General features: G+C 45.3%; 3 protein-coding genes and 1 long non-coding RNA gene across 9 annotated transcripts; 2 read left to right on the forward strand and 2 right to left on the reverse strand.

The window, feature by feature from the left end:
* Nucleotides 1–2,469: 2,469 nt before the first annotated feature.
* On the reverse strand, nt 2,470–37,129 carry Abcb10 (ATP binding cassette subfamily B member 10). 2 transcript variants are annotated; one of them, XM_048450227.3, is made up of 14 exons: nt 36,654–37,129; nt 24,476–24,676; nt 23,397–23,599; nt 22,166–22,300; nt 20,490–20,636; nt 19,475–19,610; nt 17,076–17,171; nt 15,823–16,032; nt 12,798–12,877; nt 10,616–10,796; nt 7,268–7,311; nt 5,269–5,443; nt 4,733–4,767; nt 4,473–4,567 (listed from the first exon to the last, which is right to left on the reverse strand). In XM_048450227.3, coding segments are annotated over exons 1-13 (2,028 nt in total). In that variant the 5' UTR covers nt 37,072–37,129; the 3' UTR covers nt 4,473–4,567; nt 4,733–4,765. The 2 variants fall into 2 exon arrangements, with proteins under 2 accessions (XP_048306183.2, XP_048306184.2); XM_048450226.3 differs by lacking the exon at nt 5,269–5,443 and having other exon boundaries at nt 2,470–4,567; nt 36,654–37,126.
* Nucleotides 8,264–9,891, forward strand: LOC125410584 (uncharacterized). The gene is made up of 2 exons (XR_015736035.1): nt 8,264–8,514; nt 9,168–9,891. It is a non-coding gene; the product is annotated as an uncharacterized LOC125410584 (long non-coding RNA).
* Nucleotides 37,130–51,611: 14,482 nt separating the features above from the next.
* Nucleotides 51,612–72,855, reverse strand: Taf5l (TATA-box binding protein associated factor 5 like). 4 transcript variants are annotated; one of them, XM_085681890.2, is made up of 5 exons: nt 72,716–72,852; nt 63,212–63,356; nt 59,414–59,518; nt 55,454–56,178; nt 51,612–53,394 (listed from the first exon to the last, which is right to left on the reverse strand). In XM_085681890.2, the coding sequence occupies exons 2-5, from the start codon at nt 63,351–63,353 to the stop codon at nt 52,597–52,599; spliced, it is 1,770 nt and encodes a 589-aa protein (XP_085538016.1). In that variant the 5' UTR covers nt 63,354–63,356; nt 72,716–72,852; the 3' UTR covers nt 51,612–52,596. The 4 variants fall into 4 exon arrangements, with proteins under 4 accessions (XP_085538016.1, XP_048306180.1, XP_085538017.1 ...); XM_048450223.3 differs by lacking the exon at nt 72,716–72,852 and adding an exon at nt 72,432–72,541; XM_085681891.2 differs by lacking the exon at nt 59,414–59,518 and having other exon boundaries at nt 72,716–72,855.
* An 87-nt stretch (nt 72,856–72,942) lies between these two features.
* Urb2 (URB2 ribosome biogenesis homolog) lies at nt 72,943–101,257 on the forward strand. 2 transcript variants are annotated; one of them, XM_048450221.3, is made up of 10 exons: nt 72,943–73,329; nt 75,053–75,191; nt 76,834–77,010; nt 79,471–82,798; nt 86,596–86,756; nt 89,062–89,172; nt 91,103–91,345; nt 94,564–94,651; nt 97,933–98,072; nt 100,032–101,257. In XM_048450221.3, the coding sequence occupies exons 2-10, from the start codon at nt 75,066–75,068 to the stop codon at nt 100,227–100,229; spliced, it is 4,572 nt and encodes a 1,523-aa protein (XP_048306178.3). In that variant the 5' UTR covers nt 72,943–73,329; nt 75,053–75,065; the 3' UTR covers nt 100,230–101,257. The 2 variants fall into 2 exon arrangements, with proteins under 2 accessions (XP_048306178.3, XP_048306179.3); XM_048450222.3 differs by lacking the exons at nt 97,933–98,072; nt 100,032–101,257 and adding an exon at nt 95,563–97,903.
* The last annotated feature ends 42,019 nt before the right edge of the window (nt 101,258–143,276 follow it).

Consider the following 143,276-nt stretch of genomic DNA (forward strand, 5'->3'; position numbering starts at 1 on the left):
GGGCTGTGTAGAAGTCCTATAGCAGGCATGCACACAGCTCTATGTTAATCTCCTGCATCTGATTTGGAGGACCGCAGTACATATAGGGGGTGTGTCTTCTTTTCCACCTTGCTCCCACACTACCAGCCAGTGAACTAACGTGAGGTCGAGGCTGCACTAGAGTTTGTAAATACCCAGGGCTGATGACCGCCCAGGGGTGACTTGCCGAACTCCTTCGTGAGGTCCTCTGTGACTTAACTTCCTGTGACCTTTCCCCTTTTCACCACTTCCCACTTGGACTCCACATTCTATGAATTAAAGTCTCAATGCCCTTACGCAAGTTCCTTCTGGATTGCCTGCCCTTTCTGGCAGGCCTCCACCTGCGTCAAATTTACCACTGCAATCTCTCGAAACCTTCCTTAGATCAGGGATGACCTTTCTCCTCCCTGCGTGAATAGGTAATATATATGTCTGAACTGCCTAACAACTTTGTGTTCGCAGTGGCCTCTCAAGTAATTTCATTTTTGGTATTTTTGATGTCTAAGAGAAAGTCTCATGTAGCCCAAAATGGCTTTGAATAACTAACTCTGGTCCTGCAGAGATTACAGGTGCGTGCCACCACACCTGACTCAAGTAGCTGCTTCCGAATGCCTTTCTGGGGGAAAGGGGCGGTGTTGAGACACCCACTCACAAAGATCCACTTGCCTCTGTCTCCCACGTGCTAGGATTACAGGGGTACATTACTACGGCCAGCTATTTCTAAATATCTTTGAGAGGGTGGCTTTCTTACCTTCGAGTCCACTGTAACAAGTACACAGTACACTTTCACAGCAGCTTTGCTGAAATAGGGGAATGGTTAAGTAAATACTGGTGGAGTAAATCTTAGATGGGGAGTAGTGTGCCAGTTCGTGTTCCCCAAGATCGCATTTGTTCTACAGGCAGTTACCATGTTTCTTCTCCCATCTAAGAGAAAGTAACGGGTTTGTCTTGTTCTATAGTTACCTTTGAGTTTTATGGAGCCCAGAACATTGTGTCTGTTTCTATTTTACTGGGGGGGGGGGTGTAGTAGGAGGTGGAGAGGGTGCTGTTTGAAGATGTTTGGTGGAGTCAACTTTATTCTTGTACCTGTAGGACCAGGAGTTGTTTACAGCTAACTGGGGCTACATGAGACCTTGTCTCAAAAAACAAAAATCAAAGCTTAATTGCTTGAGAAATCACTGTGGATGTGAAGCTGTTAAGCAGATCAAAATGTCGGGTTTGCTAACTACCCCTTGTATAAACTTCTGCAGGAGTTGGAATGACTTGCTAGCACTCGTGAGCTGTAACATTCCCTGTGTGGAGATGTTGGAGTAGTGAGGATTAGGTAATATAGGTATGACTACATTTATGGATATGAAAACAAACAGACAAAAGCCCAGAAAAGTAAGCAAGCTGAAGGAAAATTGTATTCAGAAAATCATTGCTGGGTGTGGTGGCGCACACCTTTAATCCCAGCACTTGGGAGGCAGAGGCAAATGGATCTCTATGAGTTCAGGCCAGCCTGGTCTACAGAGTGAGTTCTAGGACAGCCAAAACTACATCATGGAACTGTGCTCAAGCAAACAAACAGACAAATAAAGCCAAATGTGTGGGGAACTGGTGAGATGCTTCAGTGGTTAGGAGCAAATACTTTGCAGAGCATCTACATTCAGCTCCCAGCACCCATACACAAATCACCTGTAACTAACTCCAGAGAGTCCAATGCCCTCTCTGGTTTCTCTGAGCACAGTCTTCTCTGACAACCCGAGGTTGTCCCTCTCACCTAAGTGATGTTTGCCCAGCCAGGATGGACTGAATACCTCAGGGACAGCAAGGGAACGTCTCTCCCTTAAGTTGCCTCTGTCATGGTGTTTCATTACAGCAATGAGACACTAAGAAAAGTGACAAACCAATTCAGAACCTGCTGAAGCTACTCCCTTCCCTGGGGGAAAGGGACCTAAGTGTTTGTCTACCTCGAGGAACTGTCAGAGCACCAAATGGAATGTGTACACAGGCTGAAACCAAACAGCTCCAAACACCTTGCTGGCCACAGCACTTTGTGAGATTTCTACTGATTTCTGCCTGCCTCACCCCTCCAAACTAGAGCTCTTTGAGGGCAGACACTGCTGAACCCCTCCTCACGGCCACAGCACTGTTCTTGTGGTGGGGCAGGGAATCCTTAGTAATGGAACTGGAGTAGCTGCTCTGTGAGCGTTCTGTACGCTAACAAACAGCAAACAAGTGAGGACGTTAAGAGTCTGATGAGGAAAGGCACGGAACTTGCAGTCACTATGCTGTACTTGGCATGTTAGATTAAAAAGTTCTTTTGACTCTCCATAGCAAATTCTATTAAGAAACTGAGTATGTACAAAATGTTAAAAGAACGGATAGAAATGAGCCTGAGGGTGTGGTTATAACTGAGTGGCATGTGTGAGGCCTTTGGTTCCATCTCAGCATCATTAGCAGGCAGACTAAATTCACTATAAATTTTAATCTGATATAAAATATTAAAGACAAACATATTGAGAAATAAAATGTGATGACTGAATTCAGTGTTTTAAATACGTCCATGGAGCAAAGGGGTTTCCCGCCAGCCCGATCTGCAGCTGTTGTCTTCTGAGAACCATTCTTCCAGTTGAACGTGAATGGGATGTGACTGTCACCGATGTGCTGGCTACTAACTCAAAGGCCACTGCAGTCATTCAGGGAACTCATCTTACTCAAGTTTCCAAACAACATAAATTGTGATAGTCCGTGCTTTTCATGAAGTTTCTCCCAGTATGGCCAGAGGCAAATGGACATGGCAGCCATGTCCATTTAAATCTCAGTGTAACCATGCCTTGGGCTCTCTACATCAGCAGCAGAAAAAAAGCCACTTTTTCTTGAGGCAACATCCAACTAATAGCACTGATATAAAAAAAAAAAAGTGTCCAGTCTGTAAGAACAGAGACACTAGGTGAGCAAAAAGGCTGCTCACCCCCTTTCAGGGGGCAGGGCCACATTAATGCTCCATATACCCCATGGAGTAGGACTTCAACTTCTTCAAACATCTTTGAAATAAGGTCTCTCACATCTGGCTGGTTTCAAATTCACTACTGTAATGTAAGGTTTGGTTTCCCAGTTGCCAGGATTAGGGGTGTGAGCCACGATGCTTATTTTTTTTTTTTAAACCAGAACAGTTGTTTCATGACGGATTGTTAGCCTCTTCAAGATGAACTGGATGCTGTAACAGCTTTCTCTTGGCTTTAGACTGCTCCTTCACAGAACCCTAGTTACACTCTCTCTTGCACTTGGCAGGGCGGCCACATTTGCCACAGCAGCAGGACAACACGCATCTCATTGTGACACTTCCCGAAAGACGATGTTCCATTTGTCATCCTGCTCCTGCTGCTGAGGCAAAAGAGCCACCATATTAAAGGCTGAAAATTATATTATTCTGTTTCAGCCTTATTAGCAAAAATTTAAAATATTAAATTATATCTGAGAATTACATATTTAAAACAGGCATTTTCCCCCCAAAATACATGCTTCAATGAATGTAAAACTGATTTCTATTCACTTCTGTTGCATTTCCTGGTCATTGGTACCTTGCTTTTCAAAAGGAGTCAGAAAATAAGGTGAATAAAAAATAGAGGCTTTCCTGTTTACAGAATAGGACTTCTTCCTTTGGCAAACGCATCAGGCTCTCACATGCCCCAGTGCTGTGCACTGCACACCCTGACAGTTGCAGCTTATGGTGTCCAGAGCTCTGTCCCCTGAGATGTGGGGGATCAGACAGGGCAAGCTCTCCTTCAGTGGCCCCAGGTAGGAGCCCAGTGATTAGCAACCTAGCTTCAAGTAGGCATGCCTTTAGTTTATAGTTCCCTTTTAAAAGCCACCACCTGACAACAGGTTGACTCTAGCAGAGACAAAGGAAATGAGGTGCTGTGCCAAGCTAGCAAACATTCCAAGACCTGCAGTAACCTCCAGGCTTCAGACATTTAGAAAGTTACAACTTTAAAACTGAGTAAGAAGGTCTGAGAGGACAGGTGCATGTTAAAACAATATTTTACATTCTTTGTGAAAATAGGGATGTCTCACTGAATGTATGAACCACTGAATGTATGAATCACTGAAGTATGAACCACAGGTTTCATACAGTCCTAAGCTCTGTTTTCTCTAATGCTGTTTGGTTTTAAAAGTCTCTCAGACAACCCACCAGTAACGACAGCTTTGTTTTTGTTTGTTTTCAGACAGGGTCTTGCTATGGACGCGACGATGTCTTCACCATCTTTCTGCTTCAGTTTATCGATAGCTGGGATTACAGGCTGAGCCTGTGGCAGCTCTGGGACTGCTTCATTATACTGACATAAAACTCTGTTTGTTCATTAGTTTTCTGTAAAGCCCATTGGGCTTCAAAAGCAGCTCTTCGTGTGTCCCATGTTCACTGATTTTTCCTTGGTCAAGGACGGCAACAAAATTGGCATTCTTAATGGTGGACAGGCGGTGAGCTATGATCAACACTGTCCTTCCTTCCATCAGCCGGTCAAGTGCTTCCTGTACCAGATACTCGTTCTCAGCATCCAGTGCACTGCAACAGACAAGGTCACACACAAGAGGAAGCAGAGAGGTCAGAGCTCCATACATTACTGAGATACTCCCTACTGGACACACACATCGCTAGAGACACCCTCCAACATAGATCCACATTTTAGACACTCTAACATGATTACACATAGCACGGAGATACCCTCACCTGGTTGCTTCATCAAGGAGAAGAATTTTGGGGTTCTGAAGGAAAAAGAGAAATGATTTATTAGCAAACACAGCTCTGGGCAGTGGCGGGTGAGAAGGCTCAGTAAGTAAAGGCATTTAACCAACAAGCCTGACAGCCTGAATTGATTTCCAGATCCCACATCATTAGAAAGAGAGAACTGACTCCCACAGGTTGTTCGCTGACTTTTGTGTATCCTTGACCCCAAGAAAAATAAATAGAATAAAAACATTTAAAGCTAACTATTACAGTTTAAAAGACGGAAAGAGGGGATGTCCCGAGATATGGCTCAGTGGTTACGCTCTGTTGCTCTTCCAAAGGACCCTGGTTTAATTCCCAGCACCCACGTGGCAGCTTCTGTATCCCCAGGCCCAGAGAATCTGATGCCTTCTACTGGCTTCCTGGGACACCGGGCACAGGTGTGGTACACAGACACACATGCAGGCAAAACACTCATATACATTAAAAAAAGGAGGAGGAGAAGGAAGAAGAGGAAGAGGAAGAGAGTTCTGACCTACATGGTGGTATTGCTGCCCCTGGCAAATAAAGGACTGTCAAGCAGTCAGACACAAAAGGTCTGTGTGAGGCCACCCATATGGAATGCCTGGGCAGGCACCAGGACAAAAGGTTGAAGAGAGGTCTTCTGGCTGATGTGGAGGCTGACAGGAAGAGGAGAGTTGCTGGGGGAGGGCCCTGTTGAGTGAGACACATTAGAATGTTTCCATCATCCCATGGTGATAGATGAACCAGTTCAGTGCACCAAGGCCCACAGAACTGTATTTAGATGGGAAATAACTAAACAGCAACAATAATAATAATAGCCAGGTGATAGTACCACATACCTTTATTCTCAGCACTTGGGAGGCAGAGGTAGGCAGATCTCTGTGAGTTCAAGGCCAGCCTGGTCTACAGAGTGAGTTCAAGGACAGCCAAAGATGCTGTTACAAAGAGAAACCCTGCCTTGAAAAAAATAAAAATAAAATAAAAACAAGCAAAAATTCTTAATAAAGAGAACCTACTCCAAAGCATCTGTGTGAGTGTGTGATGTGGGTGATTCCGCCAAGCTGAAGCCGACTGAAATCACTGAAATCACCAGATGGAACTGGCCTAAAGCACTGCTACCTGCTTATCAGCCAGGAAACACCTGGAAACCAGCAGGTTCACTCTTCAGCTACCTCCAAGTCCTCCCACTAGCTTATTTAAGAAAAGCAAACTAATGCGAAATGCAGAAAAAGCAAAACTGAACCAATATATTCACCAAATTCTAGTTTTTTCCTAGAAAAAAATCTGTAAAAAAATATATATCTGTAAGAAATTAAAATGTGTCAACAAAAGGTACCCTCTATGTTCAAACATTACAAAAACCTCCAAATCAACTGAGGCACAGACATTCTCATTGGTTAAGCAGCAAGAGAGGGAAGTTCTCAATAACACACAGGGAATTCCGACATTTCTGAGTGCTATGAGGAAAAGCTGAGATGTGTACTGCTGGTTCCATTGTCCAGCCTGTCCAGAAAGGCAAATCTAGACAAAGTGCTCCATAGCACAGCATTCTGGGTAAGGTGGAGAGTTAGCTAGGTTATATGGACAAATGTGCACTCTGAGGTACATTTAAACAGGTATACTACGGAATCATGCTTCCATGATGCCATTAGAAATCACCTGCATGGGCCAGGTGGTGACAGATGCCTTTAATCCCAGCACTTGGGAGGCAGAGGCAGGTGAATCCCTGTGAGTTCGAGGTCTACCAAGTGAGTTCCAGGACAGCCAGGACCGTTACAAAGAGAAACCCTGTCTCGAAAAACCAAAAAGAAACCACCTGTGCATGCTGAGGAGCGCAACAAAGGGAGACATTGCTTTCTCCCTCAACCCCCTCCATAGGTTTCTCTGCCTAGGGAACTTGTTTTGCTTGGTGAGATATGGCTAACATAGATAAGGATAATGGGGTAACATAAGTTATAAGAGCTAATAAGTAGCCTGACCTAATGAGCCAATCAGCTTTATAGCTTATAGAGATCTCTGTGTGATTGATTTTCCTTGGGGCTTGCTGGCTTGTTGGGGTACCCGGCGGGACAGAAACCCCAACAAGCTGGCCCCCTCGTGTTATAGTGAGATGTTGCTGTCTTAAAAGAAGAATGCCTGGCTCCCCACTGAGGTTCTTCTTGCTCCTGGCTGAAGTCTGTCTGCCTGAGGCTTCCAAACAACCCAGTAAAGGTCAGACGTGCACATTGGTGCCACTCTGAAATTTTGTTAATAATCAGTCACTGGTCAATTGATTCTTCTAGGTAAAAGGTCCATTTGCTAAGTTCCTCCCCATGCTGAACTCCTTTAACACTGGACTCTTGAGAAATTTCTCAAATATGACAAATACTTGGACAATGACTCCTCAGTAGAACTCCCAACTTACCTTTTTACCACACTGTCAGCCATAACACACACACACACACACACACACACACAAAAAAAAAAAAAAAAAAAAGCAGGAACTGCTGAGTCATCAGTAGTCAGAGTTCTTACCTTCAGCAGGGCCCTGGCTATTGCGATCCTTTGTTTCTGCCCACCTGACAGAAACAAATGGTAAAGGTAAGCTTAACAAAAGTCTTAGCAAATTTTCCAATGAGACAAGGGACAATTTGAAGATAACTTTGATTTAACCACAACTGATAGGCATTACAACAGAAGTTTGTTTTCTAAATGTACTGTCGTATTAAACAAACAAACAAAAAACCAAGCAATTACCATAGTTAATATATACTGAGATTCCCTTCACAGAAGATATTTTCTAAATGCATTTGGCATATTAATCTATAACAATCATTCTTGGAGGCAGACCCTATAATTACTTTCAGTTTTAGAGGTAAAAACTGAGGCACAGCTAGGCATGTGGCACAAACCTTTAATCCTAGCACTTAGAAGGCAAGTTCAAGGCCTGCCTGGTATACAGAGTGATTTTGGGGTCAGCCGGGGCTGCAGAGTGAGACCCTGTCTCAAAAACAAAACAGCAATAAAACAACTAAACATGCCACAGAAAAACCGGAGGCACGGTGTGAAATGGCTCACAGCTGGCAATGGAAGAGCCTTTACTCACACATTCCTCCTAATACGATGGCCAGCACACTGTGGGAACTTGGAACTCTGATGTTGGGTGCACGCCTCCATTGTTCTGTGTTGGCACACGGCCTCAGTCCTGTGGTAGCCTGCTTCCCTGCCCCACAGCGGTTCTATGTGTACGTGAAGCTGGAGGTTACCAAACAGGGAATCCACTCTAGGAACAGGGGGAACGTTAAGATGCAGGCCTGAGCCAGGCGGTGGTGGCGCACGCCTTTAATCCCAGCACTCGAGGCAGAGGCAGGCGGATCTTTGTGAATTCGAGGCCAGCTTGGTCTACAAGAGCTAGTTCCAGGACAGGCTCCAAAGATAGAGAAACCCTGTCTCAAAAAAAAAAAAAAGATGCAGGTCTGAAAGAAGCAATCTAGCCATCTGCCTTGCATCTGGCTCTTTCCCTTGAGGACTCCACTTTCCAGCAGCCAGAACTCCCAGAGGCTCACACCTCCTGATGTGGGCTGTCTAATGGAGCCCAATTCTACTTCAGGTGCAACAGCACTCCTTTCAAGTTGACTATGGATGGGACATCTTCATTCATGGCGATGCTAGGTAGCATGCCATTCATCCAGGTGATCACCATGTTCCACAGATGCTGAAGTACCAAACTCGCATGGAGCCATCGTGGGACGCAACGAAACCCCCCCTCCTGGCCCTCTGAAGTAAGTAGCTGAGTGCCCCAGCGTAGTCTTTGGAGCATCCTGGGGTAAGATCCTGGAGTAAACACTAATGGCCTCTTCAAATGTTGTCCTCAACATCAACTAATATACTAAAAACCTATAATTGTCTATTCCTTTCAAACTGCAAAGGTGTTGGGTGTGGTGGTATATACCTATAGTTCTCGCACTTTGGAGGGTGAGACAGGAAGATTAAACATTCTGTGCCAACCTAGAGTATACTGTGAGATTGTGCCTAAAAACAAAAAGATGGAAGGACCTGTAGCTTCCTTGACTGCAAACTGAAGCACAAGAATACTGTTAAGATGTAAAAATATACAGAAATCATTCCAAAAGAACAGGGATCTTGCTTGAAAGATGAACCCCACTATGATTAATCTCCCATGATGTTCATTCAAAACACCAGAATATCTCCCTCCTGCTTCTTATTTTAATCATGCAAAATTATCACCATCTTTTTGTTTCATTAATCCTCTGTGATCTAATCTCAGAACTAGAAAGGACCATTGTCTGGTCTAGCCACGAGACTCCTTAGAGAATGGGAGCTCAGAACCTCAAGAAGAAACACATTTTAGCATTTGCACTGAAAAAAAGTTTGTGTCTAACCAAAAATGTGCTTCCCTTTAACTCCACTACAGGTCCTACTTCACATTCTACAAGTCAGAACAAGCTTCCCTTTCCCCGAAGAATGTGGTACCCACAAGGCACAGTTGTCTGCTGGAATTGAAGATGAAAAGAAAGAAACAGCAAGGAAGGAAGGAAGGAAGGAAGGAAGGAAGGAAGGAAGGAAGGAAGGAAGGAAGGAAGGAAGGAAGGAAGGAAGGAAGGAAGGAAGGAAGGAAAGAAAGAAAGAAAGAAAGAAAGAAAGAAAGGGGATCATATATATTTTCTGCTTTGTTTTTTCCTGTGTTGCTGAGAATTGAACCCGGGTCTTTGTGCATGCTAGCCAAGCACTCTTGCTCTAAGCTACACCCTCAGCCTCAAGGGATTATAGTTGACACAGAAGATAGATGGTCCACTAAGGAGTTCACTCCTTGTTCTTTCTGGAAAATTCATTGGTCCCTGGTCCATACTGGAAAATAACAACATTTTTGTGGTGATATGAATATAAATGATCCTCACTGACTCATATATTTGAATGCTTCATTGCCAGGGAGTGTCTGAGAAGGATTAGAAGGATTAAGAGCTGTGTCCTTGTTGGAGGAGTGTTGCTGGGGTAAGCTTTGAGGTTTCAAAAGCGTTGGCTCAAGATGCAAAGTTCTCAACTACGTTTCCAGCACCATGCTATCTACCATGATGATAATGTTATTACCCTCTGAAACTGTAAGCAAGCCAATAATTAAATGTTTTCTTTTTATAAAAGTTGTCTTGGTCATGGTATCTCTTCACAGAAACTTAACAATAACTAAGACAACTTTTGATACTTGGTTTCTTTGGGATAGTCTCCTTTCCTCGGGCAGGTCATCATCGACCACCTTGCCACGGCTCCTATTCTGTATTTCCCTAGAGCCCCAGGCCGCACAGCACATCTCTTCTCAGAGGAAACAAAGGCTGTCACTGGGTACCACACAGCAGTCCTATGCAGCAGTCCCAAGGAAGTTCTGGGCAGAAAGGGAGGAAACACATCCTTTCAGAAAGGATGAAGGGATTTTCCTATGTTCGTCTAGAATTGACACTGGGCTGGAGAGATGGATGGCTCAGGGGTTAAAAGCACTGGCTGCTCTTCCGGAGGTCCTGAGTTCAATTCCCAGTAACCACATGGTGGCTCACAACCATCTGTAATGAGATCTGGTGCCCTCTTCTAGCAGGTATACATGCAGGAGGAACACTGAATACATAATAAATAAATCTTTAGTAAAGAAAAACAAAGGAAGGGAAGAAGGAAGAGAAAGGAAGGGAGGGAGGTAGGGAGGGAGAGAGGGAGGAAGGAAGGAAGGAAGAAAGAAAGGACAGACGGACAGACGGACAGATGGACGGACGGACAGTGTATTGGGAACCAGGCAAGGATTTCTTGCTTCTGTTACACAGCAGGGCAGTTACACACCTGCAGGAGTGAGCCAACAAATGAGACTCAAGAACCACATACCAGATAGAAGGATGCCCTTCTCCCCGACCACAGTGCTGAAGCCCTGTGGGAAGCGACTGATGAATTCTGCAGCATTGGCCACCTCTGCTGCCCGCTCCACCTGCTGGGCTGTGACTGAGGACGGGTTGTCAGCACCATAGGCAATGTTCTCTGCGACAGAGCAGGAAAACAGGACTGGCTCCTAGAATTGGAAACACAGCACATTTGTCGGAAATTCCAGGTAGGCACCACGGGTACCAAGGAGTTGAGGATAGGCCTCAGCCAAGAGAGATACACGGTCCCAGAACAAGGGCTCTGCTTGGAGGCCCTGGTCTTCTACAGCCTTACCTAGCCAATTTTATTTCAGTTTTTTCAATTATCTTATGTGTTCTTAATTTTATTTTTTGTTTTCTTTTTTATTGTTTTTATTGAGCTATACATTTTTCTTCACTCCCCTCCCTCCCCCTCCCTTTCTACTCTCTTCCAATTTACTCAGGAGATCTTATTTTTGGTTTTTTCTCCTTCCTAGGTAGATACATGTATACATCTCTTAGGGTCCTCTATGTTGGCTAGGTTCTCTGGGGTTGTGGACTGTAGGTTGGCTTTTTCTTTGCTTTATGTTTAGAAGTACTTATGACTGAGTACATATTAGATTTGTCTTTCTGGGTCTGAGTTACCTCACTCAATATGTTTTCTTTTTCTAGATCCATTCATCTGCATACAAATTTCAAGATACCATTATTTTTTTCCACTGTGTAGTACTCCACTGTGTAAATGTACCACATTTTCTTTATCCACTCTTCAGTTGAGGGGCATCTAGTTGTTTCCAGGTTCTGGCTATGATAAACAATGCTGCTATGAACATAGTTGAGCACATGTCCTTGTGGTATGATTGAGCATCCTTTGGGTATATACCTAACAGCATATTGCTGGATCTTGAGGTAATTTTCTGAGAAATCACCACACTGATAGCCACAGGGGTTGTACCAGTTTGCACTCCCATCAGCAATGCAGGAGTGTTCCCTTTAGCCCACATCGTCTTCAGCATAAGCTGGAGTGTTTTTTATCTTGACCTTGTTAATTTTAAAAGCTCCAGTTTAGGGGCTGGCAAAATGTCTCAGAAAATAAAGGTGCTCATTGTTAAGTCTAACAACCTGAGTTCAATGAGCTCATTCCTTGAACTTAGACAGTGAAAGGAGAGAACCAAATCCCCTAAGTTGTCATCTGACCTCCATGTGCACACCATGGCATGTGCACACACACATATACACAAACAAATAATGCAACTTTAAAAAAATAAAAGGTATCAATTTACCATGAACAAAACCAACTTGATTTGCTGTCTTCACCACACTGTGGAAAGGAGACCCCAAGATGGGTGCCCACAACTGCCGACCCATGACAGCCCTGTCAATCTCAGTCCCTCCTTTAGGGCTAGCAAGGCCTGGAAGGCTCAAAGCCAACTGTCTACCATCCATTACAGATAAAGGGCCCATGGTCATCCATGCTTTCTGACATACAACCAGACACGACCGCAGCATTCTGACAGAGCCCTGGGAAGCACACCTGCCTCTAGTCTCTCCTCTGCCCTCGTGATGCACATCCACACATGGGTATCTAGTCAGTGCCCATGGCTGCACCATCCAACCTAGCACAGGAGGGATCCCCCCAAGAGTGCAGGAACGGAAGGTGTGAGAGTTACTACAGGGTGCGCAGTGGTGAGAGAAACTGGCTGTGATAGAGTTTTGTTGCTCCACGCAGTCCTGAGCAAGCAGCTTCACGAAAAGAAAGCACGCTTGATTCCCATGCCCACGCACGGGGAATTGGGAAGAACAGCGAGAGCCTGAGACTCTCCTCCCTCTAGACCCTCTACGCTGCAAGGGAGCACCAGCCTCAGTTCTTAATAAAAAGTCAACACTTCAACTGATGAAGTGTTTTGAGTCTTCGGGACATAGCCGCATTTGGTTTGTGGACCGGGTGTGATCCATCCAGAACTCTCGGTTCCTTTCCTGAGAAACATGAGACCGAAAGAAGCGAAGGAAGATGGGCATGTCTTTAAGGCCAGCACTTAGGAGGCAGAGTTAAGCGGATCTCTGAGTTCGAGACCACAGAGTTCCAGCACAGCCAGGACCCAGGAAAGAAAGAAAGGACAGGAAAAGCAGTTTCAACAAAAGTGAGACGCAAGGGAAGCCTGTCTTCTTACCTGACTGACTGTCCCAATCTTAGATCTCAGCCAGACGGGGTTTAGCTGACGAATGTCGTGTCCATCAAGACTTACTGTTCCTGTTGGGTGGGGTGGGGGCAAGAAGTCACCAGAGGTCAGGGCTGATAACCAAAGTGAACACCAAAAAGACCCACTTCTCTCTGTCCCTCTGTCTGTCTTTCTCTCCCTCCCCCTTTCTTTCTTAGATAGGATCTCTTGTAGCCTAGATAACTTCAAACTCACTATGTAGCCAAGGACGACCTTGAACTTCTGATCCTCCTTTTCCTACCCAGAATTATAGGAGTGTAACAAATAGTGATTGATCTCTGTCCCCCTAAAGCTGTACTGGGGATCAAATCCAGAGTTTTATGCTAAACAAGCAGTCTACCAATCAATCCATATCCTCAAACTGTAAGCAATTTTCAGAGACTAAACAACACTCCGGACTTGGAGTATGGTTAGCAGGGAAGTACTTGCAAGGGCCTGGTCTCCATCACAACCACCAAAAACAAAAACAAAACAAAACAAAAGAAAACACCTCACTTTCCTGGTTTCCGCATGGAATCCAAAACCAACAAGGTTTGGACTTTCAGAGCAAGAGGCGTCTTGTGGAAGGTCTGATTTCCAGAGAACTAGGACTTCCCTAGTAGACGGCAAGACCAACCAGGCCACCTTCCTGAGTCTGTAGGTTGCTGGAAGCTGGGCGGCCTGGTAACATTAGTGTTCCATGAATCTGATGTCTTATGCAGAGCCTTGATTACAAAGAAAATTGTCTGGGACAGGAGAGCACACAGCACCCACTGGCTAGTAGTTCGCATGGCAGCCTTCTGACTATTTAGTCTCCTGATCATGTCAGTATCAGAAGCGACCGTAAGGCCTGGTTCAAGCGGGGAGTTCTATAAGTGTTCTGCAAGTGAAAATGGAGTCTATTTTGCCACTCCATCTAAGATTACGCAGGACATATATACACATATCCTATGAATGAATGAGACAGTGTCATACCTGTTTTCTAAATTCAAAAATGAAAGTTCATGCATAGATCATCTACTCTAGGCAAGAAAAGGGATAAATATATAAAATAACACACTTTTGCTCTTAAAGGGGAAGATACAATCCAACTGAAAACATAGCTGGGCACATTGGTGCATGTCTTTGATCCCAGCACTTGCAAGAGAGATGCACACAGAACTCTGAGTTCCAGGCCAGTTAGAGCTACATCATAAGACCCTGTGTCAAAAAAAATAAGGAGGAGGAGGAGGAGGAAGAAGAGGAGGAGGAGGAGGAAGAGGAGGGGAGGAGGAGGAGGAGGAGAAGGAGAAGAAGAAGAAGAAGAAGAAGGAGCAAGCAAGCACAAACCAAGAAGCAGAAAGCAAGCACAAACCAAAACTGGGGGAAAGATATCTGGGCTGTGGGAACAGCTCAGGAAGAAGAGTGTTTGCCACAGAGGTGAAGACCTTCATTCAATAAAATACATGATAGAGTACAAAAAAAAAACATACTCGATCCAGGCCTCTAATCCCCACTACTCAGAAAGCTGAGGTAGAAGGATCACAATCTAAAGTCAGTCTGCAAAACTTAGTGAGAACCTGCTTCTAAAGAACAGGGGGATGGTGGTGCACACCTTTCACCCCAGCGCTCCTGTCCTGAGGATGCTGTCCTAGATCTGTCGGCATTGCAGGCATAGCGCACTACTCATCTGAGCCTGGGATTTCAGGGCGAAGGGTGAGGGGCTATTTCTACACTCAGAATGGTTTATAGTCTGACATTTTACACAGCCATGGTGAGGTGGTATTGGGGTGTGGTTTTGATGCCACGGGCCAGATTCTAATATCAGAGACCTCAGGGGTTCACCAAGAGGTTGCATGGTTTGTTACTTAGCAAGACAGAACTTTAGAGTTGGGGGAGGGGAGCAGTGGAAACTGGGTTTTTGGGGGAAGGCACTCAGAAGGATCAGGAAATACAAGAAATTATCCTAAAAAAAAATTCCCAGCATTCAGAGGCAGCACAGGCAGTTCTCCATGAGTTCAAGGCCATCCTGGTCTACAGGAAAAATTCCTACTAGTTCAGAACAATTTTAGCAGCATCACCACCACGTGGAAATGGACCCCTGGTCACCAGGTTTACTATGTATAAAACAACTAAGGAAGTGGGCATGGTGGGGCATGCTTGGAATCCCAGCACTCAGGAGACCATGGCAGGAGGATTGCCACAAATTTGAGGTTAGCCTCATTCACATAGTGAGTTCCAGGTCAACCCTGTCTTTAAAAACCTAACAATAAGACAAAACAAACAAACCAGCCTAGGAACAGTCTGGAGGCAGAAGCATCAGAAGACCATTGCTACCTGAGCTTGTGGCACAGCAGTGTCCCAGTGTGGACACAGGACACTGCACAGCACCCTTGGCTGCTGGCACTAGAGGGCATTTACTGAGAGCTGCTGGGTACAGTCTTGCTGACCGTGTTGGCTAGTCGTACATCAACTTGACATAAACTATAGTTATTTGAAAGGAAGGAATGTCAATTGAGAAAAGCCCTCCATAGGTCTAGCTGTAAGGCATTTTCTTAATTAATGATTGATGGAGGAGGGCCCAGCCCACTGTGGGTGGTACCACCATTCCTGGGTGGGTGGTCCTGGGTTCTATTAGAAAGCAGAAAGCAGGCTGAGTAAGTCATGGAGAACAAATCAGTAAGCAGCTCCCCTCCATGGTCTCTGTGTCAGCTTCTGTTTCCGGGCTCCTGCCCTGTTTGAGTCCTTGTCCTGACTTCCTTTGATGATGAACCGCAATGTGGAAGAGTAAGTCAAATAACCATTTTCATTGCCAACTTGCTTTTTGGCCCATGTGTTTTGTTGTAGCAACAGAAACCCTGAGACACTGACCCACATCCAACAGTAGGGACGGAGGGACACGCTGTGAGTGTGGAAACCAGAGCATTACACAAGTCTCCTCCAGGAGTGATCTCGCCTGGGCATGGGGTTCTCATGCAGGCAACAGGAGAGTACACAAACAGCCCAGGATGCCACCTACCAGACACAGGATCATACAACCGCAGCAGGAGGGAGACCACTGTCGATTTTCCAGAACCACTAGGGCCAACCAGAGCTGTGACAGACCCAGATGGGATAGAAAGGCTGAAATCCTGGAACACGGATACTTCTGGGCGAGCAGGGTATGTGAAGTGCACATTTCTAAACTCCAGGGCACCCTGGAAGCTCTTCTCATCTAACACAATCCCCTCTGAAACACAAGAGAGAATACAGAGAGATAAAGCAAAAATGGAGCTCATGGCAGAGCATGGCTCCCTCGACTGTCTGAAGTGAACAGAAACAGGTGTCCTTTCCCAACACAGTTCATCCTGGAGGGGCAGGCCTATGTTCTGGGCTTATCGTGCATAGGATAATGTGTACAGTCTTGTGTGACCTTACAAACATGAGGTGCCACCTTTCCTTAGGAGGATTTTAAGGCTGTACACATAGCCTGCTTAAATTAAGTGCCGTGTGAAGATTCACGCCTGGGGCAGTCTGCTTCCCACTTGGTAACTCTTTCTCTCTTTCTCCTTTCCTTCCTTCCTTCCTTTCTTTTCGAGACAGGGTTTCTCTGTGAAACAGCCCTAGCTGTCCTGAAACTCACTCTGTAAACCAGGCTGGCCTCAAACTCACAGAGATCCTCCTGCCTCTGCCTCCCGTGTGCTGGGACTAAAAGCATGTACCACTACCGTCCGGCTCAACTCAGTGCCACTGGACTCAAATGGCTCCTTTGCAGAGCTCTGCATACCCAAATAAGCATTTTGAAAGCACAACAATGAGGGTTGCATGAGAGCCAAAGGAGGGTCAAAGGTTTGCTTAGCCCAGTGGGACCTTGGCCTGATAGGGAGCCTACATCTCACTCACCACTGGATTCCACGCCCTAGCTTTGTCATACTGGACAGTACCCAGAGCCTACTCACTGCACTGCAGGCACCTAGCAACGTGCAGGCACCCTTGAGTGCTGAGTGTTATTACTTCCTCCCACATCTCCCAGGCTCAAGGGAAGCTGATGACGAGGAAGGAGGAATGCATTTAGCACCAGCATTCCCAAATCACCCCAAATGTCAAAAAACGTAAAGCCTTTTATTCACGTTCCTCCAATCCCTCGCAAATGTCAGAATCTCTAAGGAAGAGTATAGAAAACCACCTGGGGGTTCCTGTTGACATCAGGCCTGCTTGCTGCCGGCCTGCCCTTGGTGCTAACAACTGGCTGCAGGTGCAGATGCCATGTCCTCAGCCCCACCTCTGACCCACCATTAAAAGGCATTTGTGGCTGTCTCTCCAGCAGCTCCCAGAGTCGCCCACCAGCGCCCAGGCCTTTCATCAGCTCCGAGTAGAATGAACTTAGACCTAAAGACAGGAAGAGTCCATCGTTAGCTGACAAGAAAGGCCACATGTTCCTTCTGTTCTGGGGAGTCCTGGCAACTGCGGCTGTCAACATGAAATCTGCTACTCTCATTAAAGGAGCTCTGGCTGGTGCTAGCTGCTCCGTCCATCCACCTTTAACCCCAGCTCACCTACAGTTTCTCTTTCTCAGGTTTCCCAGATTGCTGATAACGAAAGGGAAACTTATATGTGACCACACTGATCGCCAGTGAGAAATCACAGTACTGCAAGGAAAGCGACCTCCTCAGACAGCTCAGTAAGTGTCTCATGGGAGCCTACCCCATGTGAACTGAAATTCCAAGAGAAAAGATTCTACAGGGGCAATAAGGCCATGGGAGACATAGAAGAATCTTAAGTGTGCATTAATAAGTGAAAGAAACCAGCCAGAAAAGGCTGCATGCTTTATTGATCCCAACCCCATGATACTTGAAATCTTCAAAGAGTAAAATCTTCAGAGAGTAAAAAATGATCTGTGGATGTCAGGGGTGGAAGAATTAACAGCTGGAAGTGGAAATACACAGGGCAGCAAGGGCAGTAAAGGCAGCTCGTGTGTGAGATTATAATGGTGAACCCAGGACAGTACACAATTGTCCAATCCATACGATGTATATATAACACCAAGAACTAAGCCTAAGGTTAGCTTTGACGACAATGTGTCAATGTGGGCTCAGCAACTGTGTAACAAAGGGGCCACTCTGGGGAAAGAGAATGACTGTCCCAAAACTGGGGTGGGGAAATCTCTGTAAATGCAACAGTGTTTCTTTTTAGAAATAGGTCTAAGGCCTCTGTGTATTCTGAGCCAGCCTGGTCTACATGACAAGTTTTAGGATAGCAAAGACTACAAAGAGACTTTGTCTCAAAAAAAAAAAAAAAAAGAGGAAGAATATTTCCCAAATTGAGTATGTGGCCAACATTGGTAATCAGTATTTAGGAGACTGAGGAAGACAGATTTCAAAGCCAGCCTGTGCTATAAAGCAAGGCTCTCAATAAAAAAACCCTAAACATTTAGATTTATTTAAATATTTATGTGTATACCAAAGTACAAATGCTACTTTCAGCTTTTCTCAGAGAACCCTCTCCTTGTAGCAAATAGCAGTGAATACAGAGACTCAGCTAAAATGCTAAAATTCAGCGAGAAGCCGGGTGGTGGTGGCACACGCCTTTAATCCCAGCACTTGGAAGGCAGAGGCAGGCGGATCTCTGTGAGTTCGAGGCCAGGCTGGTCTACAAAAGCTAATTCCAGGACAGGTCCCAAAGCTACAGAGAAACCCTGTCTCAAAAAAACAAATAAAATAAAATTCAGCGAGAGATTGGGAGTTCAGCCCTAAACAGGGCATTTATATCACTCCCCACCAAGGCTTAGGAACATTTGCCAAAGAATGGGCCAGAAGCATGTAGAGCAGAGACAGGAGGAAGGGCTGTAAAATTCCATCCTCTAGGCACAAGACACTGCAATTGTGAGCTCACAGGAGCTGTGGTTACAGATGCTAAGTCTGAAAGAGGCCAGCACTGCAAAGGACAAGAAAGGGTCCTACAGGGTCCGACAGGGTCCAACAGTGTCTGACAGTGTCCTACAGGGTCCTACAGGGTCCTACAGGGTCCTACCGCTCACTGCTGAATTCCTGGCTACCAGCAGGTTCTGGGACAGAGAGAGTCACTGTCTTCAGCCGTTACCCATGGGTAGCTCTAGACCCAGAGTCACATTCTGAGTCCAGACCAAACTCCATGGGACACAAACAAAACAAAAATTCATGAGTGTGGGGAAGAGATCTGTAGAGAAGAGGAACTGAGAAGGACAGAGGCGGAGAAGAGAGGGCTGGGGAAGTAGAATGACCTAGTACGTGGGATGTAGAAAACTGTCACAGAACAAAATAAAAAAACAAAACAAAACAAAACTGACAAAAACTTATTACTAGTTCTGAGGAAGAGAGAAGGAAGAGAAATTGAATATGGAGAGGTTAAAACTCGGGGCAGCAAAATGTGTGAGGTGAAACTCTGACCATGCAGGCCGAGGATCTCCTTCACTCTGTCAACCACCCGCTTCTCCCCTGGGCACCGGGAGACACAGTCCATAACGGCAGGCTGGGAAGCACAGCTCCCCATAGCCCTGAGCTCCCCATAGCCCTGAGCTCCAGCCCAACAGGGAACCCACTCATCCACTCACGTGACTTCACTTTTGCTGAAGGGAATGGCACAGCAACAATAGCTGGTTGGGGGGGGGGGCTGGTTTTCAGTGTGTACCCACAAAGCCTGTTTACATGATATACCTCCAATGCTCAATCCAACCCAGAAGGCGTACATGAGGAAGGAAGAGAGCTCGCCCACTGTCATGTGGGCGCTGCCCATCAGCAGGCCCCCTTTGTACAGGACAGACAGCACGATCAGGTTTCCAGAGAGCCCAGCCTACAGGAGGAAGAAAAGACCGTGTTCAGTAGGAACTAAGGCCTCTTGGGACCCAAAAGGATAAACCAGGCCTCTGACTCCCTTTTATTTATTTATTTTTTTTGATGTTTGAAATATCTTTTTTTTAATTTTTTTAATCGATTTCTATTGCACTCTACATTTTTCTCTGCTCCCCCCCCACCTCCCCTCCCTCCTCTCCTCCCCCCCCCCCCCGCCTCTCTCCCAAGGTCTCCATGCTCCCAATTTACTCAGGAGATCTTGTCTTTTTCTACTTCCCATGTAGATTAGATCCATGTATGTCTCCCTTACAGTCCTCATTGTTGTCTAGGTTTTCTGGGATTGTGATCTGTAAGCTGGTTTTCTTTGATTTATATTTGAAAACCACTTATGAGTGAGTACATGTGATAATTGTCTTTCTGGGTCTGGATTACCTCACTCAAAATGTTTTCTAGGATGTTTCCAGGTCTGGCCATGACAAACAATGTTGCTATGAACATAGTTGAGCACATGTCCTTGTGGCATGGTTGAACATCCTTTGGGTATATACCCAAAAGTGGTATTGCTGGATCTTGAGGAAGGTTGTTTCCTAATTTTCTGAGAAATTGCCACACTGACATCAAAGGGACTGCACCAGCTTGCACTCCCATCAGCAATGCAGGAGTGTTCCCTTTACCCCACATCCTCTCCAGTATAAGTTGTCATCAGTGTTTTTGATCTTGGCCATTCTTTTCTCTGATTCCACTTTCTTGTTCTCCTCTTCTTCCATAAAAACAGTTTAAAGTCCAAGTCATTCTTAGGGTTGAAATAACTCACTTCTACTATCTAGAGCCACAGAATGAAAATCTCTTGCAATCTCACTGTCCACAATGATCTACTTACTGCTCCGAAGAAGCCGGCTCGTGCAAAGGCCTCCTTCCGTGCTAGCTGCAGCAACTGGTCCACGTGACCACCGTACTTCTCCACTTCCATCAACTCCTTTCCAAAAGCTCGGATGGTTCTTATGTTCCCAATACGTTCCTCAGCTAACTATGAGAATTCAAACACATAGCAAAGGGCTGGAAAGATGGCTTCACAGTTAAGAATACTTGTTGCCCTCACATAGGATCTAGGTTTGATTCCCAGCACCCACATGTGGCTCACAACTATCCTAACTGCAGTTCAAGAGGATCTGATGCCTTCTTATTTTCATATAGACCAAGCACACATGTGGTGCACAGACATACATGCAGGCAAAACACTCACACATAAAACACACACACACTCCTGGCAAAAGGAGGTGTGTCACATTGCAACCAACAACAAAATTAAAATGTGGTTCTTGTTCAAAATGCTGCCAATGGAAGGCTGGATGCGAAGCACAGCCAAGTAAGATCACATAGCAGAGAGCAAAGAAGAGTCCCCCTTGCTGTCAGAAAAGTATACACTACAGGGCGGGAGAGATGTCACAGACAGTCCCCACACACTCTAGAAAGACAGACAGGCAGGTGATACGGTAGCAGATAAAAAGACAGGTAGAAAGACTAAACTACAAAACATTAATGGCATTCACTCTGAATTATTGAAGAATTTTAGATTATCTGGAATTGTGTACAAATAGGGATTATCTATACTTATATTGTTTAATATTTTTATATTTCCAATTACAAAAAAAGCAGGCTTTTTAAAACATGGAAATACAAGTTATTTTGGGTTTAAAAAGATAATAGTGCTGGACTGGAGAGATGGCTCAGCTGTTGAAAGCACATAATGTTATTGCAGAGGATTCTTAGCACCTGCATCAGGTACCATACAATGGTCTGGACTCCAGCACTCAAGCTCCAGGGGTATAATGCCCTCTTTAGGCTTCTGAAAGTAACTGAATTTATGTTTACCTATTATATATATATATATATATAATAGGTAAACATAAATATATATATATTGAGAAAAATATATATATTGAGAAAAGACAGTGCTACACATTCCGCTTTACTGAATTAATGAAGGGCATGGTGCCAGCTAGACATTTTTCCCAAAATACATTAGTTTCTGTTTTTATTTTTATGTTTTAAGAAAAGGTCTAAAAAAGGAGCCTAGGTTAGTCTCAAACTCTGATGCTCCTGTTTTATGCTCAAAAATGCTGAGTTTACAGGTGTGTCTCACCACAGGTGACATATTAGCCTTTTGTCCTACCAGAAGCAGTGAGAGAAAACTGAGAATTGATATCAGCAAGGAATGGAGGATCACAACTGTAATCCTAGCCCTTGGGAGACAGAGGCAGGAGGATTGCCATGAGTCTGAGGCAAGCCTTGGCAATACGGTGAGTTCCTGGCCAGCCTGGGCTATACAGCGGATTGGACGTACTGTGGGGTAAACGACAAGCCAGGAGGAGAGCACTTCACATCTGTACTGAGGTTTACTGGGAGAAAAGGAAGGCATCTGCTGCTTGTCTCTTTCCCTGGGGTTGAGGCTGAGGCTGGGGTTGGGGCTGGGAAGGAGCACACCTTGCACATCATGCATTCTGCCTGTTGCTCTGAGCCCCACACCTAGACAACACACACATGGGAGGTCAGTACCTGTGTGGCTTGTGCCAAAGAGTCCTGTGTGGCTTTGGACAGTTTCCGTAGATATCGCCCATAAATCACGGCAAGGATAGAGATCGGAGGTACCACGCTCAGAACAAAGGTGGCCAGACTGGGTGACACAAAAAACTGTCAAGAACAAAAGTCAAGAGCATGTGTTCCTTGTGACAAGGTGTCCCAGACCTCAGTGTACAGGCGGGAAGACACTGTCTCCGGGCCATGCCTCCTGTTTGGGTTGGATTTTCCTGGCACCTTTAATCCTGATAAACTCCCTCAACTCTGCAATGTGGTGATTGTTTTAAATGGTGCTCGCGACTCTGCAATACATTATTAAGATGTGCCAAATCTCATTTGCACAGGAGATAAATCAATGGCACAAGGGCTCCTAAAGTTGCAGTGTAACACGGAAGACTGCAGTGTAGAGGTAAAAGACAGACTGGCTAATTGCTCATCCATTTCTTACTCTCAAATCATAGTTCTGCTAAGTAATTGGCAATACACTTTTTATATCCTGTCCCTTGTTTTGGCTTGGTTTTTGTTGTTTTTTAACATTCTCTCATATTACCAAGGGAAACTTCAAACTAGTTTGTGTAGCCAAGAATGACCTTAAATTCCTGATTCTCCTGCCTTTTCTATTGAGTTCTGGTATTACAGGAATATGTCACCACGCTAGTGTTATACAGTACTGGGGATTGAACCCAGGGTTCAGTGCCTGCTGGGGAAGCAGTCTGTCAACTGAATTACAATCCCTGCCTTTTATTCTTGTCCCATGAACATCAAGGTCATACTCAGAAGGTACTCAGGCCAGCAGGGATGGCTGGAACACAAACACTACCTGGAGAGTGAGCTGAGATGGGTTGAGCCACCAGAGATGAGCAAGACAGCTGTAGAACACAGATCACCTTGCAGGGACACAGAAAATGAGGTCTACGCCCCTTAAACCTGACACTTGGTTTCCAAAGGGGCTCTTTGGCCTGACATTCTTGACTGTCTTCACACCCTGGTCTTACACACCTTCAGGAAAAGCCATACTTCAGATTAATACTTACTCAAGAGAGATACAGGCCAGGCCAGGAGAGATAATCCCTATGTCCCCACAGTCTGGGGCAATGTTCTTGGTTCTATATGCTTACAAAATGACAAGAACAACTCAAGCCCCTCGTGCTCAAAAGCCCTGGCCCTGAGAGCCCTGACAGAAAGCACCAAGAGGAAATGGCTGACGTACCATCATGCCAACACCAACCGAGGCCTGGGCCACAGCCCTCAGTCCATCAGAGAGGTTTTCAGTCACTGAGCGCCCCAGGAGTGCAGTATCTGAGGAGAGGCGGTTAATCAGTTCTCCTGTGCGGGTCTTATCAAAGAAAGCAACCTCTTGCTTTAGGACAGAGGAGAACAGTGAGGTGCGCAGCCTGTTCACAATGCTCTGACCTGCAAAGCAAACACAGCAGCTAACAATGAATGCAGTCACCTGTCCCTCATGAGGCAGCCGCCAGCAAGCTGTTTATACAGCCTATTGTTAAAGCCAGTTTGTAGACTAAGCACATCAACTCAGTGGATCCTGGCGTGGGAGGGACTCATATAGGCCAGCACGCTGACTTCCTGTTACTAGCTATAGACTGTAGGGGTAAGGGGAGGAGATCATGATAAAGGCAAAGGGGCTAGCGAGGCAATTCAGCAGATAAAGGCGCTTTGCCATGTAAACTTGATGACCCGAGTCATCAGATGGAACCCTCAAACTGACAGAACTGACTCCAGAACATTCACCTCTGACGTCACCATATGTGCATGCCTGACTGCACATGTATGTGAACATACCATAACAACAATAAAAGTGCATTTTAATTTTTTGAAAAAAGGCTCCTTGACATGTGAGGAGCATCATATACCCACAATGCCAATCTGTTCACGACTGGCTGCCCTTATAAGAATTGCAGTTTGCAATGGCAGTCACCTAGAGCCCGTCTCACTAGCCATGTAGACATGGAATGCAGTCCCAGGCTGCCAGCACTAGGGCGGTTCCCTGCCTGCTAAATGGGCCTAAAGAAATGCCACTCAAGTTCCCACACAGCAGTACACAGCTGTAGCTACACAGCATGAACAGACAGGTCTTGCTTTTACTACCTGCTCAACCCTGACCACACAAAGGTAGAGAATGTACGCCATCTTGGTGGGATGTGGGGTCTGTCCCAGCGAATGCAATATCAGGAAGAGACTGGGGCCTGGAGCTGTGACACTCGAAGCCCTGACACCACCCCAGGCCCTCTGTCTGTCGTCTTTGAGATGAACCCCGCCTAATGAACTGACCTGAAGACTGCATGAGGTAGACACGAACAGCATTCGCAGCAGCACCACATAGGAACACACAAGTGAGTCCGGCACAGAGGCGAGTCAGGCTATCACCGAAGTCCCCGCTCGGGTCGGTGTAAATGACATCAATGATCTTCCCCAGGAAGAAAGGGGCAGACATGGTGACAACACTGGACACGGCAAGAAACCCAACGGCAGCTGGAAAACAAGAGCAACACTCAGAACTCACAGCACAGCACAGCACAGGGCAGGGGTTGGGCACAAAGGGCCTCAAATCACCGACTCTAGTCTCAGGGGCTGGGCTTTCTCCTCTTTCATCTACCGGCCTGACTAAAGGAAAGACCAGATGGCTTCAGGTTAAGAGCAAGAAGCATGGCTGTGAGGGAATGTGTGTGTGCCCAACCAGCAAGAGGATGCTATGGTTTGTGCATTTCTTCCTCACTAGGAGAGCCTGAGGCTAACCACGAACATCTGTCTGGCCTCTTGTCTTCTGGTCTTAGTACTCATTTCAGAACCTGCTTCTCCTGAGTTTCTGCTACATGCTGGTACTCCTTGCCATCTAACTACACCTCAGCTTGATTGTCAGACTATCCAGGGAATGTTTATCTGTTGTGTGTGAGGGAGGGGTAGTTTTTTTGAGACAAGGTCTAACTCTATAGCCTAGGCTAACTTCAAACTCACAACGTAGTTTAGGTTAGCCACGAACTTCCTGTGACATACCTCAGCTTCTTGAATGATGAGATTATAGGTATACACCATTGCTCCTGGCTTAATGTTCTTGACTACGGTTAGTATTTCAAAGTCTCTACGTAAGCTTTAGAGAGCAGTTCCTGGGATCCACTTTGCATGTGTTATGTCCCTTCTTAGTATTATTGCTCTGCAGAATACAGCATGAAATGACAATAATCAGGAAAATAATTGTCCATGTAACTAAACAGCAGGTAAGGGGGGGCAGAGGGTTATTAAAAAGGTGGAGCCAAGTGTGGTGATGAATGCCTGTAATCCCCGCATTTGGGAGGCAGAGGCCGGCTTGTTCTACATAGTAAGTTTCAAGTTAGCCAGGACTACATAGTTGGCTAAAACAAACCAAAAATTGTAAGAAAATCCAGTTAGAAAGAACACATACCACAGACAACCACATTCATACTAAAAGGAATATAAAATCCTAAGGCCGACAATTTTTTACTCATGAGATTGGCAAAGATTACATGCTTAGGATGTTGCTGAAGATGTAGGAAGGAGGCTCTCATCAGGGGAACAAGCAGTGGCACTGATGGAGGAGCACGTTTACACCAGCAACAAGTGAGATCCCAGGGGAAGAAACCCCTAGAACAGCAATGGACTTCTGAGAATTCTTACAAACTGTCATGTGAAGTACGGAAAATAAATCTAAGAATGTCAGATTATAGCACTAATATCAACAAAAGAATCAGTATCTTAAACACCCACCTAAAAGCTGAACCTACTATAAAGAATTTATAAATATTAAGCCACCAGTATAAGTATAAGGTATAAGTATAAGGAATGAGGTAACTCTTTGGGTATCTACGTGGAACAGTTCAGTAAGATGTACCGTGGGAGCTGGACCTGGAGACACAGTGCTGATATCCAGGAGGATGAGGCTGGAGAATCACAAGTTCATGTCTAACCTCAGCTACACAGTGAGTTCAAGACCAGTCTAGGCAATTTAATGAGACACTGTTTCAAAATAAAGAGAACTTTGGGTGTAGCTAAGTGCTAGAGCATTTTTGAAATCCTAGGTTCAATCCTCAGAACCTCAGTACTGTTAAAGCAGAGAAAGACAGACAGCACACAGACAAAGATACATGATTTGTTAAAAACGAGTCCTAGATAATAATATTAGAATCTGGCTGGGCAGTGGTGGTGCACACCTTTAATCCAGGCATTTGGGAGGCAGAGACAGGCAGATCTCAGTGAGTTCAAAGCTGGCCTGGTCTACAAAGTGAGTTCTAGGACAGCCAGTACTGTTACACAGATAACAGTACTGTTATAAAATCCTGTCTGGGAAAAAAAATACTAGCATCCGTTGGGCGTTTTCCTCCTTTTTCTTTCTTCAGAGTTTTAATGAGTACAGAACTTTTTCTTTCTGTTTTTTTTTTTTCCAGTTTTTTTGAGACAGGGTTTTCTATGTAGCCCTGGCTGTCCTGGAACTTACTCTGTAGATCAGGTTGGCCTCGAACTCAGCGATCCACCTGCCTTTCCTCCCAAGTGCTGGGATTAAAGGTGTGTGCCACCACTGCCTGGTGATTATGGAACGGGTCTGGAAGAATATTAAGAAAGAGCAGCAGAAATAAAAAATAAAAATATACAAGAGAAAGAAAGAAAGGAAGAAAGGAAGAAAGGAAGAAAGAAAGAAAGAAAGCAAGCAAGCAAGCAAGCAGCGACCCGGTTCCTTTTAAAGAACAGTGCTGTGTCTGGGCTTAGGGTAGATCTGTCGGCTCTGGGCTTCTTTGGTTTGGGATAACAAATCTCTTAGGAACCTTGCTGGTTTATGGCAGACTGCTGGTGAATCTGGGAAGAGCTCCCTGGCCCCATCTGCAGAGGATGGGTGCTTCTTTCTCCTTGGTTTAATGCTCACACTTCAGCTAAAGGGATCATTCTAACGTAGCCATGAGAGTATGAACCAGCATGGTGGTTTGAATAAGAATGGCCTCCATAGACTCATGTGTTCGAGTGCTTGGCCATCGACAGTGGCACTATCAGGAGGTGTGGCCTCAGTGGAGTAGATGTGGCTTTGTTGGAGGTGGTGTGTCACTAGGGGGTGGGCTCTGAGGTCTCAGAAGTTCAAGCCATGCCCGGTGTGGCATTCTCTTTCTGATGCCTGCAGATCTAGATGTAGAACTCTCAGCTCCTTCTCCAGTACCATGTCTGCCTGCATGCCAACATACTTTCCACCATGATGATAATGGACTGAACCTCTGTGCTGGAAGCCAGCCCCAATTCATGTTTTCCTTTGTGAGAGTTGCCATGGTCAAGGTGGCTCTTCACAACAATAGAAACCCTAACTAAGAAGTTGGTACCAGGGACAGACAGTGCTTTTGTTTGGAGGAATGTGGACTTTGGTACTTTGGATTAGAAAAGCAGTTGAAACTCGGCGGTGATGGTGCATGCCTTTAATCCCAGCATTTGGGAGGCAGAGACAGGCGGATCTCAGTGAGTTTGAGGCCAGCCTGGTCTACAAAGTGAGTTTCAGGACAAGCTCCAAAGCTACAGAGAAAACCTGTCTATAAGGAAAAAGAAAAGCAGTTGAGTGCATTAAGTGGGGTTTAATGGAACATCCTCGTAGGAACATGGAAGACAGTGGTGCTGAGGGTGATTTTAACTGTGGGGCCCTGACTTCGGCTCAAGAGTCAGAGGAGAAGAATGCTAATATGGGGCTGGAGAGATGGCTCAGCAGTTAAGAGCCTGCTCTTCCAAAGGTCCTGAGTTCAATTCCCGGCAACCACATGGTAGCTCACAACCATCTGTAATGAAGTCTGGTGCCCTCTTCTGGCCTGCAGACATACACACAGACAGAATATTGTATACATAATAAATAAATATACTTTTTAAAAAATGCTAATATGGAGCCTAGAGATTATTCTTGGGATATTATGGTGGAAATGTGGCTGCCTTTTGCCCGTGTCCAAAAACTCTGCTTGAGGCTAAATTGAAGTTTTTGGATTAGTTACATTGGCAGAGGAGATTTCAAAGCAGGCTCCTGTGGACGCTATCATCTGGGGATCAGTGCACGCTCTTCTGAAGATCTATGAACAGGAACGAGCTGAGAGATTTACAACATGTACAACTTGAGAAAAGGAGCACCAGGAAGTGGAATGGAACTAAATCCCGTGTTCAAGGAGATAAACAGATTAAAGGCCAGTTAGGTCTACAGAGCAAATTCCAGGAAAGCCAAGCTGAGGCTTGAAGAAAACAATCGAAAACAGAGGCTGGTGAAGGTGTAATTAAATGAGGGCGTATTCCAGCCTCAGCTGTGTGATTCTGGCTTTACAGTCAAAGACAGAAGAAAGCGATTACAGAATCTCCCTCCTTGACCAAGGAAAGCTGCTGAGGTCAGCTGTGTGGCAAGGGTATCTCTTCATGGAGTTCCTGAGAGACCACTGTGTGAAGCTGTAAAAGTGAAGCCTGAATTGCCTCGGAGACCCCAGGTTGTTGGAGGTGCCAGAGTCATGAGAAAGCTGCTAACAGGGAGCGGAACCAGCCCAAGAGAAAGAAGTGTGCTGCAGTCAACAAAGCTGAAAGGAGTTGGAGATCCGAAGAGCACTTTGACATCAGACATGGAGATGTAGACTTTGGAGTTTGCCTAGCTGATTTTCACTCTTGCCCTGGTCCAGTATTTCCTCATCATGCTCCCTTTCCTCCCTTTTTGAAAGGTAATGGACATCCTGTGCCACTATATGTTAGAAGTATATGATTTGCTTTCCACTTTGATTTTACAGGGGATTACAGTTAAGAGATGACGTGGGTCTCAGAAGAGACTTTGAACTTTGGACTTTTAAACAATGTTGAGACTGTTATAGACTATTGGGACTTTTGGAATTGGACTAAATACATTTCTGCATTGTTATGGCTGCAAGCCAAAGGGAGTGGAATGTGGTGGTTTGAATAGGAATAGCCCCTATAGACTCATGTGTTCGAATGCTGGCCATAGGGAGTGGCACTACTAGGCGGTGTCCTTGTTGGAGTAGGTGTGGCTTTGTTGGAGGTGGTCTGTCACTAGGGGGTCGCTAGGTATGCCACTTTGAGGTCTCAGAAATTCAAGCCATGCCCAGTGTGGTATTCTCTCCCTACTGCCCGAGGATTAAGATGTAGAACTCTCAGCTCCTCCTCCAGCACCATGTCTGCCTGCATGCCACCACGCTTCCCACCATGACAATAATGGACTAACCCTTTGAAACTGTAAGCCAGCCCCAATTAAATGAAATGTTTTCCTTTATAAGAGTTGTCTTGGCCATGGTCCCTCTTTGCAGCAATAGAAACCCTAATTATGACAACCATGAGCAAGCAGAGCTCTAAGGGGGGGGGCAGTGGCTTTTAAGCAGGCAATAATGTGCCTTGCTATCTTCATTGCAACATCACCTCTTCAGAGGACCAGCTCTGGAGCCTCACTTCAAATGAAGACATCCGAGGCTGCTTCCTGCCCTTCCTCCGGCTGCTACCTTCCCTCCTGGAATTCTAAATGTTATCACTGACTCATTATTTATGTCTCTTTTGCTTGCTGCTTTGTAAGCCCACTACCCTCCCCTACAGCACACAGCAGGAACTCAGCCAATACTGACTGAATGAATGAATGAAAGGGCACACTAGACTTTGGCAAGGGAAGCAGGAAAGTATCTTACCAGGGCAAAGTCCTTTGCCAGCTCAATAGCGAAGGTCCTGGCCACTCAGGGAGTTCACTCATAATCGAGAGTGAAAAATATCAGGACCTGGAGAGATGACTCAGCAGTTAAGAGCACTTACTGCTCTTGCAGAGAACCCTTGTTCTATCTATAAAGTTTGAGGTTATCTTAGGTTAGGTTTCTTTAAGAAGAAAGAAAGAAAGAGAGAGAGAGAGAGAGAAGGACAAGATAAGACATGGTCATGCTATATAAGCTCTTGCTAGCCTGGAACTCTTACAGGTCAGACCTGAACTTGCAGCGATCCTACTACCTCTGCCTCCCGAGAGCCAGAATCACAGGCATTCCTGAACATGTTATGCAGACCAGGCTGGCCTCAAGCTTGCAGTGGTCCTACTGCCTCTGCCCCCTGAGTGCCGGGACCGCAGGTGTGAACTACTATGCCAGGCTTTTCTAGTTTTCTGAATCACGGAGCACGAGCCCTTTGCAAGCTCGTACACAGTAATGGCAACTGTAAAAAGATGCGGGGAACCTGATGTGGCGAAGCACATCTGCAGCTCCAGAACTCAAACGGCAAGTTCAAGGCTAGCATGGTCTGCCCAGCCAGCCTCAGGTCAGCCAGGATTACACAGTGAGACAGAGTCTGAAAAACAGGGGTGGGGCTATTTAGTTAAATCCAAAACCATCCCAGTATATCCCATCAACTTATTTATTAATTTATTTTTTAATTATTATTTTAATAGTCTTTTTAAGATTTATTTTTATTTTATGTATATGGTGGTCTGTCTACATGCACACCGGCATGCCAGAAGACGGAATCAGATCCTATTATAGATGGCTGTGAGCCACCATGTGGTTGCTGGGAATTGAACCAAGACCTCTGAAGAACTGCCAGTGCTCTTAACTGCTGAGCCATCTCTCCAGCCCCAATTTATTGTATTATTTTACAACATTTTAAAGATTTGTTTACTTTACTTTATATGTATGAATGCTTTGCCTGCATGCATGTATGTGTACCACACGTATATTGGAACCCCGGAACTGGGGTTATGCATGGCTGTGAGCTACACACGGATGCTAGGAATCAAACCCACGTCCTCTGCAAGAGCAACCAATGCTGAGCCATCTCTCTAGGCCCAATTTATTTCTTTTTAATCCTGCGTACACATGTGTGTATGGGTGCCTGCAGAGGTCACAGCTGTCAGATCCCCAGGAGCTGAGTTTTAAGTGGTTGTGAGCAGCCTGACGTGGGTGCTGGGGATTAAACTTTGACCCTCTGGAAGGGTAATACCCACTCTCAACCATTGAGTCTTCTCTCCAGCCCCAAATTTACTTATTTAGTTTTGACACAGGGCCTCATGTAGACCAGGATATCCTTAACTATGCAGCCAAGGAAGATAATTCTTCTGCCTCTACCTCCTGCTCTAGCATGCTGGGATTAGAGGTGTGTGACGACATGCTAGGTTTCTTCTGCCTCTACTTCCTGCTCTGGCATGCTGGGATTAGAGGTGTGTGACGACATGCTAGGATTCTTCTGCCTCTACCTCCTGCTCTGGCATGCTGGGATTAGAGGTGTGTGCGGACATGCTAGGTTTTATGCAGTGCTGGGCTCAAACCCAGGGCTTTGTGTGTGCTAGGCCAAGCACTCAGCCAACTGAGCTATTATATCTCAACGCCAAGTTTATTTTACCATTGTGTACCCCTTTGTATTATAATCTGTGGTGGTTTGAAAGAAAATGACCCCCATAGGCTCACAGGGAGTGGCACTATTAGGAGGTGTGACCTTGTTAGGTGTGACTTTGCTGGAAGAAGGAAATGTGTCTCTGGGTACAAGCTCTGAGATCTCAGATGCTCAAGCCAGGCCAGCGTCTTGCATTTTCTTCCTGCTGCCTGCAGATCCACATGTAGAACTCCCAACTACCTCTCCGGCACCATGTCTGCATGTGTAACCACCATGCTTTCCGCCACAATGATAATGAACTAAACCTCTGCATTGTGAACCGGCCCCCAATTCAGTGTTTTTCCTTATAAGAGTTGCCGTGGTCAAGGTATCGCCTCACAGCAATAAAACCCTAAGACACGTCTGAATATAAATAAAATGGATTTTGGTCATCTGGATTCTTGGGATCCAGGTTCTGCCATATGGGACTGTGGCATATCAGGTTCCAGCCCAAATCCGACCTGTCTCTGTCACTTGGAATTCTCCACTTGTCCTCCACACCACAAGGCAGCTTCTACTGCTGTTTCCTGGCTGACCTTCAAACACGTGACCACCATCCTTAGTCTACTGAGTCCTGGTGTCAGAGGGGTCAGAACAGTAAATGCAGATGGTCTCAGGTCCGCAGCATCAGTGTGAGAGGACAGAGGCGGGGGTGGGGGTCCAGGAAAGCTGCTTATAAAGAGACTGATGGCTCCCCTGCCAACATGGCTGACCTAACACAAGTCACTCAAATCCTCTATCCCTCAGTTTCTCCTGCTATAAATATGTAGGGCCATATTAGACAGGCCCATATTTCTACACTGTAGGGCGGCCAGACTTTCAGGCCACAGTCTGCACCTGCCACACAGAAGGTGGTCGCCTTTCCAGACAAACTGATGTCATCCTAAACAAAGGGTCAGGATATGCTAATGTTGCTCTGCTCCTTCTTTGTAATTTTGGGAGATCGCCTGGGGAAGAGGTGTTAATTCGATCAACGTGGTGACAGAGCAGGCATAGTGACTTAAGTCCTGCAACCCCTTAACAGAATGCTAATGAATTCCCCCCTCAGTTTACCTTTTGATATAAAAGCTGTTTGGATAATAAATGCCAGGTGATCTTCAGGATTTGAATGAACCCTAAGTCTCCCTTCTCTTCCGATACTGCTGTGTGAACTGTGCCTCAATTATTTCCACGCCTGTACACTAGTCCTAGAGACAATTTATGTCAGGGCTGAACCTCGACATAAATATCCAAACCACAATGGCACCTTCTCACGAAGCTGTCTTGGGCAGATTAGACACAGAAAGCACCTGGCACGGTGCCCAGTAGCCAGCAAGCAAGCACAGCAGCTGTATGCATCCTTATCAATCCTGCTGTCACTTCACAAGTGACCTGTGGGGTGGCTCGATTCAGAGGTAACTCTAACTCTGCTGTCCCATCTCAGAGACCAGGGGCTAGAAGGAAAAGGGCAAAAAGGCAGCTTCCTCATGAGCGTGATAGCTGTCTGCAGACATTCTGGGTTCTGGGGGATCAGGGAGACATTCCCAGGGATGCTGTGGATGTGACAAGAACAAGGTGGAGGGCAGATGGGAGATGAAAGCTGAGCTGAGCTGAGCTGGCCCTAAGTGGAGGGAAGGAAGTGAAGATATGGAGGCTGAAAACCTAGAATGAAGCTGAGCAAAAAACGGGCTCAGGAAATACTCAGATCCCTGGAGTAGCCCTGACATGACAGGCTGTTCCTCTTGTCCCTTAGCCCTGTCCGGCTGGACCACAGCTCTGTCTGGGCATCAGGAAGCAGCAGCTGGAGATGGTCTCCATCCTTTTCTCACTGTATTTCACTACGATCACTCCCCAGGTACAGTTATAAAAGTCAACCCACAAACTCAGCCATAGTTCCAGGCAGGCATCAGCTTTCAAGAAAAGTCATTATCGAGCTGGGCAGTGGTGTGCGCATCTTTAATCCCAGCACTCAGAAGGCAGAGGCAGGTGGATCTCTATGAGTTTGAGGCCAGCCTGGTCTAGAGAGTGAGTTCCAGGACAGCCAGGGCTACACAGAGAAACCCAGCCCTTACTGGTAATTCAGGAGAGCAGCAGACCCAAATCCTACATATCTGCACTGTCTGAAACATGAAGGGAAGAGAGCAGAATGTACCACCCAACAGTCTAACTCTGCTCTAGCTAAGAACCCGCTCTGCAAGCCAGGAGCCCTGGTACTCTAAGTATCTGCTCATCTTGAGGCCCACTGCTCACTGGGACATCTGGGCCCTGACCTCCTATCTGCTAAGCACACAGGAAGCCTGAACAAGTACCTCCTGTCTGCTCTGGGCATGTCCTGATGATTCTGGGCTCAGCATCTTCTGACGTTCCTTGTGGCCGAAGTGATAAGAGGAAGACTTATCAGTGAGAAAAGGCTCTGGGTAGCACTGCAGACCCAGTGATACCAAGATAGCCAAAATCCTGAAGGAGTGGGCTGCCTGGAGGAAGAGCAATCATGCGACTTCTGCTCTGGACAAGTATCTGCCGCCATCTCAAACAGGAGGCCCTGTTTTCCACATTTTGGATACTTAACATCAGAATCGTCTGGGGAACAAACGGCTGAATAGTAGGGAAGGAAAGGTTATTATTCAAACACAACTGCAGTTTTGGGATGTTAACTTTCACTAAAATTAGAAAATGAACATGAGAAGCCAGGTAGTGGTGGCGCAGGCCTTTAATCTGAGCACTGGGGAGGCAGAGCAGAGGCAGGCAGATTTCTGAGTTCAAGGCCAGCCTGGTCTACAGAGCGAGTTCCAGGGCAGCCAGGGGAGCTACACAGTGAAACATCTCAAAAAACCAGAGGAGAGAGAGAGAGAGAGAGAGAGAGAGAGAGAGAGAGAACCTAATACCAGAATTTTTTTCTCTTGTTATCTGTTTTTTGGAGCTCTTTAAAGAAATAATGGCAAACACGATGGCTCATGCTCATCATCTCAGCACTGAGGAGGCCGAGCAGGAAGACTGCTGTGTGCTCATGGTTGTTTGGGCTACCAGTGGTTTCTGTCTCAAACACAAGACAGAGAGACAGAAAGACACAAACCTACACAACAGCTCTGCTCCTCCAGCATGTCGGAGATGTGCCAACTCTTGCTTAGCCTGATCTTATTACAAATTAACGACTTCCTTTTACTTCCACAAGCACCCACAACCAGACTGGCTTTACCTCCAATGACTTCTGACGAAAACATTGGCTATATAAAGAGGTCTTCTTCTTCTTCAGACATCCTCAAGACAGAAAATGTCTACTATCTACTTAGAAGCCTAAAGTGTTTCTAGCACTTGGGAAGTTGAGGCAAGAGATCTCAAGTTAGAGGCCTGCCTGGATGACAGAGCAAGCCCCTGACTCAAAAACAAGCCCACTATCATGCCAACTGCAGTAAGGTTAATTCTCAAATCATACGTTTGAAGTTTCAGTAAGGCAGACCGTTCGCTCTGATGACATAAGTTGGTAGAGTTTCTGACTTAAGGCAGACTTCACAGCATATGCTAGCAGGCAGGACAAGTGGGGAGAGGTCACAGAGATGACAGATAGGAGCAGATAGGGAAGGGCTAGGTGGCACTAGCAAGGCCTGAGTCCCCAAAACTTTGAAATCTGAAGTTTCAGAAGCAGAAGACTAGGTTCTTGTCTCAGCGCCTCACAGTCTAGGCATGCCCAGTTGCTCAGGGTCTCCAGGCTCCTCCATGCACATGCAGCTAGCTCTGTGTCCTCTTCTCCCCCAAGAATATATTTTAAACCTGGGGTTGTTGGCTCACACCTCAATTCCAGCACTTGGGAAATGGACAAGAAGATCAGGAGTTCAAGGTCATCCTTAGCTACATGGTGAGTTTGAGGTTAGCTTGGACTACATTAAACCTGTCTCAATAAAACACAGGGGAGGGGGTTCAACAGCTCAGTGGTTAAGAGCACGGGCTATTCTTTGGGAGGACATGGATCCAATTCTTAGCACCCACATGGCAGCTCACAACTGTCTGTAACTCCAGTTTCAGGGGATCCAACACCTCACACGGACATACATGAAGGCAAAATACCACATAAAATAAAAACAATTTGTTAAAAAAATAATAAAACACAGGTAAAAAAAGGCTTACAAGCTAGCCAAGAAGAAAAGGACTTTTTCCATGAAAACCCACAACCATAGTAAAATGTCTCTTCTTTATACTTAAGGGCGCCACAACCTCCTAACTCCTGTGGACGGCAGATCCATGTGCCCTCGCTCCATAGACATCCTTCTCCAAGTCCAATCTCTCCCAAAGAGAGTCATCTGTTCAGCAAGGGACTTAGCAAGCAACTTGGGGTCCTGCCTGTGTCAGGAGCTGTATGACAAGGTGTCTTCCTCTTGCAACACCTCATGCCTATCTCCATTTCATCTCTAATTCAAATTGTTTTCCTGCCCACTAAGCAGGGAATCCCAGCAGGGTCGGGACTCCATGTCAGTTCCCAAGACAACCCCACAGAAGGAGGCCACAATCCACAGTCACAGAAGAAATGGAGAGTTAGAAAACCTTCAGGACTCTCTAGCTCTCAATAGGTCTTTGCTCCAGCCATTCCTCCAATGACTGCTAAAAAAAACCGGCGAGTTACAGAATATTTTCATTTAGAATCAGCCCATTCTGATTTCTTTTAGTTGATTCGGTTGAGTTACTGTCTGGCTTTTTTATGCTGTGGCCAATGCCTGGTCCTGACCACTTAGGGAGGTGACAGCCAACATGAGGTTCACAGTGCTCAGCTTAATGTGAAATATTGCTAGCTGTTTGATACTGTGTAGCCCTGGTGATGTTTTTAAAAAAAAAAAAACATTATAAATGTATAAAACAAAGTAGACATGGTTTTGGCAAAACTTTTTCTTAAAGGACTAAACTCCAGTTTATTTAGAGAATGCTCCAAGCAGACGCTGGTGGGGACCGATTTAAATATTCTGGTAACAGGCTCTGCTGACCTCAGACGGTGAGCTCCCGCCAGTTAAGAAGGCACCCATAGCCTTCCAACAGGTGTCGGCAGATCTGAACGCCCTTGTCGAGGCCGCGGCCCGAGGCCGAGGCCAGGCCGGGGTCCCCTGCAGTCCGCTGGTCCCCACAAGGTTCCTACCTGACAGCTTTCCGCGCTCAGGGTGCACCAGCCCCAGGAGCTTCCACACTTCTGAGCGCCTTGGCGCCGCGGGCCGCCGCCGGGAGTCGTCCCCAAGGTCTCGCACACCAGTGGCTGCCACCGGGATCCCCTGGAACCTGGCAAACAGAGGACGCGCGCCGCGGGATCCTGCCAGTACCCAGCACCTGCGGGCCGCTGAGGTTGTGGCCCACCGTCCCACGCCGCCAGGCAGCCGGGAGAGGGGCGCGGGAAAGCGGAGGCCCGGGGACGGCTCATGGATTCGAGACGTCCACGCGCGTACGAGCGGGTTCCACTCAGAAGCCAGCCACGTCCTACAGGACACTGCCGGGGCCCACGCACGCACGGCCGGGCCCCGGCGCGTAATCAGCAGCAGCGCCCTGCCAGGGGGGCTGCGCATGACGCTGCGTCTGCCCGGAGAACCACAACCGCTGGCCCGGCCGCACGCTCGGGGACCCTCCCGGCCCGGCCCGAGCGCGGGGCGGGGACGCAGCAGCGACCCGCCCCTCCCGCCCCATCGGGCGGGCGCCCGGGCCGCGCCTTCCGCCGCACAGGGACCACCCCTGGGCGGCGACCAGCTGGTGGCTCCAGGGCCATGCCTGGTCTAAGTTGCAGTACGCTGGCGCCTGCGCCCGCGAGCTGCACGCGGAAGATATTTCGCGCTCCTGAGCCCTTCGGTTGCAAACCCAAAAGCGATCGAGCCCTTTCTCTCGCCCGCGACAGGCGGAGTGCGCACGCGCGTTGCTCAGATCGCTTACTTCAGATCAGTGCAGGGTGATAGCTAGCCGCTCAGTTCTCGGGCCAGTGCGTGGCCTCCTGCTATTTTGCGGTTGTGGCGGGGGACGGGGGAACGACAGTGAAGTATCCACACTTTGGAAGCCTGCGCAGTGTAGGAGGTACCGTGCCGAAGAGGCCGGGACCCCGGAGCTGCACCTCGCAGTGTCCCCGAAGAGTCAAAGTGATCCATCGTGCAGTAGTCTCGAGATCGACGCGAGTGGGGACGCCCGGGAGAAGAGTTTGTGGACTCGTAGATATTTCACAAGACCGGAACGAAATGCAACTGAAAGACACTCCCTACTGGTTAAAAATGTGCGAGTTCCGTCGGGCGTAGTGGTGCTCGCCTTTATTACCAGCTCTTGAGAGGCATACATCTCTGTGAGTTCGAGGACAGCCTATATAGTGAGTTGCGGGACAGCTTGAGGTACATAGTGAGAAGCTGTCTTATAAAAATAATAATAAATAACAAATTTTTAAAAATGGGTTCACAAAACAACCTCAACATAAGTATTTTAGTTCAGTATTCAAAAAAAAACCTAACATGAATGGCAGGGGTAGGGGAGTAGGGAACCCTTAAGGAACAAAACATGAGACTTTCAAAAGCAGAATCCGTCTCTAAATTTGCAGAATTCTTCTTCTTTTTACCCTAATCCCAAACCTGGAAACGTCATTAGAATAGAGAATGGGGCGGGGGGGGGGGGGGGGGAGTCATACAGCTCAGCTGATAGAGCTTCATATCAGATAGATACAGAAAAAAAAAAAAACAAGCAGGCAGCGGCTGGCTGGAGTTTGCTTTGCTTATATGTCTTCTGTTTTGTTTTTTCCTCCCTTAGAAAATTTCCCTGTTTGGCCCAGACATATTGTGCACGCCTTTAATACCACCATTTAGGAGGCAGAAGCAGGTGGATCTATTTCAGTTCTAGGCCAGCGTGGTCTACATAGTGAGTTCCAGGATAACCAGGACTCTGGAGAAAAACCCTGTCTCAAAACAAACAAAAATACTAACAAACTATTCATATAAGAATTTCACATATTTGTCTGACTTCCTGACATTTTAGCATCTGTTATGTTTTCCCTCTCAGACAAGGGCCTCACCTACACTTGGAAGTAACGAGGTCAAGAGGGATGAACAACATGAGGGATGAGGAGGCTACCCTTGCCTTGAATAAGATGGAGAAGTGGGAAGCAGGCATGGCCTTCTGTAAAATCCAGCCCTGGGGCCCAAGGAGACTTGAGTTTTCTTGAGCGTGGCCTCTCCATCACAGGAGAAACTCTAAATGCCAGGGTGTCACAGTGTGAGCTGTACTTCCTTGGCTCATGAGGACTCAGGCTCCTTTCCATGTAGGTGTGCTAAGGCATACTTATGCCCACACAATTACACACACAGACACACACACAAATAAAAGATGTAATAAAAAAGCAATTGAATGAGCGAACAATTAAAAATTAGGGAAATAACCTGGAAATTATTATTCCCCAAAGAAATATTACACTTGAACATAACATAATTAATGAGATCTTGTGGAAGGAAGGAAGGAATGAAAGACACAGATTACTCTAGAAATTAGAACAATTTCCTCGGCTTCTATCAAAGCACAAGAGATGCTCTGAAGTATGCCAGCAAGGAAAGAAGCAGGCTACTTAGAAGTGGGTGAGTGCAAAATTCCCCAGCACTCAGGAAGCAGAGGCAAGTGGGTTTCTGTGGGCGCGAGCACAGCCTGGTTTATACATCATGTCTAGAGATCAGACAGAGCTACACAGTGAAACCCTGACTTGAAAAAAGCAAACAGACAAACAAAACAGTACACAATCCCCAGCAACATAGAGAAAGGTTTAGCAATGCTGGGCTCAGATGGAAGTTCAAGTCCTTCCCACAAGACAGAAAGGGCTCTGGGAGGAAGTATGACTGGCCAGGAGGAGTTCTGGTGCTAGGTGAACAAAATCTTAATAGGCTTAGTGGTTCACAGGTTTCAAATTCTAAAGTGATCTCTAGCGGAAACCTGAGAGCAGGTCTACCTGCTGGGGTTAGGTGTATACAGAGGCCAATAGAGCAGATATATAGGGTAGAGCGGGAGTAGAAGCAGACGGTGTCCTGGCTGCAGTCCAGGAACTGATGATCAGTCTCATAGCTTGTTCTGTGGTGTCTGAGTGGCAGGATGATGCCTGAGACAGGGGCCACAAGGGCATAGAACCCACTCGAGCAGAGACGTTTTAGAAATTGTCGCGGAGCTTCTGGTGACTCCACACTGCGCTTCCTGAGAGTGTGGCATCTAGAGCCCTGTCTCTCAACAGCATCTCAGGAAGACAGGGCAGCACAGGTCACTGCAGCATCTCAAGAGCCCAAAGAAGGGTTGAGATTTGGTCCCTTCAAATGACTATGTTGAAATGATAGCTCCCAGCCTAGCACCTTGTCTGGAAACTAGGAATTGCAGATGCAGCTTACCGAAGTTGAGACTCATGAAAACTGAACCCTCCTTCCCGTGATAGCCTGAGTATGAAGGAACGGTGTTCGTCATTAGTGGTCAACCTGCTAGGTCCTCACCCTGTGGCAGCAATGGCAGAGATAGTTATGCAGCTGCAAGCCAAGGGGAAACAGAGACTGCCAACAAAGGCTTGAGAAGCTATGAGGAGACAGGAAAGGCTACCCCTGTGATGCCATCAGTTAGACTCTAGCTTCCAGAATTCTGAGACAACTACCTTCTGTATCAAGACACTAGAGCTGTGGTTGACTTAAAAAAAAAAATGAGCCATCATCCCAACTGCTTAAGAGGCAAGATGGAAGGACTGCTTGAGACCAACTGGAGTCTGATAGCGAACCTTGTCTAAAAATACACATACCAAATGAGTTGTCACAGGGGCTCACACCTGTAGTTCTAGAACTAGGGAGGCTGAGGCAGAACTGTCATGAATTTCAGTCCAGCCTGGGTTCCAGAGTGGGACCCTGCCTCAAACATAAAAACAAAAGCCAGGTATAATGTCACAGGCCTTTGATCCCAGCATTCCTAGCACTCACACAGAACTGTAAATTCAAGGCCAGCCTGGTCTACAAAGTGAGTTCTAGGTCAGCCAGGTCTACACAGTGAGACTGTGTCTCAAAACAGTAGCAGCAACAAAACAATGATAAATAAAATAGTAAGACAGTGAACCTAATCCTACAGGTTTACAATATTTAGGTATAGTATTTTCTTAAGAGTGTGGGGCAAATTCACATGAAAAGAAAAATTATCCAGAGCTAGACAGATGACTCAGCAGTTAAGAAGCTGATCAATGGGCACGTGCCTTTAATCCCAGGACACTGAAGGCAGAAGGTGGATCTCTGTGAGTCTGAAGCCCTTCTGGTCCACATAGTCAGTTCTCGGACAGCCAGAACTACACAGTTAAACCCGATCTTTTTTTTTCCCCTTGGTTTTTCGAGACAGGGTTTCTCTGTAGCTTTTGGAGCCTGTCCTGGAACTAGCTCTTGTAGACCAGGCTGGCCTCGAACTCACAGAGATCCGCCTGCCTCTGCCTCCCTAGTGCTGGGATTTAAGGCATGCACCACCATCACCCGGCTCAATCTTTTTTTTTTTTTTTTTTTTTTTAAAGAGTGTGGATGGGAATGGAGAGATGGCTCAGCGGTAAGAGCACTTGCTACTCTCCCAAAGGACCCAGATTCAATCCCCAGCACCAACATTCAGGCAGCTCACAGCTGCCTATAGCTCCAGCTCCAGGGGAGCCCAGGAGCGCTGCTCTCCAAGAGCACCTGTATACATACGCACAGACAATACGCACACACACTTTAATCCTGGGGTGAGTGATTGGATATTTGGAAATACATTAATATACCACCTTAATACACTTAAGAAGAAAACTAATGACTGTCTCCATAGAATCGGAAAAAAAACCCCTGACAAATCAAAACTTCGTTCTTATCTTAAAAAAACATGAAAAACACATGAAATAACACCTGATGGATACTGGTTATTTTGGTGGAGAGATGGGGGGCTGTTGTGGTTTGTTGAGACATGTGGCCCTTTTATTATTATTATTTTTTGAATGTCTCTGCAGTTATTGTTTTTGTTTTTTGACAGTATCTCCTTATATAGTCCTGGCTGTGCTGGAACGCCCCACATAAACTCAGGCTGGCCTCAGACTCCCAAGACTCCCAGTGAGTGTCCTGGTGCCCCCTCCTGACTTTTGGAATCGCAGCTGTGCACCACTAAGCTCGTGATTCAGGTGGTGGAAGGTATATTACTTAGTTTTCAACCAGCATCTTAACTCCATGTGGTTCTGTTCAGATCCAGAGAAGGGAAGTTGGCGTCTACTTGGCTGTTCAATGTAGTGATATTTCATTTGTATTTTAATAAATAAAGCTAGTCAGCCATACAGGCTAGGCAGTGGCGGCACACACATTTAATCCCAGCAGCTACACTAGTTAGCCATAGAGGGCAGACAGTGGTGGTGCACACCTCTAATCCCAGCCCTACAGAGGCATATAATGGGGGATGAGACAGGAACTTGCTCTCTTTCATTCTGAAGATTTCATAGAGGTGAGAGCTCTCTAGTGGCTTGGCGTCTCTGATCTTTAGGTTGAACCCTAATTTCTGTCTCTGGGTTTTTATTATCTGCGCTACAGTTCAATATCACTCTAGAAGTTGGGAGCTCACAACTAGAATGCCAGGACTTGTGAGGCTGAAGCCAGAGGATTGCTGTGTGTTCAACACCAGCCTGGGCCATACAGTGAGTTCCAGGCTAGGCTGAGTTGCACAGAGAGCTCTTGTTTGATTAAAACAAAGAAACAAAACAGCTGATAAGTAAAAACCAGCAAAAGAAATAAAAATCCTGATGTGGTTCTTCAGCTAAATTAAGTGTTTAAAAACAGTTTTTCGGGGGGCTGGAGAGATGGCTCAGAGGTTAAGAGCATTGCCTGCTCTTCCAAAGGTCCTGAGTTCAATTCCCAGCAACCACATGGTGGCTCACAACCATCTCTAATGAGGTCTGGTGCCCTCTTCTGGCCTTCAGGCATACATGCAGACTGAGTATTGTATACATAATAAATAAATAAATAAAAACCCAATTTTTCGGTTGTCAAAAAGTTACAAGGCATGACTGTCTCATGCAAATACGGAGCCAAAATGTGCCAGAGATTTGTTGCTAGTGAGGGGCCAACAAATGCTAACCATGAGAAAGTTCACACCGTAATTAAGGAAGTTTCTTATTTCAAAGATACAGCAAATTCAATACATTGCACAGAAACCTAGTTAATTTTCAACATGGCAATACCCGATAATTTTTGTGGTTATCTTTATTCTGAACTATCATCTGCCACACATAAGCTTCCCTTATCTTTCTCCCTCAGGGCTGGAAAAACCCTAATCGGTTGTAAGTGGCAGAACAAGCGTAGGTTTCCTAGTGGACCTCTGAGAGTCATACTGGACACTGAGGCAACCTTAATGCCTGGAGTTTTTGGGGTTCCTCCTCTCCAGTCAGAAATTTCTTATACAGTAAATTATCACCTCAAACTCAGTCTTTCCCAGCCTTGCCTTGAATTTTTGCCCCTCGCCACCCCCCCACCCCCCCACCCCACCCCTGCATCCCCTCTCCCCTGCCTTTACCTTCCAAATGGTGGGATCGCAGGTATGAATCACTATGCCCAGCTTCTTTGGTGCCATTTTTATAATTCAAATAAAAATCCTGAATGTTTCATTGGTTTTTTTCCAACCTCAGAAGTGTCCATGTGTCGTGGAGGCCACTGTACCCCAACTGCCACTGCTGCCTCTCCCTCCTCATTGTCTTGTGTTAATGACAGGGTCTCACTCTGTAGCCCTGGCTAGCCTGAACTTCCCGTGTAGGCCTGAACTCAAAGAGATGACCCGCCTCTGCTTCCCTCCCTTGCTCATCATGACAGATCAGCATGATATCATTTAGGGAATCTTTCTGGAATAAGCATTCCAACACCAATAAGAATAGAAGAGAGATGCTACCAGCTGACTAAGGCCAGGATAGCTCCTGAAAGGCTTCCATTCTGGATCCAGCTTGTATTTTCATTTTATACCCTAAAACAGTGGTTCTCAACCTTCTTACTGCTGTAACCCTTTAGTACCGTTTCTCATGTTATGGTGACCCCCAAACGATAAAATTATTTATTGTTACTTCATTACTGTAACTTTGCTACTGTTATGACTTGTAATGTAAATGTCTGCTCTGCAGAGATCTTATATGTGACCTCAATGGGGTCGTAACCCACATGTTGAGAACCACTGCTCTAAAACCACAAAGTGGGGCAGAAAAGCAAGATTTTACAGATTTTACAAGGCAGTCAGCAGGTTGTGAAGGGCACTGACCCGTTGTTTCAGCCACTTCTCCAGGTCATTCTGCTCCAAGCAAGGGAAGTCAAGCTTGGCAAATAGACAGTTCAAGCAGTGCTGCAAGCAAATCGCTACATTGTTATAGATAAGGGTCAGGAAGAAAGCTAAACAAGGGAGATTGGATTCAGAGTTCTTTTTTTTAATTTTATATTTTTAAGTTTTTATTAATGCCCTTTTAAAAGTATTTTATTTCTTTATTAAGTATACAATGTTCTGCCAGAAAAGGCCACCAGATCTCATTACAGATTGTTGTGAACCATCATGTGGTTGCTGAGAATTGAACTCAGGACCTCTGGAAGAGCAGTCAGTGTTCTTAACCTCTGAGCCATCTCTCCAGCCCCAGATTCAGAGTTCTTGCTTTGAAAAGAAAAAAAGGGAAATGCTGTGGGCTAATTGTGGGCCCATATTTCATATAAAATAACTTACAGGCAGGCTCACTGGCCACTAGGCAGATGCAACCCTGCCAAACAAGTAAGACAGCCACCTGACAAAGGCCAGGATATATTGTTCCTTTCTCCTTTGTTAGAAATGTAGATCGCCTAGGGAGAGGTGTTTGCCAAAGCTGGTGACTAAGTTGCAGGTGTTTCCCTAGCCCCAAGTTCCAGGAAAGAGAATATTAATGAGCTTCCACCTTGGATTACCTGGGGGATAAAAGGTGTTTTGTATAATAAACACGGATAGATCTTCAGGAGAGATGAAGCCTGAGATGCCCTTCCGTTATGACTGTGTAAACTGTGTCTGGTTATTTCTTGCACCTCTGTACTGGTCCAGATAGGGAAAATAGTTTTCTACGTTGGGGCCCATGGGCCCTGACAGCTAATGCTCTTGTACACTATAAAGATTTGTCACTCGTATTAGTTTAAAAAAACACTGATTGGCCAGTAGCCAGGCAAGAAATATAGGGAGGGCAACCAGACTAAGAGAATTCTGGGAAGAGGAAAGGCAGAGAGTCAGTCACCATCTAGACACAGAGGAAGCAAGATGAGAATGCCTTACTGAGAAAAGGTACCGAGCCACATGGCTAAACATAGACAAGAATTATGGGTTAATTCAAGTTGTAAGAACTAGTTAATAATAAGCCTAAGCTAATAGACCAAACGGCTTATAATTAATATAAGCCTCTGTGTTTTTTTGGGACTGAATGACTGCGGGACCGGGCAGGACAGAAACTTCTGTCTATACTAGATTAATCAATAAGGCAGTATCTAATAATTGATCTTTTTTGGGTGTGGTGGCACATACCTTTAATCCCAGAACTCCAGAGACAAAGGTGGGTAGATCTGAGTTTGAAGCTAGCCTGGAATACAGAGGAAGTTCTAGGACAGTCAGGGCCACCCAGAAAAATCTTCTCTCAAAACAAACAAAAAATAATTGTGTTTTTTTTAAAAAAAATCTTTATTCTACTTTAGTATCCTCACTGTGGCATCACGTACAAGTTATAAAAAGCTCTGCTGCAATCTTCTTTAGGCATAGACATGGCTATTAAAGAGCCCTTGTGCCATGTGGTGGTAAATGCCTGTGATTCCCCAGAAAGTTGCTGCAGAAGGATCATAAATTCAAGGACTTACAAGGGACTGTAGATAGAGTGATTACCTAGTAAGGACCTGAGTTCAATCCCACTACACACAACACACACACACACACACACACACACACAGAGAGAGAGAGAGAGAGAGAGAGAGAGAGAGAGAGAGACTGAGACTCTCTCTCTGATTAGGGATAAATTATGCCCCCCAGGTTTTATGTTGAAATTTTAATCTCCACAGTTCCCCAGAATGTGACTGTATTTGGAGATAAGGCTTTAATGAGACAATTAACATTAAAAAAGACGTTAGAGCAGGGCTTCACCGTGACCAGCTCTACTCTATGTAAGAGAAGATTATGACACACAGAGATGTGATGTTGTAGGGGATCTACAAAACCAGGATCAGAAGAAGCCAGCCCTAGACTTGTTGACCTTGGACCCATCACCTCCAGAACTGAGATCAGTTTCCTGGGGGAAGCCTGGCAAGAGCGTGCTCTATAAGGTGGCACAACAGACTGTCCGTCACCAGGCTAGGAAAGACAGCTAGCTCACTGGGGAAGGCAGTTTGTGGTGCAAAGTCAGGAAAGTATGCTCCTACATTCTAGAACAGAGGAAGGGCTACAAAGAGACGCCCACTGGTAGTGTTCTTAAAGCCAGAGATACCCAGAGATGCTTAACACAACCCAGACAGGCTTTTGAAATAACAGCCTACATTTTGTAACTCACACAAAAGGAAATGAAAGCCTGAGAAGAGACATCAATGCCATTTTTTTGAGGGCATCAAGGGTCAGCCATTCAGACATCTGATATAACCTAAGTCCTGTTATCACATCTGATACCAGCTTAGCAGATGTGTACCACAGATAAACATTCAGAGATGTCTACAGTTTGCTCAAGTGGAATAATGAACCAAACCTGTGTGACCAACCCCAGCCCTGCCGACACTACCTGGCCACCCTGGCTTTCTTCTTCCTGCCCTACTCCAGCCTCTTCAGAAGCTGAGTAAGAGTTTATCTAATATTTTCTTGTGGTGATAGTTTGTACTTTAACAAATAAAGCTTGCCTGAAGATAAGAGGGCAGAGCTAGCCACTAGTTAGCCAACCATCTGATCTTCAGGCAAGCTTTATTTGTTAAGAGTACAAACAAGATATCATCGCAATTTCTGAATGAATTCCTGAAAAAGTTCCCTACCTGCCTTCTAGTTAGGCAGGGTCTACACAAGTGGAGAAAGCATGCAAGTATCTTTGGTATTATACACACACACACACACACACACACGAACACACACACACATATATTTTTTCTTTTTTCTTTTTGTTTTTCTCTGTAGCCTGTCCTGGAACTCGCTGGGCACACCAGACTGGCCTCCGCCTGACTCTGTCTCCTGAGTGTTGGGATTAAAGGTGTGTGCCACCACTGCCCGGCTAAAATAAAGTATTTCAACAGCAATGGAAAAAGTAACCAAGGCAGTGTTATGAACAGACAGTATGAATGGACTCACCATTCAGAATTCATCTTTTTTTCACACTCAACACCCTAAGGTACATCGGCTGTGCTTTTCTTGGTGACATCATACTGCTTTCCAGACAGGCTACAATTTGAATTCTTCAGGAAGTACTTTGGTTCTTTTTTTTGTCCTTCACTCCTTTTCCAGCAGAGAGCAATAGCAGCTGGCAAAAGGGAAACTGCAGGCAGACGGCGCCCTCTTGTGTTATGCTCTGTGTAGACCCTAACTACAGTGTTAGAGGATCTTGTGTTCTAACTTATGAATGGGTTTAGGCATCGGGAAGCCTCAGCACTGAACAGTAGTGTTACAGCTTCTGGGTCTGGAATGTCTGAGACCCCTGGCTCTAAAGCCTTGACAGCTCTCTAAAACTATGGCAACTAGATTGAGTTTCTCCTCTCTGGGCTCTTCACTGCCTTCTAGACTAGTTTAATCCCAGTTCTGCTCTCTTTACTTCTGTCCTTTTTTCCCTTTTGGTTGTTGAGACAGAGTCACACAATGTAGCTTATGCTGGCCTTATACTTGTGGCAATCCCCTTTGCCCTCCACACACTTCTGCATCAGCTTTCCAAGTGCTGGTACTACAGGAATGAGGTGAGATGCTCAACTAACATGTGAAGAATGGAAATCTTTTGGGATCTCTATTTTTTTTTTTCTTAAGACCTACGTTTAAAAAAAAAAAGGATTTGTTTGTAACTTATGTAGACGGGTGTTTTGCTTGATGAATGTCCATACCACATGCATGCCCGGTGCCCAAAGAGACCAGAACAATGTCAGATCCCTGGAACTGGAGTTACAGGCAGGTAGTTGTGAGCTGCCATGTGGGTGCTAGGAATTAAACCTGGGTCCTCTGAGCTCTTAACCACTGAGCCATCTCTTCAGTCTTTTTTTTCTTTAATTTGTAATTTATTTATCTTTTATTTTATGTGCATTGGTGTGAAGGTGTCAGATACCCTGGAACTGGGTTTTCAGACAGTAGTGAGCTGCCATGTGGGTGCTGGGAATTGAACCCGGGTCCTCTAGAAGAGCAGTCTGTGCTCTTAACTGCTGAGCCATTTCTTCAGCCCTTCAGTCTGTGTTTTTAGACTGGTTTTGAACTTGGGGCAATCTTACTGCCTCAGCCTTTGTGCTTCTAGATCTATAGGCTTGTACCACCATGCCCAGCTCCACCATCCTTGCTCCTGGCCCTGGCCGCTCTCTTTAGAGCTGCTCACCTCTTGTTTTGCCTTCTGTCCCAGTTGCTACTGTTCAGGAGACAACAACTGTCATTCTTTTGCTACTGCTGTTTCTACCTTTGCAAATTGCTAGTTTTGAAGCTCTGCCTCTTTGGCAGCTGTCAATGCAACCGGCTGCTCTGCCACTTTCGGAGTTTAACACACGAAGCTCAGTTCTTTCTCTTCTTTAGCTGTCAATGCAGCAGACAGGACAGTGAACATCAGGAGTGCTTAAACTTAGAACTTCAGGATTTTAACGCTAATTAATGCTAATAATTAAGCATGCTTTAAGAAAGTTTAAGGAAGGCCCAGTGTTTCAGAGTGCGGTATGTCTTCCTGAGAGTCTACTTCTATTGACCCCTGAAAGAGAGAATGACAGCCAAGAAAAAAAATTATTCAAGTCCAGCTTGATGAACAGGTTTTATTGGGGTGATTTGGGCAGCTGCCACATCCAAAACCCCACCCCAGTGTAGGTGAAATCTTTTTTAAAACAACTTTATTTAACTTTATTTCATGCACATTGGTATAATGTCAGATTCTCTCGAACTGGAGCTACAGACAGCTGTGAGCTGCCATGTGGGTGCTGGGAATTGAACCCGGGTCCTCTGGAGGAGCAGCCAGTGCTCTTAACCACCAAGCCATCTCACCAGTCCCTGAAAATTTTTCTTTTTGGTTTGAGACAGGGTATCTGTGTAGCCCTGGTTATCCTGGAACTGTGTAGACCAGGCAGGCTGGCCTCGAACTCAAAGATCTCCCTCCCTTTGCCTCCTGAGTGGCAATCTCCATGTTTTAAATGTCCATTTCAGTAGCCTAAGGTTAGGCCATTTTTTAAAATCACTTGCTCATAGAGGTCAAAAGAGGGCATAAAATCCCTTGGAACTAGAGTTAAGGGTGGCTCCAAGCCTTATGTGGGTGCTGGGAACCTAAACCAGGTCCTCTCCAAGAAGAGATGTTCGTAACCTCTGAGCTCTCTAACCCCTTCTACAAAAAGAGGGTCTCATTAAGGCTGCCCAGTCTAGTCTTAAACTTTTGTTTTCCCTCCTCGACTTCCTATATAGTTGGGATGATATGCTTGTACTACCTGTCCCTGAGAGGGCTTCAGCAAATTATTATTATTTATTACTACTACTACTGGAAATTGAACTCAGAACCTCTGAAAAGGCAGCCAGTGCTCTTAACCCTGAGCCATCTCTACAGCCCCTTCAGTAAATTCTTAACCTAAATTAGACCCCAGCACTCTTCACAGCATCTTGTACTGCACTGACAGACTAAAATCTACTACTGATGTTATTGTTGACAGCAGTCTCTGGGTTAGACAGTATTAGTTCTGCTTACCACAGCATGCCTCCTTCTAACACAAGTTCTGGTCCAAAGAGAAACACATACCTGTAATCACCTAAATTGTCCTTCAGTGACACAAGCAGACAAGGAATGCCTGTAACCTTTCCAGATGGGGGGTGGGTGGGGCTAGCATTAACAAGACTCTGGGTTCAAGCCTTAGTTCCACAAAACAAGGAAGTCCCATAATGGGCACTTTTCCTTTTGCACAGACACCAGAGACAGGAATGTTGGTGTGGGCTGGTGTAGAAAATGAGCATTTCACCAGAACCTGCCACTAAGGAACAGGCTCAAGTACAGACCATCCTTTTAATCCACATGTTAAAAGACCAATCTGAGAAAGTCTATACTCAGTAGACGTCTTAAGCAACCAAGATATAAACATGAAGACCACAAGAAATAATCATGGTATCCTTAAAACATTGAGTAGTTCCTAATTTTATTTATTTTCCCAGATCTTTATTTTTTGAGAGGTCTTGCTTTGTACCAAGCTGACCTTACAGTGATCCTCCTTTCTCTGCCTCTCAAATACTGGGATTATAGGTATGTACAGTCAGGGCTGGTGCACACACAGCTTCAGGTGTGTCTGCTGTATTATATTTCAAAGCATACTACATTCTTCTGAAAATTAAAAATAAACTCAAACCTTCCAGATTAATTTATCTGCAGTTTTCTTAGCATACGTGAGGACTTCAACGCAGACTACCTCTTGGCATAAACAGAATTTGTATTTCTCTAGTAGACTAAAATGATACATTAACCCCAAGCAAACTCCTCTAAATTCTGAACCTTTAATACTTTATCTATAAAGTATTAAAGCCAATCTATTTTACCCTTAGCATTACTTTTTAGTTTTTTGTAGTTTATTTTTTAGACAGAATTTTATGTATTTTGGGTTAGTCTCAAATTCCAGCTCTTCCCAAATGCTGGGATTAGAGGCCACCACACCCATCATTTTGGAATTGTTCAACAACTTTTTATTTGTTTTGAGTTGGGTTTCTCTGTGTAACTACCCTGGCAGCCCTGGAACTCGCTCTGTAGACCAGGCTGGCCTACCTTTGCCTCCTGAATGCTGGGATTAAGGGCGTGCACTGCCCAGCTCAACAATTAATCTAGTTTATAGACCTCTTATAGTTTACAATGGGATGTTTTATTTCTCTTTCTTTTCTCTCTCTCTCACTCTTTTTTTCAAATGTGTCACACACCATGTACCCTTGGTCACCCTGGAACTCACTATGTAGACCAGGCTAGCCTCAATCTCATAGAGATCCACTTTTATCTGCCTCCCAAGTGTTGGGATTAAAGGTATATACCAACATGTCTAGTTATAGTGGAATTTTTTTTCCAAGGAAGCCAAAATGGGACCCTCCTAGATGTTCATTTCTCATCAGCAGCTAGCAACATGGGATGTATTACTGATGTAGGTAATCCAACTAGATACCAGGAGGAACATGACAATTGAACAGAATAAAGAACAGACCACCATACTTGCTTTGTGGCTGATCTGACCTATGTTCTGGCCATTACTCTGAAGAAAGGTGAGAGGCTCCCTTCCAGGACCAGTGATGCACTTGACTATTCTGAAAGGTATAAATTGATAGGTCTAGGCCCCTACAGATTCAGTGAGTTTGTAGCCCTAGCACAACCCCCAAGTAGCCTGGCTCCCGGATTCAGAGCCAGGGGAAAAAACACCCTGAAAATGGGACCAGAGTCAGGTTAAGAGGCTCTTTGCTCCCAAACCTAGAGGTGGAGAAAAGTTCCCGGACCCTGAAACCAGGACCAAAAGAATGTACTAAGCCTCTAGATTCAGGCATACCAAAGATATTAGCCCTAGTCCCAAAATTACAGTCAAAAAGGGTAAAAAGAACCAAAGAAAGAAACAGTTTGGCCCCAGAATCAGAGCCATCTCTGCCTGGCACACAGAGATCAATCACTGAGCCCCTAGAGGCTTAGCATTCCCCCCTCAAACCTGGAAAATCCCTTTACACCATAGGGGACAGCCAGTCCCAAACTGGAAGTCTGGTATTCCAATCACAATGGAATTCCCCAAGCTTCTTCCCCTATGTAAACTCCCTCTTTCCCTTGCTTGGTCTCTCCTGCACTGTTTCCTTGCTGCTTTGGACTGACAGAGGGACCCGAGTTAACTTACAATACTCTGTTTTTGCATCAAATATAGTCTTGTGGTGATGTTTTGGGGATCCAGACTTTGGGCGTAACATAAAAGAGATGCCACACTTTTTTTTTTTTTGAAACTAAATACATTTTAATAGAAAACAAAATACAAAATAACTCTTTTCAGAAAACAGAAATCTTTAATCCTGTCCACACCATCAGAACTTCCTCTGTCCTTAGAGCATGGTTTGACGCTTGTGAGTGTGCACTCATGATTCGCTCCGGTTCACTGCTCTGGTGCTGCAGTGAGGGCGGAAGCAGATCAGAGGGAGAAAGACCAGAAAGTCACATCCCAGAATAAGCAGTCATCAGTACTCTGAAGTCTATCCCGTGACTTACTCTAAATTACTCTTTATCATAATTTTGTCCATGGTGCTAGGGATGGAACCTTGAGGCCCACCCTCTGCTCACCGCAGCGTCTCTCTCCAGGGTAGGAGGGACTGACAGGAGCGCAGGCAATAAAGAATCTTTCTTTCCCACCATGTTCAGCTAAGCTACCTGCCTGCTTGCAGAAGCACATTATACAGTGCCCCCTTTCCTGATACACTGGGCTACCAAAGTATGAATTCCCTGAACCTCAAAATTCCAAGTATCACAGCCAGTGCCAGGAGTCAAACCTGCAGATCCAAGCAGAGACACCTCTGCCAGTGCTAGGTTTCCTCTTCTCAATAATAATAATTATTAATTATAACAATAATAAAAAGTCCTGGTTCTATCAGTATGGAAAAGAAATCCCTTCCTTTCCTAGTTCCTGTCCCCGTTTTCCTCGAGAAGCCACAGGAGACACTGTTTACAGCTGCTACAGGGGAGTTCTGCAACTGTTCCAGTAACCCTACTGGGAAGAGACAGATGCTAAAGCAAGGCGCCTGCACACAGCTGGGAGGCCTCAAGCCAGAGCATCCGGCTCTAACTGGAGTCTTGTGCACCAGGGCTGTGTTGGCTAAGTGTGTGGTAGGTGAGGGCTCTTTTGAAATCACTGATTCAGTTTTAGCAAGTCCTAGACTGTGACCAGCCCCAGCCCCACCCAGTCTGCTGCCTGAATAAAAACTTAATGTTCTTGATTCTCTTGTGTGATTCCAGTCACCAGGAGGAGGTTGCAGGCCATGAACTGTACACTCAGGACATTGCTCATCTGTCCGGTGTACACGCCCACAAGCTCACCCGAAGAGCCATCAGCAGGTGTGTTGCAGGACGTGCTTCTGATGTCCCAGACTCGCACTGAGTTGTCCATGGAGGCAGAGGCAACCAGACCACTGTCTGGGCTAAAGGCCAGACTGGTGATACTGTCTGTGTGGCCTCTCAGTTCTTTAAAAAGTGTTCCAGAGGCCAAGTCCCACAGCTTTAACCGCTGGTCCTCACCAGCGGATGCCAAGTACTTACCGTTGGGAGAGAAAGAAAGGGCGAGCACGGGACCTCGGTGCCCTGTGAAGAGCCGCACCGAGTTGCCCTGCTGGGCGCTCCACAGCCGGACAGTTTTGTCAGTGGAACCTGTAGCCAAGTAGTTTGAGTTGGGGTGGAATTTGACACAGTCCACGTCAGCCAGGTGTCCTGCATATATCCTCAGCGGGTACGTCCGATCAAAGGACCAGAGCCTGGCGGTACGGTCATGGGACCCACTGGCAAAATACAGGCTGTAGGGGCTGATGTCCACGTCCCACACAGGGTAGGCATGTCCCTGATAGAGCACAGTGTTGGTGAAGCTCCCCAGGTCCCAGTACCTGATGGACATATCCTCAGAACAAGAGAGCAGCCCCGAGTTGTCTGCGAGGAACCGTGTGCTGTATACTGGTCCACAGTGTCCGCGCAGGATCTTCATCTCTGTGCCAATATTGTCTTCCTCATTCTCCTGGAACATGGTGGGTAGGGTGGTAAAACACACAAGAAGAAAATATTCAGTGGTTTCACAATGAATGTAAGGCTGAGAGAGGAAAAGGGCCTGCCTAGGAAGCAGTATCTGCCATAGAGGGCATGTCTGCCCTTCAGGGTCACTCCAGCCGACAATGCCCAACCACAGGTCACATCAGATTGAAGAGATTACTTTTTGCAAGTCTTAATTTTTGAATGAGGATCTGACTTAAAAGTAAGACCATGGAACATCCACTATTAATTTGGATGGGCATCTTTTGAAAAGACTGACTTTTGAATTGATATTAAGTTCCTAGATTCTCCCTAATGGAGCTCTCTTTAGTTGTCAGTTCCCACTACTTTGCAAGTTAAGTTATTTGCTGTTTCTATTCCATGTAATGAAATCTAGACAGGCCTGGCAGTATACATCTAATCACAGTACCGAGAAAGCTAAGGTAGGCGGATCCTGAGATCAAGACCAGTTGAGACAAAACAAGAGCCTGCTTTGGAGGAATCTGAAGGACTTGAGCCAAAATAAAGCCTAAGTGCATAGGAACTGTAAACCAGAGTGTACAGCCTCTAACAGACCGTGAACACTGACACATGAAAGCTGGACACTGGAACTTATGTGTGCAATGCCAGCACTTAGTAGGACCATCAAGATTTTGATGTTACAGAGACTGGGGGGAGGGGCAAAAAACAAAGGAAAAGAAAGAATGGGAAGGTGGAGAGCCTCAAACTCATCTCCTGACACAGACCACAGTAACAGACCACAGACTGATAATGACAGCAAGGCATGGTGGCGTACACCTTTGATTCCAGCATCCAGGAGGCAGAGGCAGGCATATTTCTGAATTTGAGGATAGCCCAGTCTCCATAGAGAGCAAGAGAGTAAGGAGGGGGGAAGCTTAAAACAGTCAAGTCACCCATGTCACACTTGGAAATATTTTCCCCCATCTACAATAGTACTTGGAGATAAGCGTGCTTCCACAGCCATTGCCCACAAGGCTGCAGCCTATGTATAAATCCATTTCCCCTCCACTCCCTCAGAGGGAAGCTCCTGAATACTATGGTTGTGATTTTCCACTACAGTGGGTTTTAAACTAGAAGACAATCAGGATTCTTGAGCTTTGCTGGTTCCTGCACACGGAAAGAAGACCTTTTTAGTAGGCATCGCTTCTTCCACTAGAAAACTACTAAGGAAAACCAAATGACTACTTCCCATGTACATGAAACTTGAGGAAGTTAAACACTGGTATCTGTAATTACTCAAAATGAATACTACATACACTTCAGGCTAGAAAATGCAAAAGCATTTGGGTGTTCAAGGGAAGCTGATCATGAAGGCTCAAGTTTTTACATAGTAGCGACTCTAAAGACTGAAACACAGGGGGCTGGAGAGATGGCTCAGAGGTTAAGAGCATTGCTTGCTCTTCTAAAGGTCCTGAGTTCAATTCCCAGCAACCACATGGTGGCTCACAATCATCTGTAATGAGGCCTGGTGCCCTCTTCTGGCCAGCAGGCATACACAAAGAGTATTGTATACATCAAAGATGTCCCTTTTTAAAGTGGTGCTGAGACCACTCTTGGCACACAGAGCAAGGACAGGTGCTGGCATCACCAATCACCAGTGTATATTGTTGGGCAAGCTGTAAACCAGCCTAGACTTCTGCAGGGGAAGACAATATTCACTATTGTTTAAATGCAGACCCTTAACTAGCAATCCTGTTCCTATCTGAACCTGCACAGTGTATATCTGAGTGCACAGAACAACAAACAAGTAATGCGATCCCTAAGTCAATTTCAGCTGAAGATCTGTTAGGCTCAATGCTTTTCAGACAGTGGTAAACACTGCCTACTCATATAATGCTGAGTGTTGGGAGAAGGGCTTTAATGTGCATTATCAGGGATGAGCAAGACTCAATGGCTAAATCATCTGGCATGAGTCCAGCTCCGGTTGCCTAGGAGGGGACTACAGATTACTGTTTGGTAAAAACAGGTCAGGTTTAGGTAGAGCACTCTTAACAGGAAAGAGCTACAAGAGTAAGTGGCACCCCTACCTCCTCCTCCAAAGTGTCACAGGCTAGACGGATACGAGATGTGTCCACAAGGTGGGGCTCTGATTTCAGCTTTTTGGACCGCAAGCTCCAGAGCTTTATGCAGGAATTGTCAAATCCAGCAGCCAGAAGTTTGCTATCAGAGGAGATCTCTGCAGTATTCAGAAGCTGGTCTGTGTTATAGAAGGCATAGAAGCAGATGGTGGTGAGGGAAGGAGGTCCATCCTTGACTCGCTTGATACTTTCCTGCAAGACTTCCAGGGCAGCCTCATTCTGCAGAATGGGGTTGGGCACATCTGGTGGTTCCAGGCTGCTGCTCTCACTGCGCGAGGAGCCACCACTGGCATACAGCTGGTAGTCTGTCCTCTTGGCAGGCTGCACGTCCAGGTGAATGTGCACGGCAAGCACCTTGCACAGGGCAGTGTTGTTATCGCTTTGGAGGTAGCGGATAAGGTAGTTGTAGCTATCTTCCTGGAGACGGACCACGTACTTATTGTCCAGGAATGCACGAAGTTGGAAGTTTGATAGAATGTCCTGGATAGTCTGCGTGGTTTGCAGCTGCTCAATGATGTCCTTCTGGCTTGCATTTTGTAGGAACATTCCATGGAAGCGGCTATAGAAGCTTTCCACTGTGCTTTTGGGGCCACTCTGGACCAGGTTGAGGTGGAGGTAGACAAAAAGGGGGTAGAGGAGAGGCATAACTTCATGACTGTGCTGGGAGTCAGAATCTGCAATGAGAAACAGCAAAAACTCACACTCATTAACACTGCAGAAACAAGATACCCTCCTAGAGCCAGCAGCCCAACACTTCCTGCCCACAGAATCTAGAGTCTCAAAGACTTCCCAATCAAACAAGGAAGAGCAGACTCTGAGGTTCAGTCCTGGTTGGGGGATTTGGCCATGCCTTGGGCAGCTGTGATCAGACCTACAGTCCAGCATCCTTTCCAGTATTTCTCAGGTCAGAAACGCACACCTGTGAGGGTCCTTAGATGGGTTCTAGGCAGACTGCGTTCTTCACAAAGACTTTATCTTGATAGGCTTCAAGTTAGAACGTTAAGTGTTCAAAATCTTCTAGGTAGCAAGTCAGGGTAGCGGTGCATGCCTTAAATTCCAACACTTAGAAGGCAGGTGGGTCTGTGTCTGAGGCCAACCTGACCTATATAGTGAGTTCCAGACTGCTCAGGGATGCACAGTAAAAAAGCTTGTCTCAAAAATCTTTTGAATGCCACTTAGCCTTGGTTCTATAAGTACTGGACTCAAGGGTAAAAATCAAAGCTCATTGGCTATCCAGGCTGATTTGTCCTGTGTCATGATGACAATAAGCATTTAAAGCTTTGACTTCCTTGGTGAAAAATAAAAAACTTTCCTTTCTTGGTGATAAATTACAAGTAAGATATTTTCTTGTCATTGAGACCACTCATTAGTCTGAAAACTTTTATGTCATGAAACTTGATAATGATAAAGAATGCTAAGCCAGGCTTTAACTGTCACAGACAGATGGGAAAGAGGTGCATGTGGACTAAGTATGTGTGCAAGTGAGGACGGAATGTCTAAGGGAAGAGCTCTGCAGATACAGTGAGGAGCAGAGGGCAGCCACCTCAAGGCACAAGGATCATACAACCAAGCCAGGCCCAACTTGCTCAGAGCCACAGCAGTGTCTAGACACCTGAGGGCAAAAGTTAGTCTTAGCAAAAGCCACCATTAACTCGAACTTTACTGCTTTTTGGGTTTTGCTTGTCTTTTACTATAATGAGTTTGGATTTTATACAGAAACAGAAAGGTTTCAAATTTAGTGTAATGTTTGTTCATGTTGAAGTAAGTTGAATAAAAATGCAACCCAGTACTTATGCTCTGTTAGCCTATTTTTTAAAAACCATGAGCTATCCCACAGCAGGAGTCTGGATAAACACTGGATGCGACCACGAAAATGTGCAGTAGCACAAACTCCAACAACCCGACGCAGTGTAAGGCTTCAGTGGAAAAGTAGCCCAGGCTGTGATAAAATTATTAAAAAGCTATTCTATACCTTCATGACTAAAAACTACATATCGTTACTGGGTCATCCTAGAATCACAACCAGAACGGGAGCACACAAGAGCCCCATCCATGAAACATTACACGTGTGGAGCTTTCTTACTGGTCAGGATATTCCGCAAAGACAGCACATGTGTCGGAACTCACACCACTGCCTTGCTAGGACTTCATCTAAATAAAAGCTGAATGAATGAGAGGCAGGCTGGAAGAAGTCCCTCACTATAACAGTAAGAAAACTCTACCACAGAGCAACAGATATAACCACTTAAAACTTAATAAACCAAAGCTAAGTTAGGAACAACCTTTATTATCTCCACATACATTTTTTACTACAAATAAAACCCTTATCATAAAAATCCGTACCTTCTAAGTGTTAGGACTATATCACTGGACCACCTGCCCAGCTCTATTCTGAGATATAATGGAATCTATCCTTTCAGTTCAAAGGTAATAGATACTTTTTAACTAAATCTTTACTTTCTCTAATAGTTTGACCCTCATTCCAAACACTGTTCCATGTAAACATAAGTTTTGTTATTATGTGAGTCAAGTAACACAGGATGACTGTACACACAGAATGGATGGAGACTTTATTTTGGTCAGTCTCTATATAAGTATAAAATTTTGCCATTAGATTAACACAAGGACTATTCACTCGAGGGGGGAGTTATCAAAAAATTTTAAGTTTTTAATTTGTATTTGTGTGTGTGAACGTGTTCATACACACATGCAAGCTACATCTGTGTGGGTGCCCATGGAGGCCAGAGGCAGGTCCCTTGGAGATGGGTTACAGGCAGCTATGAGCTGCCCAAATTGGGTTTTGAGAACCAAACTCGGTTCCTATGGAAGAATAATAAGGGCTTTTAACTGCTTGCTGAGCCAGCCCTCTCTCCAGCACCCAAAGTATTTATTTACTTTTAGGTTAATCACTGGGTTTTTATTTATTCAGTTATTTACTTTTTTTTTTTTTTTGAGACAGGGTTTCTCTGTGTAGCTTTGGAGCCTGTCCTGGAAGTTGGCTGGCTGTGAACTCACAGAGATCTGCCTGCCTTTGCCTCCCAAGTGCTTGGATTAAAGGTGTGTGCCACTACTGCCCAGCGTTTAGATATTTGTCGGGGGTGGGGGTGGGGGGTGGGTCGTGGGCGGGTAGTGGTGGCACACATCTAAATGCCACCCCCCAGGTTTCTCTCTGTAACAGTCCTGGCTATGTTGGAACTTACTTTGTAGACCAGGCTGGCCTTGAACTCAGAAATCCACCTCCTCTGCCTTTTGAGTGCTGGAATTAGAGGCATGGACCACTACCAGTGGGTTAAATGGCTCTTCTTAAAGCAACCGTTTTTATTTAAAAACTCACATTAATGCCTTAAGAAGCAAATGAACACATATCCACTGATTTTGTATCTCTGTGTCATTCTATCTATGGCTTGCCTAAATGGTAATAGCTAACTTCTTTATCCGACTCACGAGCACTACTCTGAAAGATGATGTACATTTCAAACCCACTTCTCTTAAAGGATGTTTTTCTCCATCGCTAATTTGTCTTTCATTTATACAGAAGTCAAGCCAAAGGTCACCAGCAAACAGTAAATAGAACACACAGAGCTCTCTCTCTCTCTATCCTTGCGAACTTCAACCTCAAGATCTAACTCTCACAGAAATTCCATTTGCACACAAGAACTGTGTTAAAAGTGTGGTGGTGCAAAAGTTTAATCACAGCACTCGGGAGGATCTCTGAGTCTGAAGTTAGCTTGGGCTACAGAGCAAGTTTCAGGATAGCCAGGCCTTGTCACAGAAATACTTGTCTTGAAAAAAAAAAACAAACAACCACTGAACAAAAAAGTACCTGACTCTCTAGAACCTAACACTATGCTTACAATACAAGAGGTTCTAAGGACATCTACATTATTTGGTTTCTTAAAAAGGACTTACCAGTGAGAAAGCTTCTCAGTCGTCCAAACTGTACTTCATATTGTTGGGGTTCTGCCTGGCAAGGGGCTGCAGACACTGCATTGGCACAACCAGATTCTGATTGGACTAAAGAGGAAGACACACAAGACAGAAGCAGGAAGGCAGTTACTATCTACCATGCAGCAGGAAGGACACAGGGCATGGAGTCCAATGGCATCTCTAAGTAAGATGTTCTAGGGTCCCGGTAGACTGGGGCAGACTGATAATACTTGTTTGTCTCCCTTCTCTCCTGATACTCCATAAAACTAGGGCAGAGGAATGAAAGCTAGAAAACATAAGATACATTAAGTGAAGAGAGGATAGGCACACAATATTCCTAAGATTTATCTAGAAATGTCTAACCCGTGTTGACATGTTACAATGTGCTATGACCTGGGTTCGTCAATTTGAGAGGTCATGCTTCCAGTTCAGAGAAAGTCTTTATTTGTTTCTGATCATATCGTCTAATTTTCTGAGATTCCTGATTTCAAAGTTGGATCTTCTGAAAAACCATTTAATCTTTTCTCTATATTTCATCCTTTTGTTTTACTAACAGGAAGGTTTCTTTAACTTTCAATCCCCCCACCTTTTTTTTTTCTAGACAGGGTTTCTCTGTGTATCACTGGCTGTCCTGAACTTGCTCTGTAGACCAGGCTAGCCTTAAACTCAGACATCCCCCTGCCTCTGCCTCCTGAGTGTTGGGATTAAAGATATGTGCCACCACACCCAGCCTAACTTTCAACCTTTCTGTTGATTTTTCCTTTATTTTTTCCAAAGGAGGAAACAGTTATTTTTGCTCACAATCCTTTTATCATTATCTGGCATTTCTCCCCGAGCAGCGTTACCTTCTCGTCTTCAAACTGATATGGACAGCTGTCAAGAGAAACATTTCCCCCAGGGCCTTATGGCCCTGGATGTGAAAAAGAGCACCATAGGGATAATGGGAATGTAGCTCATCACTTAGGATGGCAGGAATAGTTTCCCAAAGAGTGTCTTTGGTCTACAGTCCTGGGCAGGTCATAATCTATCAAATTGTTGTTCACTAGCCTTCCTGGGAGATTAGGTTGGTTACAGTGTTTTGGGCAGCTGACAGGAAGAGAAGCCTGGGGCCTTAATATTTAGCATGTAAACATGCACTTTTTGATTTTATACTTTTTTTTTTTTCTGATAGGGTCTCATTACGCAGCCCCAGCTGACCCGGGAATCTCAATCTTTCTGCTCCTTGTGCTGGAATTATAGGAATATGCCATCACACTTAGCCTGAGTTTATGCTTCCTAAAAAAGAAACTCAAGTTTCCTGCACTATCCAGTGTAGAGTCTACACCATTTAGTTCTCGATTCCTATTGTTACTTAAAGGCAAACTTTTTTTAAAAAAATTTATTTACTACGTATACAATATTCTGTTTGTGTATATGCCTGAAGGCCAGAAGAGGGCACCAGACCTCATAAAAGATGGTTGTGAGCCACCATGTGGTTGCTGGGAATTGAACTCAGGACCTTTGGAAGAGCAGGCAATGCTCTTTACCGCTGAGACATCTCCCCAGCCCCTTAAAGGCAAACTTTTACATGTCTAGAGCTCTTGATGCTCTATAAATGGAGAAGGTTGCCCTCAAACTCCTTGCAGGAGGTACCCATTTAGGTGGTACTAACCTTGACTTCCAGATGGAAGCTAGGGGCCAAGGGCTAAGCTGTCATCTTTATATCACATCTAGCCACTATAATGTGGATGGAGGAATGGCAATGAACACAGTAGAATTGAAGAAATCAAAACATGGTGTACAGAAAAGGGTGCGAGGAAGAGTTTCTGCCCTCCAGCAGAATTCAGACAGCTCGAGCAGAGAGGTGCTTTCTCTCCCCTTCATCAGTCAGAGCCCTTCAGATTCCTGGTTACCCTCTGACTATGTAGATTTTTGGCCAATGTATCTAATTCTAACTTGGACCCTTTAGCAATACTTAGCACCCAGTCAATGTCCTGAAATCTATCTCTGGATCTCACGTGTCCTCCTTTAACCTGACAGGAGTGTTCCTTATAATTCCTCAGAAAATAGATCATTCCTTCTGTTATTTGCTAATCTGACCATAAGGTGGCGAGTACCAAGCTTTTGGCAAGACTTGCTTGCCCTGCTAACCTAGTGCAAATCATTATTTCCTCTACTTCCTGACCCTACGGCATCCCCACCAAAGCTCAGAACATCACGGCCCTTTACAGCTATACTGCAGCATGTATCCCAGCAGCTGCAATCTTAGCAATTCTCGGGTTGTTACCATCTGGCCTAAGCAGATGTGCAATGAAAGCCTGCAAAGCGAAGACCAACGATTCAGATCATTCATGAATCAGAAAATCCAGGATTCAATAGCACAATCAGCCCACTTCAACTTCCCCATTCCTGCTGGCCTCTTGAAAAGCCACGGCATCTCAACTGCAGTAGCACTTTCTCTTCTTCCCATAAAGGCAGATTATTGCCCAGGGTTCTATGGATGTGTAGTAGCAACAGGAGTGCTGAGCACTCCAAAAATTGTGGCAGTTCCTAAGAGATTGCTCTAAACCTGGTAAATGGAGGACTCCACAAGAGACAAGTTGATAACTGCTCGCCAGGGTATCCCGGAGGAGCTGAAACAGAGAACAGCTAGGTATCTCTTAAAGGAACATGGAGGTAGACTTCTGACAGTTTCTGATACTCCTCCATGAAGTCAAGGACCTCTTCAGGTTTCAAACATTTCATCACTTTCTCCATCACAAAGGCCGTCTACCCTAAAGCAAACCAGGCCACAGAGTGACAGTGTTGTGAAAAGGAACCACGGGGTCTGCTGCTGCTAGGATGGAGCAGGAGTGATCCGTTCAAAGAAAGCACAAGTCCAGGTACAAAGAAGGGAGAAGCTGCCCCTCTGGATATGTGAAGGAAGCCAGAGCTGGGCCACATAAACAATGAGAACTCTATACCAATAGCCATTAGTGTATCCTTTGCAAACATCTAATTTACTGAAATACATCAAACCACCAGCACTGTACAGAAATTCAGTATAAGAAAACGCTAGGCCTAGTGACATATACCTGAGGCTGAGACTTGCTGAGAGTTCAAGGACAGACTGGGCCTTGTGAGAATCCATTTCACAAAAACCAGAGATGGAAGGACAAAAAACTATTATCACATAAACCCTGAACTCAAAGGAAAGCTAGGTGACAACCTTTGTGTATGGTAACAATGACTTGATATTCCTGATGGAGCCACCCTTCCTTCCTTTTTAAAACTGCCTGATGGCTGTTTAAGACAGCCTCACGCTGTAGCCTAGTCTAGCTTGGATCTCGCTCTGTAGTCCAAACTGGTCTCAAGCTTATGACAACTCTCCCATTTTGGCCTCCCAAGTGTTGGGATTAAAGGCCTGAGTCATTATGTCTAGTTCTGAAATGTGATTTCAAAATGAAATTTAAAAATTTCAGAAGTGCTTATGATACCACTATTTCCAACTGTCAATCCTGCAGAATGCAATCACTTTATAGACTGACTTCTAGGAGCAAAGTTCTATGCTAGCAGAGAGAACCTATTACTCTGGGTCTTGAAGGGTAAAAAGGTTGCACATACCATCAGGTACATATAAAACAATCTTGATGCTCTGAGGAAGGTTCAGAAGTCCAGTGAGCACAGTTCTGAAGGACAGGAAAGGCCTAGAGGCCAGAGACACTAAGAGTTGCTCACTGAGGCCTGGTAGCCTACCCTCTGCTGAGAACCTATGTGGGCACTGACAGCTCCTGTTCCAGGCCAGTCACAGGACCCTGGTACCTGTGAGGTTGGCTGCCATCTCCTCAGGAGTCTGTGATAGTCTTAGGCCTTGCTTCAAGGGGCCTTCTGAGTCCATGTACTGCCGGCGTTTGAGGTAGCAGGATACTGCCACCTGAACCTGCTCCGTGCGCCCTCGTTTCATGACCTGTGGGAAAGGAACACAGGAAGCAGACTGTAAGGGATGGCAGAGCTATCACACAGCTAGAAAGATGGATACTGAAATGACTCAGTGAGGACACAGCCTGGCATTTTGTTCCATTTCATCTGTTTTTCCAATGGCCACATAGCCAGCTTCATTGATGGAAAACAGAGAAACAGTATGGGTAACACATCCCACAGATTACTTCCAAATAACACTGTTATTTAACCAGCTCCATGAACCTTTTCATTAGTGCACCTAGCACCAAGCAGGCAGGCCTAGTTTGAATATCAGGCCATTTCTACTGCTCCGTTAGAGCTATTCATTAGTAGCGAACCTGATAAAAGCTCTAGAAGGGGGCAGCTTCTAGATCAAAGGCCTGAGAAACCAACAGACTGGGTAAGTAGATGCAGACAAGGTAAGAACCTAGTAATGGGAGTTGGTTTTTTTTGGGGGGCTCTAGGGATGGAACCTAGAGCCTTGCAGAAGTCAGGTAAACACTCTACCATCGAGCTGTATCCCCCACCCAGAGCTCATTTGCTCCTTCTTTTTTTGAGACAGGTTCTTACCACGTACTGATGGCTGGCCTGTCACTCGATTTGTAGTCCAGCCTGGCCTTAAACTCAGAGATCCACCTGCCTCTGCCCTCCAAGTGCTGGGAATAAAGGTGTGTGCAATCACACTCAGCATAAATAAAGTTTCTCAAGACAGGGTTTCTCTGTACAGCTGCTGTGGCTGTCCTGGAACACACTTTGTAGACCAGGCTGGCCTCAAACTCAAGGAAATCAGCTTGCCTCTGCCTCTGAGTGGAGGGATTAAAGGTGTGTGCCAGCACTGCAGCCTGTATATCTTTACAGTCAAAGAGAGGTGGCACCCTGTCGGGAATAGTGGCACCTTTAATTCTAGCACTCAGGAGGCAGAGGCTGGTGGATCTCGGAGTTCCAGGCTAGTCTAGTCTTCACAGTGAATTCCAGGACAGCCAGGGCTACACAAGAAATTCTGTCTTGAAAAAACAAAGTCTTTTAAGAAATGCTTTCTTCAAAACTGTTTTTATTATTTAAAAATATTTATTTATTTATTATGTATACAATATTCTGTCTGTGTGTATGCCTGAAGGCCAGAAGAGGGCACCAGACCTCATTACAGATGGTTGTGAACCACCATGTGGTTGCTGGGAATTGAACTCAGGACCTTTGGAAGAGCAGGCAATGCTCTTTACCGCTGAGCCATTTCTCCAGCCCCCAAAACTTTTTTTTCTAAAACAAAATGTGCACGAGTGTTTTGCCTGAATGTGTATGTATATGTTCTACTTTTCTGTCAGGTGCCCACAGTGGTCCGGAGGGAGCACTGGATCACGGGGAACTAGAGCCACCATATGAGTGCTGGGAATCAAACCCAGATCTCTAGAAGAGCATCAGTGCTCTTAACTGCCGAGCCATCTCTCCAGCTGTTATGTTTTTCTTTAAATACGTTTCAAGACTTAACCTCTAATTGTTATCCATCTGTAAATCCTTTGAGTGTATTATGCATGAATAGTCAAGCACATTTTCCCTGGTTACTTGACTAACACACTGCTTCCAGAGCAATCTGTAAATGTACTTTCTCCTCTAAACTGATTTGTGAGATACTCTGAAGACCAACTCTCCAATTTCTTGAAAATCACATAGCAAGGGGAACACAGAAGGCGGGAGTCACATGGACCAAAGCATATGCATGTTACAAACTGTTTCTGACCCTATTAAACTCTAAGACAGAGGTTATGCTGTCTATGAATTTCATTCCTGGATTACCACAAAGAGTCCCAGACAGCCCGGAAAGGAGGGCAATGGCTGTAATCTGGTAGTCTAACAAAGCATGAATAAATTTCCAATACTGACATTCCTTTTCATGATGATTTATTATTCTTTTAGTGTATTGATGAGCTATTTTAATTACGCTTCCTTTTTATTGCTAGCACAAGGGCTCTGATATTTTGAGAGATCTCTCATTAACGAAGCCAAAATCATTGTTTCTCTGTGGCCACTATTCAATATAACCATTCATTCTGATGCATCAGTGATTCTCTTGGTGGCTTACCTAGCTATATAAGAATCCCGGCAGTGTGTTTACGTGTATAAATAAGTAACCCCAGTCTGGAGATTCTGATTGGGGGTGGAGAGACCAAATACATACAGCAGCTGTGACTCTATAACCCTTTCCAAGTGTAGTTCAATCAGGACAGTCAAGACACCCAGTCTTGGTCACATCAGACTATACATACCTGATAATCTTTCCCAGAGTGCCTAGCTTCAAACCCTACTAAACTAGTCCAATTCTACACTTCAAAAATTAAGATCTTTCCAGATTTTCCACTGTGACTTTTTGGTGACATGGAACTATGTACATGTACCCATGTGAATTTACAGCACTCCCATCAAGCCCTTTTCCCCGACCTCCACCCCTGAACATGGTTTCTCTGTGTAGTCCTGGCTGTCCTGGAACTCACTCTGTAGATCAGGCTGGCCTCGAACTCAGAGATCTGCCTGTCTCTGCCTCCCTAGTGCTGGGATTAAAGGTGTGTACTACCAATGCCTTGCTCCAATCAAGCCCTTCTGACAAGAAAAGAACACCGCCTGTGAGACACAAGACAACCACTGGAGAGCAGATCATGAGATAAGGGTTCTCAAAATAGGACGTTACTTATGTGCCTACAGATGTCTCTACAGGCCAGGGAAGAGAGGCTAAAGCTGCAAAGAAAACAGCTGCCAAGGCCCAAATTTATAATCTAAATTTCCAACCCAAATTTATAACCCAAACTTACATTCCAAATTTACAAGTGAAGGAAGGAGGATCAAATCTAGCTCAGGCTACATAAAATCCAGCTTAGTTTTGTTTTAAAACAAAAAACAAAACACAAATAGGAAGGCTCAGCTACATTTGGTATTGAGAGAACTTAGTTTGTAAATACTAACGCCAACGAATTTACCCAAACTAACAGCTTGAAGTGGGGATTGTTTGAATGCAACTGCCTTTACTATAAGAGACCCTCCCTGAGGGCAGGAGGTTAAGCCAGCTTCTGGGCAAAGGACCTCAAGGCAAGAATTCAGCAGGAATTGTGTTTATAGCCCACATGGAACACAAATACCACAGATATGATCCAACCAGCTTAGCTAGTTCTATTCTGATACACATATTTCAAGCAAAATAATGAAAGAATCCCTCAGAGCAATTGGCTTTCCATGGTAAAATATCCATAAATGGACATGTGGGGGGTGGTGCCTTAAAATAGAACCAAGCCTCTTAAGACTCAGATATGAGACTTACACTGCAATTTTGAGATACCTGCCCAGTTTTCCAGCAGCACATTAATAAAACAATAAAATAAAGGGGTTTGGATATAATTATACAATCTTTTGTTAAAATTTCAAGACTTCTCAGTTCACACAAAACTAATGCCAAATACCGTTTTCTTCCTGCATCACTGATGCTTCTTTCCACTAACACTCAATAAAAGCAATGTAAAAATCACCAGGAAGGACAAACTGCAGACTTTTCTCACACTTCCCTAAAATAAGGATGTTGGAGCAGGGCCTGGTGAACATACCAATCTGCTAAGACAAGCCAAGTAGTAACTACTCAGCTCTTTAAGATGCCAACACACTACTACATAGACAGTTCATTCCTTTAGAATGGAAGCTTCAAATAGAATGTGTTCAAGGTAAATTCAGGGATGCTAACTTTACACACTCCTCGAATTAGCTCTAGAAGAGTTGCTGACCAAGGGCCAGTTAGTTTTGGGGGTATGGAGTTCTGAGTACATTTTCTAAATGTGAATTTATGTTTTAAAAAATCTGAAAGTTTTTGTTTGAGATGTCAAATAAAGCACTTGCTAAGGAATCAATCTAATTTAATCCTCCCAACCCCATTTTGTTTTGTATTGTTTTGTTTTTTGACAGGGTCTCAAGTAACCCAAGTTGACTACATAGTCTCTGAAGATGACCTTGAACTCAGGATCTCCTGGCCTCACCTCCCAAGTACCGGAATTAACAGGTACGTGCCAACACTTGGAACAAAAGACCCATCCAAAAGGTCAATCAAAGTGGACCCTCACCCAGTATTTGCATAGTCACGAGAGCATATTCAATTAGCTTTGTGAAAAAATGAATTGAATTAAAGTTGAAAAATAACTGAGACACACTATGTAGTTTCAGTCACATCTCATGGAATAGAAAAACCTTGTTTTTTCCCCTTCAGACCATATCTCATGTATCCCAGGCTGACTTCAAACTCACTGCATGTAACCCCTGAGTAGGGTATGAACTTCTGGTTCTATCTCTCCCTCCAAGCAGGATTGTCTTAAATATTGCAATATGCTTCTACAGTGGTTGTGCTTTCTCCCAAGATGTCCTTAAGAAATAAAAGATCTTGTTCGGTGGTGATGGCGCACGTCTTTAATCTCAGTACTCAGGGAGGCAGAAGCAGATGGATTACTGTGAGTTCTATGTATGCCAGCCTGGTCTACAGAGTTCCAGGACAGCCAGAGATGCACAGAGAAACCCTGTCTCGGATCGAAACACCAAAAAAAAGGAAAGGAAGAAATAAAGGATCTTGCAAATGAGGCTACAGTCAGGTTTCAGAATGAAAACCCTGGAGTTTTGGTGGTGATATCTATGAAGTTCATATTTAGGAACCACAACACCCAACAGACATCAGTAACAATTTTCTTAGGCTGGAGAGATGGCTCAGAGGTGCTCTTCCAGAGAAGCAGAGTTCAATTCCTAGAACCTACAAGGCAGGTCACAACGGTCTGCAATTCTAGTCCCTGGGAAGTCTAACACCCTCTTCTGGCTTTCAAGGGCACTGCATGCATGTGGTATGCAGATTTCATACACATAAGTTGATTTATCACCACCTTCAAGATTTCAACATCTCCTCTAGCCAACTATCTTTGTCTACAACATCCTAACCTAGCGATTCCACATCAGCCTCTTTATGAGCTGCTGAAAGACTGTTTCTCCTCACCTCTTACCTTAATGGAAGTTTTTCCTTTCCCTTTATGGTCCCATGACTGCTGAATTCGGCCTCTGCGACACCCTATAACCAAGGTATGTCTCAAACTGGAACAAATCATTCTACCTCAGCCTCCTCCTACTCAACTTAATGGCGCTATTACCCATCATTAATGCAAGAAATCTAGTTATACTCTTAAGATACCCTGACCCCTTTAAGAAATCTCTAATCCCTATTTTAAATATTTTCTAGACAGAATCATTTGCACCTTCTGCTGACCGCACAAAGCACTTTTCAACTGGAATATCCCAATATCCGCCTACCTCTAAATTCTCTTGCTCCAGGGCAGGCTATTTAATACCACTATTCTCCAGAGGGGAATCTACCCAGAGAAGGTCCCCCCCACCCCTTAAGACAAAGTCTCACAATGTAGCATTGGCTGGCCTAGAACTTGCTTTGTAGACCATGCAGTCCTTGAACTCAGAAAGATCTACCCCCAGGTGCTGGGATTAAAGATGTGCGCCACCACCATGTACAGTGGGAACATTTTTCTTAACTTTTAAAGAGACATGAAAAAGAAAAGAAGTCACTAGGTATGGTGGTGCATTGCCTGTAATCCCAATCCTAGGGGATGTAGACATAGGCCAGCCACCGGTAGAGTCAGACTGTTCCCTTATGATGGAGAAGACAAAAAATAGTGATGTGAAATAGCTTGTGATGATGTCCTTTCACTCCAACCCTTAGAAGGCAGAGGCAGGTGGACCACTGTGAGTTCGATGCACACAGACAAGCAAGGACAGTATTGGAGCAGTAACTGAGAGATTCCATTTTGTCCACAAGTTGGAAGCAAAGATGGACTTTTGAAAATCAAGGACAACCCTCAGTGACACACCTCCTCCAAAAAGCCACACCTCCTAATCCTTCCCCGGGTAGACAATTTCACCAAGGGACCAAGTATTTAAATACATAAACCACGCTGGGTATGGTTAATCCTAGTTTGTAGTAATGCACATCTTTAATCCTAGCACCCAGGAGGCAGGCCAACCTGGTCTACATAGGACAACCAGGACAGCCAAGGCTATGTAGAAAGATCCTGTCTCAAACCCCCCCCCACAAAAAACCCCCCAAAACAAAAACCCAAAAACAAACAAAAAAACCCCCACACAAACACAAGCCTATGGGGCCATCGTCACTCAAACCACCACACACATAAAACTTCACTGACAGAGAAGGGCACGCCAATATACGTATCAAATTGCGGTACGATTTTGTTCCAACTATTCACACACATTTTAAAACACCAGTATCTATGACAACAAACTACTATGGATTATCAAGTTCTCTTTTCCACCTGGGCATCAGGACACATCTTTAACCTCAGTACTGAGGAGGCACAGACGGGGACACTGTTGCAAGGGAGTCCCAGATGAGCCCAGCTATATATAGTGTGACCCTGACTCAAAACAGTCAAAATAAACAAGACATGCAACTGACTTTCCAAAGCATTTTACCTTATGTACCAAGTCTCCACATATAACTTTATAAGTTCTTCTGTTTCTTGGGGGAGGGGTAAATAGTGTGTGTGGGAGGGGATAGAGATTAAACCTGCAGCTCCCCACATGCTAGGCAAGCATTCTATCACTAAGTTATCCCAGGAGTCCTCACAGAACTTCCTGAATTTTCAACTCCATATACACTGTTCTTGCTGGAGGTCTCAGTTCACGCTATATTGGCCGTTTCAAGACAGGGTTTCTCTGTGTAGCCATGGCTGTCCTGAAACTTTGTCTGTAGACCAGGTTGGTCTTGAACTCAGAAATCCACCTGTGTCTGCCTCTCATTAGGAGTGCTGAGTTAAAGGTGTGTGTCACTACCGCCGGCTAATAAGCACTTTTTCATTTGTCGGTTACAGTATTTTTTTTCCTGAGTCAGAGTTCTTGTTATATAGGCCATGATGGCCTTAACTCTGTACATAGCCAGCCTGATCCTGAATGTTCTAACCCCCTGCCACTGCCTCCACAGCACCTGGACCACAAGAATAAACTGTCGTTTCCAGATTGTTTCTGTGTAGTTTGTGTGAGCTGAGCCTGTGCTCTCTGAGATGTGACCCCAGCAGTCATCAGCAAACATTTCTTTTCTGTTGTTCTTTTGTTAACTGATTTGGTGGGGTGAATTAAAGCCCCAAACCAGTACACTGACTGGGCTTGCTTCAGCCTGGTATGCCCTCCTGAAGAGCATCTTGGTGTTGGAGAAACAACGAAGTGTGCCTGGTGGCAGAGACCACAACATGAAATGACAACCTCTAATCACAGGGAGACTTCTCAGAGAAACCAGCCTTCTAACCTGCTACACGACAAACACCAAAATAGGGTTTTTAGGAAAGACTTCTGTCTAGAATAACATATAGTTTATTCATGCCTTGTTTGAGTGGTCTCTAAGCTTTGAAAATTAGATTTAAAAACCTATCTGTGCTGGGTTGTGGTGGTGCAGGCCTTTAATCCCAGTACTTGGGAGGCAGAGGCAGTGAGTTCAAGGTCAACCTGGTCTACACTGGAGTGCCGGGACAGGCTCCAAAGCTACAGAGGAAACCCTTCCAAAACAAACAAACAAAAATCCAAGAAAAAAAGCCTATCTACACTAAGCTAGATACAGAGAAAGGGATGGCTTTCTCTATTTCAACTCAACATCACTCTACTAAAGAGATTCTTTAGTAGAATCTTTCTAAAGAGACCACGTGATGTACTAGTTTGAAAACTTACTGTTGCCATTGGTGTGAAGGATTAAAAAAAATAAAACCCTACGGTGTCATTTTGAGGTTGTTCTGAACTGCCTGTTTACCCACGATTCGGTCTCACTTTACTGGGGGTTCCCCCTGGCTCGCTCATCTTTCATATAGGCTCTGGCCAATCGTTCTCCAATGGATGGAGGCACCTCACAAATGCTCGCCCGGCTTGATGCTCAGCCTGGATGTCTCGTCTTCCCATGGCTTCCTAGTCTTTGCTTGGAGCACCATCACAGTATGTGACATCACCGTGGTTCCCACACTGCCATCAATAACTAACGTTGATTTGACATATTCCATTGCTGGGCACATCTTAACCACTTCCCACATACTACCTGCTTTTGTCCTCCCAACTCTATTGGGCAGGTACTATTTTCCAAACGGGAAAGCAGAGCCATCTAGCTCCTGGATGAGAACCCAGCCATCTGGTTGCAGTGTCTGAGCCTACACTCTTTACAGCACCCCACGCTCCTACTGAGCGCACTCTGGACTCCTAGGGGAAAACAAGAGCAAACACTCACTGAGAACGAGCACTGGAAGCTAAGCGCTTGAGATACTGAAACGTGAAGGGGAAGGCTGGAAACGTGACTTCAAGTACGGTGCATCACACCAGATCAAGCTAAAACAAGTCAGAAAAAAGCCGAGTCCCTTTCTCTATCCCATGGTGTCTTCCAGATTCTTGCAGAAGCAACGGAAATTATCAGTTACCGAGCAGTCAGGAGAGCCTTTCACCTCTCTTCAGAGGGACAGAAGTACACAATTAGCAGTTGGAAAGGGCTGTCCCAAAACACGTAAATCTAATTTGTTACTGATGGCAAAACACCGAAGGCACAAGCTGATTTCGGTTTTCTGGCTTAATATTCGCTTTATAATTCACAGAACAAGGTTCCCATATGTGTGGATATATATATTTAGACCAAATCTCCTCTGTCGGTCCAGAACTCACTTTGTAGACCAGACTGGCCACGAATTCGCAGCAATCTTTCTGCCTCAGCCTACAGAGTGCGCCACCAGTACCGGCCGAGTCTAGTCTGAAATCACCGTCCCATTTTACAGGAGGAGAAACTGCGGCAGCGAGCGAGCCACACAGCTGCAAGCCTCGTCTCTGCGGTCACCAACTCCATCCGTGACATTCCGCCCCTCTGAGTTTCAGCAGCCACGAAGTCTTGAACCCGGAGCAGGCGGACTCCCTTCCCACTTCACTTTCCCCGCAGGGCCCGCCAGGCTGCAGCGAGTCACCAAACGCCCGGTCCCGACTCCCGGCAAAGCCCCGAGGCCATTCACCTGCGGGTCAGCCCGGGGAACTCACTCACCTCTCGACGCCGGAGCCAGAGCGCCTGCGGAGGTCCGCGGGGCGGCGACTCCCGGCGGCAGGCGCGAGCCGGCTCGCTGCGGGCCACTTCCGCCGAGCGCCCCCGTGAGCTCGCGGTCGGCTCGGCGCGAGGGCGCCCGGCGGGGCCGCGGGGTCTCCGGGAGCGTGCGGCCGGGGCCGCCACGTGCGGGGTCGCTCGGTCCCGCGCGCGCGCACGCCCGCCCCAAGCCCCTCCCCCGCGTCCCCTCCCCTCCCCCTCCTGCCCCGCGCCCCGCCCGCACTCACTGAACATCCCAAGGCGGCTCCCGCTGCCCCGCCGCCGCCCCGGCACCGGCTGCTTCCGTATCGGGTGTCCCGCCCGAGGACTCCGTAGCGCGGCCGGCTCGCCGGGTCCCCGCACCCTACGTCCCACCGCGCCGCGCCGCGGTTCTTGGCGGCCGCCCCATGACCGCCTGACGGAGCGGGCACGCCGGGCTAGGCCGCGGACGCGCGACGCCGCGGCCAGGGCGCACTCGGCGCTCCGCTAGCGATGTCTGCGTGACGCCCCTCCCCGCCCCGAGCCGTTGGCGTCAACGTCTGCCGGAAGCGCCTCCCTCACGTGCGGCTCGTGGCGGTGGAGATCCCAGGTGAAGGCGGCGCGGGAACGCTGTCCGGACGCCCGCCGGCCCCGGAGGGAACCTCGCTGGAGAGGCCGGGTGCGAGGAGGGATCGCCCGCCGCCCCATCCGAGGGAATTCTCCCAGAGGGTTCCCCCAGCTGCGGCGAGAGCCCGGACCGGAGGGAGCTCCGCTCGAGAGAACCCCACTTTAGAGAGTCCGGCTTGAGAGCGCGCGCCCCGATATAAGGGATCTTGGGGCTAGGGCGTCAGAGAACCCCGATCCGAGCTAGTAGGATTTGAAGGTATCAATCTGGAATCTTCTTTTTAAAAGTTTCCTTTTTAATTTGAGTGTTTTGCCTGTGCGTGTCTGTGTCCACCTGCAGAGGCTGGAAGAGGGCGTTACCTGGGGGCTGTGAGCTACAGTGGGGTACGAGACTCGAACCTGACTTCTCTGGAGAAGCGTTAAGAAATCTTAACCAATGAGTCAGCCAAGTCTCCGGATCTAGAACAGTGGTTCTCATCCTTGCTAAAATAATGTTCCTACCCTTTAATACAGTTCCTCGTGATTGATGACCCCCAGCCATAAAGCCATCTCGTTTACCACCTCGTAACTATAATTTCCCCTCTGTTACGTTAGTGTAAACATCTGATAGGCGACCCTGTGAAACTGCTGCCCTAGCTCCTTCCGAGGGCGGGCGACGGCAGGAAGGGATGCATCTCAGTTCTGAAAGCAGGTAGTTGGCGCTCCACAGCCTACGGTCTCTTGTCTTGACACAGCAGTGTGGTGAATGTTTATCTTTTCTGAGCTAATGTGTTTAATGAAAATGACAAATTTTTATGACTTTGAGGAAACTCAAAAGCTTTGCGTGGGTTTCATAGTAATTGTAGGTTGTTAATGTATATACTTTCCCTTTGTTACTTAGGATTTTATTATAACATTTTTTTAAAATCGTGTATATGTTTTGTAGTCTAATGTAGCTCTGCATGTGTAAGAAATTACCTGTTATAGTAGAAATAACAGCATTTCTATTGAAATTAGTGCCTGTTTTGTTTGTCTGTTTGTTTATTTCTCATGCGTGCAGGAGCCTGGGGAGGTTAGAAGATGCAGAATTCCCTGAAATTGAGTTGCAGATAGTTATGAGCTGTCATGTGGGTGCCAGGAACTGAACTCAGGTCCTCTATCTATAAAAGTAGCAAATGCTCTTAACTGCTAAGCCATTTCCACCACCACAACACCTGATTTCTTTTTACCCTGGAGAAGAAGCATTACTTCAAGTATTGTATTGCTTGCTTATTTCCTTGCTTAATAAAGCTAATCCTAATACAATACATTTTAAAAGCTATTTGCCGAAACGTTTTTCAATCTTAACTCATGGATGGTGACTATCATTCTGTGAGTAGTTTACACACTCATTTGCCTTGTTGAATTTCTGTATATTCTAAGTGTGTGCTGTGTGATCACAGCGGTAGTAATTTATAATCATCTGCCTGTTTTTGCTGAAATACAGGTTCAAATTAAATATATATTTAGTTTATTTATACATATAAATATGTTTTATGTTATAGATATATAATAAATACACTATACTTATATAATTATGTAAATACATATTTATAGAATGTACTACTATATTTATATATAGATGTATAAAATTTTGAGACAGTGTCTCACTTTGTATCCTTGACTGGCCTCTTAACTCCTAGAAATCTGCCTGCCTTCTCTGTTTCCCAGTTGTACCCATATGTAAGGTATGTAGCGGGGATTGGAGAGATGGCTCAACAGTTGCGAGCACTGGCCACTCTGCCGAGGACCTGGGTTCTGTGTCTAGCACCTGCGAGGTGGCTAGCTCATACTGTCTGTACTCCAGTCTCAAAGGAGCTGATGCCCTCTTCTGGCTATCTTGGGCTCTTACATGCATACACTCAGACACATATACATAAATATTTTGTAAAGATAGTGTCATTTTCTGCTCCTGTTCAGTTAGACCTTATTATAATACTGTTTTCTCTTCTTTTTAACTGTAGAAGACGTGTAGCCATGGCTGCTGTTTATTCTGGCATTTCCTTTAAGCTTAAAAGCAAGACAACTTCCTGGGAAGATAAACTAAAACTAGCTCACTTTGCTTGGATTTCCCATCAGTGCTTTCTACCAAATAAAGAACAAGTAAGTTTAATATAGAACTTAGATTTTTATGATCTAAAATAATTACATATATGACTTGGATATTGACATTTCTTTAAAAGGTTAGAAGACAAGTTAGGGAGGAAACTTCACTGGAGCTAAAAGTAGTGAGATCTTTCAGGTTGTTAGGTTGAAGGTTGGGAAGATGGGGAGTGTAGTCTCTTTAGAAGGCCAAGCTAGAAATAGAGAAGAACCAAGTATAAGTTATAAGTAGATAATGTAACTGTAGTACGATGACAAGCTCATGGAGTTGGGTTGACATACATCCCAATGTTGGTTTTATTTTTTTTTTATTATTAGATTTTTGCAATGTTGGTTTTAAAGGAAGTACCACGAGATGTATCAAAAATTTATTATAATTGTTAGTCATAAGATGTGGTGTGTAGAACAGTTGACCTCTTATTTCCACACCTACTACACATTTGAATCAGCTTAGCAGCTTGGTGGTTCCCTGGTCAGCGCTGCACAATGTGAAACAGAAGGGCAATCGTGGCAGGCTTGTCCTTTTTCCCCTTAGCGTCGGTTGTTCTTCACACATTGACAGTTCTGGAGAGGAAAGCTCAGGGCTTGGGCGGAGTAAGCGTAACTCTATGTCATAGTGTTTGCCAAGCTTGCCTGGAGCCCTAGACTCCATCATCATCAACAGCACCACACAGTTTTGAGAGCTCAGGCTTTACCTTTTCTCAGTGTTTTGCGATTGAGTAAACATGTTGCCACGATGGAAACTGCATGTGCACAGCGCTCTTTCTCAGAAAGCCCCTGTGCATCAGTTTGCCTCGCTTGTGACTCCTGAAAGAAGGTATACTGCATGTGTCTTGTCTTACAACCACATTTTTTTTCTTACTCCTTATTTCCATTTTGATTTGCATATGTGATTCCTTCTGTGGACATGTGGACATTGTGTTTCTCTCTCTCTCTCTCTCTCTCTCTCTCTCTCTCTCTCTCTCTCTCAAAGATTTATTTATTATGTACACAGTGTACAGCCTCCATATATCCTGCAGGCCAGAAGAGGGCACTAGTTCTCATTACAGATGGTTGTGAGCCACCATGTGGTTGCTGGGAATTGAACTCAGGACCTCTGGAAGAACAGTCAGTGCTTTTAACCTCTGAGCCATCTCTCCAGCCCCATTGTGTTTCTCTTAAAAAAGGCCATTGAATAATGTTATTGCACTGAAATTTTTCATTGATTCCAGACTAAGGCAACATTGTTTTTCCTCTTTTATTCCTTAATAAACATTTCAAGATTTCATAACATACATTATTATTTAACAAACAAGTGAAGATTTAAAACAAATGCTTTCACTATACATCTTACGTTACCATTGAATTGAGATCTTTTGGCCACAGCTTCCTAAGTACTGATATTAATGCCATGTGTAACCATATTCAGCCTATTTGTTTCAAATAGGATCTTGCTATGTTGTCCAGTCTCTTCCTGATCTTATAGATGGAAGTGCTCTTCATGTTTCAGACCCAGTGGTAGCTGATACTGCAGACATGGTTTAAAGGAAAGCTGTTTTTGTTCTTGCAATAGAATTTTGTCATGGCTGGATGTCCGTATAATGCTTAAAATTTTTCTCCATGTAAGAAGTTCATTTTCACAGTATGTTTTCTACAAATCCAGGTTTTACTTGATTGGGCAAGACAGACATTGGTTGCATTTTATAATAAAAAACTCGAACTGCAGGAAGATATTGTTGAAAGGCTTTGGGTCTATGTAGATAACATTCTACATAGCAGGAAATTGCAGAATCTCCTGAAGAATGGAAAGACTGTAAATCTTCAGATTTCCCTTGTCAAGGTAAATCATGGTCTCTTTCTTCTGTTAACTTGTTTTGTGCATCTTTGTTAATTTCTCATTACTGCTTAAACTTGTTTGTTTCAGAATAAATTATGTGAATATGTGGGAAATTTCAAGTTAGGGGAGGGAGAAGGAAGAAGAAATAATAGTATCCAAAAATAGAAAATGTTACTTTTAAAACAGGGCCTCTATATGTAACTCTGACTGTATTGGAACTTTCTATGTAGACCAGGCTGGCCTAGAACTTGTAGAGATCTACCTGCCTCTGCTTCCCGAGTGCTGGGATTAAAAGCATGAACCACCTTGCCTGGCCTGTGAACAGGTTTTTATTACCGTTTGCTCTCAAACTCATGGTCTTCCTGCTTTGTATACCAAGTGCTGGAATTGCAGGTGTATACCATCAGAGCCAGCTTTACTACTTTTTAACTGGAAAAGGTAGCTACTGTATTATAATTAGATTCACACACACAGACATTTGATGAGATTTTTCTGGGGGAGGATCAAAGATAATCTGGATGGGAATTATTTCAGTTTTTTTTTATTAAAATCACAAAAGTCTGAACTTTTTTTTCAAATGCCATAATAATTGCTATTAAAAACCAGTACTAATGAGCACTTAGTACATGACAGGCTCAAAGGGTATAAGAATATAAATGGCCGTGTATAGATAGTAAATGGCAGTGTTGGGATTTGAAACTAGAAGTGTCTGGTTGTAGAGCTGTTCAGCCAGAGCCTCACAGAATAGAATGGAACAGACTAGAGAGCAAGGAAGTAGATCAGCTTCCAATAATTCTTAGACTATATCCTTCCCTGTGACACTGTCAAATAATAGGATCATTCTAAGTGGTCTTTTGAGGTAAGACTGAAAGATGAGTACCTTTATATTTAAGAAATGATAGAACTTTTAAAATAAATGTATGTTTATGTGAAATATTGCTTGAGGACCCATAAAACATGAACAAAAATATGCTTTAGGGACTAGGTGTAGAAAAGATTTTTTTTTAATTGATCTATTTAATAAAATATCTGGTGGATGCTGGTGATGTGTTGACATCTTAGGATTCAGCACATTTGCTATGACTTTTAAGCTAGTACTTACTTGAGTGGAAATGATTGTTTCATGTAGTTGCTAATAGCTTAGTACCTCAGACAGATTTGATTCTTAGATCTTGTATGACCAGGAGCAAATCACTGGCTTTATAGTAAATTTTGGGATCTGTCGGAATTTGTATCTGAATTTGAAATTTTGAAAGCTGGAAACAATGTGTCTACTGTATGGTAAAAAGAAAGGTACTCACTGGCATCCAGTTAACTGTGTAATAGAGGGATGACCTTGAAGTTTTGATCTTCTGCTATAGTGTTATATTATTTGTGTTTTAATAAATAAAGCTTGCTTGAAGATCAATACAAAGCAGCCACACTAGTCAGCCATACAGGCCAGGCAGTGGTGGCGCACACCTTTAATCCCAGAAGCCACACTAGTCAGCTGTAGAGGTCAGACAGTGGTGGTACACACGCTAGAGAGGAATATAAAACGAGAAGAGATAGGTCTCACTCTCAGTCTCAGTCTAAGGATTCATGGAGGCAGGTTCGTCCATTTTCGGTCTGAGGTAAAAGTAAAAGGCTGCTTTGCTTTTCTGATCTTCAGATCGAACCCCAATATCATGCTACACTTGCCTGTTCTCTTGAGTACTGGGATTACAGGCATGCACTAGCACACTGAGTTTATGTAGTGCTGGTAATTGAACCTAGGGCTTTAAACATGTTAAGCAGGCATTCTACCAATGGAGTTACATCTCCTAGCACTACTTTGATGTTTTTAATAGGAAAATGTAATGACTATAATATGTACATAGGACACAGGATCATGACTCAAGTGCTACCTGATGACATCTGAGATAAGTTAAAGATTTAGGGTCTATACCTTTTCTGCCTATTGGGTTGCCTCATCCAGCCTTGACACAAGGGTTTTTGCCTAGTCTTTATCACATCTTATTATGCCATGTCGGTTGATATCCTTGAGATGCCCTATTTTTTATTTTATTTATTTATTTTTTCTTTGTAGGGAAACAGGAGAAGTGGATCTGGGGTAAAAGGGAGGTTAGGGATGAGGACTGGGAGGAGTAGAAGGAGAGGAGACTGTGGTTGGGATGTATGAGAGAAGAATAAATAAAAAGAAAAAATACTGACTACTGACTTTTAAGCTTTGCAAAGCCTCTTGGAATTGGATGGCACTAAACCTTTTCAGAATTGATATTGACAGGAGATGGATGTGTGAAGAAATTAGAACAGACACTTTATCTTTTATTGATGCATTAAGTAAGTGTCGAGTTCATGTTAGAGGTAAAAAGTCTGGTTGTTTCTCATCAAAATGGGAGAGAGATGATTGATTCTTTCACACTTTCTGAGAAAGTGTAGCTTCAGGGTAGTCATGACCTTTATTTCTTTCTTAATTCTCAGGTTATAAATGAGAGACTAGCAGAGTTCTCACTTGCAGGATCCCATAAGAATGTCTGTGCCATCCTGAGTTGCTGCCAGGGCATCCTCTCAACACCTGCCCTTGCTGTCATCTACACAGCCAAACCAGAGCTGATTGTAGCCTTGCTGAGCCACCTTTGCTGGTCAGTCTGCAGACAACCAGAAGGAGCCATGACAGCCCAGCTATTTGAAGTCATTCATCTGGCTCTTGAACATTACCTCAAGCTTCAGCAACAGCAAGCCAACCCCAGACGTGTCTTTGCAGATATGACTGGCCACCTCCTCCAGCCCTGCCTAGTCCTGAGACATTTGCTTTTTGGGGGCACGTGGACACAGGCTGGTCAGGGCCAGCTACGGCAGGTACTGAGCCGAGATATCAGGAGTAAGATTGACACCGTTCTTCGAAGCGGTGTTTTTCGACATGATTTACTCTCATCCTATAAAGAGGAGCTCTTGGAACAGCACCAAGACAATGTAAAGATGGGGGTTCTGAAGAGTCTTCTCACTCCAGTGGAAACTGTGACTAAAAGGCTGGTAGAGCCTGACTACATCAAGTCAGACCTGCGTGCTTCGGTTGTGGCAGACTCAGTGTCTTTATTGTACAGACTCTTTCTGGACTCATACCTTAAGGAAGAAAACCAATTCCTTTGTTTTCAGGCTCTCCCCAGGTTGTTTGGCTGCTTGCAGATTTCACACCTGCAAGAGGGACAGATGGAAACCCTAACCCTATCAGACTGGACCACAGAGCTTCTGGCTGTTGAGCAACTGCTAAATTCAGTGGCCACCACCAACATCTACAATGTGGCTGCTGACAGGATCCAACATGGGGAGGCACAGTTCCACTTCTACCGCCATGTGGCTGAGCTGCTGATCAACCATTCACAAGCACCTGTGCCAGCTTGGTTTCGCTGCCTCAAGATTTTAATGTCTCTAAATCATTTGATTTTAGAACCAGACCTAGATGACCTGTTGTCTTCAGCCTGGATTGACGCAGAAGTAACAGAATTTCGAGCTAAAAAAGCCCAGGAGGTACTTATTAGCACTGTCTTCCAGACATATGCCAGGCTCCGACAAGTGCCACGATTGTTTGAAGAGGTTTTGGGGGTGATCTGCCGTCCAGCAGCGGAGGCACTGAGGCAGCCTCTGCTTGCCTCAGGCCCCTCTATGGCTCTCTGTGCATGCCTCTTGGAGCTGCCACTGAGTCAGATCCTGGATACATGGTCCCTTGTACTAGAGAAGTTCCAGTCTTTGATCATGCCCTGTTTGCAGAGTGATACTGACATGGCTTTGAAGGCTTTGTCTCTGAGCTCTCTGCTGCACTGTGTCATGCTCAACATGCCGAGTCTGGACAACAGCATGCCTCTGCCCATCATCAGACAGACACAGTGCATAATGGAGAGGATGCTGAAAGAGCTTGTGGAGCCCCTTTTGGGCCTTCTCATGGACCTCTGGAGCTCAGAGTCTGAGCTGTGGCAACAGAAGGTGAGTGACTCTGCACTCTTACTCTGTTACACCTGGGCTCAAGTGGACACTACTCTCAGTCTGCACTGCAGCCAGTATCATTCTCTGGCAGGGCCCCTAGCTGGGGCTGCTCTGGATGTCTCAGCACTCCCTTTGTTGCTACCAGGTGTGGAAACACAGCTTTGGAAGAAGGTGGAAAAGTGTATAGTTCAGTCCAGGTCTCTCAGTAGGTACTGCTTAGAACAGCTGTACCTGCAGAAGGTGAAAAGGACTCTGATGCGGACTAATTCCCAGTCTAAAGAAGCCCTTCAAACCTTGAGAGATGACACTGCCTGCATTCTGGATTCTAGCAGAGACTGTTTAAGTCAGAAGACAGTAGTTGCCTGGGATAGGCAGGTGTCGACAATGAATGAGTCTACATATCCTGTAGCACACTGGCACTTGATCGTATCAAACCTCACAGTTTTAATACCCTACCTTTGTTTGGATGATGTGAAATATTTGGCCACTGTCCTGTTAAGAACTTTACCAGCAAATAAAGTGCAGGAAAGCTTGGCCCATGGTGAGCCATACATCACACTTGAGACAGTATCCACAGCCCTCCTGCACAGCCCTCTCTTTCCAGAGATGCAGTCCCTCCATTCTGCTTTCCTGATGTGTATTGCTGCAAAATGTTCTAGCATTCTGTGCTCTGGTGCCCATGGTGATCTGAGTCTTATTAGTGAGCAGTTTCCCTGGCTTCTTGAAAAGGACTACCACACATTTATGTCTCACTGGGAAACCAAATTAGCTAAAGTTGGACTTGAAGGTGTAGAACCAAGAGGAGAAGTTGCCCAGAATTTTCTATCTATGATCAAGAATGGTTTTCCTATCAAGCTAGATGAAGAGCAGCTAAAAGTCCTCCTGGAGCTCTTACAAGTCATCTCCACCCTTCACCTGGACAGCCTCATGCCATCTTACCACGTGCATTTTTTTTTCCTGTTATTCTCCATGGCTATCTCCACATTGGAGCATTGCTCTTCCCCACTAGCTCTCCAGTACTTGGTGACATGCTACCGACTCCTCGGTGGTCTGCAGAGGGGAAGAAATGCCCGCTCTGTGTTCAAGGTCATGTATGTTAGTGACATCTTTGAGGTTGTGCTGACCTCACTGTTGAAAGCCAGCACGGAATTTCAAGTTAGGGAGGATGACTCCGATTGGCTACAGCTTCTTCAAGTGTTAGGGATGTTCTTGGAACAGCTAATGCAGATGCTTATCCAAGTAAAGCTGAGCTTGGTGCTCAATTTTGGAAAAATTACTGCCTTCCTCTCAAGGTGTAGTAAGGGAGCTTCCAGCAAAGAATTGAAGATCCAGAGCCTTCGGTGCAGGCAACTGCTTCTAGTGGCTCTAACCAAGTTGTGTCAGAGTTTGGGGCCTTATGTTAAGGAGCGAAGGCAGCTACTGGAGGCATCAGCAGCACTACCTGAACTGTTGCAGCAAGCCATGATGCAGATGGGTGCCATGCTGAATCTCTGCCTAGTGCCTGGGACTACAGGCCGCCGCCTGCCTTCAGTCCTCCTCTCAGCTGTCCCCACGCTTTTAGAAGTAGACCTGAGCCAATGCCTTCGGGTAGGACAGCCCCAGATTTCTCAAGCTGTGGATACGGATAGAACATTGCCTTCTCACGTGGCCCTTTACCAGAATGTCTACATTCAGTTGCTGGAGGAGTTGCCTGCCCTGTTAGGAAATACTCAGTCTTTCCAGGCAGCATTGCAATTTCTAACCTTGTTCCTTTTGGCCCCAGAGCTCCATTCCAAGGAGAGCTCTGTTTTTGCTTCCATCTTTCATTCTGTGCAGAAAGTTCTTACAGGTAAGATGGTTTTTTTGCTTTTTAATTTATTTATGTGTATGGATGTTTTGCCTACATATATGTCTGTGTACCGCGTATACGCCTGGTGTCCTCAAGCCAAAGGATTGTGTTAGATTCCGTGGCCTTGAAGTCACTGATGGTTGTGAGCTGCATGTTGGTGGTAGGAATCAAACCTGGATCCTCTGAGCATTCAGCCAGTGCTCTTAACCACTGCAAAAATCTCTCCAGCCCCAGTAAGGTGTTTCTCTCTGAACTGATTCTGGGTTGCAGAGGCTTAAGTCAAAGGGACCTCCATGGCCAAGTTACCATGTTTCATCTCTTAAGATTCATATGCCAGTCACTTCAACATATCCTACTGGTGTGTGCCACAACTGGCCAGGCCTCCCCCCTTGAGCAGGGTGGTACCTGGCAGCTTCAGAAGGTACATGAGCAAGCTTGCACTGTCGATATTCATCTGGGACATCATTTTCTTTCTATATTGGCATGTGTAAGCAGTCACCTTTCCAACTTTCCCTCCCCTGTGCACACTATACCTTTCTAGTCTTCTCAGGTCCTCTCTTATTTTAGGGATTATTTTGTGTACATTCACACCTGTTTGTTAGAGGCACAGTCTTATATGTAATGGCTGACCTGGACTCATTATATAGACCCAGCTCATCTCAAATTCCACACCTAGATTTTTTTTTTAAGTCATGTGTATATTTGTGTGTGGGTGTGTGCACATATGAGTGCAGGTGCCTGTAGAGTCTAGGAGAGGGCTGCTTATTCTCTTGAGTGCACAGCTGTAAGCTGCCCAGCATGGATGCTGGAACTTAATTTAGATTTTCTATGTGAATGTTATGTGCCTTTAACCACTGAGCCATCTCTCCAACCCCCATTCATGGCTTAAGGGCTACTGTTCTTGTTCTTGGCCTTTAATTTGCTGTGGCCACAGTTGACTCAAATGGATCATCTCACCTGGGGGAAACTCCTCTATCAGGCCTATAGTGCTATAGATTATCTTTGAAAATTACATAAAATCTATTTTCCTCAGCACCCCATCAGTGTGCTCAATTACGTGTGTGTGTGTGTGTGTGTGTGTGTGTGTGTAGTAAAATAGACTCTTCTAGTGTCATCTCTGTTAATGAGTTTCGCCCTTTTAGGCAGCTAAGACCTCAGACACAGACTAGTGAGAGAGCTGATGTCTTCCAGCACAAAACTGACCCTGAAGTCATATAGATCAAAGGTTTAGGGATTCCTATATAGCCATTGAAATGTTATAGAAATTATTTAGAATCATTAAAAATATTCATGTTAAAAAAGTACAGTATGCCAGGTAGTGGTGACGCATGCCTTTAATCCCAGCACTCAGGAGGCAGAGGCAGGTGGATCTCTGAGTTTGAGGCCAGCCTGGTCTGCACAGTGAGTTTCAGGGCAGGCTCCAAAAGCTACAGACAAATCCAGTCTCAGAAAAAAAAATTACAAAATTATTGTGTTTGGAAGGGAGTGGTGATGCACGCCTTTAATCCTAGCACTCCAGAGACAGAGGCTGCATAACAAATTCCAGACCAAGGGTACATAGTGAGGCCTTTGAAAACCCAAACATAAATAAAATAAAATCTTAAAAAAGTATATTAAATATAGTCACTCCCCAAAGCAGACAAAGATGAATAGGCTGATATCTTCTTGAATCTAGTCAGTACATATCACAGGTGGCAGAGGCTTTCTTTTTCGTTTTTGGGGTTGCTGAGGGGCTAGAATAGGAATTAGGTAGTCTTTTGAAGTTAGACTTCATGGGCATGAGGGGCAAGAGTACATGCTGAGTTAATTTGCTTAGAGAAGTTACAAGGGTGCGGGACCTTTAGGAAGTGAAGCCACCTGGTCTGCCTGGGCCAGTACCAGAGCCGAGTGTGTGGACTGAACAGTGCTGCTGTTGTCTCTCTGTCAAAGACCACTCTGTCTGGATTCAAGTGTAAATGAACTAAAAAGACCCTGACTGTAATGGTCTATCTTTCTCTGTTAATAACTGAGGGATTGGTGCTTCCCTTACTGGAATTAACATAAAAGTTTTTGTTAAAGCTTTTGACAGCGTTCCAAGTGAGTGTCTTAAGATGACAGCATCTGAAGTTGTGGCAACTGTCAGTTAAGCAGAACTTCTGTATCCCCTTTCCCTACCTCTAGTGAGATGAGGCAGCTCTAAGCCTTACTTTTATATCCCTGGACCTGTGATACCCCAAACCTCTGGAACAGAGCCTCAGATACAGGGAGTCTAGCATGTTTACATATATCAACTGTCAGACTGTCTAGTGAGCAGTCTGGGGGACTACTAAGTGAGGTGAGGCCCAAGGCACTGGGAAAGGAAGGGAGCATAACATGAAGGTTGTTTTGAAGAACTGAAAGGTAGCAGTACAACAGCTTGTGGAGGTACCCCTGCCCTCCAGTGGTGCTAAGGGGGCTTTTCATAAACAGGAGCTTTTATGAAAAATGCATTCAGGCAATAGAATAGATTGCTTTAAGGGAAGCCAATGCTTTAGAGCTGGCCTTCTGTATAGGAGTATCAGTGCTCTGGCTGATTTGGGCTTCATACCAGACAGATAGCCATTGAGGCTGCAGAAGAGAGAATATGGGATACCAAAACCCAACCTGAATTTGGTATTGGGGCTAGAGGATACATGTAAGCCAAGTGAAAGTGGCCTTGAAGTCCAGCCAGGCAAGTGTGGGTAGTAAGCTCTCCTGGAGAGGCTCTCCAATAGGTTCCATGTTCTTTTATTTGCCAGTGACAAGCATCTTTTGCTGATGTGTTCGTTTTACTGATGAGTAAATTGGGGCTGAAAAAGGCTGTGAATCTAGGTCTCGGTCAGAGCCCCCAGTCTCTGTTCTCTTGATTGTAAATAACACAGATTGAGAGGCAGAATGTATTCTGGTAATGTGTGGCAGTCTGAAACTCATGAAGGATGGATAGGTCAATGTTGGAGGGCTTGAATATCCTGTCTTGGGCTTTATTGCAAGATTGTGGGTCAGTGAGGTTCTAGAAAACACCTGATAGACCTAGTAGACAGTCCCAGGAATGTCAAGGTTCTTTTTGTCTTTTCAACACTTCTGGGTGACCGGAACAGTGAGGTGTTGAGTGGGAGGACTGGGGATGAGAAATAAAGAAGATAAAAGCAGTAGCTGGGACCAAGAGATCTTACACAAACCAATGACTTATACCAAGTAAGTTTATTAAGAGATGCAGCACCAGACATACTATTTGCAGGGGAATGTATGGGAGTGGATGGCCAAGTTCAAAAGAGAGCTAAGTCAGACAGTCATGGCAAAGAGAACATTGGAAACCTTGGACATAGCTGCCTTAGGACTTTGGGTCCCCAGAAGCTGTAACTTTGACTCTTTTGAAGCATTGACTTCAGTTTTTTACCAGCCTTGCCAAATCCACTCCTGGACAAGGATACAGAGCTTAAAGTTCACATTGTTCTTTCCTTGGAGCCTCTAAAAAGTCTAGGTCAGTCTGACTCCTCCTACTTAGGTATTAAACACTCCACTTCTCACCCATCCTGATTGTATAAGGGAGGTAAGAGATAGAAATCGCCACGTGTCCGCTGTGTCCCGCACTAACCTGAGCGTATTGGCATTTTCTGTGTGCATACACTGTACATAGGTACAGCTCTGGGTAAGAGAAGAGCACCACAGTGAGCACCTGTTCCTCTTTTTTCACCAGTATTTGGTTGTACAATTACACACCTCAAATTATTGATGGTTACTTTGTAGTTCATTATCACTTATAAATCAGATCTTAACACTTTTGGTTTCTTTTCCTCCAGGTCCAGGCATTCCTGCACCAGTCACTCAGGATATTGAGCCTCACTTAGAAGCCCTGCTCACCCAAATGTTTGAGGCTGGGACAACAGAGCAGTTTGGGATCATACTGCAGTCTATTCTTCAGGGGCTGGACATCTCTCAGGCATGGAAGTCTGATCAGCAGGTGGATATCTTCTTTCTTTTGTTTGACTGCAGGTGAAAGGAAGGATTGTTTTGATGAATTTTTTTTCCCTTTTTTGAGACAGGGTTTCTCTGTGTAACAGTCCTAGCTGTCCAGAAACTCACTCTGTAGACCAGGCTGGCTTTGAACTCACAAAGATCTGCCTGCCTCTGCCTTCCAGTTAAAGGGATTAAAGGCGTGCACCACCACCGCCTGGCTTGTTTGAAATTTTATGTCACTTTTAAAACTAGACCGACAAATTTGGCTGAGAGTGGAAGCAGAGGAGGAGCCCAGCTGTGACTATTTAGCTTCCACTGAAGATTCTTACTTTTCACAGGGGAATTTCTTCAGAATTACAAATGTGTGCTCTTACTGCATGAGATGCTAAATATTATAAAGACCATATAAAAAAAAGTCTCTAAGTTCATTTCATCTACCACAGTTTTTTCAGAAATATTATTATGGGTTAAGAATGAAGATTAAAGAGTTGTTTGTGAGAAAATAAGACACATGTGAAAACATATTTGTGGACTTCTCAAATAATTGCTTACACACATTTTTTTGAAAAGTGCTTGATATGCCAAACAGCTGTAGACCAGAACTTAAGAATTATGCATGCACGATTGTGTGTGTGTGTGTGTGTATGTGTATGTGTATACACCCAAACACTCTGGGTATATAGCTCAGTTGGTATTGTATTCATAAGGTCCTGGGTTCAAATTCCAACACTGGAGAAAAAAAAGGAAGTATTTGGACTCTGAGTTCATAAGCCCCAGTATCTTTCCATTTAGAATGTCTTACACAGCTAACATGTCAGAATGATTGTGGGTACTGTTTAGTCAGGTGTTCCCAGTGGCACTTGAGGAAAAAGGCCTCCATAGACTGCTCTAGGCTGCTGCGTCTCCTCCTCACCCCACCCCCCCCAAAGCTAGGGTCTTGCCATTGCAGCCCAAATCCTAAATTTATAGTCTTCCCGCGCCAAGCCTCTCGAGTACTATAAATATAGATGTTTACTACTATGTACAGTCTCATGTGAATTTTTGATTCCTGGTTACTGATAATACCTGGGGTTAGTTTTTGATCTGAATTAGAGGAGAATTAAGGGGTGATTATGAATTCTGGGGAAGGGCATAGGAATAGTTCAGACACATAGCTATGAGCCTGAGGACCTGTACTGTCCCTTCCAGCTGCCTACTGTACTTCCTATCTTTGGAACTTACATTATCTATCTTTATGGCACATTTGGGGCCCAGCTTTGAGAATGACTCTGGGTCTCTGGGCTTCCATTCAGTGAGTGACTTGGGGGAGAAAATAGCCCCCAAATTTTCGTTAAACAAATTGATTAGAGAAGGCGTTATAGACAAGGGAAACTTGAACTGAGTATTGAAGAATGAAGAATTTGAAGGTGTACATGGGATAGAAGTGTGTTTGTCTACTGGGGCAGAAGGTGTACAATTGTGAAGAAATGAATGGACTCCAAGCCTCAGTAGGTAAATGTATCCTATAGGTATGCAGGAAATTGAGAACAGTCAGACGTGCAGGTGTGTGCAGTCAAGAGAAGACAAGGAAAGAATGTCCAGGGCAGAAATTAGGATCTGGCTGGGGTTGTGTGGCTTCACAGTATTAAGGGAGAAAGAGGCCAGGCCTTTGTGTTTAGTAAAAGTAGGTCTTGTCTGGTTTAAAAGCATTGCCTGCTGTCACAGCATCTCACCCAGTATTTCTTTTAAACCTTTCCTTATGAAGTTTTTTGGTTTTTAAAATTGTACCTTATATGTATAAGTGTTTTGCCTGCGTTTATATCTGTGCACCTTGTTCAAGCCTTGTGCCTGCGGAGGCCATGAGAGGGCATCAGATACCTTGGAACTGGAATTAGGTGATTGTCAGCCAAGATGTCAGTATTGGAAATTAAACCTGGGTCCTCTGGAAGAGTAGTTAGTGCTCTGAACCTCTAAGTCATCTCTCCAGTGCCCTTGTGTAGTTCTTGATCAGTGGAGTAATAGCATCCTCTGTGTTTATATAACATCTTGGCAAAATGGGGTCTATGATTAGACCATTCTTTGTTTTCAATTCTGTGCCTGGTTTAGTAAGATACTCCCTGAGGCCCTATTTCTGCTGGAGTTATGCTCATCATCATTGCTTCCTCTCTGTGCACAAATGGGAAAGATGGCCCTTGCTCTTAGGACTCAACCCTGACCAGCCTTTGTCTCTGTCCCCAGTAACAGGGTTCCATTTTATTATCAGTCCCAGTAAGAGGATCTCTCCTGTGGGATTGGCTATTTCTGTTCTAAAGTTTACCCTTTTGTTTCAGGTGGTTTTGTGTGCCATTAGACTACTAAGTCTACTACTGAAATGCCCACTCAATGGAGAGAAGGCAAGTTTGCTATGGCGTATGTGTCCCCAGATAGTCACGGCTCTAACGGTAAGTGGTTTTTCCAAATGCACTCTCCAGCTCTTTTGTCATTTCCTCCTCTGTATGACAGTTAGTTTCTTGGGATCTGCCATTCTCTGGGTCTGTGGCCATTTCTTGAAGGTGGCCGTGAACAGGTAACCAAACCGCTTGTATTTCCTACCTGTGTGCACTGTTAGACAATAGCAACCTGGTTTGGAGGTGGTGAGTGGGTTGGGCACTGAGAACTATTAGACAGGAAATGATGAGATAAATGGCAATGGCAAGGTGAATACTGTGGGCCATATACTCAAAGTAGGTTAAGGAGGATCCCTGGGACTGATTCTCCACAAAATTCTGTGGTCAGTTAAGCACAAAAGGCGTGTCAGGAGGGGTACGTGTGTGTAAGGCATGTGATACGGTAAAGGGGAATACTTTTATCCTACTAAAGTATTGTGTTTTCATCTGACAGTGACTTGGTTTCATTTTCTACTACAAAAGCCTGGTTCATTGAGGCTGGTCTTAGTGTTTGCTCCCTTGATCGAACCTGCCTCAAAGGTTCTTACTTTAGATAGGAAAGAGCAGTACCTGTTTGCCATCATTACCATCCTGTTAGAACTTTTGCTATCTGAGAGAATTGTCATGAATCAGCATATTTCCAGAGTTTATGGGACTGAAAACTAGACTACATGTTTCCTCCTGTTTTCTAATTTGCTTCTTCGTCTTTTCCCTAAGAATCTGTAAAACCAAAAGACATGTGCTGCATATGTGTGTGTTGAGGAGACAGTGAAGAAGCAAGTTATTGAGTGGGATATGGAACATACTGATGGGTGGCCATAATGGTGACAGTGTGCATTGATTATATGTACCAGGTTAGAACCCTTGATGCCTCTAATGTGTGTGGCAGACAGGCTGCAGAGCCATGTTCCCTGCAGAATGATGCTCTTGTAAGATTCAGGACTCAAAGACCACCTTAGATACTTACTGTGTCAAGCTAGAAACCATAGGGTGCTCTCTAGGTGACCCAGGAATGTGGTTGGTGGTTTTTTGTTTTTTTTTTTTTTTCTCATTTGGCTCTTTGTGGGGGCCCACCACCTAGTTCCCAAATAATCATACATAGAGGCTTATTCTTACTTATGAATGCCTGGCTTTAGTCTGGCTTGTTTCTAGCCAGCTTTCCCTAAATTATCCCATCTATCTTTTGCCTTTGGGCTTTTTTTCTTTCTCTATTTCTGTATAACTTCCCTTTACTTCTTACTCTGTGGTCTGCTGTGTAGTTGGGTGGCTGGCCCCGATATCCTCCTCCTTTTCTTGATCCTTGATCTCCCTCTTCCCAGATTTCTCCTCCTATTTATTCTCTTTGCCTGCCAGCCGTGCCTGTCCTTTCTCCTGTCTTGCTATTGGCCATTCATTTCTTTATTAGACCAATCAGGTGTTTTAGACATGTAAAATAACACAGCTTCACAGAGTTAAATAAATGCAACGTAAAAAAGAATACAACACATCTTTGCATCATTAAACAAATGTAACACATCTTAAAATAACATCTCACAACACAGGGAAGTCCTTTATCTTGAGTCTATTCTCTTATTTTCTAGGAGAATAACTAAAAATCTTAACTAGACCTGATTTATAATCACAGGCATTTGGGACTGATGATCTGTTTTGGGAAAATACTGTTATGCATGTCTGACATACAGTTTCTGTGTAAGAAATAGGGTGTGTCTGATCCCTTTTAAGAACTAGCTTGTCTTCATGGTAGATGTACTCAGCAAAAAGTGAGAGCTGAAGCAGCCAGGTCTATAGGAGACTGATGATAGCCTCGTCCCTTTGGGTTGTTGATTGTCTACACCATTTCCTTGTACAGCGTAAGCAGACTACCTTTGTCACCTAGAGCTTAAGTGATTTCATTTCCTTGCAGGATTACCTTCACTTTCTTTTCTTTGTCCGTCCTCATTTGTAGCTGCAACACCGAGAGGCCTGCCAGGAACAGCCTGTGGCTCTAGTAGTGGTTGAGCCTGTTCTTGACGTCCTGGCTGTTCTGTTGCGGAAAGGGGAGGAGACCATCAGCAACCCTCATCACGTCAGTCTGGCTTTTAACATCTTGCTCACAGTCCCTCTGGATCACCTGAAGGCACTGGAGTTTGGCAGTGTCTTCCAGAAGATGCACAATGTGCTGTTCTCCATCTTACAGTGCCACTCGAAGGTGAGAGTAAGAGCACTGCAGCTGCTCCTATATGCGTTGGAAACGACAGCTTCTAGAGGGGCAGCAGAAGGGCTGGGGCTGCTCAGTGGTGTATGTGTGAGAGGCTCCTGTGTTATCCTAACTGCCAATAACAACAAAAGCAACAGACAGACAACTAAAGGAAAGCAAGAAAGGAAAACTCTACCGTTACAGACTTTGCTTCCTGTAATTTCTCAAATGTAAACATAGAAATACTTGACCCTTTATCTTCAGGTCGCTTGAGTTGTTCTTTGCCATCTGTTACTTTGAGTGGTGTCATAGTTTGTGTTTGGTAATGATGTACTTAAATGTCACTGCCTTGCTTAGATAAGTTGGGATTATAATTCAAGTGCTAAAGAGAGTGAGAGTTTATAGTTACTACTGTTTATGTTATACAGAGGCTAGGAACACAGATCTCCTAGAAGAGAGTATGGCCAGGTAGCATTTGTTGAGTATTGGCTGCTTTACCCCATAGTAAGTCTGTAAAGCATGTGGTAATCCTATATTTAGTGATGAGGCTACTGAGACTCAGTGAACATTTTGACCAGTGCTACTTGGTTGAGTCTGAGTGTTAGGCCAAACCTATTGATACCTTTGATTGGGGTTTTTTTCATGCAGCACTACTAATACATGTGACCAGTAGGAATTCATAAATACTAGGTATGCTCATGTACACACACATGTTGAAATGTTTCTAAGTATTTTGATAATCTAAGAATAGGTAATCTACATTTATGCTATGATGTGTGTTTGAAGGTCAGAGGACAAATTTTTGTGGAGATGGTTCTCTCTGTTCCTTTTATATGAAGTCTAGTGCTTCATATAAAATTATGGTTCCTATTGCTGTGATGAAACACTATGACCCAAAAGGGAGTTGAGGAGAAAAGGATTTATTTGACTTAGAGTTCCACATCACAGTCTGTCACTGAAGGAATCCAGGGCAGGAACCTGGAGGCAGGAGCTGATACAGATACCATGGAAGGTGCTGCTTCCTGACTTGTTCCTCATGACTTGCTCAGCCTGCATTCTTACACAACCCAGGACCATCAACCCAGGGATGATACCACCCACAGTGGTCTAGGCCCTCCCCATCAATCACTAATTAAAAAAATGCCTTGCAGCAGGATCTTATTGAGACATTTTCTCAATTGAGGCTTCTTCCTCTCTGATGACTCTAGTAGCTTCTGTCAAGTAACATAAAATTAGTCAGCATATTCAGGGATTGAACTCAGGCCACCAGACATGCATGACAAAAGTCTTTACCCACTAAATTATGTAATCTCCCCAGCAATGCCATTTTTAAGAGAAATGGTCTGTTCCAAAGACTTACAGCTGTCATCTTTGGCCCTGCCTCCTTTGTCACTGCGTTTGATAAAATTTTTTTTGACTAATTATTAAGGTTGTTATGAGACTGTATAATACAGTGCAGTACAAATCCATCCCAGTCTGAGAGTACAAATCTGGCTGAAAGTAAGATTAGCAAACTGACTCCTGGAAAGCTGCTAACACATGAGTATTTAGTGAGTTTCGACTTACGTATAGAGAACATCAACAGCATGATAGTAACAGGACTATGTGAGTGGTTAAGGCAGCTAACATTCACTGACACTGTCAGGTCTCATGAGGGAATTCAGTGCATGGTTTTAGATCCACATACATGTGAACACTCAGCTAAAATCCTCTTAGATGTATCTGGACGACATAGCAGGTGCCCAGCATTGACTAAACACCCAGGAAGAGACTATGATGAGAAAACTTCACGTTACAATTATTTCCTCATGATGACCTGTTATCTTAATTTTGCAAATGAGAAAAATGAGGCACACACAAAGGACAGATTTGTGAAGTTACCAAGGGTGTCATTGTGGAGCTAGGAAGTTTGGTCTGGATTTGATAACTGTTCATCAGTATAACAAGGGTTCAGAGAGAACTTAGAGCATTGATGAAACTCTGGGATGCTTTCCCCAAAACAGCCTCTTCTTAAACCTGTTGCAAAAAGCCAGTATGAAAGGTTTGCTGTGATGATGTCTGGATTTTGTTGTTGATTATACCAGAGAGAATTGTTCTGGTGTTTTACTCTTCTTTTTAGTTGAACACGTAGAACAGTGTGGTCCAGCAGATAAACATTTAATGGTGCCTGCATTGTCAGTATGGAACCCAATAGCCTAAGAACTAAGGTTGTCCTCTGATCTCTACATGTGTGCTATGGCATGCATGCAGCCACACTCCGTACATGACTATGCGTGCACACAGATAGATACAGAGATTTAAATGCATGTTTTGTCGTTTTAGCCTCATTTTTCTTTTTTTTTTTCTTCCTTTTTTTTTTTAAAAAAAAAAGGAAATAAAATTGTCTGGTGTAGCAGTGAATGCCTGTGATCTCAGCACTTGGCAAAGGCAGGAAGAATTCTGTGGGTTTGAAGCCAGCTTGGTCTACATGTGAATTTGTGATACACAGTGAATCTTTGTCTCAAAGGAAAACAAAAACAAATTTAAAAATAGAAGGAAGTGAGTGGGGAAGGGAGAAGCACTTGGAGAATGGTTAGACATTTAAGAAGATTAGGAGTGAGGTAACCTTTAAAAAGATTATGTGTAAGAGTTTTGTCTGCATGTATGCATGTGCATGCAGAGCTCATGATATTAAAAGAGGGTGTCTGATCTGGAGTTATACACAGATGGTTGTGAGCTCCTCTGTGGGTACTGGGAACCAAACCTAGGTTCTCAGCAAGATGATTTATTCTTAACCACTTAGTTATCTCTCCAGTTCCAGGAGCAAACTTCTTAAAAGAGTTGCTTGGTCTCAGTGTTCAAGGGAAAGTCTTAGGCAAGCTAAGACTTTCATTTGAGATGGTTTGATCCTCATTTTAAGTGAATTTATGTAATCTTTTTTTTTCTCTTAAATGCCAATTCTGTGTCTTTCTAGAGTATATTAGAACCAGTGTAGAATAAGCACAGACTTGGCAAATTTTAAATCAAGGTGCCCCACAAGTTTTGAAACATGTGCAATGTAGAACCCCCTACTTCCTAAAACGTTAAATCAAGAACTAAGGAACCAGATGTGAGCCAGATTTCAGCAGTGATTTTAGCAAAAGATAAGAGAAGTATCTGCTGCATAGCAGGGTTTACATCTCTCTGTATGTCCTGCCAGGTAAGCAGACAAAAGATCATTGACCTACTTCTGTGTTCCTCTATTACCACAGGTGATGCTGAAGGCCATTTCATCCTTCTTGAACTCGTTTAATATACTATTGTTTTCAGTTATGCGTGAAGGACGGCAGAAAGACAAAGGTAATTCAGAGTAATGGCTTCAGGTATAGATTTGAGTGTATTTATCATGTAGTATTTCTGACCGTAAATATTTCTGAAAATAAAACCACCAAACTGAGTTCACATAAAATATGTTCAGATTATCAAGTGAATATTCAAGAAAGAATTTATTGAGAAATATTTATTTTTATTTATGGGTGTGTGCACAAGTGAGTGTGTATGTGTGCAATGCTAATGCTGGTGGAGACCAGAAGAGGGTGTCTGCCACCCTAGAACTAAAGTTATAGGTAGTTTTAGGCCATCTGATATGGGTGCTAGGAATGGAACTTAGGTCCTCTGGACCTTAACCGCTGAGCTCTCTCCAGCCTCTTGTCTTAGTTAGGATTTTTATTGCTGTGATAAAACACCATGACCAAAAGCAACTTGGTGGAGGGAAAGGGTTTAATTTCAGCTTACCACTTCCAGGCTATACTCTGTCACTGATGGAAGTCAGGGCAGGAACTTAGTGGTAGGCACTGAAGCAGAGGCCATGAGGAATGCTCCTTGCTGGCTTGTTCTCCAGGGTTTGCTCAACCTGCTTTTTTATGCAACTCAGTACCAGCTGCCCAAGGGTGGCACTGTCTCTTGTCACATGGACCTTCCCACATGAATCATTAATAAAGAAAATACTATTAATAATTTGCCTACAGGAAATACTATGGAGGCATTTTTTCAGTTGTTCTTTTTCCCAACTCACTTTGGCTAAGGTCAAACTGACAAAAACAAGAACAAAACTAAACGCTACCCAGCCAGGGCACCTCTCAAGATAATTTTGTTTGAGACAGGATCTCACTATGTAGCTCTGGATGGCCCAGAACTCAGTATGTAGACCACATTGGTTTCAAACTAACACCTGTCCTTCTGACTCAAGATAATTTTTTTAACTATTTCAGATCATCACATTTTACTGTATTCCAAACTGAATGCATCTGGCATCTCTGATTGAAACTTGTTTTTCTGGAAAGAAGAGGGTGGAGGAGAAGAGATGAGAGGTCGCACACTGCTGACAGATGTTGTAGTTCTCCCTTTACTCCTCCCAGCTGTGAACAGCTAGCTGGTGGCATAATGAATTTATCTCTACCTCTCATGCATAGCACAGTGCATGTGTTCATCTAATTAATATTAAAAATCTACTGATGTGTAGGGCTGGTAACAAGTTCCTTCTCTTTGATAGCCTTTGCTGGTATATGACTGTCTGTGGTTCCAGTTAAGGTTATTTAATATCCTAAGATACTGTTCTGATGGTGATGTCTTCCCTAATGTGCCCAGGGAGGCAGACAGGCCAAGCAAGGTCTTGCTATGGACTGGAAGTAAAGTGTGGCTGCATGCTATGTCAAGCTTGTCCCTTGTCACATGTTCTGAGCATGCATGGAAGGAAACATGTGCTTCATGTTGACCTAACTTGGTTCTCTCTAATTCCAAGATTATTCTCTGTACTTATGGCTTGGCCCACAGGGTTTATCGGTTCTGTTCTCCTTATTGGGTTCTAGTGCACTCTTATGATTATGCATGAACTCAGTGACTGCAATAATCAGTCACTCATACTGTCTAAATGGAGATTGTTAGGTCATGAAGCACATAGCTACAGTGTGGGCCTTGTGAAATACTTCCCAAATATTAACAGAATTTCATAGAAATTGAATTGATTTAGAGAACTACATTTATTTTTTTTAAAAAATATTTATTTATTTATTTATTTATTTATTATGTATACAATATTCTTTCTGTCTGTGTATATGCCTGCAGGCCAGAAGAGGGCACCAGACCTCATTACAGATGGTTGTGAGCCACCATGTGGTTGCTGGGAATTGAACTCAGGACCTTTGGAAGAGCAGGCAATGCTCTTAACCACTGAGCCATCTCTCCAGCCCCCGAGAACTACATTTATTAAAGATAAGATGTCTGTGTGTTTATTCTCAAAAATTACTGTCCATATTAAAAATTCAGTTTTATTGAGGTTTAATGTTTGCATGATGCACTTCATCTGTTTAATTGATAATTAGGAACAAAGTGAAGCCACACCGCAGCCAAAATATAGATTCTTTCAACTTGAGTTCTGTGTCACTGTATTAGGTCTGATCTTGAGCAACCACCAGTCTACCTTTGGTTCGTGAGTTTGCATTTTCCAGATTTATAAATAAAATTATAGCTATTACTGTGCTCAGCAAAGCTTGGGAGGTGCTATAGCATGGACCAGGGCTCTCTATCCAGTCAGGGCAGGAGTTGGGGAGCTCAGGAACTAGATGGTCCTACACTGACTAACAAGGGAGGACTGGAGAAGTAACTCTGGGAAGATTGGGGGAAGTGGGGAGTTGATAGCCTTATATCTTATCTCCATTTGCCTATGAAAGGAAAACCTTACACAATTTCTAAAACTGATAGAGGCAAAGACATACTTTAGAACTCTTTTAAATCCTCTCAATAAAATGTCTTGACGATAATCTTCATTTGATCCTGTTTTATAGCAATCTATTCCCTTTAAAATGATAGCAATCATAGATTTCATCCTTAAGTGAATTGATTTTTCTAGTTAGATATTGTATTAGTTAATTTTCTCATGGCTGTGATAAAATACTGACAAAGATGGCTTAAGAAAGGAAGGGTTTGGAAGCTGAAGAGGTGGCTCAGAGGTTAAGAGCATTGTCTGCTCTTCCAGAGGTCCTCAGTTCAATTTCCAGCAACCACATGGTGACTCACAACCATTTGTGATAAAATCTGGTGCCCTCTTCTGGTGTGTAGGCATACATGCAGGCAAAATGCTGTATACATAATAAATAAATCTTTAAAAAAAAAAAAAGAAAGGAAGGGTTTATTTTGGCTTACAGTTTGAGGAGATGCAGTCCATCATGGGGACAGAAGTATGGGGTGGTTGGTCACATTGCTTTGTAGTCAGGAAGTAGAGATGAATGCTGGTGCTCAATTGGCTTTCCTACTCCTTTTCCCCACTTTCAGCCCAGGACCCCAGTCATGGTATGGTGCTGTCCATTTTAGGGTGGTCTTTCCTGCCCACTTAATACTAGGTTGATGTTGAAAATTAGCTATCAGAGACCCCCACACACTCACACAAAACCACATGGACTTGAATATCATGTTTTTCACTGTTGTCGTGTTTGGACATATCTTTTACCATATTTTTGTGTACAGAATAAGCCAGTAGAGTCTGGAAAGAGTAGAGAGTTGCAGTCATTTCTACTTTATACTAAGATTGTAGGGCTAGAAGAAATGATCTTGCCATTTCAAAGCTAATCATTTTCCATCTGTAGGAAGCATGGATGACTTGCCAGTGGTCCTTGAGTGTGCACGCCTGGTGGAAAGGATGTACAGCCACATTGCTACTCGAGCTGAGGAATTCACCGCGTTCTCCCCATTCCTGGTGGCCCAGTATGTGACAGAAGCACAGAAGGTAAAAACGCAGACTGAACATGCTCATCAGGGGTTTCCATTCACAGTCTTAGAGCATAGCTTTTTACCAAAAATAGCAATGATAGGCTCACAGCAGTGGACTTTTCTGTACGTGTGTGTGTGTGTGTGTGTGTGTGAGATCAGTCTTATAGAGTTACGGATAGAACTGAGGGACGTGTAAGGGTCATTGGAGCCCCTTACTGAAGTTGCTTAGGACTCCAAGACTCCCAGGTCTCTGGTTCCAGTACAGACCTGGACCTGTTTCCTTTTCTTGTTATCCAATAGGCAAGTGAAATCTCACCCAGGGCCAAGAACTCTTAAGGATCCAAACCAGCAGAGCCTGGAAAAGAGGGGATTGGGGTAGTTATCACATTCATTTGCTCCTAGACACTCAGAGCAGACTACAGGGTAGACACACTGGGAATTTTGTTACTGCTGATCTTTGTTTCAATTTATATGGCTTTTGGAATTGTTTTAAATGATGAATTTATTATTAAGAGTTACTTGTTCACATATGTCCATGCACTGTTTTCAAACTTCCAGAAGCTACTGGTGCCCCATGGTCAGGCCAGTTTAGGACTATAAATGACTTTGGAACTTTACCTTGATTAATGAATGCCAGTGTGTCAGAGTCAAGTGAATAAATCCATTTGCTTGTATTTGTATAAACATGTTTACATGCTTTCTGGGAAATAGCGAGTCTGGTGGACTGAATTGGTACTGGGTCTCTTGCATGCATGGTAGTTGGATCTCTTGGTGGGCACTGTAGAGGAATGTCTAACTAGAAAAGTCAGCATTTCTCCAGGGAGGTTTGGTTGAACAGCCTTTCTAGATTGCTTCCTTCCTGTTTCAAGTAATTGTAACTGTTGAGTAACTTTTTACGTCACACCTTCTTGTCATTCTAGCAACTTTATCTGTGCTAGGGGGTGGGAGGGAGCAGCAGTGCTAAGTAAGTGCTTGAGAAGATACTTGTAGTGGTCCTGGAGTGACATGGGGACTAGTCAATTGATTTTCTTATGCACATATAACAGTTTTATCAAAGCTTGATATACTGTAAGCATGTGAGTCATTAACATACAAGCTTTTGATGAGAGAAAAGCTTGTACTTTTTAACTGGAGAATGAAAAGAGACATAGTAATTTCATTTTGCTGAGGTACAAAAAGGAAAGTGATAATTGGAACCTTGAAGTCATATTGTTCTAAGATTTACTTTATGAAATCTCTAGTCTCCAGGCTTCATTATTCATCTTTAATTTAAACTTGTCCATTTTTTCCTTTTGTTTTGTTTTGTTTTAATCTTGAAAACAAAAAGGGCTTGTGAGTTATTAAGGCCATTACATCCTGAAATCCATTGGCAGAAGTCTAGGTCTTTTGTTTATTTTTAAATTTAGTAATGAAAACACTCCATATGCATTAGAGACTGCTACTGAAAACCACAAATTCTCCCAGGCAGCATGTTTAGCTTTAATTAAATGCCCAAGAGTAAAGACAACCAGAAACATCTCTGCATTCATTCCTTGTGTTTCTGTAGACTAGATGTTGTAGTAGGACCTGTGAGAGACAGGCAGATTTCCTGGGAAGACCCTGTTGGTCAGGAGATGCTGCAGCCTACAGGCCTGCTTGTTTTGTCTGCTCTGTGTAGTGAGGAATCCTAATGAAAACAAAGAAAGATGTTTCCAGTTATTTGCTCTTTTACTTCCAGCTTAGGTTTCCAGCAGTCTCTCCATCTCATATTGCTAGCTTGGGATGAGTAGTGGTTAATGTTCATCCCACTCAATGAGTTTTGAAGCTGCTGGGATAAGTTTTCATTCATAGACCATTGATCCCAGCTGTAGAAAGTCTGAAGCCCAGGGATTTGTGGCTGCACCAATTTTATTCTGCTTACTGAGCACCGACGTTTTCAGCATGTTGCCTGTTTTGTCCCTGGTTTGTGCTTAGAGCCTTCCTCCTTCCTTCCCAGGTAACCTTGTACCCAACTGTGAAGAACCTGCTACAGGAGGGAATTTATCTCATTTTGGATCTCTGCATAGAGCGTGATATTCAGTTTCTGCGGGCCTCGCTACAGCCCGGAGCACGAGATGTCTTTAAGGAACTACACAGCGACTACCTCAAGTACCACAAGGCCAAGCAAGAAGGAGAGAAAAGATATACAGCCTAGGCCACACCACAGAAGCACAGTTCCTGGTACATCTTGCAGAGGCTTCATGGTTCAGAGTCATAGAGGATGTAAAGGCTTCTGAAATTCTCATGCACATTATCAGCAACCATGGGAACTCTTCCTACCACCCCCTGTCACCTCACGAGTCCCACTGTGTCTCACAGTGTATCCAACTGGTTTGGAACTTACCATATAGACCAGGCTGACCTTGAACACAGAAATCCTCTGCCACTTCCTTCTGTATGCTGGTGCTAAAGGCATGCACCACTTTCGGAATTATTTATTTTTATAGCTTTTTTAAATTTTAATCTGAGTATTCTTTAATATCCTTCTTCCTGGGATGATAAGGATTGAACCTGGGGCCTTAAACTTACTAATTTCACACTTCTGCCACTCAGCTACACCTTCATGCCTCAGGATGCCTTTTTATAACTAAGAGTGGCATAAGAAACCTGAAAACAGGTTTTGGGGTTGGATGAATTTAATGGAAAAAAATGCTGATCATTATGACTGTACCTAATGTCCTTTTCCTTTTTGCCTCTCCTGACTGGAAACTGTAGGACTGGTGTTTAATTCTGATACATGGGACTGTAGTTAAAGCCTGTTTGGATAATTCTGCCCTTTAAATCAAGTAGGACAGGGACACTCTTGTGCCTTCCCTCTGAGAATTCTGGTGGTGCTGGGGGAGCCCTGGATAGGATGGTATGTACCTATCTGGTAGGTAGGTGCTTCCAGCACAGAAGTCAGGGCTCTTACTTATTGCTGCTTCATTTTGAGAAGTTCATTATAAAACTTCCTGTTCGGTTCAAGAAATAATGTTAACTGTTCTTACTATCTAAACAGTGTATTTTGATGGTCTCAGTTACCCAAACAGCCTTTATTACCACTTAGGAAATGTCTTGTTTAGTCTCTTTGTTGTGTATATGTAGATGTATAAATATATAGTAAATTGATCAAAATGTGTTTTAATATTTTCTTTTGTAACAGTTGTCATATTAGAGTCAATAAACATATTTGGTATTTTTTAATTAGCATAGCTGCTTCATTTACTAAGTCCCCCATTGTCAGACATAGGATTCTTCTACACTTTCCTTTATAAATATCGCCCATGGCTTGATTATTTCCTAAGACACATTCACATAAGCTGTTTGTTAGTTTAGTTTTGAATACTATGTCTTGTATTTTGAGACAGGAGCTTATTCTAAAGCCCAGGCCGACCTTGAACTTGATCTTCCCTCTTCAGCCACGGAAGTATCTGGATAATAGTTATGTGCCACTGTAGTTGGTTGTTTTCTTTTCTTCTTTTCTTTTAACATATCACCGGTTAGCCTGACTAGAAAGTCATATTAGTTTTAATAAACTTCTATAAATATTACCCACTTACCCTCTAGAAAGCATACACATTGATTCTTTCTCCAAGTAAATCTGTCGCCACTTGATTTGTTCTACATAGATAGGGATTGTGGGTAGGCAAGAAGTTCTTCTGGTGCTGACAGTCACCAGCCCTTGGGTGCCTGAAGCATAGGAACTGGACTGGCAGACCCAGAAGTCTATGGCTTTAAGCCTAGAGAGCTGGAGACAGTAGGCCTTACAAGTCTTAGAATTCTGGATCTTGATCGTTAAGTAGAAGGCTTTAACTGCTGTGAGCTTTAAGCACTTGGCAGCTATTAAAATCCTTTGCTTTCGATAGCCATGAACAACAGGCGGTGGCATGTAACACTTGTTGGTGTTACAGCTCTTAAATGAGTCTTGAATACTGAAACCCTGAGCTCTCACAGTGACCAATGTTATAGCTCTCAGACCCAGGGTCTGAAATGCTTGACCTTTGACAATGATCAGTTTTATGCTTGTTCAGCCTCAAGACTCTAGGTGTTTAAGCCTTGAAAGCTTTTTGGAATTGTCAGTCCGTGTGTAGGGCTTGCAGCTGTTCCTTCTCAGCTCTGCACTGTCTCTGTCATCTCTGCCCCCTCCACTTCCCACCCAGGTCACTTTCTAGAACTCTTTAGCTACCCTTTCACTGCTATTGTTGCTGTTATTAATGACCGTCTTTGCCCCCACTACTGCTCTCCCTCTGCTTCCATCTCTTACGTTACCAGCTAGCTCAGCTGTTCTCTTACTGATACTACCAAAAAAGCAAACAAGGAAAGATTGCTTGAGCTAAGTATGATGGTGCATGCCTGTAATCTCAGTACTTGGTAGGTAGAGGCAGAGGATCAGGATCAGTTTGTCATTCTCAGAATTTTGAGGCCAACACGCATACTGCATGAGATCTTGTCTCAAAACAACAGCAAAAGACTGCTTATAAGAAACCTTCTGTTGGACACAGTCCTGATTACAACAGTAGGGTGCAACACAGGAAGGTGTCCTAAAGTCAACTGAATTGCCTGCAGTGCTTGTATATCCAGAAAAGAGATGTGGTAAGTGTGTTTATACCAGTTACAGGCCTCTGGCCACCGGAGAGGTGCTCCCTGACCAGTCTGGGTGAAAATAACTGCCGAAGCTCACTGAGCCTCACTGAGAAAGTTACTGTAGGGTAACTGATGTAACAGTCGTAGTTCTTTGTGGAGCTGGAGTTGTGTGCAAGAACAGATGTGATTGAATGTAATTTCCTCAAGGTATTCATAGAGTATGAGGTAGGTAGACTACCATAAACAGGGTTGGGCCGATAATCCTCTGCTCATGCCAGCTGGGTCCCAGGGAAGGGTCTAACAACTGCCAATTAGGGAATCAAAACACCCTGGTCCTGGCATCTTATTTAAAGGAAAAGTAAACATTGAAGAGGTGCTTATACTAAAGACCTTCATTTAACATTAATGGTGCTCGAGTGATAGTTAAGTGTTCCACTCTTAGCAAATACTTGGGGAAGGTTGGATCATTTTATCTGTCTCAAATCAATCTTCACCACCACCATCGTCATTATTTTGAGGTAAAGTCTCACATAGCTCAGGTTGACCTTGACCTTGCTGTGTTGCTGAGAATGACCTGCCTTCAGCTCCTGAGTGCTGAGATTATAACGCATGCACCCATATGGTCCTGGGGTTTGAACCTAGAGCTCTGCATGCTAGGTGATGGAGCTACAACACTGTTGAGAGTTTTTGTTTTAAAGATTTACTTTACTTGCTTTTACTCTATGAACAGTGTTTTACCTGTATATGTGTGTGTTTACCTTGTACATGCCTGCTGCCCATAGAGGTCAGAAGAGGGCATTGAATCCCCTGGAACTGGGGTGACAGCTGGTTGGTTGTAAGAGCCATGTAAGTGCTAGGAACTGAACCTACATCTTTTGGAAGAGTATCAAGTATTTTTAACTGCTGAGCCATTTCTCTAGTCCCACATTTTTATTTATTTTTTGATAAGAGAGCGATGTCATTTTCTTTTCAATTGCTTTAATTGCTCAGAGTATACATTTTATATTGCCTATTTAAGTTTATGATGTAAATTTTGTTTACATAATTACTTTCTTACATAATAATTTTTTCTTACTTAGACTATTTTTTCTCATTCACTGGCGGTAGAATTCATTTTGTAAAATCTCCTGATTCCCTCTTTCCATTCAGTCAAAATGTAGACTTTTTAAAAATGATTTTAAGAATAACTCATAAGAAAATTTCTTTCTCTCTTTGTTGTTTTTTGTTACAAGTCTTACTGCAGCCTAGACTCATCTTGAACTCCCTTGTGAAGTATACGCTGGTCTTGAATTCACCATTAGTTCCTGCAGTCTCCCTAGCGCTGAGTCCCAGTGGACCCCACAATATCACACCCCTGTTTTTCATGCTCTGCATGGAACAGATGGTATGAACTAGATATTTTGAATACCTATGAAAAAACCTGTGTTTTATGCCCCACGTCTGATTTTATTTCCTGCTCTGACAGGACTTGAAACATCTTTGCATGACTGGCTTGTCTCTCCTCCCTCTGTTTAGGCCTGCAGTGCTGATTAACTAGAACTGAATTTGAGTGGACTGGTAAACTTGTGCTTCTCGCTGTGTCCTGACACATTTTGTTTTCCTTAGGAAGTTGCTGCAGGAATCTTCAAAAGAGGCTTGTTCGCCTGGAGATGTGGTACAGGGAATAATGGGTCTTTCAAGGCCTCCTGCTATAGGTGGAGCTGAAGCTGAGGTCTCTGGCCTTCTCTGCCCCCCAACTGGGTAGAGCAGTGCCTGATTTGTCCTCTATTACTGCTTCACCAGATGACATAGGCACAGCAGTTCCTCAGGTGTCCTGATGGTGGTGCTGCGGTGCTACTCAGGGAACTCTGACCAAAGACCCTGCCCTTGGAGGGGAATGTGATCTTGAGCCTCATCAACCATGCTATGCCAAAAGTGTGGGCCCCGACAGGTTCCCGTCCCGAAGTGGTTATTAGTGCCTCAGTCACTTCTCTGTGATCTTAAATTTTTCCAATCAAGTCATTTCCAGATCTGCTTTGCTGATTCAGAGGGCTGAAAGCATCTTCCAGTGGCACATGTGGAGGGGCTCAGCTGTCAGAGGGACCACCACAGAGACCTAGGCAGAGGGGCTGATGCTGGGCTCGTAACCCCGTAGACCTGCTTTAGCTCGAATCCCAACCCACTCAAGAGGTGCACGATATCCCTATATAAGCCAGGTGTGAGAACACCGTCCTGGTGCAGTGTTTACTTTCTAGCAGGGCCACTGACAATGAGGGACAGAAAAGTAAGTCTTGATCTGCCTGTGTGGAGTGGAGGTTGTTGGTCGAGAAGAACTGATTGACATTACTTGTCTTCCTGCTTTGGATATGTGATATGGGGCATTAGGTGTGAGGGAAGCTGGGGCTGAGAAGCCTCCATGTGGGGGATCCCCGATCTGTTTCTTTGAAGGCACCGCTGGGGCATTCTAGAATGTTTAGGGAGGGGGACACCAAAGAAGACACAGTAATTTCCTTCCCTCGGCTACACCGTGGGCCATAGTAGTAGTAGGTGATCTTGTGTCCTCTGCCGTCACCTGGCTCAGTTCCTCACAGTCCCCTTTTCTCTTCATGCCCAGCTGCTTCATGTTTTCAGTTGTGCTTTCAATAGCAGGTCACAGGGATTGCTCTGATTTGTTTCCAGCTGCCTTGTGCCTCCTGAGTTCACACACTTTATTTGAGACAGGATCTCATGTAGCTAAGACTGTCTTTGATTTGCTGTGTAGCCAGTGCCTCAGCCTCTCAAATGCTGGGATTACAGGCTTACACCAGAGTGCCCAGCTAAGCTCTCCCACTTCTGTTTTAAGACGCCACTGCCCAACAGCAGCTTTATCACCTCTTGATTCTCATTCTCTCGAGCATCTTCTAAATATTCTTTCTCTTGGTCTTTATTCCACCGTCCCTACCATCCTTTTTGCAGTGTGTGTGTGTGTGATAGGTAGGCAGTATGCAGTCTCAACAGATACTGTAATTCCTATCGTCCTAAGGAGCTTGTCTGAGTCAGTTGGCCATCTCCACTCTATAGCTCTTTTTCTGCCCTGCCAGCCAGCTCCAAATAATGACACAGATTATTATTAGCTATGAAATTCGGCCTATAGCTCAGGCTTGTCCCACTAGATCTTATAACTTAACTCATTCCTGTTCATCTACATGCTGCCACATGACTCGTAGCTTTTACCTCTCCTATATGTCTGTTCTTCTGTGTTAGGCTGGCAACTCTGCCTGCTTCTTTTTCTCTCTCTCTGCCCTGAAGTCCCTCCTGTACCTCTTCCTGCCTAGCTATTGCCCACTCATCTCTATTAAACCAGTCACAGCAATGCATCTTCACACAGTGTAAAGGAATATTCCACTACACCACTCTCTCCTCTCTGTATCAGGCCACAACCCCTGCCAGTTCTGCCTGTGATGATTATACCTATTTCCAGCCTCCCTTTTTGTTTCCTGTGGGCATGGTTTTTTGTTTGTTTTGTTTTGTTTTGTTTTGTTTTAATCAGGGTCTATCCTGGAGACCTTGCCACTCTGGCTCTTTATCCCAAGATTGGTACTTCTGGTCTCCTGCCATCAGGCACTAACAGAAACTTTGCATTTGGCCCTTCATTCGAGGTCCCTTAGCTTCTCTTGTTCAAGGAGCCTACCCTCACATGTTTGCTCCTTGGCTCACCCCTTGTCCTTGAGTTTCTTACTGCATGTCCCCATAGCTCTCAGTAGCGTCCCCAGGCCAACAGCTTTTGTTGTTACTTTATTGAGATCTGAGACCCCTAATGCTCTTCCTTAGTGATAAGACCTCAGAAATGGGTTATCTCCAAGTCCTACTGTCCCCTTCCCTGGTCCAGCTATCAGGAGGAAAGCTTCTCCTGGGAGGAAGAATCACCCGTGAGGCACCATAGCTTGGGTTATGGTTTTATGGTGACTTTATGGGTAATTGTAGCATAAATGCTAGAAAAGGCAGGAAGTGTGTAAAATGCTCTGTAGTGAATAAGGCTGTTGAGAGTGGGAAATGGGTTCATTATAAAGGAGGACCCAGGGACTAAAACTGCAGGACACACGCCAGGCTCTCTCTGGTGAAAGCTTTGGTGTTGGGTTAAAAGCTCTCAGCAGTGAGGCCATGAGAAGACAAGAACACAACAAGGAACACCTGGCCTGGTGCACGCACACAGAGCACACAGGTAAGAAAGCAGACATTGCATACAGCATGTACCCGCTATGCCTCCATTTTAAGGACTGAATGGTTGTGTGTTCTCATGGGGTACCCATGGCATCTGTGGTTGTGTTCTCCGACTCAGCAGGGAGCTTGCAATAGCATTTTTGTGACATTCAGTCAGCTGCTTTCCTCTGGCCAACCCCCTGCCCACTTTTCATATTACTTTCCCTTCTATTTATAGATACACAGAATTTTCTGATTCTGAACCAGCGTGGCCCAGCCCTGTGTCCTTCCCATGTTCCTACCAGCTCCTTATTCTCACTAAGAACCCTGAGTAAAGTGCCCATCTCTGCTGCATCCTACCCTTTCCGTTTGTGCATGCCCCAGGGCCCAGCCTTGTGCCAGGTCCTCAGTCTCTTTCTCTGGCCCCTAAGGTAGGACCTTTCTGGGTTCTACTCTCTCCTTTCTAATGTTTCCACAGCCTAGTCTGCTTCTCACCCCTGAAATTCTGATATTCTTATTCTCTCTCCATCTCTCCCACTCCCATTAGGTCACTGGCTTCCTTTGGGCAAGTTCCTCTCAAGCCTGGATTTCTGCTTCTTGAACCACTTGTCAGGTCTTGAGCTGAGCCTGGCAGGCATATGCCATGCAGGTCCTCCATGATACATCCCCACAGTGTTCAGTGTTCTCTCTCTCTCTCTCTCTTTCTCTCTCTCTCCAACCCTTGTCATTTACAGCCTCCTCCTCTTGCCCCTGGTCATCCATGCCAGTGGCCATTTGTACCTGCAAGAACTCTTTCCCTCTTAAGAGCAAACTGAATCTGTGGGCATGGTAGAGCACACTTGTCATCCTGGCACTTGGGAGACAGGAGAGAGGAGAGAACTTTACTCTGCCCACTACTGCCTCAACTGTCCTGCCCAGTCACGACCCAAGATGGACCCTCAGTGCTGCCTCACGGTCTAATATGCCTTTGGAATCAGTATTGTCTTCGTACAGGGACAGGAGAAGGTGTAACTGTGGAACTCAGTAAGATCCAGACAATACCAAGAACACTTTCTGGAACAGAAGCATTGGGACAATGAAGGTAGCTGAGGGTGACCTTGAATTCCTAATCTTCATCACAGTTTGGTGCCATTATACAGTTTATATGGTGCTAGGGGTCAAATCCTTTTCTTTCTGAAAAGCTTTCTGGAGCTACAGCCCCAGCCCCTCTCAGTATTTTTATTGAATGCTGCCCTAAACGTTACACAATAATATGGCAGATGGAGCAGTAGAGCACATGACATCAAAACGAAATGATCAGTTAAAATCATTGGAATGTTCTGTGAACTTCAAACACCATATCATGAAAGGAAGAAAAAAGCAGTACATACAGTTGTTTCATACTGGATATGTACCATCAGCAATAGTTTTCAACCAGACTGGATCCCAGAAGAAGCCAGTCACTCCCCCGCTTCTCTCCAACCATCTCTGAACCAAGCGCCATGAGAGGTACCCTGAGAGCCATCACTGTTGAGGACAAGCAAGAGAGTTGTGCATGTAGCTTAAAGGGCTCATTGCCAGATATGGTTCACATAGATATATACAGATTTTGGCTGCAAAGTGGGATAGGACTTCAAAAATAAGTAGCAATGACTGCAGATGGCCAGACTTGTTCCATCTTACCCCTTGGGCAGAAGTAGAGGATGTGGGGCATTGAGGTCTTGGCTAGCTTGGGGTCTGGGTTTGGCAGGTATGTCTGTGGACACTGAACTGGTCTCCAAAGTCAGAAGTCAGTAAGTGGAATCAGTGACAAAAGGTCTCAGAGTGCAGCCGTAGCCAGTGCTGCCTTTAGTCTTTGCTCCTGAATCACATACCTTAGTTACTATTCTATTGCTGTGAAGAGACACCATGATCATGGCAACTCTTATAAAGGAAAACATTTAATTGGGGCTGACTTACAATTCCAGAGGTTTAGGCCATTATCATGACAGGACATGGCGATGTGCAGGCAGACATGGTGCTGGAGAAGGAGCTGAGAGTTCTCCATCTTGATCCACAGGTAACAGAAGGAAAAGCTGTCTCACACTGGCCAGACTTGAGCTTATAAGACCTCAAAGCCCATCTCCATAGTGACACGTCCTCCAGCAAGGCCACACTGCCTAATACTGCCATCCTCTATGGGCCAAGCATTTCACACACGTGTCTATGAGGACCATACCTATTCAGACAACCTCAATGACCAAGGCAACTTATAAAAAAAATCATTTAATTGAGGGCTTGCTTACAGTTTCAGAGGGTTAGAGTCCATGATCATCATGGCAGGAGGCATGATGGCAGGTGGGCAGGCGTGGCACTGGGGCAGTAGCTGAGAGCTTATTTCCTGATTGGCAGTCAGGAGGCAGAGCAAGACCAAGCCTGGCATGGGCTTTTGAGGTAACACACCTCCTAATCCTAAACAGTCCACCAGGTGGGAACCAAGAATTCAGGCATGTGAGCCTATGTGGGCAATTCTTATTCAAATTGCCATACCTGAGTTCTGCCGCTAGCTCCAGGCACTGGGGTGTTTTGGAGTGACTGAGGAAAACCTTTTGGGCTCACACCTGTGGGATAATGCTCTTGTACATCGTAAAGATTTGTCACTCATATTGGTTTAATAAAATACCAATTGACCAGTAGCCAAGCAGGAAGTACAGGCGGGGCAACCAGACTAAGAGAATTCTGGGAAGAGGAAAAGGCAGAGAGATGTAGTCACCAGCCAAATACAGAGGAAGCAAAATGAGAATGCCTCACTGAGAAAAGAACCAAGCCACAGTGACTAAACATAGACAAGAATTATGAGTTAATTTAAGTTGTTAAGAGCTAGTTAATAATAAACCTTAATAGGCCAAACAGTTTATAATTAATATAAGCCTCTGTGTGTCTCTTTGGGACTGAACGACTGTGGGACTGGGCGGGACAGACAGAAACGTCATCTACAGCTCCTGATGTGGGATCTCAGCACTCACTACACCCGAGAGCCTGGCTGCCAGTGGCCGGTGTTTCCTCTTTATGTACCGTTCCTTTCAAACAGCTTGGGTTCTCGGAGCTTCGAAATCACTTTCACTCTATTTTATTTTAGGAACAGCTGAAAAATCAACTGGTAGAAATGAGTTTTTTTTGCCAGTTCTGGCTTTTCCCCATCCAAATTACACATTTGCTGAGAATAGCTGCCCCTATAATTTCCACGGAACACAAGATCTTTGGTGACAATCAAAAGGCAGAGTGCTGTGCATCTTTTGTATTGACCATGTAGTTCTGATTTGGAGGTTTCTGGTAAAGTTTCATCTTATTTTCGTTGTGCTGGACTGGCAAGAGCTCTGCCCATTTTTCCCTCTCCCTGGCAGATGAGTCTACATCAGAGATGATAAGTCAGAAATGCTGAAGTAGGGAAGTGTTTTTGGAAACTGCTCTGCTCATTGGCTCTGGAAGTTTCTCTGTACCTTAGTGACTTCTGTAGCACAGCCTACATAAAGACACAGCTGTACAGTTGTGTCTGCTTCCCGCATGCACTGTGCAAAACCACCGTCTGGAAACAGCGTCTTTCCAGGCTGTGAGGTGACTTTGCTTTCTGCACAGATCAGGCCATCATGAGGATGGTGAAGGTCAGAGGGCACATTCTAGTTCCTGAGCCTTGAGAGCTCCACCTGCTAGGACAGACATGGGCCACACAGTTTCCCAAACATTTGAATCACCTCCCTCTCCTGGCATCAGACAGGGCCATGTGGATCTGACACATGAGTACTCTGGGTTGGGGCATAACAGGAACTTTGAGTCTTTGCTCCTGTCTGAGACAGGTGCGGTGCAGGTGTGGGGCAGTTCAGCTACCTGGTAGCCTCAAACCATCTGCACGTGCTGTGCCCAGGTGCATGGAAAATGAGGATAGCATGGACATTCTGCTTGCTGCTGCACAGGCTTCCCCTGTGTCCAGGTTTCTGAGGAAGTGTGGCTCTCTGCTGTGCTGCAGAGTAAAGTCTATGATTATCACACCACAGGGCTGAAGTCTGTAGTTAGCTGCTGACACCTGGGTCGCCCCGCCCGTGCTGATATCCCCTTTTCTCCTTTTCTTCCAGTGCCATCCTTTCAGCATGTGGGACAGGCACCTCAGAAGCAGACATACCTGGCTCTGCCAGTTGTCTCTGCCTGTGGAGCAGCAACCCAAAAGTGCTTGAAAGAAAGAAAGTGAACTGAAGGAAGTGAATTGTGAGTCGTGTTTTTTCTTCAGACAGGCTTTTATAATTCCCAGTCTAGCCTTGAACTTCTAATCTTCCTGAGCTCCAGAATTACAGGTGTGTCTTACCATGCCTGAAATATGTGGTAGTAGGATCTAAACCCAGTGCCTTATGCAGTCTTGGTAAATACTCTACCGACTGGGATATACCCACAGCCTCTCAGTTCTTGGGTTGCTGTTGAATAAGCTTACTGGCACACACTCCGACCCACAACAACCACAGGAGCAGGGAGAATAGAAGCTTTATTTCTACAAAGCCACAGAAATTTCAGAATTCCTTTCTCTGAAGCTAAGCCTGCTCTGACCTGAACTGCTCATGAACTGTCCATGGAGAAGACTGTGGAGCAGGCCCTTCCCACCTGTCTAGACAAGCACAAGGTAGAAGGAGGGTTCTATGTTGTTTCAGCTACTGCTTCATTTTGTGGGTTGTTTTGTTTTTAAGACAAGGTCTCACTGTGTACTTCTGGCTTTCCTGGAACTCATTGTGTAGACCAGGCTGGTTTCAAACCTACTGTACAGACCAAGCTGGCCTCAAACTCCCAGAGATCCACTTGCCTCTACCTCCCAAGTACTGGGATTAGAGGACTTGCCACTATGCTCAGCCATTTTTGTACCTAATCACAGCCATATTGTATCCCAGCAAATATAAACACTCAGGGTCGTGACATCTCATTTGAGAACCAGCCAGTAGTCAATGTCCAATAAACGTTTGTTGACTGAACTGAGGCATGGTAAGGTTGGGTGATACATCTCTATCCCGAGGGAGAGGTACCAGTTTGGTGGCCAGGATCTCCCTATCTTTCAAATTTAATGATTTTCTTTTCTACAACTTGCTGGATTAGCATAAGTGAATAAACTGTTGATTGAACCTTTTGCCCATCTCTCACGTCCTCTGGTTTTCTCCACCCCTTTGCTCTTTCATACGTCCACATGTGAATTTACCTTTCTCCCAGCCACTGACCACCTACTTGTCCCACAAATCTGTGCATTTATTCATCTGTCTACCCACTCATTATACATCAACATGTTCACATATCTGTTTACCCACTCATCCATGCATCCATACACCCGTCCTCCATCTATCCACCATCCACCCACCATCCATCCTTCCATCTATCCCTCACCCAGCCAACTCAACCCTATGCCCTTTTGCTTATCCATTTAATCTAAACAAATAAAACTTACTCATGAAACTTTTTAAATAAGTATAATAAAACCAGAAAAATAAAGTTTTAATGTCTTATTTTATCTTATTTCATATTTCCAAGGTCCCCATTTCACTGTGTACCTTTTCTCGGAAACGTGAAAACCAAGCTTCTTTCTTCTTGACTGTAGCCATGTTTCTGCTGTGACTCCATGTCAGGAGGCCCCCATCTTGACGGTTACTTGGCAGTCTCAGTTTTTTCCATCTGCACACACAAAGCATATGCATGTTACTTTTTCAGCTGACTGATGCCTTTTATTTTTGTTGTATTATTAGTTTTGTGGTCAGAGGATAGCATTATTTTCAAGTTCTAAATGGCATCTTCTATAGAAAATTCACTCCTTCTCTCAACAGTAGGTTGGCAGTTATGTACCAGGCTGTTCAAGTGGACCTGCAGTGCTGGGGTGCAGTGGTGAAGTAGTTCAGGGTGCCTCCCAGTGCAGCCTGCACTTTGCCCCCCGCCATACAGTTACAAAGGCTGTATGCAAATTAGCTGTAAGAAAATAAAACACTATTTTCATCAATTTATTTTAATTCTAGGTAAAACTAAACTTGAGGAATTTGCATCATAATTTAAACACTACGGTTTCCTTGCAATATGTCATGGTAACACAAATGTTGTTAAAAAGTGGATACCGGTACATGTTTTTCTTTGGTGAACTTTCTCTGGCTTCTGTAACTAGTCTTACAAAGTCACCAGCCTGTCCTCACTCACTAGTCATCACCCACTTTTCTCCTCATTACGGTCGGCATTTAACACACATCCCTCTGCAGAGCCCTTGGATCTGGGCCACCGCTACCCCCAGTCTGCATTACGAAACCATTTCATGAGCAAAAACTATAATAAATGATTCTCAAATGGGCATAATAGTTTTGCTTTTATGTTGAGACCTGTGAATACTTCATAATGAATGAAATATGAATTTGTCACTTTTTGGCAGCAAGCATATTAGATTTTCATTTTGTCTGACTTGACTAGAAATATCAGAATATTTTGTTCTGTTTTATACTGCATGATGAATATCACCTGGCTGACATTCCAAGTAATATTTTCTTTGACATCTTCATATATAGATACTGTTAATACTTTTTCTCACCAATTCTACCTTATTCTTTTAATACCTAATAAAATTTTTCATTTACAAGTCATTTCTGTTATGAAGAAGAAAAGAAAGTCACATCACCATGCTGTCGTGAATGATCAGAGCTGAACCTTGAAGAATTGGTTCACTAACTGCTATCTGTAATCCAGCTCCAAGCTGTGGTTTGATAGATTAAGTTATTCTATTTACAATGAAACAGGAATAGTCACTGTTTTTGTCTTGAGAACAGTAGAAGGAACACAAAATAGCATTGCCGTGTAAATTCCTATTTTAATATGGTTTTCGGATTGACTAGAAGCATTCAGTGGCTTAGCTATGGTTTGAGTGCATCTCTGCTGAGAGTCTGTTTGAAAGTCAGAAACTTGGTTCTCAATGCAGCGGGTGGGGTAGTAGACCCCTTAAGAGGTGTGGCCTAGTGAGAGATGACCAGATCCCTGGTCATTCCCAGGAGATACTGGTCTCCTGGGAATCCTGTGCTAACGTGTTGTGAGCCTGACTGTCCCTGAAGCTTTCCCAGGTGCTGCCTCCCTCCCTCTTGAACGTACTCTCATTGTTGTGATGTACCAAGAAAGGTGTCACCAGAAATGAGGTCATGACACCCTCCCTTAGACTTGCAAAACTGTTAGCTAAGTAAAATGCTTTTCTTTATAGAATATCCAGTCTCAGGTATTTTGTTACAACAACAGTAAACAGACGGAGAAAAATGAGTTACAATTTTCTTTACTGCTTGTCTTAGGGTTTTTATTGCTGTGAAGAGACACCATGACCATGACAGCTCTTATAAAGAAAAAATTGGAGTGGCTTGCTTACAGTTTCAGAGGTTCGGTTCATTATCATCATGATGGCATGCAGACAGATGTGGTGCTGGAGCAGTAGCTGAGAGTCCTACATCTTAGATGCAACAGGAAATTGACTGAGACAATGGCAGTATCCTGAGCATTGGTAAACCTCAAAGCCCACCCCCACAGTAATACAGTTCCTCCAACAAGGTCATACCCACTCTAACAAAGCTCCACCTCCTAATAGTGCTACTCCCTATGAGATTATGTGGGCCAATTACATTTAAACCACCACACTGATATTTCAAAATAGTATAGTTTTAATCAATCTAAGTCTAGGTCAATATCAGGTATTTTCCTCTATGCTTCCCACCTTATTTTAGTTTCTTTTCTTTTCTTTTTCTTTTTTTTTTGAGAAAGGTTTCTCTGTGTAACAGTCCTAGCTGTCCTGGAAGTAGCTCTTGTAGACCAGGCTAGCCTTGAGCTCACAGAGATTCACCTGCCTCTGCCTCCCGAGTGCTGGGATTAAAGGCTGTGCCACCACCGCCCAGCTCCTTATTTTAATTTTTAAAAATTAGCTTTATCATTAAAAATTGGAAATAGCAAACATCATATACCAAATTAACCAGACTCCAAAGTCTGACAAGGCTTCTCATCAAACCTGGAACTCATCCATTCAGCTAGGTTGACTGGCCATTGAGCCCCAAGGGCATATCTGTACCCCCAACACCGCCCCAGCACTGGGGTTATACATGTGTGTCACCATGCCCAGCTTTGTATGTGAGTGCTGGGGATCTGACGCATCTTCATCCTTGTCATCGGACACCTAACTGACTGAGTCATCTCTTAAGCTCCAGACTATGAAGTTCTTAACCACACTTTTTCTGACTTTTTTTGTTTGTTTGTTTTTTTGAGACAGGGTTTCTCTGTATCTTTGGAATCTGTCCTGGAACTCGCTCTGTAGACCAGACTGGCCTCGAACTCACAGAGATCTGCCTGTCTCTGTCTTCTGAGTGTTGGGATTAAAGGTGTGCGCCACCACCACCCCACACACTTTTCCTATCTTGACTTCTCAGTAACTAGCTTAGGACTCTGGACCCAAGCCTGGCTCAGCTTCTTCTAATTTTGCTCCTTTTTAGCTTTTCACTCTTTCAAGAGTTTAAAAGTGTTAATTCTTCATCCATATTGTGTTAGTTTTTATATGTATAAGGTGAAAGCAGGTCCCTCATTCTTTTGCATGCACCATTTTCTGCAGAAACCCAATTCTATTCTCTATTGTATATTTGCCACTCTTCCAAAGATCACTTGACTTTCTACACCTCTAGTCTTCCTGTTCTGCTGTGCTGCTGCGTCCGTTTTATGTTAGTTCCATTCCATCTTGATAACTACAGTTTAATGTATCCATTGAAGTCAGGAAATGGGAGGCCACTGACTTTGTTTTCTTTCTCTAGGTTCTGGTTGTTTATAGTCCTCCAAGGTTCCTATTTCTACAAATCAATAAGGCAAAAGAGAAGGGAGGGGAGAGAGAAATTAAAAAAAAAAACCTCAAAAATAATGTAGGGCTTTGCGGGGGTTGTTAACTGTAAAGTGTTTTGACTATTATAGTTTAAAAATTATTGCATCTTATAACCCAGAAACATGAGGCTTCTTTCCATTTATTTATGGTTTATTTAATTCACCTTGACAATATTTTGCAGTTTTTAGTGTGCAAGTCTTCACTTCCTTGGATAAATTTATTCTAAGTATTTTATTCCTTTTGATGATATTGGAAGTGAAATCTTGTCTTAATTTGATTTTGGGCTCTTTATTGTGGGTTTTTAGAAATACAACTGATTTTGTATCCTATACTTTGTTACTTTCCATTCTTATATTTTTACTTATGGGTGCTCGTGTCCGTATGTGGTATGTGCATGTGAGTAGAGGTGCCAGCAGAGGCCAGGAAGAGGGCGTTAGTCCTCTGGGAGCTGATGTCACAGGTGGTTGTGTGCCGCCCAACCTGGGTACTAGAAACCAAACTCAGGTCCTCTGGAAGAGCATCAAGCCTTCTTGACCACTGAGCCATCTCTCCAGCTCTGCAAGTGTTTCTTTATTATTTTTAATTTAACTTATTTCCATACAATTTATTTTAACTGGTCTTTCACTTTCCCCAGCTCCTCCCAGCTGCTCTCCACTTAGCCACCCACCCGACTCCATGCCCTTTGTCTTTCTTTGAAAGAAAAAACAAGAAACATACACACACACACACACACACACACACACACACACTGAGAGACAGAGACAGAGAGACAGAGAGACAGAGAGACAGAGAGAGGAGAGAACCCCAAAACACAAAAGCGGACCAAAATATATAAAGACCAATAAGACAAAAAAATGCTCAAACAAAATGAGACAGCAGGTCTGCAGAAATAAATACCATTAAGTTCATTTCGTGGTGGTCACCTTCTCCTGGGCGCGGAGCCTACCTTGAAGTTTGGTTTATATACTGAGTGAGACTCCATTGGAGAAGACTAATTTTTCCTCTGCCAATGGGTATCTATTGCAGATAGCCTCTTGGCTAGGTGTGGGAGCCTGTTTCCACTTCCCTCCTGTTAGCACGGGGACCTCATCTAGTCTGAATCTGTGCTGGCCTTCCGTGTGCTGCCACAGTCTCTCTGAGTTTCTATGTATGTCAGTCCTGGTGTGTTTTGAAGACACTGTTCCCTTGGCGTAATCCACCACCTCTGACTCTTAGAGCCTTTTCACCTGTTTTCCTCCTAGATCCCTGAGCTGTGAGGGTTTGGTGAAAGCATCTCATTTAGGACTGCGTGCTCCCGAGTCTCTCGCTCTCTGCACAGATGTGGGTCTGTGTGTCAGTTCCCAGGACTGCAGGAAGAAGCTTCTCTAATGATGGCTGAAGGAGGCGCTGATCCTAGTCCCAGCCTGATGTCAGTTCTTCTCTTAATTTCCTTTTAGAGATGTGCATTGTGAATTTGTAGAAATGCAACTGATTTTTGGTGTTGATTTTGTGTCCTGTATATTCTTAAATTTGGTTTTTAGCTTTAACGGTTTTCTTTTTGAGTAGATTCTTTAGGATTGTCTTCGTATAAGACCGTGCTGTCTGTGAACGGAAATCATCTGATTCTCCCTTTTCATTTGGCACCTTGAAATTTTCATTTCTTTCTGCCTGATTTCTTTGACTAAAATTTCAACTGCTGTGTTGAATAGAAGCAGCCAAGGTCAATGTCCTTGTCTTGTTACTGATCTGAGATGGAAAATTTTTTCAGTCTTTCACCATTGAGTATGATGATAGCTGTGGGATTTTTATATATGACCTATGTCATTTTGAGAACATTTCTTTCTACTCTAATTTATTGAGTGTTTTTTAATCACAGAAAGGTACTGAGTTCTGAAAAATGTTTTCTGCATCAGTTGAGATAATCATGCATTTTTCTCCCTTCGTTTTTGTGATGAGTGCTAAACTGATTGATTTTCCAGGGAGAAATCACACTTGGTCCTGACAGTCTCTTTAATGTACCACTGGAATTATTATTATAATTATTATTACCAGTATTAATTTTGTGTCTCTCTGCATATGCTGTATATGTATGCAAACGTGCCTATGCAAAGGTCAGATGTGTCCGTCACTCTTAGTCCCTCAAGAGAGGTCCGTCACCGACTAGAACTCGACTGGTGACTGGCAAGCCCCAGTGACCCTTCCTCTCACTTCTCAAACCCTTTCCCTCAGCAGTGCTGGGGTTATGGGTGCAGGCACAGTCGGGAAATTTTTAAAAAGGACTCGTCACCAAGTTCTTTTCCATGTAAAGGAATTTTATACATGCATACAAGGTATTTTTATCATATCTAATTTCCCCATTCGCTCTTCCACTTCTCCCGGATCTCCCCAGCACATCCTTCTCTCAACTTCATGTCTTCTTTTTTTAAATAACCCACTGAGTCCAGATAGTGATGACATGAGTCAGGGACCACCCACTGGAGCATGGACAGCCTACCAATGCCATGCCTGACTTCTCTGTGTGAGTTCTGGGGACTTGAACTCAGGTCCTCTTGCTTGCAGGGCAGGTACTCTTACCTGCTGAACTACTTCCAATGCTATGCGCTGCTGAGTCTGATTTGCTGAATTTTGTTGAGGATTTTGCAGCATATGAAGACATGTTCTTGGTCTGTCATTTTCTTTTTTCACATTGTCTTCATCTGTCTTTGGATTTGAGACAGTGGTTGCTTTGCTGCATGAGTGTGTTAGGAAAGGCTACCTTAGTGTTTAGGCCTGGTAATAATTCTTTACGTATTTGGTAGAACTCACCAACAAAACCACCTGTTTCTGGACTTCTTTTTGTTGGTTGGTTCTTGGGTCCTGTTTGAATGCCTAAACATGTTATGGGTTTATTTAGAATTTCTATTTCATCTTGAGTCAAGTTGAAGTAATTTGCACATTTCTAGGGATTTGTCCCTTTCATCTGGATTTATCAAATTAATCTGGTGTAGAATTGTTCAGAGCACTTATTTTTATAAAGCGCATGCTAATCCCCTCTCCCTTCCTGATAGGCTCCTGTTGTATAGCCTAGGCTGGCCTCAAACTGGAGCTCTTCCTGCCTCAGCCTTCCGTGTTCTAGGTCAGGCTTCCAGCAGCACGCTACTGTATTTCTCCAGGTGTGTCTCCTCACCTGCTTGTCAGTCTAGGTGATAGTTTTGTGGTTGTTTTAATCTCATTGCCTATTATTTTTCTTATCCGTTTCACTCATCCTCAGCTTTACTGTGCCCTCCCTTCAGTTAGCTGTCGCTTGCCTAGTTATGTGAGGAGAACAGCTTGATTGCGTGTGCGCAGTCCAGGCTCGGGTGCTAAAGACAACAGAGTAGCCTGGTCTGACCTGAGAGGCTGAGGGCAGACCGTTCTGCTTTCCTTCATTTCCGGTACCGTTGCTTCCCAGGAGAGGCGTAGAAAAGGTCCTGCTCAGGACACAAGCAGAGAGAGTGTAGAAAGGAAGTGAGGCCTGATAGGTCAGGGTCCTCATCTTGCCAATTGCGTGACTGTGGACCCAACTACTTAACCACCATGAGCTGGTTTTGCTATCAGAGATGATTCCATAGAAGGCTTACTCATTTTTTAGAACCAGTTGTGTATGTCTGAACTATGGCAGGGAGCATGAGCCCTGGTGCAGGGCGGAGTCTTCCCTCAAGCACTAGACCATGTCGGTCTGTCACCGGAAGCAGAGTGGCCACACTGCCCTGCTCTGGGTAACAGCTCGCCACCCCTGCTGTGTCACAGGATGTGGTGTTCCTTTCTTCTTGCTCTTCCTGTTCCGCTTGCCCCTGCAGGGCTCCCACTCAAGGCCAGCCTTACACAGACACCACCGCGAAACCTCAGCTACGTCCTCACAGCTGTTGCTGCACAGACAGTGCCTCAGGTGCCCTGGTTCCTGCTTGGCCTCAAATTCAGAGGCTCGTTGCAGAGACCATGTCCTCCTGGAATGCTGTGAGAATTGCACTTGACACTCTCTCCAGATGCACAAATGCTGTGTAGACAGAGACCCTGCAAACCCGAAGGAGAAGAATGCTAACGCTCTCTGGCCAGCTCCCACCCTGCCTCCTTCCCCGGTGGTACTGTATGAGAGAGCCGTGTGCATGGCAGAGATGGAGCTTTCTGTCTGATTCCACCACCACCACCTGCCCCCTCCTTTCTCTCTCTCTCTCTCTCTCTCTCTCTCTCTCTCTCTCTCTCCTTCCCTCCCTCTCTCCCTCCCTCCAGGCCTCTCACTATGTAGCCCTGGCTGTCTTGGAGCTCACTATATAAACTTAGCTCGTCATAAACTCTGCCCACCTCTGGCTCCTGAGTCCTGGGATTAGAGGCGTGCACTGCCACTCCTAGCTCTGCCCAATGTTGTCATGTTGTTTCTTTGGTCTTTGGATTGACCCAATGGCATCTATCTCAGTTCTTGAAGAAATAAATATCCCAATCTCATAGAAATGGCTTGAGATAATGTCATAATCAGAATCCTTAAAAACAGTTGTAGCTGTTTTCGTTAACTGTGGGAAAGTGAATAGGATGTCATACAAATGAATAAATGCTTCTTTTCACACATGAACTCAGCAGAGCCCCAGAGGAAGGATCAGTCTGCTATGAAAGAAACCCATTCCCTGGCTGGTGGCTGCTTTGTATCTCATGCTGGATTGCCTGGTGTGAGGCTATCATTGGGCTATTTCCCAGTTCTGTGACAGAGAAAAATCCTGTCCATTAAAGGCCTGGCTTAGAAAGCTGACATTTTACCTCCTTTTGGAGATAAGAGCTGGGAGGACCCAAGGAGGACTTCCTTTGTAGACTTGAGAATCGATTTTCTTTTAGCATCGTCAGTGCTAGAGTTGCCCTCCTCGGCTTCAGTGCGGTGGCTCCCACGGTGAGAGGGAGGAGAAGCCAATGCTTCTCTCTTGATCCCCATGCTAATTGCAGCAGTAAGGACCAGTGGTCTGAGGTCTTCTCAGATTCTTGTCTTACCCCCCAACCATGCTAGTATAGGAGCATGATGGCGGGAGCAGGCCAGCCAGGAGCTGGACCTTTGGGTAGCAGCGTTTAGTTACTAAAAATGAGAACTGGCCGTGAGGGCACCTGCTTTAATCCTGGTCTCAGGAGGCAGAGAGCCAGGAGGATGGCTGAATATGAGGCGAGTTTGGTCTACAGGGTGAACTCCAGGCTAAGCAGGGTTACATAGTGAGGCAGTTTTTTGTTGTTGTTTTTTAAGGGCATGGGGAAGAAAGCACCTAACATCTAACACTGGTCTTACATTCTCCTTATTTGTTTTCTTTTCAGAATTTAAAAACTGGATCTCATGTAGCTAAGGCTGGCATTAAAGCCCTGGTCCTCCCATCTCTTTCCCACATGCTGGGGTTGCAGGTGTGGTCCGCCATGCTTGCCTTTCCCTGAAGCCAGCCTCTGGTTATGTGACTAGGAATTACTCAGCACATCTCACCATCGATAATGTACCTTCCTTTCTCTCTCTCTCACCCCCTCTCTCTTAGAAAACAAACAAACCTTTGTTGTTGTTGAGACAGAGTATTTCTATGTCTCCCAGCCTAGCTTTTATTAAATATTAAGTAGAATTCCCACTGTCATGTTATATAAAAAAAACCTGCAAGAACATGCTATTTCTATCCCAACAATAAGAAAATTCAAGACCTTCTAGGAAGGTTCCATTTTGTGACAGTTAACTAGCTAAGCTATTTAAAGGTTTCTGGCCTAGTTCTAGGGGCCAGCAAATGGTTACTAAACCACACTGGACACCTATGAGAGCTCCTAAATGGTCTCACCTGAAGAGGGCAGTCAACAACTTACAGGTCAAAGAAACAGCTCAAGGTCACTGGGGCGGTGAATCAGGAGGGATGATGTCCCCACCCAAAGTCAGTGCCTTAGCCTGTGATAAGATAAATGGTGATCTTGGTAACGGCTAACTGTGGTGCTGGTTCCCACAGAACCTAGAAAAAGAAGAATCTGGAGACAAAAGGTTTATCCATACTTAAATGGAGCTCTCCGGCGTGATTGAAAAGAACTGCCGAATGTAGCAATAAGATGATTGTTACAGCAGCAGTAACATCTGTGGGAGCACCGAGCTTATGCCATGGTCCTCCCAGAAGGTCTGATGTGGCTCACAGGATGATAGGGAAAGCTGGCAACCTGATTCATGTCCCCAGAGCTCATGTAAAAGTAGAAGTGGTGGTGGGGGGAGGGGGAGACTAACTGTGACCTCCACAAGGGCACACCCACACACCCTTTCACACATCACATTTTCAGACTATCCAGTAGTGCCTAATAAGTGTGAACTGAGCTGAAACATGGTAGATTTGGATGACCCATCTCTGTCCCCAAATAGGGGAATCATTTTGGTGGTCAGATTTCCCTTTTTTTCAAACTTAATGATTCTCTCCTCCAAACCTTTCTGGACCAGCATGGATGAATTCTTCAACACACGAATGAACTATTGATTGAATCTCTTGCTCATCTCACAGTTCCCCTACTTTCCGACCCTCTCATCTATTCGTCCATTTATCCATGTGTCTATTTACCCATTCACCTACCTGCCAACCTATTTATCTCCCCAACCACTCGACAACTCATAGACACACACACACACCTCATCAGTTTTTGAAAATTCCTTTTTGCTTGACCCCTGGTCATTCCTTTAACCAGCTGACTGGAAAGGGAGTGTTGTGAGCGATATTCTAGAGCCTTCCCTCTGTGTAAGTGCCAAGTCCTCTGCATACTTGCTCCTTGCTCCTATGCAGTGAGCTTCTGGTCCTCTGTGCCCCTGGGACCTGCAGCTTCCCTGGGAAACCCTGACAGGACCGCTTGCAAGCTGTGTCTTCACTCATCTTGAGGAAGTTCAAGGCCGTCACCACAGATACAAAGAGAAAGGTGACATGGGAAATTGAGCAGCAATTTGGAAATAGCACAAATAAAAATGGCTGTATTTGCAAACAGCCAGGTCAGCTCAAGGCAGCTGTCGGTGGAGGTGATTCCAAGTCTCCAGCTTTGTCTCCGGGCCTGAGGTCCACGCACATGCAGGCAGAGGCCTCTCGTTTACCCAGCGTGTTCTGGGTTTTCTCATTAAAACCCACATTGCCTCCCCTGCCAAGCATGAGCCGTGGTCGTTTCTATTTTCAGTGCCTCTGGGCTGCCGGCTGGCATCTCTCAGGATGGCTCCTCACATTCCTCAGGCTGTGATACCTGCGTTTCCGAGCGAAAGAAGCAACTGAACAGAAACAGATGTCAGCGTCCCGGGGCATGGTGGTCGCTACCTCTGATACGCTTCCAAGTCTGCCTTTGCGCTGCCAGCCAGGAGCAGCGCAGAATGACAAGTGAGGCTGCCGGCGAAAGACGCGGAGATGGGAACCAGGGTGGGGAAGGAAGAGAATCATTAATTAGTGGCTCCAGAAGGGAAATGAGCTCTCAGCTCACATCAGCTTCTGAACTCAAGTGGGGTTAATTGTTTTCCACGCCAGCCACACGGCCGCTTTCTTCTCAGGAGACGGACACGAATGAGTCTTAATTAGACAGCCTGCTCTGCTCTTCTCATTAGTTACAAAAGGAACATCACCTGACTCGCCCCAGGACTGTGGAGCAGATCAGAACACACATGCAAACACATGTACACATCCACCATGCATATGCACACACACACACACACACACACACACACATGAACTCATACACAGTCATGCACACACCCTATGCAGGAGCGTAGCTAGACATCCCATCATGGGGGCAAGGCACTCACATTGCCCCCTTGTACATCCAAAGTGAACTTTGCAGAAGGCAGGGCTGTGGGGGAACCTTAGGTTTTTTGCTGGCATGGCCTCTGAGACCAGATGACCTCTGTGACTCTAGGGAGTGCTGCACCTCTAGACCAGTGGCTTTAATCTCTTCATCTTGCCAGCTGTGAACTGTCTGTCTGGCGCTGAGTCCCGCACGCAGCTCAGTAAGCAGAGAATAGAAGGCGAGCAGAAGGTGGCTCCTTCCATAGGGAACCATGAAGAAATCACCCCCACTTCTCCTGAGAACTGGGACCTTCAAGCCCGTGGGTGGAGTACACGCTAGCTTCAGCTCAGATGAATCCCTGCATAAGGGTGCATTGTGAAAACCTGGCCCTGAGCAGCATGGCTCAAACCTTAGAGCCGCTCCCGTTTTCTCACCTGCACAGTGCTGCCTTTAGAGCCCGTGGTCACCGTGACAAACGTTAGCTTTCTCATTGGCTGACCTTAAGTCCTGAGCTGCCAGCCGCTCACAGTGTCTGAGGGGCTTACTGAGAGGTCAGGGCCAACTAGAAAACAAGAACAACCAAAACCAAACAACAGCCATAGTTCATCCCATTTTCTGCTCTGCCAGGGCCAGGATGAGGGACATCGAATATTTCCTTTCTGGTTGCATATGGCAGTTACCTGATTCTTCATAGCACTTAACAACCCTCTACCCTCCATCCCACATCGGAGACTCATGGTGTAGAGGGGACCGGGAGGCACTGGGCAGGGGTGTGGGTGGCTCAGATGGGGTTTTGGAACTGATTCCTTGGTCCCACCTAGGAACTGATGTCAGATGGCCTCAGGAAACAGAGGCCGACCAGTGTGTTGCTTTCCATCGAGCACACGTTCACACCCCTACAGTGAGTCCCCATCCCTCCCCTCCACTCCCCTCCTTCTCTGGAGCAGTCTTCATCCTGAACAGTGCCATCGAGTCTCAGCAGTGTTTGGGCACAGTGGTTTCCTGGTGAGACCTTAGGTCATCTTGATCCCAGAGGCTTCTGGGTTGGCCCCGGAAAGACGATGGCGTCTCTTAACCCTTTCTTGTCTGCAGCCAGCTGCATTTGTGCCTCGCTCAGTATGAGCTGATGTTTGCAGATCATTCCCGCTTGCAACTGGACAGACGGCCCACACCTAGCGGATAGAAGAGGCTTTGGTCCCAGTTCCAGCGCAACCTCCCTAAGTGTCTCCCGCGAGCTTTAGTCTAGTGCTCGGGGAGACAGGAAGGTTAGCGGGTTCAGTAACCAAGGAGTCCCATTTTTATACAACTAGGTTGCTGGTTCCTTGTTTTGGGGAACCATAGCAGAGGCCAAAGGGCAGTTAGAGTGCGTCTCAGAGTTTTTCCTCAACCTCAGACTTTCTCCCACGTGGGGCTGTTTCCAGGACTTTTCTTGCCACAGGGCTTGGGATGGACAGGCATTTGCGGCGGGCCTTGGCATGTACACTCACAAATGTACCATGTATAGCAGTGTGGCCGGGAGACCCTCTTCAGTTCTTAGGAAGACGTCAGCTCCAAAGACCTGAGACCAAGACTCTCAGCGCGAACTCTGCCCACTTGCTCCTCCCTGTCTTTTCAACTAACTGATGGTGTGAACTCCAGCGAGTCAATTAACCTTCCTTCCACTGCTCAACCTTCTAAATGGAAAAGAACAACTGGTTCTGCTCCTCCACGTCTGAGGGTACAGCGAGATGAGCCCTGACCTCACGAAGCTCATCCTAGAATGCTGTGGAAGGCTGGTGTTTGTTATTTTTATTACCTCTGGGTGACCGTGCGTGAAGCCTCTGCTCCACACCTTCCCCAGAGCCAGATTCTACTGATGTGGGGGGAGGTGCTTATGAACCCCCACAGTGGAACCGTGTTCGGCCTCAACATTTCACAGTTCGGGGAATGCAAATAGCACTGTCTTGGTGGGGGCACGTGAAGACACCCCAGCAGTGTGCACTGAGTGGTGAAATGTCAAGGGACCGGATGGCATTTGGGTGTTAAACTAAATCCAGCCTTCAGGGTGGGGGGAGTGGGAGGGAGAGAGAGCTAGCATTTCGTGAGCGCCAAGTCCTGGGACAACTCCTTATCCACCGTGAACAGAACAGCACTGTGGTCTGGTAAAGCTGCCTGAAGCTGGGCCTCATGGGGGTGCGGGCCATCATCCCGGCTAGTCACCAGGCAGGCAGGAAGGAAGAAAGCAAGTTCAAGGTCAGCCTGGGCAACTTAGTGAGACCCTGTTTGGTTTGAAAATACGAAGTAAAAAGAGGGTTGGATCAGGCTGGGGAAGGAAGAGTTCTTGCCTGCTGTATTTGAGGCTTTGATTCAATCCATAGCACCACAGAAGCTTAACTCAATACTGTTGACTGAAAGGCGGGGCTCACACGGCCCCACATTCACCCTAAAGCTTGTCGGCATTACTTTAATCACGAATTTGGCATTTCTCTGCCAATCCACTGATGATAAAGGCTGAGAACCCACCTTGGAGGACCAGCCCCTGACTAGAGTTCTAAATCTCCGCTCCCCCCCCCCCCCTTCGGCCACATATAGAATCATTCCTCTGAGCGAACGTTTGGTTCAGGACTTTGGAAGGGAGCGAGAATTTCAAGGTGTGTGCCCAGGGCTAGCGGACAGTGGGTTTCGAGTTTCCGCTGCTTCTCTGCGCTGTCCTTGTTGCAGGCTCTCACAATCGGATAGAGATTCATTGTAACAGTTCACCTTCATGGAATCTTCTCAAAGCCTTCCAGTTATTTTTTTTTATAAAAACAATACTGGTTTCTTTTTAAGTTTTTCCTTTGTATTCATAATTCATGAACATAAATGACGTTTAACTGAGCTAGAGCTGGAGGACTAGCGCTCTGCTCAGCTGGCAGACTGCTTGCCTGACATGCGCGAAGCCCTGCGTTTGATCCCCGTGCTGCGTAAATAAGGCATGGCGGCACACACCTGTAATCCCAGCATTCGGGAGGCGGAGGCAGGGGAATAAGAATCCAAGTTCATCCTCGGCTACATAGCGTGTTTGAGGCAAGCCTAGGCTGCTGTGGAATATTAATTTAAGTTGTGTTACATTCATTTACACTGTGGAATATTTGTTTAATGATGCAAAGATGTGCTGCATTCTTCTATGCTGCGTTTGTTTAACTCTGTGAAGCTGTGTTTCTTTGCCTGCCTAAAACACCTGATTGGTCTAAAAGAGAACTGAATGGTCCGTAGCTAGGCAGGAGAAAGAAAAGGCGGGCAGAGAGAATAAATAGAGGAGAAATCTGGGCTTGAGAGAAGAGGAGGAGCAAGGAAAGGAGAAGAGGAGGTCGCCAAGCCACACAGACAGCCACAGAGTAAGAAAGGAAAAAAAGCCCAGAGGCAAAATATAGTTAAAGAGAAATGGGGTAATTTAAGTTAGAAAAGTTGGCTAGAAACAAACCAAGCTAAGACTGGGCATTCTTAAGTAAGAATAAGTCTCCATGTATTTATTTGGAAGCTGAGTGGAGGGCTTCTAAAGAGTAAAAAAGAAAACAACCAAACTAGGCTGTATGAGACCATGTCTCAAAAAAATATGATTGGAATGACAGTCTTTTAAAATTACATTTATTTACTTACATGTTTGTATATGGTATGCTGTCCCCCAGCACACATGTATATATGGTATATGCTTGGTGGCTCCACCTTTACCTGCTGAGCCCCCTCCTCAGCTCTTCTTACCAAGCAGCCTTGGTAACAAACAGGTTGGCTGAGCTTGGAGCACCTTGACGGTCGAGGGCAATAGAGGCTGGTAACTTCAGTCAGGAAGAGGGAGGCGGCTCAGTTGACAAGGTGGCCGGCGAGAGAGCGTTGCTTCTCTTCCGGTTATCTCCGGCTTCACCATATGAAGGAAGACCTTATGTGTTTGCGACTATTGTCTCCATTTTATAGGCCCAGAGAGGCTGGCTCTGTCACCCAGCCTCACTCAGCTAGCAAACAGCTGACTTAGAATTTTATCTAGTTCTGTTTTGGGACATAGGGGAGACTTTATTTTAGGGACTAGTTTCTTCATCTGTTTTATTAAGTAAATACTTAAGAATAACATATAAGAAAAGCCACGTGGCTTTAAGAAAAATGGATGGGTGGTCTCACATAGCTCAAACTGACCTTGAACTGTAGTCAAGGATGACCTTGAACTGATTCTCCTGCCTCTACCTCCTGAGAGCTGCAATTACACGCATGTGCCATCATGCTTAGCTTATTGGGTACACTCAGATGCCATCATGCTTAGCTTATGGGGTACACCCAGGATGCTATCATGATTAGCTTATGGGGTACACCCAGGATGCCATCATGCTTAGCTTATTGGGTACACTCAGATGCCATCATGCTTAGCTTATGGGGTACACCCAGGATGCTATCATGATTAGCTTATGGGGTACACCCAGGATGCCATCATGCTTAGCTTATGGGTACACTCAAGATGCTATCATGCTTAGCTTATGGGGTACACCCAGGATACTAGCATGCTTGGCTTATGGGGTACACTCAGGATGCTATCATGCTTAGCTTATGGGGTATACTCAGGATGCTAGCATGTTTAGCTTATGGGGTACACTCAGGATGCCATCATGCTTAACTTATGGGGTACACTCAGGATTGAACCCAGCACTTTGTGGATGCTAGGCAGGCAGTCTTCCCTCTGAGTTTCATCCCCAGATGTTTTGTTTATTACTCCTACCAGTAGTAGGGGAGTGGAAAAACAAGGTGTTTGCTCATTTTTCCTCAGACGGGGATTCACTCTGTGGCCTGGGATAGCTTGAAACTCATTATGTAGTAGGGGGGCCTCTAACTTATGCCAGCCTTTCTGCCTTAGCCCCCCACATATGAACAACTACACTGGCTTTGGTACTTTCTCTGAGGTGATTTTCTGGGGATCCATGTTCTCTGCCGGACAACCATGATGTTTTTTCCTAGATCCTCCACGTAAGGAAACGTCCTCATGCTTGTGGCTGCTGTGAAGTTCTAGGATGTCGGTGCATTGCTCAGTCTGTGCATTGCTCAGCTGAAACAAACTAAAAATTAAAAGATACAAAAGGTAAGTGTAGCGCTAGAGAACCTGGAGCGGGAAGATTGCTCCCTCCGAGTTTGAGGTTAGCCTGGACTACACAGCAAGACCTTGTCTCAAAATTTAGCAAAGGAAATACACTTTCTTCAACTGTGTTTCGGCAAGGGATGAGTCCCAGAGCTGGGTCCAGAGCCTCCTATCCCGTGAATGGAGGGATGAAGACGGGATGGATCCTGCAGAGAGGTGGGGAACAGGTTAGACACACCCACCGAGCCAGGGCTGACAGGCCTGCAGCCAGCTTCATCTGGGTGGTCAGCGGTGTTGTCCTCTGGGTCTCTAGCTACTCCAGAATCAGCTGTGTCCCAGCCCCTGAGCAACACTGCCTGCGTCCACTGAGTGTCCTGATGAGGTGTCACAGCGCAGTGACTGGGCTTGGCAAGGTCACCAAGACGTTTTGTGGGAAAGGATCTACCTAGATGTCAAGGGAACACGAGGGCCTGCCATCAGAAAATGCTACTGTTGCTGAGACCTGAGGCCTTTGCCCGAGGAAATAGCTAAGAAGAAAAACACTATAATTTATGCCCAGAGGGTTCTAGCAACCTTGTCCCTATGAGAAAGAACTGGAAATAACTCAGCTTAACAATAGCTGCGACATTAAGCACATGACTGCCTGTAATATGGCATATTACCTACCCACGGGTGACAAGCCCTGGCAAATGCGAGCGTTCTTTGGCTTCAGGTAACACTCAACCTGGTTTTGTTAACACCGTCTGCTCAGTGGGGAGCTGACATGAAATAGCGCTGTGTTTTTCTGATCCTGGCTCTCCCGCCAGCCCCTTTTCTTTACTTTGGAAATGTTTCTGGCAGATCCGTGCTTTCCATTGCTTTCATTTAAGCTTCAGGCTCAAACCTGCTTCTGAGCCCGGAGCCTCGCTGGGGAGGCTGGCTCTGCTCTGTGCTGCTGCTTTTGCAATGTCTTAGGAGGGCTTGAGGGGACGACTGATCTAAGGATCGCTATTTTCTGAAGTCCACCTATTTTTTAAGGCCTGATTTCTGTGGTGATGGGGGTGGGAAAGGCAGGGAAGCAAAGATGTGGTTCTGCCAGGAGAGTGGTGCTTCGGGCCAGTTCTGTCCCCTGCTCCTCTGTCCTCCGGGATCCTTGCTGCAGGTGCACCAGGACCTATACTCAGTTTTCTCCGGATGGGACAGCAGAGCCTTCAGCTGACTTCCTCCATAGTCCTTGTGACTCCCCGCCTTTACCTGAATTACATTCTGGAAATTTCCTCCAGGAGGGGTGGCAACATGTCGAGTTTGTGGTACGATCGGACAAAGATACAACAATGGATTACATAGTCTGAGCATGGGCTTGAAGAGGATGGGACTCATCTGCAAATGTGTAAGCCCTGAGAGGAAGAGGTGCTCAGAGCACGGCCACCTTAGCTAATGACAGGGGAGGACGAGAAAAGAGGGGAACAGGGAGGCAACTGACTTATGTCGTTTGTGATGCAAGGCAGTTTACACAACCAGAAAGTGACCCTGGTTGGAGCAGATAGGTTCTGAAGAGAAAACATAAGAACAGAGAATTGGCCTTCAGTGTGGGGGTCTGGCCATCTCAGCATCTTTTTCAGTCACCTCTACCCCTGTACTGGATGCTCTCAAGGGTTGTGGAATAGGACTTTAATTCTGTAAAGATGTCTTACATTTGTTATGTAGCTGGAGATTGCTTTAACCATGTAAAGATGTGTTACATTTGTTTATGCTGCATTTGTTTAACTAGGCAAAGATGTTACATTTGTTTATGTTGTATTTATTTAATTAAGTAAAGATGTGTTGCAGTTTCACCTTGCCTGCCAGAGGTACCTGATTGGACGAATAAAAAGGCTGAATGACCAATGGCTAGGCAGTAGAGGGATAGGCAGGGCTGGTGGGCAGAGGGTATAAGTAAAAGGGAAAAAAATTTAGGCTTGGAGAACTAAAGAGAAGAGAAAACGAGGGAGAAAGAGAGGGAGATGTCCAGGGCCAGAAGTCAGGAAGCTGGCAGCCAGACACACGTGCAGAAAACAAGAAAGTAAGATATACAGAATGAAAGAAAGGTTAAAAAAAAAACCCCAAGGCAAAACATAGATTAAGAGAAACAGATTAAAACAAGAGCTAAGATAAGGCCGAACATTCATCTCTAATATATACATCTCTGTGTCATGATTTGGGAGCTGGTTGGTGGCCCAAAAGAAAGCCTGCTACACTCAGAGAGTCAGCAAAGTCTTATTCTTGAGTAGGACTGCGCAGTGAAGGGGGAGGCCACTAAATGAGAGGCAGGGACTCATACTTTGCACAGAGAATAACTGTTTTCTGCCTGTAGGGTTTTCGCATTGCTCCCTCTCCCTCGGAATCACAGCCGGGTCTCCTAACTTTCCCAGGATGCGTAGGATGAGGTCCACAGGAAACTAGCATTGTAGCCAGGTTTCCGTGGAGCACTGCCCACTCTGCCCTCTCTTGGGCATTGTGTGCAGACACAAAGGTCAAAATGCCCAGAAGCCTTCTTTGCATAGAAACTCTTCTCTAGAGGTGTCTGGAGTCCCACATTCGATTGGTAATGGAGTTCTTTATTTAAATTCCAACTAAGAGCGCCCAAGGATATGTGCTGGAACACTCTCAAGAAATAAAAATCAACACCAATAGGAAGAGGGCTAGATTCATTATTGCTCAATTACAATACCAGGCTTGGTGCTCTCCCCGAGACGCTATTACACACCTACGGAGAAAGCGGAGCATTAAGAGATGTTGATAATGTAGCTGGTGCTGGAAAACGAGCAGAGCTAGAGCTCTCCTAAGTTGCTGGTGGGAATGCGAAAGGACCCAGCCATCTGGAAGACAGTTTGGCGGTGTCTCAAAACATCACATACGCATGGAACCATATCTACATGTAGATCTCTGCAAATCTACATGAAGGTATTTTTTTTTTGCTACCAAAAATATGAAAATTTGAATCCACTCAAAAACTGGCCCATCAATGTCGGTGGCCACTTTGCTTATAATTTGCCGAGACCTTGGAGGCTGTTTGATGCTGTTGCCTGCTGGGTTCCAACAGCCCCGGCCCTGCTTTCCTTTCTGTTAGAAAAGCTAATGTGTGCTTAGCAAGCACGTGTTGAATGCGTGTATGTGTGAATGAATGGGCAAGTCTGAATCAGGGCCCAATGACGGGAGGCGGGCTTGATTGAGGAAGGGGGCTGGGGAGATGGCTCAGTTGGTGAAGTACTTACCATAGCACAGGGACCTGACTTCTCTTCACATCCATGTGAAAAACTAGGCACAATAATCCAGATGATGGGGAGGTGTAGGCAGGAGGATCCCTGGGACTCACTATCCCCAAGTCTAGCCCATTGCTAAGCTCCAATTGGTTAGATTCAGTGAGAAACTATCTCAAAAATCAGGGGGAAAGCAACTGAAGAAGATACCCTACATCACCTTCTGGTCTCCTCACACAGGCATACACACATTGCACGCACACGTGCATGTGAGGGGAGAATCCAGATGTAACCACCTGGAGGACCATGGGTGAAAAAAATCTAATACTCTCTCAAGTATTGGTTTACACTGTGTCCAGTTCCAAAAGTTTTAAAATTTCATCATGTCCACCAGGAAGTTCCTTGAAATGCCTTTGCGCTGACTCTTGGAAGCAAATATCTTCTTGGTCCTTCGATGGGGTTGTGTAGGAGGGTGGGTGCCTCCTGCCTGCTTCCCTCTATCAGCCCGGTCACCTGTGACAGATAGATGCACAGCAATCATATCTAAAGCTGCTGAATAGTAAACGCTCATGAAAAATCAATGCACGCTGAGAAGCAAGCGTCTTGAGAGCAGCCCTCTCCATCACACGAATCGACGACCTGCCTAATTCGCAATGGCAATTCCCCAGCACTTCCTCTTAATTTCCTATTAGGGGCATTTATTCTCCCTTTCTGAACACACAGCACGGGAGGGTTCACTGCACACACGAGGGAGAGGGGCGCCTCAGACATGGAGTCAATGCATCTTGGAGTGCCCCTCCGATGTTAAGTCTGTGGAAGTTAAACTATCGGAAGGCTGGCAAGACAGCAGGAAGGTTTAGATTACAGCCTCTATCATGCATTCCTCCGTGAATAAGAGTTCCTGGAAAGAACCACCTTTCATGGATTGATCCTTCTATGGGACTGTTTAACTGATAAGAACTTTGGTGACTGGAGAAATTGCAGTGTTGCATGTCCAAAGTTTAACCGTAACTTATTTTGGGCTATCTTTAGCCCCGGAAGCAGCCACTTCTTACCTACTTCTGTGTCTGACCTAATGTCTTGGTACTAACAGGTGAAGCCTCTTGGAATGTATCCACATAACCAAAGGGTTAAGCATGTCCTCAGACAACATCTGAGGCTCACAGCAGAGATTTTTCCAGCTTTGCTGGAGACAGTTTATCTCAAGTTTTCAGCAATGTATTGGAAAAATGTATTGATTTATGACTTTCTGTATTCTGCTGCTGTAAAAGCTTTATCAAAAGCCTGGTATAGTGGCCCACACCTTTAATTCCAGCACTCAGTAGGAAGAGGCAGGCGGATCCCTGAGTTCAAAGTCAATCAGGACAACCAGAGCTATATAGAAAGACCCTGTCTCAATAAAATAAAATTAAAATAAATTTTTAAAAACTTTATCAAAGAGTTACTGTATTAGAACTTGGAATTCTGGGTAATCCGAGTCTCTGTTCCTAGGCCATGATCAGTCATATTTATTATGCATTCAGTCATATTTACATTCAGCATAAACTGTCTTTTCTCCTTTGAGGTGAGAGAGCTCTAGGGTCTTGCTATATAGCTCAGGATGGCTTTGAACTTGAGGCAATGCTCCTGTCTCCACCTCCTGAGTGCTGGGATGACAGACATGTCCCATCGTACTTGGCTTAGCATCCCTATTTAAACCCAAGAACAAAGAGAGGAGTTTGTTGCCACCAGGTAAAAAGTCATAGGGAAAATGGGGTGCTACCCTCAATGGCTTCATCTCACTCTTGGGGTGCTACCCTCAATGGCTTCATCTCACTCTCAGCCGTTTTCCCACGCACTCTGCCCAGTCTCATGCCCACCATTTATTACTTAAGATCCTGCCAAGTGGCCTAGGGGACCGAACTGCAATCAGAATAGAGGGGGCCCAGAAATGCAGTTCCTGGCTCTGTATGTATGAAGATGGGCTGGAACTGAGCATCAATGGACGTTTCCTCTAGGGACAGGAGGGCAGAAGGTGGCCAGTCTCCCCACAGTGGGTTTCAGGGTTGTATGGCCTACACAGTAGACAAGGACACTGACTCCTGGGGGGCTGTACATCCAGCTGTGTTGCCTTTTCCAGTTAACGTTATGGAATCCAGATGTTTTGCTGCCTGCTCAAGACGCCTGGGACCTCTCCTTTTCCCAAGCAGGGAGAAGAGCAGCTAACTGTTTAAACCCGGAGTGGGCCTGGGAAGCGTGGCGGAAAGGACAGAAATGTCAGGGGGGAGGTGCTGGACTGGAGCCCTAGTCACGTGATCTTCTGTTCAGGGTCGAACTCCAGTCTCTCTTGTCAGATGAAATTAGGTCCTTGCCACTAGCAAGGACGTGTGTGGGCTTGCCCTCACGCCTTTTCATAAAGCACCCACCCACCTTTGCCAGGCTTCGCCGCCTCGGGAGTCCTTCCCCGGCAATGCAGGACCAGTGCTGTCAAGTCTGTGGAGCCCTTGGGCATCCGGGGAGAAGGACAAAGTCTCAGGGCTTGCACTCTGCCTGCGGGCTTGTAGAGTGTGGGAAACGCTGCAGGCGAAGGTGAAGCCACTCCCAAGGTGCCTTGCAATTATTACCCTGCTCCCCACTACGGCACCAAATCTTGAGGTTTGGAGGCCTGGTCAGGTGTGCAGCAGGGTCCTTCACGCCAATGGACGCAGTAGCCAGGCTGGCCTCCTTGGCTCAGTGTGCCTTTCCCATTAGTTTCAGTTTTTAGCATTAAGTCACTATGAGACGGTGGGAATGGGTTATGTTGCAGTCATTTAGATGTAGGCACAGCTGCAGTGTTTGAATCACAGAATGTGTGATTGCTTCATTGGGGCTGCTGCTTCTGGGAGTACAGCTACCTGATGGGGACTGCCTGGCTGCTGCTGATAAGAGCCACTGTGCTCACCAATGGCTGTAAGGGTGGGCCCCCACCTCTCCAGACATCTGCAGACCACTGCCACTGAAATGCAAGCTTTAGAAAATCTGTTGTCTTCTGCTAGAACCAGACTGAACTGGAAGTTGTCAGGACCCGGCCTGCAAGGGTTCTAAAACATCTCTGGGTGATGGGTTCTTCGCACCCAGTGTGTCTCAGGTGTTAGCAGAGGGCCTGAGTTTTGTTTTCTTTACTGGCAGTTCTGTCCTAGGATCTCGCAGGGAGCAGAAGAGAATCCACTTGGCTCCATCTCCAGAACAGAGAACTTTGCTCTGTCTGGATGCTCAGCCAGCCTCTGCAGAGAGGAAGGGATAGGTGTGATAGACAGGCAGCTGGGACACTCACATGACCAGCAGACTGGTGCTAGGCACCGGGTATATACAGGAGTACAAGAGGGAAGACACAGCACCCCCACCAGAGTCTAGTCACTCAACAAGAGACTAAGCAAATGTCTGTCCATGTCTCCCGTCCACACACCACACACTACTGTGTGACATTTCCTGGAGAGAGGCAAACCATTATCTATTCACCCCGGATTAGGGGCACTGACCTTATAGGCCAAAGAACCAATTTTACCTAAATCTAGCTTCAAGAACCAGCGAGTTTATTGGGGTTATTACAGGAGCATGGGTGACTCAGCTGTGTCACCAAAAAGTCCCACCCCAGCATGGGCGGGGGCCTCTGAGAGCCGCACACAAAAAGCCCTCTCGAGTTAAGCTTTCTACCCTTTATACACCCTCAGCTCTTGATGCCGTGTGAAGCTGGGGGTAGGAGTGGGGCACAGAAGCAGGGGGCTAGGATCTCAGCAGAAGGTCTGATGACCCTCCCACTCCCTTCCTATGCCAGAATGTTATTAGATGCAGTCTTACGAGGATTATCACGTGAATCCGATAGCAGACATAGCTAGCCATTGCTGTCTTGTTCCTGGAGGGTAGAGTGCCCTGACACTCACACACACTACACACGCCCCACGTCACACTTGCATTCAGTTAGCAGTCTGTGTAATCAAGATGATTGGAACATGTGATAGGGCACAGCCATCGGCCCGCTCCTACACGTGGTTGTACACTGCCTTGGGTTTCTATCGCATGACCAAAAGCAACGTGGAGAGAAGTGACTTATTTCATCCTACAGCTCAGTACAGACTCCACCTCTGAGGGAAGCCAAGGTAGGAGCTGAAGCAGAAACCATGGAGGAATGATAACCTACTGGTTTATTTCTCATGCTTCCTCTCTTATACAACTCAGGGATACCTACTCAGGGTTGGTATCACCACTGTGAGCTGGGCCCTCCAACATCTATCGTGAATCAAGACAATATCCCACAGACTTGCTTACGGCCCAATCTCCTACAGGCATTTTCTCAATTAAGATTCACTCTTCCCAGCTGGGCAGTGGTGACATACACCCTTAATCCTTAATACACCCTTAAACTCAGGAGACAGAGGCAGGAGGATCACTGTGAGTTCGAGGGCAGTCTGGCCTACAAAGCAAGCTCCAGGAGAGCCAGGACTACAAAAGGCAGGTTTTCTTTCAACCCTGTCTTGAAAGAAAAAGAAGATTCCCTCTTCCCAGATATGTCTAGTGATGTGTCAGGTGGACAAAAGCCAGCTAGCACACACACTCACCCACTCACATACTCACACACTCACACACTCACTCACTCACATACTCACACATTCACACACTCACATACTCATACACTCACACACTCACTCACTCACACACTCACACACTCACACACTCATACACCGTCCCCACAGGGGCCACAGCCAGCAGCACAGTCCGTGCTGTGCCTAACGAGCATTCTGACACTGGCAGGGGGTGGTTAGGTGTGGATGGCTGCATGGAAATCTGCAGGTTACACCCTGAGCCTTTGACCCAAAACGCATTAGTAGCAGGCTTCCTTGTCAGACTCTCTTTGGGCTGCCAGCCCGCAACTGACAACAAGGTGACTTCTTATCAATTATGAAAGCTTGGCCTTTAGCAGCGGATACAGGGACCCGCCAGCAGTTCTCACGGCTGCTTTCCAGGTCAGCCTGCGGGGACCTATTCCCCAGGACTGAGCATGGTCCCGTGGTCAAGAGTCACTCTGTTCATCTCTCACATGGGTGTCGTCGCATTGGGCCTGCTCTCGTTGCGGGGAGCATGGTGACACGGCCCTCTTTTGTCACCTGCAGCGGCAGCTTCAGTTTTGCTCAGTTCTGACAGGAAAGTCCCCATCCATGCTGCAGGTGGGAATGCTAAGGGCCTCGTGCAGTCCACGAAGTTCAGCTGTATGAGCCATAGGACCCGAGGTTCTGGGGCCCTCCAGGAGGCAGACCGTGGAAAGAGGAGGCCTCAGAAAAGCTGATACTTACCTTAGATCCTCTGGAAAGCAAATGGGCCCAGGTACCCAACCCCATCTCTTCCATCTTTGGAAGAAGAGCTGTTCCCACTGGGCAGGGGTCTGCACAAAAGGCAGGTGACTGGAGGCAGGTTTCCTTCTTACCGGAACTCTCTCGGCCCTTGGAAGGTCTGTCCATATTTAGAGTCAAGCAAAGAAAGTGATAATAGCGTGGCCTGAAGAATCAAGAGGCATTGCTGGTCAAAGAATGATGGGAAAGCAGTTGAGAGCCTGGGATGAAGCTAGCGGCTGTGAGACACAGGCTGCCTGTCTCTCTGAAGTCTGACTTGTGCTGAAATAATGGTGACCTTCTGCATAGGCGGGGTGGACCTGGTTCTACTCCCACTCCAATTCAAGTAGCAAGAAGGCATGCCTAATGAGGAGTCTCGGAGCTTGGTCAAATGTCTGGCTGGCTCAGTCAGCTTGGACAGCTGCAACAAAGCCACCAAAGGCCGAGTGGTTGATGGACAGCAGGTGCTTCTTCCATGATATCCTGGAGGCTGGAAATCCAGGACCAACACGACAGCGAGGTCGAGCTCCGGGGTGGACTGTGGTCTTCTCACAGTATGCAGGTACCTGCCCTGCAGGAGGGCTCTATTCCTGTGATCTGGTCACCTCCCACAAACCCTGTCTTCCAGTGCAGTCATACGGAGGATAGTTTCAAATAGGAGTTGGGAGGGGGACAGAAATATTCAGGGTCTAGTACTGGCGTCTTATAGGTCCTTTAAAACTGTCCGAGGGTGAATATCAACTGGGGAAAGTATATAATGTCAGATGACCATAAAAACACTCGAACTTTTCCCAGGACTGGAATTTAATATTTGAGTCCTGTGCACACTGACCTGAGACATGACGGCATGTATCCCTGCAGAACAGACATACAGACATTCTGCTGTGTACCACCGGCTGGGCTCCACAGAACTGTTGGCAGGGTTTTCTGTCCACAGGAGATTACAGAAACCATGCTGGTGGCAAAGGAAGTAAGATGGGTTCTGCTCTAATTAATGCTTTGGTCCACCTACTCTCACGGCTTTCAATCCACACGTTACAGCTTTTGAACCCTTCCATATAACATACACCATGCTAGTTTTACATCTGTTTCTTACTTTAACCCAGCAGCCTTCAGAGATAGGTCCCAGGGTGACATCTGTTTTGAGGGGGAGAAGAAGAACCTAGAGAACTACTGAGGTACCCCAGGTCAGCAGCCGCCACCAGGTCTCACAGGGTAGAGCATTATTATTCGTGGCACCTTAATTCCAGGCTTAGCAGATTTACCCACTCTATCTTCCTAGGCTGGAGCTACAAACGTTTTCATGTTGAAAAACTGTATGTAGAGTGGACTCTGTAATGTTTGACTTCAAAGCTGCATAGCGCTTCCGGAGTTAGCTACTTCCCCGTGTTAGCTCTTGGGACCTGGATGTAGACAGACTGATGCTAGGTTTGATATGGTCAGCCCCAGCTCTCGGAAGCGCTCTTAGGTTCCAGTGTTGGACCCTACCCAATGGACGGCTGCTGCCCAAGTGGCTCTCACAGTCAAGGCCATATATTCAACAAGTGTGACCTGGAGCTAGCCTGCTGCCCAGAGGACATGGAATAAATTCCATTGGGTCCACTTGACTGCAGCTATCTGCCCTGGAAGGTCATCTCAACTGTGTGACAAGTTCAGGAGTTCCTAACTGGGCTCTTCCTACCCCTCCCGGAACAGGGGTTCAGGCCTGAGACTACCATGGCCAGGGCCCAGATGCTTCCCAAGGCAGGCCAAGCTGCTTTTGCACTGACTCCAAGTGGTCAGTGGCCACAGAATATTAGTCTATTTCTCTTCTGGGTAATTGTGGGTCCAGTGTCTGTTCCTCAGTGTTGGAAGTCCTGCTCTATGCAGTGGGACAGGGGCTCTGGCTTCTGTCCATCTGTCCACTGTCATCAAGATGTGGCCACTTTCCTTACCTAGGCAGAGAAAGAGGATAAAGCAAACTGGGGACTTAGACGCCATCCCAGAGCCACACCCTGTAATCGGAGATGTACTTTTGTTTTCCGGCTGCCCAGACTCATAGCATACAGAGGGCAATACCACTCCACCCCCCCCGCCCCTGCACTCTGAGTTGTGGCACCTGTGGCCAGCTTTATCTCCTTCCTCTCCCTTCCTCCCCTGCCCCACTTTCCTCCTTCTTGCAAGAAAGGATCTTGCTATTTAGTCCAGGCTGGCCTTGAACTCCCAATCCTCCTTCCCTTCTCTCATTTTCTCTCAATCTCTCTGTTGCTTTCTCACCTCGGAGTTTAATTAGAGATGCTGAAGCATGAAGTATCTTGGCTACGTGCATCCCCGAAACATTGTGAAATGAATCAAGGCCCTCTTTCCTGGATGGCGTACCTGTGAAGCCACAGACATCATATGGCCATGATGGCTCTGTGTAAGGTGACCTTAAGAGTTGCACAAGACAGCTCTTCCTGCAGCCTCCCAACACCCTCTCCCCCAAAAATCTCCCTGTGGCCTTGGGACTACAGAATAGCCATCTGGGAGAGACTGGTACCTTAGGAAGTCACCTCGATCACCACCCACCCACTCCTAAAGTCTTCATGCCAGCCCTAGATCTTCCTAGCAGATCTCAAGGGCCATAGTGGCAGCAGTCTGTATGTGACCAGGGCTGTGCTATGGCTTGATGTGGCAACTCTCCCTTCGCCAACAGTGGCTTAGTCTTTCCCGGCATTCCACTTCATCATATGAAGTCTGTCCTGGGTAGGTCAAACTCCACGTGGCTTGGAACCATAAATAACACTAGCTTAAAGGTCACTTGGGACTCAGACCCTGCTGACCTAGTCAGGGACCCAAGATCCCATTGTTTTTTTGTTTTTTTTTTCCTTTAGTGCTGGAAATTGAACCCAGGGCTTTGTGCATGGAGACGATCGCTCTATCACTGAGATCCAGCTCAAATGTTCCTTTGTTCTGACAGGGCCTCGGGCTCCAGAGTCCTAATGAGAGATCCAGGCTCTGATGCCTTGACTTGTCGCTCCTACCTGGCTTCCACACTTGGATAGCTACAGAGCTTAGATATCCATCTGCTGAGAGATCCCACACTGTCTAGAATTTAGTCATGGTCTCCTCCTGGCTATAGGCAGACTGGAAAACGACTTTTATTCTATGATGAACCACATCAGGGTTTCTGATACTGAAGCAGGGAAGAAACATGGGGGGCTTCCAAGGTGTAAGGCCAATGCCCTCTCCACCTTCAGGCCAGGCCTCATGCTCGGCTGAAGGACCCTGTCTTCTGACCTTTGGGACCTGACTCTGACAGCTGCAGCCAGGGACCACTCTCTGTGTTCTCCAGCTCGAAGCACAGTTTGCCTTGAGGTCACACAGGTCTGCGTGCTGCCTGAAGAAAGCTGCTCGCAGAATAACAATGCCTTCCTACAGACAAGCAGGAGCCGCCACGCTGGGGCTGCGCTGGGAACATTTCCACAATTACATTCTGAACACAAAGCCTACTCTGAAGGATAGCAGCACAGCTGTCTCTTTCGAGGACCTTGCCGGCTCCCCCCACTTTCAGTCTAGCTGGAGGCTCCTGGGCATCTCCGCCGGTCTCTTAGACTTGCTGCCGCCCCGTTTGGACTCATCCTTCCAGTTCCAGCGTGTGCTGGCGAACACGCAGAGACAGGATATGTGACCCACACAGGAGCCAATAGTAGGCCTGTCTCTTCCCAGGTAGACTGTGTGTGGCTCTAGAATCAACAGGCCCGGGGGTGGGGGTGGGGTGGGGGCGAGACCCAAGGCAGAGGAATCTCTGTGACAGGCTGTGCAGTTGGTGTGCCTGAGGAGGCTTTCCCTGGGGTCACAGAGGCTGACATTACCTGATGGGCCCAGTGCTGGGTTCAACCTCACAATTGATTTGATTTTTTTCTCCTTGTGGTGAGAGGAATTGATTCCTCTACTCCCTTGGGATTTCTTTTTTCTTTTCTTTTCTTTTTTTTTTTTAATATTTATTTAATGTGTATATGTGAGTGTTTTGCCTGCATGTTGCCCGAAGAGTTCAGAGAAAGGGAGTCAGATCCCCTAAAACTGGAGTCACTGGTGGTTGGGCGTGATCATGAGAGCGCCGAGAACTGAAGCCAGGTGCTTAGTAAGAGCAGCAAACACCTCTGAACCCACCGAGCCTCTCTCCAGCCACCCCGCCCCCATTCTTACAGACACAGCATAAAACCTGTGCCCTGATTTGGTGCAGACAAAAAGGGCATGACAGCTGGCACTAGGGATCTTCCCAGGAGAGAGCCATCCATCAGGAAAAGGGACAGCAGACCTGTGGGGTGAGCTCCAAACCTCGGCTATGAATGCATCAGCCTCCCGAGGTTGCTCTAGGACTATTGTTCCCCTCTAGGTTCTGCTCCTCCGTGGGTCTCTGGCCTCTCTGTTTCTTTTGCCTCGTCCAAGTCTTATTTCCCAGTGACTTCTCTGGTTAGAGGCTCACTGAAGCTGGGCCTGGCCTCTGGTCCCAGTGGCCGTTGTTGCCCCTGCCCCCCACTACTTCTTACAATATGATTGGATGAAATCTGCTTTTCCCGACTTTTTAAATTTTTATTAAAACATTGTGTTTAATCCAGAGTCCGGCTCTCTTGTCCAGGCTGGCCTTCAGCTGACCTCCTGTCTCAGTCTCAGAAGTGTTGTGATCACTGGTGTTACCAGCACGCTTGGCTCTGCTCATGGGTGGAAAGTTGGTCCAAGGAAGGATGAACACAAACTGGCCACTCAATTAGATTGCCTTTCTTTCCCTTGTTAGCGTTTTGAGCTTTCAGCATAAAGGCCTCTGCCCTTCTCTTAAAATGGTCCCCGATTTACAATTCTTTTTAGGTATTTTCTGACTTTATCTCTGTGGAAAAACCATTCAGTAAGAACCATACTGTGAATTCTGATCGTTGCCGAGGCTAGTCACATGTGCCAAAGTCTTTCCTCTAGATGCTGGGTGGCCATGGCAACAAGGGGAAACACCTGACATGGCACGGTACACTGTTGAGACGACAGGAACTGGGCAGGCTGGGTATGTTAGTAACACAGATTAATGATATTTTCAGCTTACAATGTGTCTCTGTGGCCGGTCAAACAGCACCTGCACACTTTCTCAGACTTGTATCTAAGCTTCATATTTATTTTGCTCCTTAAAATTGTGATCAAAGGGTCAGGGAGATGGCTTAGTCAGTAAAATTCTTACCTTGCAAGCATGAAGACCTGAGTTCAATTCCCAGAAAGCACGTGAAAAAGCCAAGCGTGGTGACAGACATGTAAAAGGCTAGTGCTGGCTAGGTGGAGACAGACAGATTCCCAGATTCACTTGGTGAACGAACTCCAGGTTAACGAGAGACCTTGTCTCAAAAGACAAGGTGGGTAATTCCTAGGGAAGGACACCCGGGACCGCCCTCTGGCCTCCACAGACATGTGCGTTCATGTGCACATACCCACACAGAGACACTGTTAAAAATTAATCTTGAAGAATTCATACCATCTTGACTTAAGTGTCTGCTCCCCAGAATTCTCGTGTTGGAAACTTGATGCCCAAAGCCCTCTATCAGTGCTATCTACCATGGGGCACAGTGAAGGAATCACCAAAATGGCAACTCCATGACTAGAGAAATGGCTTTTATTGGATAAGAGAGAGAAACTGTCCAGAGGCATCTGAAACTGTCCGGAGCAGAGAGAACAGGAAGACTGGACATAGCTAAAGCTGGGACAAGGGGTTGGCGGGACTAGCAAGAGAGAGAATAGAAGAACCATGAGAATTCCCAGGTCGGGGTGCGGGGACCTTGCAGAGAGCAGGGAGCTGGGGTGAGAAGGGTCAGGGGCTAGCATGGGCACTTTGAGTTTAGTGGGACTTGTAAATAGGGTCTGACAGAGCCAGGAGGTTATCACCAGCTTTATTGTACAACCACAGGTATATGTCAATCAAGAGTCCTATGTCCTGTCCCTTCTGCCAGAGGCAAGGGAAATGACTCTTTTTGGGAACCTGAAAACTCATTTCTCAAGTTCCTGAGGAATTCTGACTTTTATCTAACCAGAAGAAATCCTTTTCTAGGCCAGTACTGTAGTGGCATTTCAATTTTATTTTAGTAAATGAAGCTTGCCTGGGGATTAGGAATGTAAAACAGTCACACTGGCCAGCCTTACAGACCAGGAACCAATGACACACACCTTTAATCCCAGTAGTCACACTAGTTTGCCATAGAAACTGGATGGTAGTGGTGCAGGCCTTTAATCCCAGAACTAGAGAGAATTATAAATCAGGAGGAGACAGCTCTCAGACACA

Source organism: Myodes glareolus, chromosome 22 (assembly GCF_982192425.1).
Source record: "Myodes glareolus chromosome 22, mMyoGla1.1, whole genome shotgun sequence".
NCBI lineage: Eukaryota > Metazoa > Chordata > Mammalia > Rodentia > Cricetidae > Myodes > Myodes glareolus.

What these genes read in the sequence shown, in the direction of transcription:
- Abcb10 (XM_048450226.3), bottom strand. Translation starts at nt 37,071, where the DNA reads ATGCGCAGCCCCCCTGGCAGGGCGCTGCTGCTGATTACGCGCCGGGGC. An exon ending in CGGTTGGTGTTGGCATGATG is followed by an intron (nt 22,301 to 23,396) that starts GTACGTCAGCCA and finishes TGTTCTTGACAG; the next exon opens with TTTTTTGTGTCACCCAGTCT. An exon ending in AGATTGGGACAGTCAGTCAG is followed by an intron (nt 10,797 to 12,797) that starts GTAAGAAGACAG and finishes TTCCAATTCTAG; the next exon opens with GAGCCAGTCCTGTTTTCCTG.
- Taf5l (XM_085681890.2), bottom strand. Translation starts at nt 63,353, where the DNA reads ATGAAACGAGGGCGCACGGAGCAGGTTCAGGTGGCAGTATCCTGCTAC. An exon ending in GATGGCAGCCAACCTCACAG is followed by an intron (nt 59,519 to 63,211) that starts GTACCAGGGTCC and finishes CTTCCTCTTTAG; the next exon opens with TCCAATCAGAATCTGGTTGT. An exon ending in ACTGAGAAGCTTTCTCACTG is followed by an intron (nt 56,179 to 59,413) that starts GTAAGTCCTTTT and finishes TTCTCATTGCAG; the next exon opens with ATTCTGACTCCCAGCACAGT.
- Urb2 (XM_048450221.3), top strand. Translation starts at nt 75,066, where the DNA reads ATGGCTGCTGTTTATTCTGGCATTTCCTTTAAGCTTAAAAGCAAGACA. An exon ending in TTCAGATTTCCCTTGTCAAG is followed by an intron (nt 77,011 to 79,470) that starts GTAAATCATGGT and finishes CTTAATTCTCAG; the next exon opens with GTTATAAATGAGAGACTAGC. An exon ending in AGGACGGCAGAAAGACAAAG is followed by an intron (nt 94,652 to 97,932) that starts GTAATTCAGAGT and finishes TTCCATCTGTAG; the next exon opens with GAAGCATGGATGACTTGCCA.